Genomic DNA, 144,179 nt, shown 5'->3' on the forward strand with positions numbered 1-144,179 from the left:
AACGAGACCTGGGTGTCATTATACACCAGTCATTGAAAGTGGGCATACAGGTACAGCAGGCGGTGAAAAAGGCGAACGGTATGCTGGCATTTATAGCGAGAGGATTCGAGTACAGGAGCAGGGAGGTACTACTGCAGTTGTACAAGGCCTTGGTGAGACCACACCTGGAGTATTGTGTGCAGTTTTGGTCCCCTAATCTGAGGAAAGACATCTTTGCCATAGAGGGAGTACAAAGAAGGTTCACCAGATTGATTCCTGGGATGGCAGGTCTTTCATATGAAGAAAGACTGGATGAACTGGGCTTGTACTCGTTGGAATTTAGAAGATTGAGGGGGGATCTGATTGAAACGTATAAGATCCTAAAGGGATTGGACAGGCTAGATGCGGGAAGATTGTTCCCGATGTTGGGGAGGTCTAGAACGAGGGGTCACAGTTTGAGGATAGAGGGGAAGCCTTTTAGGACCGAGGTTAGGAAAAACTTCTTCACACAGAGAGTGGTGAATCTGTGGAATTCTCTGCCACAGCAAACTGTTGAGGCCAGTTCATTAGCTATGTTTAAAAGGAAGTTAGATATGGCCCTTGTGGCTACAGGGGTCAGGGGGTATGGAGGGAAGGCTGGGTTCTGAGTTGGATGATCAGCCATGATCATAATAAATGGTGGTGCAGGCTCGAAGGGCCGAATGGCCTACTCCTGCACCTATTTTCTATGTTTCTATGTTTCTATGTTTCTATGACATCGGGAATCAATAGATTCTTGTGGTTAAGTTGGCTTTGGAGGAATGGTGTCACTAGCAGAAAGCGGCCAAGAACCTTGCTATCATTTGGATTGGCCACAAGAACCTGGTCTTTATTCTGGAGGCCAAGAAGCTGAACTCCAGGCAGGCCACGGGTCTTCGTTTGTTTGCTTTTTTTTTAACTGGTTTAATTTCATCCTGACCTATCGACCAGGCTCTTGGAATCAGAAGCCTGATGCCTTGTCCTGTCAGTTTGATGAAACAGAATGAGGGAGCAGCCTACACCATTTTGCCCCAAGCATCAATTCATTGAGGATTCTATGCTCTTGTTCACAAGGCCCAAGGATGTGTCCTCCTGGTCGGCTGTTTGTTCCAAGTTCTCTCCAGTCCCAGGTACTGCAATGGGGACATTAATCAAGAATGACCACACACCCAGGGATTGCCAAGACCTTGGAGTTAGTCAAGGAGAGGTACTGGTGGCCCAGAGTAACAAGAGAAGTTTGGCAGTACGTGCAGGCACGTGAGGTGTGTGAGGTGAACCCTGTACCTGACCTCAAGTGCTCTTCCACCCCCTACCCATTCCAAAAAGACCTTGGGAACACACCTCCATGGACTTTGTCATACTTCTCCTGCCATCCGAGGGGAAATCAGTCATGATGATTGTTGTCAATCGATTATCGAAAGCCTGCAAGTTCATTGCCTTGGAGAAGCTATCTTCTCTGACGGAGACAGCTGAGATTGTCCCAGACCTGCTGTTTGGGGTCCACAGTTTCCCATTTGGCATTGTCTCAGATTGTGGTCCACAATTTTCATCCCATTTCTAGAAGGTTTTCTGTAAACTGATAGGGGTAGCAACAAGCCTTCCCTCTGGGTTTCACCCGCAGTCCAACACCCACATGGAGCAGACCAGATGGAACGTACCCTGAGATGCTTGGCCTCGGACACACCTGATGAGTGGTGTGACCATTTGATGTGGGCAGAGATCTCCCATAACACCTTGCAGCACTCAGCAAATGGGATGTCACTGATCAGTTGCAAGTTTGGTTATCCTTCGCTTCTTTCCGGAAAAAGAAGCTAAGATTGGGATACCTGTGGCAGAAGATCTTGGCCAACGCTGCATGGAGAAATGGTTGAAGGCAAGATAGATTTTGCTGGCTTCTACCTGGAGAGTGGAGACCAAGGCAAACTGAAGGAGAAGTCAGGGACCTGTGTTACAGCCTGGGAAACAGGTCTGGATGTCCACTTGTGATTTGCCTCTGTGAGTGGAATCTAGAAAGTTGGTGCTCAAGTTTATTGGTCCATTTAAGATCCTGAGGAAAGTAAACCTGGTGGCTTACACCTGACAGATCCCCAAAATCCTAAAGATCAATCCCACCTTTGACATCTCTAAATTAAAACCTGTCAGTACCAGTCCCTTAGCCCCATCGCCATCAGCCCTGCCACCACCCAGGTTTATCAAGATGGAATAGGTCTTCGCGGTGAAGACTTTTGGATTTTCATACTGTGTGAGGTGTTCAGCAATACCTAGTACACTGGGAGGGACTCCGACTGAAGGGAAGGTGCTGGAAAGGGACATCCTGGATCTGACTCTCATTCAGTATTACCATCACTTCCTCTCCGAGCAACCAGGGCCATCAGGAGCCAGCCGAAGGAGACTGTGTCCTTTTACAAGACGCTTCCAACCATGCCAGCTTCTGAGATTTAAATACTAAATCAGAATATGGATAGCTGTTGCAGCCTCTTTAAGGTCTTAGAACCTTCCTGTTAATTGATGATCGTGTTTTGGGCACCCAGAATTGAGTATTTAAGGAACACCTAAACATGGGTTCAGTGCTCATTCATAAGCCTACCTGTGATTTTATTGAGCGTTTGTTTTGTGCTCAGTTTCTTGATCCTGTTTGAGACAATGTCTTGATCGCAGCCTCCGATACTTCAGCATTTGGTTCTAACCCGTCATTGTCAAGGACTGTCATCACAGCGTTCCCATGTAGCTCATCTGGCCTCTTTATTTAAAATGTATTTTAGTCAACCTGGCCTTTTCTGTTCCCTCTCCTGTTTCTACCTCCACTACCTTCTACATTTGCTTCAACTTTCTCACCTGCTACACTACTGTGTTATGTCCCACTCCCCTGCCAGACTAGTTTAAACTTGCAGAGTAGATCTCACAAAGCTGTCTGCTGGTATTTAGGAGCTGTACAGTTCAGGTACAACGTGTCCCACTGGTATAGGTCACCTCTCTGCCCTAGAGAAGGTCTCAATGGTCCAAGACTCTGAATCCCTCCCTCCTGCATCATTATCCTGAGTTGTGTGTTCACCTGCTCATCCTCCCATTCATAGTCTGTGGTATGGTGTCTCATCCAGAGATTACAGCCCATGAGATTGTGATTGTTATACTTCTAACTCCTCATGCTGGCTGTGCGGGATCACATCCCTTTTCCTACTCGCGTTGTTGGTAGGAAACCTCCCTTCAGTTTGAATGTTCTGGATCTGCTTAGAAACACCATTAGCCCTAGCACCTAAGAGGTAACACAGCATCCTGGAGTCTCATTTTCTTTTGACTGAGGGTTATTACACATACTGCCACCACACCCTGGCCTTGTTCTGGGACTGATGGGGGCATATTGGGGGTCGAGAAGAGTGAAAGAAAGAAGAATAGATTGTGGGTGAGCAAGCAAGAGAGGGGCAGAGTGAGAGCAAGAGGTAGTGGAAGAGGGGAAGAGAGATTGTTGGGTGAGAATGAGGGAAAAAAATACATACTGTTTACCAGTAGTCTGACTCAGGGATCTGTTCTGGGACCCCTACTACTCTTTGTGATTTGTATAAATGACCTGGATGAGGAAGTGGAGGGATGAGTTAGTAAATTTACTGATGACACAAAGGTTGGGGGTGTTGTGGATAGTGTGGAAGGCTGTCAGAGGTTACAATGGGACACTGATAGGATGCAAAACTGGGCTGAGAAGTGGCAGATGGAGTTCAACCCAAATAAGTGTGAGGTGGTTCATTTTGGTGGGTCAAATATGATGCCAGAATATAGTATTAATGGTAAGACTCTTGGCAGTGTGGAGGATCAGAGGGATCTTGGGGTCAGAGTCCATCGGACACTCAAAGCTGCTACACAGGTTGCCTCTGTAGTTAAGAAGGCATACAGTGCATTGGCCTTCATCAATCGTGGGATTGAGTTTAAGAATCGAGAGGTAATGTTGCAGCTATATAGGACCCTGGTCAGACCCCACTTGTAGTACTGTGTTCATTCCTGGTTGCCTCACTACAGGAAGGATGCATAGAAAGGGTGCAGAGGAGATTTAGAAGGATGTTGCTTGGATTGGGAAGCATGCCTTATGTGAATAGGTTGAGTGAACTTGGCCTTTTCTCCTTGGAGTGACGGAGGATGAGAGGTGACCTGACAGAATGTATAAGATGATGAGAGGCATTGATCATTTGGATAGTTGGAGGCTTTTTCCCAGGGCTGAAAAGCCTAGCACGAGAGGGTACATTTTTAGGGTGCTGGGAAGTAGTTACAGAGGAGAGGTCGGGGTAAGTTTATTTTCACACGGAAAGTGGTGAGTGCATTGAATGGGCTGCTGGCGGCGACGGTGGTGGAGGCGGATACGATAGGGTCTTTTAAGAGACTCCTGGATAGGTACATGGAGCTCAGAAAAATAGAGGCTGTGGAGAACTCTAGGTAATTTCTAAGGTAAGTGCATGTCCGGCACAGCTTTATGGGCCGAAGGGCCTATATTGTGCTGTAGGTTTTCTATGTTTCTACCAGAAGGCATGTATTGAAGGTGAGAGAGGGGTAGATTCAAGGGGAGATGCGAGGAGGAAGTTTTTTACTCAGATTCGTGGATATCTGGTATGACGGTAGAGGAAAATACATTGGAGGCTTTTAAGAGACATTTACAGGGATGTAAGGAAGACGGAAGAATATAGACATTGCATAGATTGGAGGGATGAGTTTTTTGGGGAATTTTTATTTTCTTTTTAAGCTGGTTCAGCACTACATTGTGGGCATAAGAGCCTGTTCTTGTGCTGCGCTGTTCTGTGTTTCCCCAAATCCAAGCCATTGTGGACTATTCCATTCAGTTCCAGTGTTCCTTCGTGACACTCACCTTGCTCCTTCACTCAGCTGCCCATGGGTGTTATAATTAACAGTCATCACCTTCACCGAATCTTTAAGTGCCAGTGCCCCACTCCGCAGATACTCCAGTGTCCGGCGTACCGGGAATCGTCCTTTCATCAGCATGGCTGCCTCCATCATCCATCAGGCATCCTCGCTTCCACGCATGCGCTGATAGGCATCTTGCCTCGCATATGCTCGTAGCTGTCTTGTTTGCACCTGCCTACAATGCTAAAGCCGGCTTTGCTGTTTCTGCATTCTCAGATTTCGCAATTCCTCTCAACACACACAAGATGCTGGACGAACTCAGCAAGGCATTTGATGAGGTACCCCATGCAAGGCTTATTCAGAAAGTAAGGAGGCATAGAATCCAAGGGGACCTTGCTTTCTGGGACCAAAACTGGTTTGTACATAGAAGGCAAAGAGTGGTTGTAGATGGGTCATATGCTACATGGAGATCGGTGACCAGTGGTGTGCCTCAGGGATCTGTTCTGGGACCCCGAATCTTCGTGATTTTCATAAATGACCTGGATGAGGAAGTGGAGGGATGGGTTAGTAAATTTGCTCATGACACAAAGGTTCGGGGTGTTGTGGATACTGTGGAGGGCTGTCAGAGGTTACAGGGGACATTGATAGGATGCAAAATTAGGCTGAGAAGTGGCAGATGGAATTCAACCCAGATAAGTGTGAGGTGGGTCATTTTGGTAGGTCAAATATGATGGAAGAATATAGCATTAATGGTAAGACTCCTGGCAGTGTGGAGGATCAGAGGGATCTTGGTGTCTGAGTCCATAGGACACTCAAAGCTGCTATACAGGTTGATGAAGGCATTGGCCTTCATCAACTGTGGGATTGAGTTTAGGAGCCGAGAGGTAATGTTGCAGCTGTATGGGACCCTGGTCAGACCCCACTGGTGTCTGTTCTGGTTACTTCACTACAGGAAGGATGTGGAAACTATAGAAAGGGTGTAGATGAGATTTTTACAAGGATGTTTCCTGGATTAGGGAGCATGCCTCATGAGAATAGGTTGAGTGAACTCAGCCTTTTCTCCTTGGAGCAACGGGGAATGAGAGGTGACCTGATAGAGGTGTATAAGATGATGAGAGGAATTGATCGTGGGGATAGTCAGAGGCTTTTTCCTGAGGCTGAAATGGCTAATATGAGAAGGCAGTTTTAAGGTGCTTGAAAGTAGTTACAGAGGAGATGTCGGGGTAAGTTTTTTTACGCAGAGAGTGGTGAGTGTGTGGAATTGGCTTTCGGCGATAGTGGTGAAGGCGGCTATGATAGGGTCTTTTAAGAGACTCCTGAATAGGTACATGGAGCTTAAAAAAAAATCGAGGGCTATAGGTAGCCCTAGGTAATTTTTAAAGTAAGTACGTGTTTGGCACAGCATTATGGGTCAAAGGGCCTGTATTGTGCTGTAGGTTTTCTATGTTTCTAAGTCGGGCAGCATCTATGGAAATGAGTAAACAGCAGAAATTTCGGGCCGAGGCTCTTCACCAAGACTGGAAAGGCAGAGAAGTCAGTCAAAGAAGATGAGGGAAGTGGAGGAAGAAGTACAGGATAGTAGGGGATATGTGAAACGGGGAGGTGGGGAGGGGTGAAGTAAAGAGTTGGAAAGTCCATTGGTGAAAGAGAAAAGGGCTGGCGGAGGGAAAATCTGATAGGAGAGGACAGAAGACCATGGAAGAAATGGAGGGGTGGAGCATCAGAAGGAGGTGATGGGTAGGTGAAGAGATAAGGTTGGAGAGGGACAAGAGATTGGGGAATGGTGAAGGGGGGGCATTACTGGAAGTTCAAGAAATCAATGTTCATATCATCAGATTAGAGGCTATCAGGATGGAATATAAGGTGATGTTTCTCCAACCTGAGGATGGCTTCATCGTGACAGTAGAGAATGCCATGGACAGAATGTCAGAATGGAAATGGGAAGTAGAATTGAAATGGGTGGCAACTGGGAGATGTGGCTTTCTGAGGCAGATGAAGTGAAGCTGCTCGCCGATGTGGCCTCACCGATATACAGGAGGCCACACCTGGAGCACAGGATATAGTAGATGATCCCAACAGACTCGCAGGTGAAGTGTCACCTGATTTGAAAGGACTGATTGGATCTCCATTCCTCTCATTGTCCTGCACCCACAATCTTGATTATATAATTGTGATTGACTTGTTAAGTACTTTAGTTACTGGTAATTCATTTCATGTTCTAGTTTGGAGTATAAATTCGGCAAAGTATAATGCAATTGAATCATGCTCTGATGCAGGGTTTCTTTCAATATTTTTATTAATATTATATAAATTGCATGAATACAAATACAAAATTCATAAGGATATAAGTAATATGAATTACATTACATTTAAATCACAGTATCCCATATTCCAAATCAATCATGTAGAAAAAAAATTGAATTATGAAATGAAATGAAATAAGATAATTTTATTTTAAAAAATCTACCCCCACTACCTAAAAGAGCTGGTTGGTTAAAAAAAAAGAGAAGAAAAAAACATACCTTACCATATAATATTATTATAATAATGGCTCAGATCCATACTTTAATAACAGTTCAAAGATTATGAAAGTAACTCAGAAAGGGTCCCCATAACATTAGAAAATCATATTTAGAATCAGAAATCGAACAACAAATCTTCTCTAGATCTAGGCATAACATATCAGACAGCCATTGAGCACGAGTGGGCGAGTCGGCCTCCTTCCACTTGAGCAAGATCACTCTCCTGGCCAGAAGAGACATAAAGGCCAATACCCGCAAGTTGGATGGCTTCAGTATTGTAGCACTATCCTCAACAACACCAAACATGGCAGTCAAGCGATTGGGCTTAAAACTAACATTGAAAAGTACAGAAAAAGTTTGAAATACATCTTTCCAAAATTTCTCAAGGCTCAGACATGTCCAAAACATATGAATTAGTGTAGCCACTCCATTAGTACATCTATCACAGTAAGGGGAAAATACCTGTGTAGAAACGAGAGAGCTTGTCTTTATACATATGGACTCTATGTACCACTTTAAATTGTAATAAAGAATGATGAGCACATAATGATGAAGAATTAGTCAATTTTAAAATAATCTTCCAGCTCTCCTCAGATATGAAAATCTGTAAGTCCTTTTCCCAGTCTCCTTTAATTTTATCTAGAGAAGCCTCTTTCAGTCCAAATAGCAGACCGTAAATGTAAGATATTGAACCGTTGTCAAAGGGTTTCAGATTAAAAATTGTATCTTTTATATTCTTATCTGGACTTGCAGGAAATGTATGTAATTGAGAACTTTAAAAATCTCTAATCTGTAAGTAATGAAAAAAGTGGGCATTGGAAAGGTTAAATTTTGATGAAAGTTGCACAAGAGAAGAGAGATTCCCTCCATCAAACAAATCCTGAAATCGTTTAATACCCAATCTATCCCATTCTTTAAAAGATAAGTCAATTATAGATGGTTTAAAAAAAATTAGAAAAGGTGGGACTTGAGAGGGAGAATCTCAATGAACCAAAATGTTTTCTAAACTGTAACCAAATCCTCAAAGTATGTTTGACCACCACATTGTCAGTTAGTTTATTTAAAGATAAGGAAGCGAGGATCCAAGTAAGGAAATAATGGAAAATTTCATAACAGAGTTGACTTCCAAAGAGTCAAAAAAAGATTTAGGAATGAAAACAGGCACAGCTGAAAAAGGTATAGAAATTTAGGTAAGATATTCATTTTAATAGAATTAATTTGGCCAATGAATGATAAAGAGAGAGGCAACCAATTAGAAAGTGTTTTTTAACATAATTCATTAAAGTTAAAAAATTTTCCTTAACTAAATCTTTATAATACTTAGTAATTGCTACTCCTAAATACGTAAATTGTTTTCTTAAAATTTTAAAAGGAAGATTAATATCAGTTGGTATTAAATTATTTAAAGGAAACAGCTAACTCTTATGTAAGTTTAATTTATATCCTGAGAACTGACTAAAATTAGTCAGTAAACAGGATACAAATGGTAAAGAGGTTGTAACATTAGATATAAAAAGCAATTAGTCATCAGCATAAAGCGACACTTTATGACTAGTACCTCCCCTTAAAATACCAGTAATCTCTTTAGGCTCTTGAAAAGCAATTGCTAAGAGTTCTAATACCAAATATAAAGCAGAGGGCTCAAAGGACAACCTTGTCTAGTCCCATGTTGGAGTTTAAAGGGTTCAGAATTCTGAAGATTAGTAAAAACCTGAGTGAAGGGAAATAAATAAAGTAATTTAATCCAATGAATAAAATTCGGTCCAAAATTAATTTTTTCAAAGGATGTAAAAAGATAATTCCATTCGACTCTGTCAAAGGCCTTCCCTGCATCCAAAGACGTCACACGTTCCGATATTTCCTTAGATGGAGAATGCATAACATTAACAGATGCCGTATATTAAAATGGGAATATTGATTTTTAAATAAATCCTGTCTGATCATCCGAAGCTATAGAAGACATAATATTTTCCAGTCTGCAAGCCAACACTTTAGATATAATTTTGTATCAAAATTGAGTAAAGAGATAGGTCTGTACAAAGAACATTCAGTAGGATTCTTTTTAAGAATAGATGAATTGGAAGCTTCGTAAAAAGACTGCGGTGACCTTCCTACTTTGAAGGACTCTGTAAGGTTACAACATAAATGTGGTATAAGCAAGGAGGAGAAAGCCTTATAAAACTCTCCAGAGAATCCATCGGTCCTGGGGATTTCCCAGAATGCAATTCTTGAATAGCCTGAGCAATTTCATCCTGGGAAATAGGTTGATCCAATTGCCTACGATCATCTGCCGAAAGATTAGGAATATTTAATTGATCTAAAAATTTATTCATTACAATATTATCATTAACAGAGTCAGAACTATACAATTTGGAATAAAATTCCCTAAAGGTGTCATTAATTTCAAAGTGGTCAGTTGTCATGTCCCCATTAATTTTACGTATTTCTTTAATTTGCCGCTTGGCTATAAATGGCTTCAATTGATCAGCCAGTAGCTTACCAGTTTTATCTCCGTGAACATAAAATTGGCTTCTATCTTTTAAAATATGGCTTTCAATTGGATATGTTAAAAGAAAATCATATTTAGTTTTGGTATCAATACATCTCTTATATGTGTTAGGATAGGGTACCGAAGCATATTCATAGTCCAGTTGTTTTAACTGATTGGCTAGTTCATTTCTCTCTTTGTTAACTTTTTTAACGATGTTTGCAGTATAAGAAATAATTTGACCCTGGATATATGGTTTAAAAATATCCCATATAATAAGACTAGATGCCTCTTCCAACGTATTTCCTTCAAAAAAAGTTACTTGATTCTCCATAAATTTTAAAAAGTCCTCATCAGATAACAGAGTTATATTAAATTGCCAAAATCTACTCATAGGGATAGGACCAGGAAGATTTAAAGATAAAAGTACAGGAGAGTGGTCAGAAATAGCGATCTCTTTATATTCAATCAGTCGAACCAATGGAATCATTTGACTGCCGATAAAAAAAAATCAATCCAATGACGGACATGAGAGAAAAAAGAATACTCCCTGTCCATCAGATGAAGAAAACGCTAAGCATCAACTATACCACATTTAGTTAGAAAGGATTGGATAAACAAAGCTGATTTATTAAGTGTGGCTGGTTTAACAGATGAGCGATCTAATACTGGATCTAACCAGCAGTTAAAATCTCCTCCCATCACAAGGGAGTAAGTACACAAATCTGGCAAAAACGAAAATAGACGTTCAAAAAAGTCCTGTATTATCTACGTTGGGGGCATATACATTAGCAAAAAAAAAAATCAATTTACTGTCTAAACTCCCTGATCCAATAACAAATCAACCATTAGATCTGAAACAAATTTATGCTGAACAAAAGAAATTATATTATCTACAAAAATTGTAACTCCATGAGATTTTGCACTAAACGAAGAATGGAATTGCGTATCCTTCCACCGAGTAAAAAAACATAAGCTATCACAGCTGAGTATGTGCTTTTCTTGTAAGAAAATAATGGGTGCTTTTAATTTTTTAATAAAAGCAAACACTTTGTTCTGTTTAATAGAGTGATTCAGCCCTTTCACATTCAAACTAAATAAAAGTTAATATTTCGAACCATTTTAAATACCAAACATCATGTAATTAAAATATCTGGCCATAAGTTGTTAAAACTAGAAAGCAAACTGGAGAGTAAGGTAGTGAAACAGACAATCATATATTCAACCCAACACAGCTCCCAGAGAGAAATAGGTCCTATCCCCTCCCCACCCAAAGCCAGAAGGCTGACCAATAGACAGTCAGTGAGCTAACACCTAAAACATTCCCTCCCCAATAATTCCTGTTGACAGAAACTCCGGTCCTTCAAGGTCAATTGTATCCCTTCCAAGCCACAACATAAAAAGAAAAATAATTCAGTATTCCAAAATATAAAAGGATCAATTTAAACAAATTCAAAGATATATTAAAATAAATCCTCAAAAAGGGATATAATAAAAAAGTATCAAAAAAATAACAAAGAACAATATATGAACAGCCAAAACATAAGCTTATTGAAACAACTTTTCAAATTTATATTAACAGAAGAAAAAATTGATCAAATAAGAAATACAACAGTTTTAGACTTCAGCCTTCAGAAACTCTTTTGTGTCTTCAACCGACTTTATTCTTCTTTGCAATCCGTTCTTCAAAACAATACTCAGACGGGTGGGAAAACAAAGCGATGGTTTAAATCCTTTATTGTAAAGTTCCAACATAACATCTTTATATTTCCTGCGATCAGATATAACTTCAGGCAAATAGTCCTCCACGAATTTGACCTTGTAACCATGGAAATCGATCATTCCTTGTTGATGGGTATGATGAATTAAAAGGCCATTAATAAGAAATTTAAGAAAACTTAGAACGACCGACCTAGGTCTCGCTGCCGATGACAATGGCTTCAAAGTCGGTGAGCAATATGCATGATCAAGCTTAGGCTCAGAAATGAATAAAACAGAAGGTTTGCAAGGAACTTAGTAGGGTCAGTGCGTTCAATTGATTCTTCAAGACCCAGAACTCGCAAATTATTTCTCCTGTTTCCACTTTCTAGATTGATAATCCTTTTTATCAGTTTTTCATTGGATAAAGATAACTCTTCGCAGAGTTTAATTGTATCTTCAACATCCTCTTCATGTGTCAACAGCTTTGCAGTATTTTCCTGAATTCAGTTCTCATGCTCAGTTAAAGTTTGTTGGATTGTATCCAATTTGCCATTGAGTCGTCGAAACTCCTCAAAAAATTCCGATTTTTGCCGTTTAAGGAAGTCACTGATTGAATCCAAAGTGACTGGGATTGATTTTCTGTTTCCATTTCTTTTCCAGGAGCTTTTGTTTTTTTCCCAGCCATTATGAAGGTATTATAATAAGGTTTCAAAAAAAAAACTGGTAGGAGACAATAAAGTAAATAGGGTAGGAGCAATCTAAAACGCTGTTACTCCAACAGTTGCCAACAGGGCTGTCCCTGATGAAGGGTCTCGGCATGAAGTGTTAATTATTTACTTCCTCCAGCATTTTGTATATGTTGGCATTGAATGTCCATCTTCCCCTAATATATCTCCATTGCCGCCCTTTCCAACTGTGATACCCCCTTCACCACCACCACCCCACCATGTAGTGGTCACAGTGGGTCACTTTAGTCCCATTTGATTTTTGGATTCAAACACTGGTTGAAAAAAAAAAGAAAAATGCAGCTGTTGGAAAACTTAAAAACAGAACATAATCAACATACTGAACATATGAAGCCACATTTCTGGGGTGAGAAACAGAGTTAAATGGTTTCAGTTAGGTTTTTTTTACCATGGCTTTATTTTCCTTCCTACAGATGTAGCCTGAGGTGCTGAATATTTGCAGCATTTTCTGTTTTGGTTGAAGAAGCAATGGGTCTTTACCATGATTTTGAGTCTCTTTGCTAAGAACACTGGCTGCTGTGTATTTGATTCCAAGTGGCAAGTCTCCACCTTCTAATCCAGCATTAATATGTGCACATGCAACTCTTCCTAAATGGCAGCACTGTGAAGTCTTTTAACAGCCTGGGTGGTAAACATCAGCCAGTGGGCTGTGCAGGTGTTGTCTGTCTTTTACCAGACTGTGAGCGGCTTAGTGCTATTACATGGGTCTTGTCTCCAAGGCCTCTTGCCACCCTGTATTGAGAGGGCTCATGAATGTTGGGTGATCCTGATTAGCTAACCTCCCACTTGTCCAGAATTGCTCATAGGACCCAGACCTTACAGCCCTCACCACAGACAGTCATGCATACCTGAAAAGTCTCCCATAAATTCCTATCATTGTGATGGATATTCGCTTGCTAGGCTGGGGGTGCTTTGTTTTTGCCAAGCTTTGCTTTTCTAAATACAGCAGCTGCCACTTGTAAAGATCCAACAATTATAAGTTAAGGTTCCAACTATTATTAAGTGTTTAGTTTCTGGTTGCAAATGGGACCTAGTCTTCAGCTGGTAATATCAATGATTCATATGATAACGTGGATAAAGTGATAAAGTTTGAAAGAGTAAACTGTTTGATAATATTTGCAAGAATGTTGCTGGGACTTGAGCACCTGAGTTACTGTACAGGGAAAACCTGAACAGGTTAGGTCTTTATTCCCTGGAGCGTCAGAGAAGGAGGGGAGATTTGTTAGAAGTATACAAAATCATGAAGGGTATACCTAGGATAAATGCAAACAGAATTTTTCCGCTGATGTTGGGTGAGACTAGAATTAAGGTCATGGGGTAAGGGTGAAAAATGAAATGGTCATGGGAAACCTGATGGGAACTCCTTCACTCGAGGGGTGGTGTGTGTGTACGTACACTGAGCTTCCAGTGGAATTGCTGGACACTGGATTGCAAAATTTAAGAGAAGTTTGGATAAGAACATGGATGAGAATTCAGATGTACCTGTATTACATGGTGTCAAGGGAAGCTTGTGAGAGCTGCTGGCCAAAATAGATTGGAAGAGGACACTTCTGGGATGACAGTACAGCAGCAATGGCTGGAGTTTCTAGGAATAACTCAGAAGGCACAAGATCAATTCATGCCAAAGTAGAGGATGTATTCTAAAGAGAGAATGAGGCAACCATGACTGACAGGGAAGCAAAAGAGACGGAATGCAGTAAAAAGCAAAACTTAGTGCAAAGCTAGAGACTTGGAAAATTTAAAAAAACACACAGCAGCAAAAAAGCGTTAAGGAGAGAAAAGAAATATGAGGGTAAGCTAGCCAATAATAGAAAAGAGGACACCAATTTAGTTTAAAAAAAAGAGTACAAGAGCAGCCAGACTGGACAGTGACCACTGCTGGAAAATGACACTGGAGAGGTTGTAATGGGGGACAATGAAATGTCAGATGAACTGAATTAGTGTCTTGCTTCCTTGTGGAAGTAAGCCAGAAATTCGAGAGCATCAGGGGGCAGAAGTGAGTCACTATTACTAAGTGGAAGATGCTGGGAAGCCAAAATGTTTCAAGGCAGACAAGCCACCCAGAAGAGCTGGACTACACCCCAGGGTTGAGAAGGAGATAGCTGCAGGGATCATGCAGGCATTAGTAGTGATCTTTAAAGAATTACTAAGTTCTGGATTTGTTGTAGAGGAGTAGAAAATTGCAAATGCCACTCAATTCTTTAAAAAGGAAGAGAGGCAAAAACAGGAAATTTATTAGTTAGCCGGCCTGACTTCAGTCTGTATCTGAAGCAAGGTGTGCAAATTCCTGAGAGGGCTGAAGATCCACCAGACAAAGGTGGCATGCTTGAGGAGGGAACAAGTGAAGCAGCACACAGGAGCAGTCGCTAGAACTACAGGTTCTGCAGTGCTGACTACTGAACCTGGTCAGACAGAGGAGGAGTCAGGCACCGAGTCACCCCACAGTGCCCGGAACCTCCAAGCAACACAAAGCAGGAAGTCGGAACAGCGTCAGGTGAAGTGGCCTGCCGCTAACAAGATGGAGTTGCTCCAGTTGGATGAGGATGTAGACAAGATTCAGGAGGCAATATCAAAGGACAATGCTGACCAGAAGCTTCAAACTATGTGCATCCTCATAACGAGCATAGGCTCAGAACGGTTTGGCGTCAAGGAAAAGCATGGAACAAGTAATTCAGCAAGACCAAACTGGCAGGAACAAGAGCAATGGCTGGAGAGCTCGCTGAGAGCCAGTTGAAGTTGGGTGTTGGGGCTTTGCTGGCCATTCATTACAGCGGACTCTTAGACTCCTTGGAGTTAAAGGACTGCAGTGCAGAAGAGCCACCAAGAGCATTCTGGAGGCTGCTGAAAAGGTCTCGCGGTGGCTGTGGATCTGGAGGGGGGATCCGTGGAGTAGTGCACCACTTGGACACAAGTCAGGGGCTGATCACCCCTAGCTGGGTGGCCCAGGCGAGGGTGTCTGATGATTAAAGACCCGAAAAGCCTTACGACCCTGGGTTCATCACTGAAGACGTGTCTAAATAGCACCAGAAGGTGTATTCTACAACTGTTGTCAAGATGTTAAGGATGAGATTTCAAGGTGCTTGGAGGCACATGATAAAATAGGCCAAAGTCAACATGGTTTCCTTAAGGAGAAAACTTCCCTAACACATCTGCTGGAATTATTTGAGAACATACCAGGCAGGATAGAGACAGCAAAATCAGTGGCTTAACAAGATAAGACCCCATGGTATTACAGGAAAGATACCAGCATGGGCAGAAGATTGACTGACTGGCAGGAAGCCAAAACTGGGAATAAAGAGGGCCTTTACTTGTTGGCTGCCTGTGACTCATGGTGTTCTGCAGGAGCCTGTGATGGGACCGTGATATTTTATTTAATTTAGAGATACAGTGTGGAACAGGCCCCTCCAACCCAAAAAGATGCACTACCCAACATCCCAGGCCTCAGGATTTTGTATACGTACTGCTTTCAACCACCACCACCGCCCCACCCCACCCCACCAAGTCTCCTACACGGAAGGAATAAAGTCCTAACCAATTTAACCTTCTCCTATAGCTTTGGTCCTCGGCGACTGCCAACATCCTTGTAAATTTTGCAGATTGCTCCGAATTAGACCCAACCATCATCTTATACAACTTCAGCATAGCATGCCAATTCCTCTGCACAATGCTTTGATTTATGAAGGTCAATGTGCCAAAAGCTCTCTTTCTAACCCTATCTACATATGACTCCACTTTCAAGTAATTATGGATCTGTATTCCCAGGTTCCTCTGTTCTACAGCACTCCTCAGTGCCCAAACATTCATTGTCTTAGTCCACTTTGATTTGTCCTCCCGAAGTCCAACAGCTCATTCTTGACTACACTGAATTCCATCTGCCATTTTTCTTCCCATTTTTACATCTGGATCAGATTCCGCTGCAAGCTTTGATCACCTTGCTCACTGTCCACTACACCCCCAATCTTGGTGTCACCTGCAAATTTGGCAAATATGATATACATGACAAACCACAGCGTACCCAGCACCAATCCCTGTGGCACACCACAAGTCACACACCTTCAGTCAGAGAGGCAACCATCTGCTCTCTGCCTTCTGCCGCAAAGTCAATGTGGAATCAAATTTAGGACCTCTTCCTGATTGCCATGCGACTGAACTTTCCAGACCAGCCTCCCATGTGGGACCTTGCCTGGCTAAAGTCCATGTAGACAACATCCACTGCCTTTCTGACATGACTTTCCTGGTTAGGCACGACCTACCGCGCCCAAAGCCATGTTGACTATCACTAACTAGTCCCTGTCTGTACAAGTACTTCTGAGGGGTGATTGATAAGTTTGTGTCCTAAGGTAGGAGTCAATTTTAGAAAACCTAGCACATTTATTTTTCAACATAGTGCATGTAACAAGAGCTGTGTAATTCATTTGCTTCTACCTTAGGCCATGAACTTATCAATCATCCCTGCTGTGGGCACTTTCTGGAAGTCCAAGATCTGTATGCTCCACGACCACTGGACTAATTATGTAAGTATAGGAGGGTACAAAGCTGAAAAATAAATGTGCTAGGTTTTCTAAAATTGACTCCTTCTACCTTAGGCCACAAACTTATCAATCACCCCTCCCAAGTTCGATCCCTATCCCTTACCCACCACTGATGTCAGGCTCACAGGTTTCTAATTTCCCACCTTATTCTAAGAGTGACCCGGCTGGTGGCATAATGGCATCAGTGCCAGACTTCGGGACAAAAGGTCCAGAGCTCGAATCCAGCCGGCTCCCCTGCACGCTTTCTATCCATGCTGGGTTACGAGCTGGTGATCTCTTTGGAAACTCACCTGGCAGAAGGCAATGGTAATCCACTGCTGTAACTTGCCTTGTACGCAGTTGCCCATTACGTCAGAGAGACATGGAGGGAAATCGTTAGCAACCTGGAGAAACTCCAGATGCAACGTACCTTTTAATTCTAAGAATCTTTCTTATATAATAGAAGGATAATGGCTATCCTCCAATCAACTGGCACCCTAGCCGAGGCACAGGACATTTTAAATACCTACATGGGAAACCTTGCAATTTTGGCACAGCCAAACCACAAGATAGAGTAAAGTGGGATGAAGGGGAAAGACAGGGACAGATAGATATGTCAAGTGTGACGGGGCGGTGGCAAGGTAAATGCGCAGCAGCCAGCTGGAGTTATAAACAACAGCAAGAAGGATATAGAACGTGGAAGAGTAGAGCACAGGAACAGGCCCTATGGCCCACAATGTTGTACTGAACCAGCTAAAAAGCAAATCAAACATTAATCCTTCCCACCTATACAATGTCCATATCCCTTCATCTTCTTCATATTCATGTGCCTATCTAAACCTCTCTTAAAAGCTTTTAACTTATTTTCCTCTACCACCATACCAGGCACTGCATTCCAGGTATCCACCACTATGAGTAAAAAAAATTACCCCTCCCATCTCCTCTGAACATACTTCCTCTCACCTTCAAAGCATGCTCTGTCTATGCCACACATAATCATACAAACCTCTATCAGATCTCCCCTAAGCTTCCAGTGCTCCAGAGAAAACACCCGTTTATTCAGCCTCCCAAGACAGCACATGCCCTTTCAACCAGGCAGCATCCTGTGCCCTCTCCAAAGCCTCAACATCCTTCCGATAGTGGGACGACCAGAACTATATGCAATACTCCAGATATGACCTAACCAGAGTTTCATAAAGTTGCAACATAACCTCTTGACTTTTGAACTCAATGCCTCAACTAATAAAAGCAAGCCTTCCATCAGCCTTCTTAACCACCCCATCAACCTGTGTAACTACTTTCACGGAGCTGTGAATGTGGATCCCAGGATCTCTTTGCTCAACAACGCTGTTAACGACATTGGCCTTAACAGTGTTCTGTCCCTTTGCATTTGCCCCATCAAGGTGCAACACCTCACATTTATCTGGGTTAAACACCACAGGCCATCTCTTTGCCCATATTTGCAACTGATCTATGTTGTGCTGTATTCTTTACTAGTCTTCTACACTCTCTGTAACTCCACTAATCTTGGTATTGTCCACAAACCTTAATAACCCATCCATCTACATTTTCATTTATATGTATCACAAACAGCAGAGTTCCCAGCACAGATTCCTGTGGAGCACCACTGATTACAGATCCCCAGCTCAAATAAGTCCTTTCAAGCACTACCTTCTGTCTTCTAAGCACAAGTCAGTTCTGAATCCAAACAGCCAAATCACCATGGACCCTATGTATCTTAATCTTCTGGATTAGCCTCCCATGAGGGACTTTGTCAAATGCCTTCATAAACTCCATGCAGACAATCTTCATCAATCTTCCTCATTGTCTTATCAAAAACTCAAATTGGTAAGACATGACCTGCCCTGCACAAAGCTGTGCTGGCTCTCCCTAAGAATTTTCTCTGGCAATTTCCCAACATCTAACATGAGACTCACCAGTCAGAAGCTCCCACAATATTCCCTTGTTCCTTCTTTCGCCACTTGCTAGTCCTCTGGGACTTCAACCGTGCCAAGAGAGGACACAAAGATACTGGTCAAAGGCCCAGCAATCTCGTCTTTTGCCTCCTTCAATAATATTGGGTAAATCCAATCAGGTCCTGAGGACTTATCCACGTTAATATACATTAGGAGGCCTAACACTTCCTCCTCCTTGACCGCTAAATACCCTAAAATATTTATACACCAGACATTGATCTCCTGGTCCTGTGTATCCTTTTCCTTAGCAAATACTGAAGCAAACTACTCATTCAGTACCACTCTCACATTCTACACATCCAAGCAAATGTTTCCCCCTTTATCCTTGAGTGGTCCCACCATCTCCGGAGTTATACTCTTGCTCTTGACGTATGTATAGAATGCCTTGGGAGTCACCTTAATCCTACTTGTCATGGCCCCTCCTGGTTTTCCTAATTAGTTCTTTTGTGTCTTGTTTATAATCCTCAGATGCTTTGTTTGATCCTAACTTCCGAAGCTTTACATAGTTTTCCTTTTTCTTCTTGACTAAATTCATCGCCTCTGCAGATATCCAAGATTCTCTTATCTTTCCATCTCTGTCCTTTTTTCTAACAAGAAATGATTTTTCCTGTATTCTGTGCAATTGATCTTTAAATAACCTTCTCATGTCCCATGTGAATTTGCCAAAAAAAAGGTGTTCCCAATTAACTCTTTCTAGTTCCTGCCTAATGCCCTTGTAATTTGCCCTACTCCAATATTCCCTTTCTTATTCTCCCACTTCACCTGTCTCTTAGTGTCTGCTCACACTCCCAGACAAGCAAACAAGCAGGCAGTAAGATACAATTGCACAAACTCCCACATACGAAGCAACTTCCTTGTGTCTCTGGCCTGCTGTCTTATTTGTCCAACCACTGCATTGACCTTTATCTGTCTTTCCCTTCCAACCAGGACACTCCAAAAGTGGCAGCTGCTTCTTGCGGCCAAACAGGCCCTTTACCGTTCAAGAGCTTGGCAAGGTGCACTCAGACCAGTTTGTTCATTGGCAGGCCAACAGCAGATACACTGCAAATTTATAGGATAGTTAGCTCAGCTGTTCACAGCGTGGTACTAATAACGCAAAGGTCATGGGTTCGATCCCCACACTGTCCAGACATTTGCTTTAGCCATCCTCTCAACAGCGGTTCTCATGCAAGTACAACTCCATGCTTAACCGCTGCAAGGAGGTTCTGACCAGTGGGCAATGCCTTTAAAGTGTGTCCGTCCAGTCTCTTTCTTTCCACGCAACCAAGGCTGTTGGGGTGCAGAGCTGAGCACAGCAAGGGTAAGGGCTTGAGACCGCGGGTGCGGTGGCGGTGAAATCAGGGCTTGGCACAGTTGCTGTTATGTGGCGGGAGTATCGGGGTTAAGTCTGGATAGGGCTGGCTGGCAGCGTGTTGAGTCACAGAGTGCTACAGCACAAAAACAGTCCCTTTGGCCCATCGAATCCATGCTGATTCATTATTCTGTGTGGTCTGTAGAACCATAAGACAAAGGAACTGAATGAGGCCATTCAGACCAACAAAGCAGCTTCTAACTTCCACCATGGCTGATTAACACCACGCTCCCTCTACCCTTTGATGCCGTGACTAATCAAGAACCTATCAACCCTAGCTTTAATATTCCCAATGACTTGGCCTCCACAGCCGCCTGTAGCAATAAATTCCACAGATTCACCGCCATCTGGCTGAAGAATTTTCTAAAGGGACATCCTTCTGAAGCTGCACCCTCTGGTCCCAGATGGCCCTACAATGGGAAACATCCTCACCACATCCATTCTGTCTAGGCCTTTTAATATTTGATATGTTTCAATGATTTCTTACCCCCCCCCCCCCCGACCACCACCACCCTTTCTTCTAAACTCCATTGAGTACAGGCCAAGAGTCATTTGATGGTAGTCCTAGGCTAATCATTTAATTCCTGGACTCATTCCCGAGAGTCTCCTCTAGAACCTCTCTAATACCAGAATCCCTTTCCTAATGCAAACTCAATAAGAATCAGGTTAAATATCACTGGCATATGTCGTGAAATTTATCATGTCTGTGGCAGCAGTACAATGTAATACAAAATAATAGAGAAAGAACTGTAAATTGCTGTAGTAGAGACATAGAAACATAGAAAACTGACAGCAGAATAGAGACCCTTTGGCCCATAAATCTGTGCTGAGCATGACCCTACCTTACAACTACCTAGGCCCTCTATGTTTCTAAGCTCCATGTAGCCATCCAGGAGTCTCTTAAGAGACCCTATCGTTTCCGCCTCCACCACTGCCGCCAGCAGCCCATTCGACGCACTCACCACTCTGCGTAAAAATTTACCCCTGACATCTCCTCTGTACCTACTTCAAAGCACCCTAAAACTATGCCCTCTCGTGCTAGCCATCTCAGCCCTGGGGGAAAGCCTGTGACTATCCACATGATCAATATCTCTCAATATCTTGTACACCTCTATCAGGTCACCTCTCTTCCTCCATCGCTCCAAGGAGAAAAGGCCGAGTTCACTCAACCTATTCTCATAAGGCATGCTCCCCAATCCAGGCAACGTTCTTGTAAAGCTCCTCTGCACCCTTTCTATGGTTTCAATGTCCAGTGAGGTGATCAGAATTGAGCACAGTACTCCAAGTGGGGTCTGACCAGGGTCCAATATAGCTGCAACATTACCTCTCGGCTCCAAAACTTAATCCCACGATTGATGAAGGCCTTCTTAACCAGAGTCAACCTGCGTAGCAGCTTTGAGTATCCTATGGACTCGGACCCCAAGATCCCTCTGATCCTCCACACTGCCAAGATTAATACTATATTCTGCCATCATATTTGACCCACCAAAATGAACCACCTCACACTTAGCTGGGTTGAACGCCATCTGCCACTTCTCAGCCCAGTTTTGCATCCTATCAATGTCCCATTGTAACCTTTGACAGTATATATATTAATTAGTTAAATTAAATAAGTAATGCAAAAACAGAAATAAAAAAAGTAGTGAGGTAATGTTCATGGGGTTCAATGTCTATTCAGAAATCGGATGGGAGAGGGGAAGGAACTGTTCCTGAATCATCGAGTGTATGCTGTCAGGCTTCTGTACCTCCTTTCTGATGGTAACAATGAGAAGAGGTCATGTCCTGGGTGATGGGGTCCTTAATGATGGATGCTGCATTTTTGAGGCAATGCCTCCTTGAAGATGTCGTGGATAGTCCCCATGATGGAGCTGACTAATTTTACAACTCTCTGAAGCTTACTTCAGTCCTGTGCGGTAGCCCTCTCATAGCAGATGGTAATGCAGCCAGTTAGAATGCACTCCATGGTACATCTGTAGAAATTTGCAAGTGTTTTAGGTGACGTACCAAATCTCTGCAAAATCATAATGAAATATAGCCGCTGTCTTGCCTTCTCTACAGCTGCATCAATATGTTGGGACCAGGTTAGATCCTCAGAGATATTGACACCCAGGAACTTGAAATTGCTCACTCTCCCCACTTCAGATTCCTCTATAAGGACTGGTTTGTGTTCCCTCGTCTTACCCTTCCTGAAGTCCACAATCAGCTCTTTGGTCTTCCTAACATTAAGTGCAAGGTTGTCAACTAGCTGGTATATCTTGTACCTGTACACCCTCCCGTCACCCCCTGAGATTCTGCTAACAGTGGCTGTATCATCAGCAAATTTATAGGTGGCATTTGAGCTCTGCCTAGCCGCACAATCATGGCTGTAGAGGGTGCAGAGCAGTGGGCTGAGAACACATCCCTAGGGTGCACCAGTGTTGAATGTCAGTGAGGTGGAGATGTTATTTCCAATCTGCACAGATAGTGGTTTTCTGGTTAAGAAGTTGAGGATCCAGTTGCAGAGGGAGGTACAGAGGCCCAGGTTCTGGAGCTTATTGATCAGGACTGTGGGAATGTTGGTGTTAAACACTGAGCTATAGTCAAAGAATGGCACCCTGACACGGGTATTTGTATTGTCCATTGAACATCCAACTAATGGTTCTCCATTCCGCTTTCAGACTTTAGCGGACAGTGGCGTGTTCTAACAACTCAGCAGTGGTGAAAATTACCCATAACGTTGAAAAGAGCAGGGAATGAAGAGGTTAATTACCAATGTTGTTCATCCTTGTCCCAGAGATCTGAGGGACAAAGAACATGTCAAAAATAACTGCAGTCAGCTCGTCATCTTCTTCAGTCTGCAGAAAGTCATGCAGGATGTTCAAAGGAAACCTCTTCACCCACAGAGTGGTGACTGTTTGGAACCCATCAGCATAGGGAGAGTGAGAGGTGAACAGCAGGATGGATTTAAAGGAATTGTTGTGGAACAAAAACACAGGCTGATTTGTCTCCCTATTGTACACTAGAATCTACAGTTGTAGATTCACTATGTACCTGTGAGAGAGTTTAAAATAAAACTGATTTATATGTTGCAGATCCAGAATTTAAAATCCAGTTCCATTAAAGGTGAATAGCAGCAGGTGAAAATCCTCCTTTTCCCAGTGATGCGATGTGGCCATTAGGTGGGATGACTGAGGAAATCCCTTCCCACAATTTGAACAGGTGAATGACATCTCCCCAGTGGGAACTCACTGATATCCAAGTAATTGAAATGACTAAAGCAGCGTAAATCCCTTCCCACAATCTGAACAGGCGAACAGACTCCCCCCAGTGAGAATTAACTTGTGTGACGGTAGGTGAGATGACCCAGCGAATCTCTTCCCACAATCTGAGCAGATGAATAGCATCTCCCCAGTGTGAACTGACTGGTGTGTTTGTAGGTGGGATGACAGAGGGAATCACTTCCCAGGCACTGAACAGGTGAACGGCCCCTCCCCAGTGTGAACAACCTGATGTACCTTCAGTTGAGATGACTGAGTGAATCTCTTCCCACACGAGCAACAGGTGAACTGCCTCTTTCCTGTGTGCATTCGCTGGGGTGCCAGTAGTTCAGATAAACAAGTAAATCCATTCCCACAGTCTGTGCAGGTGAATGGCCTCTCCCCAGTGTCAACTAACTGGTGTGCAAGCAGGTCATATGACCAAGTGAATCCCTTCCCACAGGCTGAGAAGGTGGGATGAGTGAGTGAATCCTTTCTCACAGTTTCTCTATCAATTCATCAAGTCAGATGTCAGACGTAGTGAATCCCTCGCGCCATCAATACAGTTGAAAACCTAATCTCAAGTGAACAAATGCCGGTGTGCACACCGGTTCCAGTGAATTTCACTGAGTTACAACGGAAAACTTCATTTCAGACATGAGGCACACTTCCAGCTGAGATTAAAATACTTCATCATCTCCAAGGATCAACAACAGATCAAAGGAAATATCTGGTCACTACTTAAATCTCAGTACACAAATTCTTTGCCATTTCTAAACTGTAAAAAGATTTACAAAAGGCATCAGTGGGTGAAGGATACAATTTCAGATTAGATAACTTTAGTATCTATGCTGTTCTGAGAACACTGTTACAGTGAGGTTCAACCAAACTTAGAGGATCAACTCTTTATCTAACTGGGCACAGAGCAGGCATCAAGACAGACCATCCAATGCTCTGACTGTTTTTCTGTCTGTATCAGAATGGGCCATTTCTCCCTGAATTCAACCTGTGACTTGACTCAGCTTCTCTCTCTCCATTAGTATTGTTTCAAGTTCTGGTCATGTCCCCTCCCTTCAGGTGATTGACAGTGGTGAACTCGTCATCTTCTACAGTCTGCAGAAAGTTATACAGGAAATTCAAATGACACCTCTTTGCATGCAGAGTGGTGACTGGAACCCAATGCCACGGGGCGAGCAAGGGGTGAAGAGCAGGGATGGATTTAAAAGGACTTTTGTGGAACAGAAACACTAGCAGGTCCAGCTGGTCTCCATACTGAACACTGGCTGTGTTGCAAGTTCACTGGGAACCTGAGACAGATTTAAAATAAACTAATTTATTAGTCAAGATCCAGAACTTAAAACCTAGTCCCATTGAAGGTGAATATTATCAGAAGAAACTCCTCCCATGCCCAGTGACCAGTTGGTAGGATGTGGCCAGTAGGTGGGGTAACTGAGGAAATCCCTTCCCACAATCTGAGCAGGTGAACAGCCTCTTCCGTGTGAACTGACTGGTGTGTTTGTAGCTGGGATGACAGAGTGAATCACTTCCCTGACACTGAACAGGTGAACAGACTTTCCCCAGTGTGAACCTGCCAATGTTGCTTCAGATGAGATGATCGAGTGAATACCATCCCACAGTCTGAGCAGGTGAATGGCCTCTCCCCAGTGTGAACTCGCTGATGAACCTTCAGTTGAGATGATCAAGTGAATCCCTTTCCGCGGTCTGAGTGAGTGAATCCTTTCCCACAGATCTCCATCAATTCAGAAAGTCACAAGTCAGACTAAGTGAATGTCTCATGCAATCAAAACAGTTGAGGAATTTATCTCACGTGAACAAATGCTGGTGTCCTCAGCACCCTGGTTTCCAACTGATTTCACTGAGTTACAACAGAAACTTCATTTCAGACACAAGGCATGTTTCCAGCTGGGATGAGATCATTCTTCATCTCCAAGGATCAACAGCTGATCTATTGATGGAAATATCTGGTTACTGCTTAAATATCTGGACAGAGACAACAAAACTGACGTGTTGTTGTGTTTGAGATTCCTGTACACAAACTCTGAGCTAGTTCTAACCTGTAAAAAGATTTACAAAGCACAAAGGGTGAAAGTCAGCATTTTAGATGAGATCATTTCCGTTTCCATGCTGAGCTCTGACATCACAGTGTTACGGTGAAGTACAACCCAAGTTGGAGGAACACCTCCTCATATTTGAACTGGGCACGGATCAGGCATCTGGACTGACCACCAAATTCTCTGACCGTTTTTCTCTTTGTATCAGAATGGGCCATCTCTGCCTGTCTGCAGTCTGTGACTTGGCTCAGTTTGTCTCTCTCTGTTAGTATTATTTTAAGTTCTGGTCATGTCCCACAGCACTACAAAGAGCATATAGCTGCTCCTAGAGACTTACTAATTACTCTGACCCCTCTGCATCAGGTGAATGACGGTGGTAAATTCATCAAGGGCATTGCCAATCAATATGAAGGGGAGGGCAGTGTGGCACCTTTGTGATTGGAAAGCTGCCAGTCACTTGTTACCCAGGTAAAGGGAGTTTGATATCAAACCAACGCACACCAAATGCTGGAAGAACTCAGCAGGCCAAGCAGCATCTGTGGAAAAGAGTAAACAGTTAACATTTCAGGCAGAGATCCTTCTTCAGAACTGAGAGGAAGTGCGGGAGATGCCGAAATTAAATGGTGGAGGGAGGGGAAAGTGGCAGGCAGGAAGGTGGTAGGTGAAACCAAGTGGGTGGGAAAGGAGAGCTGAGAATCTGGTAGGAGAGGAGAGTGGTCAATAGGAGAAAGGGAAAGAGGAGAGCACCCAATCAGAGGTAATAGGCAGGTGAGAAGAAGTAAAAGATCAGAGTGGGAATAGAGAAAGGCGGGAGGGGGGGTGGGGGTGAGAGGGAAATTCTGTTCACCAGAATAAATAAATATTCATACCACCACATTGGAGGATATCCAGACGAAATATAAGATGATGCTCCTCCAGCCTAAGGGTGGCCTCATTTTGGCACAGGAGGCCATGGATTGACACATCAGAATGGGAATTCAAATGTTTGGCGACCAGGATGTCCTGCTTGTGGCAGATGATACAGTGGTGCTCAACAAGTGGTCCCCCAGTTTACGACGGGTCTCATCAATGTAGAGGAGCCTGCGGCGAGATTTTGTTGCTTTTGCCTTCTCATCAATAGGCGATGCCAGCAGCACACTTACTTGAGCACCCGTGACACACGTATAGCAGGAAACATCGCCCTGCAAAGGTGTCTGTGATGAACACTAGACGACCCCAGGCAGTGGCGTGGATGCTGTGATTTGGGGAAGTTATCTACATCTGTCATAGTCATAAACCCTCCGCTCACTGGTTCTCACGCAGACCATTTAGATTATGAAGACACATAGTCCCCTTTTATTGTCATTTAGTAATGCATGCATTAAGAAATGATACATTATTTCCTCTGGTGTGATATCACAAAAACACAGGACAAATCAAGGCTGAAAAAACTGACAAAACCACACAATTATACATATAGTTACAACATTGCACAATACCATAACTTGATGAAGAAGTCCGTGAGCACAGTAAAGTTCAAAGTTTCTCAAATGTCCCACATCTCACGTACACGGGAGAGGGAAGAAAAACTCTCCCTGCCATGCCGACCACAATCCGACTCTGAGTCATCCGAAAACTTCGAGCTCTGATCACCTCTCTGAAACTGAGTACTGAGCGCCATCTCTGTCCGAGCGATTCGACCTCTTTCTCGGTCGCCAAAAGCAGGCAAGGCCGGGGATTTTGAGGCCTACGCTCCGAAAGATTCCCGACCACACAATAACGACAGCAGGTGATTGGCGTTTCAGAAATTTCTCCAGATGTTCCTCTGTGCTTTCACGTCTATCTCCATCAAATCAGAAATTGTCCACGGCTCCTATTTAACAGATACATCATCATTTTTCACTGGAGAGCTGTGCACGCGCAGTGCGCTGCCATCTTCTCCTCCCGCCATTTACATTCACGGGTGAGACGTGATCAGACATTTCAACCCAGGGAAACAGATATTCTCTGTCTACCCAATCTGTGCCTCTCATACTCTTGTAAACCTCTATCAGATCTCCCTTAGCCTTCACCATTCCAGAGAAAACAACCCAAGTTTATCCAGCCTCTCAAGACAGCACATGCCCTCTAAACTGGCAGCATCCTGGTAAACCTCTTCTGCACCCTCTCCAAAGCCTCAACATCCTTCCTATAATGGGGCGACCAGAACTGTATGCAATACAGTACTCCAGATGTGGCCTAACCAGTTTTATAAAGTTGCAACATAACCTTTTGACTTTTGAACTCAAATGCCTTGACTAATAAAAGCAAGCATTCCATAAGCCTTCTTAACCACTTTATCAACCTGTGCAGCCACTTTCAAGGAGCTATGAACTTGGATCCCAACATCTCTCTGCTCAACAACACTGTTGAGGATCTTCTCCTTAACAGCGTACTGTCTCCATGCATTGCCCTACCAAGGTGCAACACCTCACCATTATCTGGGTTAAAATCCATCTGTCATTTCTCTGCCCATATCTGCAAATGATCTACATTTTTCTGTATTCTTTGCAAGTCTTCTACACTATGCACAACCCCACCAATCTTGGTAGCATCCACAAATTTACTAATCCACCCATCTACATTTTCATCCAGGTCATTTATATATATCAAACAACAAAGGCTCCAGCACAGATCCCTGTGGAACTCCAGTAATCATAGACCTCCAGGTTGAATAATTTCCTTCAATCACTACCCCCTGTCTTCTACATGCAAGCCAATGCACCACAGATCTCATGCATCTTAATATTCTGGATTAGCCTTCCATGAGGGGCTCTGTCAAGCACTTTACTAAAATCCATCCACTGCCCTGCCCTCATCAGTCTTTCTCATCACCTTGTCAAAAAACTCAATCAATTTGTCAAGGCACGACCAGAGGCGCACAAACCCATGCCGGGGCTCTCCTTAATCAAGCCATGGATTTCCAAATGCTCACATATCCTATCCCCAAGAATTTTCTCCAGCAATTTCCCTACAACTGACATGAGAAAGGCTTATAGCTCCCAGGATTTTCGCTTGTTACCTTCTTAAATAGAGATACAACATTAACCACTCACCAGTCCTCCAGAACATCACCTGCAGTTAGAGAGGACATGAAGACACTGATTAAGGGTCCAGCAAACTTGTCTCTTGCCAACTTCAATAATCTGGTTCAAATCCCATCAGTCCCTGGGGATTTACCCACCTTACTACACATTAGGAGGCCCAACACTTCCTCCTCATCCTTGACTTCCAAATGTCCTAATGTATTTATACACTAAGACTGATCTCCTGGTCCTCCATATCCTTTTCCTTGGTAAATATTAAGCAAAGTACTCATCAAGTACCTCAGTCATATTCTTCACATCCAGACAAATGTTCTCCCCTTTATCCTTGAGTGGTCCTACCCTTTCCCTAGTTAACTTCTTGCTCTTGATGTATGCATAGAATGCCTTGGGATTCACCTTAATCCTACTTGCCAAGGACTTTTCATGGACCCCCCGGCTTTCCTAATTCCCTTCTTTAGCTTTTTTTTTCCTGTGTTTAATGTGCTGGAGCTTTTGGAAAGCATCAAGTTGGATAAGTCACTGGGACCGGATGGGATGTACCCCAGGCTACTGTGGGAAGCGAGGGAGGAGATTGCTGAGCCTCTGGCGATGATCTTTGCATCATCAAAGAGGACGGGAAAGGTTCCGGCAGATTGGAGAGTTGTGGATGTTGTTCCCTTATTCAAGAAAGTGAGTAGACATATCCCAGGAAATTATAGGCCAGAGAGTCTTACTTCAGTGGTTGGTAAGTTGATGGAGAAGATTCTGAGAGGCAGGATTTAGGAACATTTGGAGAGGCATAATATGATTAGGAATAGTCAGCATGGCTTTATTAAAGGCAGGTTGTGCCTTCCGAGCCTGATTGAATTTTTTGAGGAGGTGACTGAACACATTGATGAAGGCACAGCAGTAGATGTAGTAAATATAGATTTCAGCAAGACATTTGATAAGGTACCCCATGCAAGACTTATTGAGAAAGTAAGGGGGCATGGGATCCAAGGGGACATTGTTTTGTGGATTCAGAACTGGCTTGCCCACAGAAGGCAAAGAGTGGTCATATTCTGCTTGGAGGCCGGTGACCAGTGGTGTGCCTCAGGGATCTGTTCCTGGACCCCTACTCTTTGTGATTTTTATAAATGACCTGGATGAGGAAGTGGAGGGTTGGGTTAGTAAATTTGCAGATGACACAAAGGTTGGGTGTGTTGTGGATAGTGTGGAGGGCCGTCAGAAGTTATAACAGGACATTGATAGGATGCAAAACTGGGCTGAGAACTGGTAGATGGAGTTCAACCCAGATAAATGTGAAGTGGTTCATTTTGGTGGGTCAAATATGATGCCAGAATATGGCAATAACGGTAAAACTCTTGGCAGTGTGGAGGATCAGAGGGATCTTGGGGTCTGAGTCCATAGGACATTCAAAGCTGCTATGCAGGTTGATTCTGTGGTTAAGAAGGCATATGGTGCATTTGCCTTTATCAATCGTGGGGTTGAAATTAAGAGCCGAGAGGTAATGTTGCAGCTATATAGGACCCTGGTCAGCCCCCACGTGGAGTACTGTGCTCAATTCTGGTCGCCTCACCACAGGAAGGCCATGGAAACCATATAAAGGGTGCAGAGAAGATTTACAAGGCTGTTGCCTGATTTGGGGAGCATGCCTTATGAGAATAGGTTGAGGCTTTTCCCCAGGGCTGAATTGGCTAGCACGAGAGGGCATAGTTTTAAGGTGCCTGGAAGTAGGTACAGAGATTTCAGGGGTAAATTTTTTTTTTATGCAGAGTGGAGGAGGTGTTCTAAGAGACTCCTGGGTGGCTACATGGAGCTTAGAAAAATAGAGGGCTTTGGGTAAAGTCTTGGTAGTTCTAAGGTAGAGACATATTCAGCACAGCTTTGTGGGTCGAAGAGCCTGTATTGTGCTGTATGTTTTGTGTGTTTCTGGGTTCCTTATACACCTTATGTGCTTTGCTTGCTCCTAACTTTCATGGGGCTAACCAGTGTCTGGGAAATCGATTCGCTCCCATTCCCCACGCCCGCACTTCCAAACACGTCCTGCGGACTGGTAGGGAAGGCTGTAGAACGAGACACCCGTCATGGTCCAGTGTTGCGCATGCGCCGCGGAAACGGCCCTGCACCCTCGCTCTTCAGCAGAAAGTTCTCCGGAGCCCGGGTACGGATCGAGCGGCCGTGATTATTCCGGTTAAGCGGGATAACGTTGTGCCTACAGCGCACAATGCAGAATCCGGTACTGATGAAATCCCACCCGCAGCCCCACCCCTACCGGCTGCCGGTCTTCCAGAGTTTTCTGTCCACTGAACGCATGCGCCGTTTGGAATTTGCTGCCACTCTTGCGCCTACGCATTTGTTCGGTGCGTCAGGGGCGGCAAATTTTTTGGTAATTGAAATTTGTATTATTATTTATTCTTATTCTACAAAGCAGCACAGCATATCATAGAGCAGATACAGTACAGAATATTTACACAGCCATCCCATGACAGGAAAACAAATAAAACTTTGAAACAGAAAGAAGTTTGTTTAAATTAACAGACGACCAAAATTGATCCCACGCGTCTTGCACTTTTCCCTCACTGTTAATTCTTCCCACCATGTGTTCATATGATGAAATCTTAATCAGTTCCTCAGTCCATTCCTTCAAAGTAGGACATCAGGGTTTTTTTTTACAGTTTTGCAATTTAACTCTTGCAACTGTGATGAAGCCCATCTTTAAAATAGTAAATTTGTCATTGTTTACATTCGGCATCATTGTCCTGTCACCTAAGAGACAAAGCCGTGGCACATGGTTTCTGCACCCCATCTTTGTGCATTTATACCTTTCAACTCTGACTGATCCAAACCAGTTAAACGAGGTGACCCAGACACGTTATTACAGATTGCTTCTTTATTAGGACTGGCAGTTTACGTAATAAATAGCTACTTGTCTGAGATGATCTCAGGTTCAGCAGGTCATCACTTGAAACTCCTTATGTCCACATTCAATTGCTCTGATTAGATTATCGCTGAGCAATTATCAGTACAGAGTTCACAAAATAGGGGCAAACAAAAACATTTGGATTGTCTGCTACTTCTGTCCTGATTCATCTGAATCCACTGATTTGTAAACTGTTGTTCTTTTTGTCTACTTCCACTATCCTTGATTCATTCAAATCCAATAATTTGTAGACTGTAGTCCCTTCTGGTCAACAAGGATATTCTTCCCCAGGCAAGAGATCTGAGAGAGAAACATAACTGCAGTCAGTTTGTCTTTTTCTTCAGTCTGTAGAAACTCATGCAGGAAATTCAGGGGAAACCTCTTCACCCACAATGGAGACTGTCTGGAACCCATCACCAAAGGGAACATGAGAGGTGAACAGCAGGATGGAATTAAAAGGATTCTCATGAAACAGAAATACTGGAAAGGTCGAGCTCAGTGGTCCCCAACCTCCGGGCTGTGAAGCATGAAGGGGTTCAGCAGTAGCCAGAACGCACCCAGCACATCTTTAAGAAAAAAGTCGAAATAAACAAGCTAATTGATTATGTGCCGCCCAGCACGTAAATGGCGGCCCAGATCAGAGACGACGCAATCGGCAACGTCTCTGATCTGGGCTGCCATTTACGTGCCAGGTGGCACCTAATCAATTAGCTTATTTCAGCTTTTTTCTTAAAGATGTGCTGGGTGCATTCCATCCACCGCTGCACTCTTCGCGGCCCAGAGAATGGGGACCACTGAATTATAAGTCACTTATAAGTCAATAGCATCATAACATCTCAAGTAATGTTTGGATATTAAACACACAGCGCATATTTTCCTCATATGAACATATAAAGTCATTGCAACACACCAATATTGCTGAATCAGTGGGAGCCCTGTGCTTGTTTTCCTGCAACAACACGGTCCTATCGAGGGCTGATGGGAGACAGCGATACTCGAAGGGGGTTCCTTATGTCCAGTCTATTCCGCAATTTAGTTTTCATTGTATTAATTGCAGAAAACTCCCCTTTGCAGAAAAATATTGGAAATGGAGGCAACGTTTTCAGTGCTTTCGTGGTTATCTCAGGATATTCAGCCTTGACTTTGATCCAGAATGCTGGCAGAGATGTTATGTCAAATATACTTTTCAGCCCACCATCATTTGCAAGCTCGAGGAGTTGATCTTTTTCCCGTGCTGACATGGATGATTTACCAGGGACATTCGCAAATGGGTCACAGACCCATTCCTTTGCACGTCTTGGGTCATCTGATTCTTGGGTCACTGATGACCTCGTGTGCATTAAAATTCAACAGTGTGCATGACAGGGAATGAGGAAAGGTGCAGCTGACTCATATTGTTTCATAATCGCCAAATCATATCGTTTCCTCACAGCCCGGTGGTTGGGGACCACTCTTAGCACGAAGAGAGACCAATCAGGATGCTCGCTCTCCCACTCAAAAAAAATCTATTTCTGGGATATTGTATATAATTTCCAGGCGTCAGAGAGCCACTATCGATATGCAAGAGACTCCCAGAACTTCCGGGAGAGGTGGGATATCTGATATAAACCACAAGAGCTTCTGCATTTGGTTGCAGTTAACAAGCAACACACACAAAGTGTCGACGAACTCTGCAGAAGAATAAACAGAGTAGGCATTGTGAAGAGTCTGCTAATTCCTCTCCACAGATGCTGCCTGACCACTTTCTCCAGCATTTTGCTAAAATAAACAACTTGGTTTTCAATCAGTTTTCAAATGTTTCTGATCTTTCATTTGTAGGCACATCCTCCTGATTTGATTTGCTCCCCCCTCCCCCCCCCCCAATACACTCTAGCCTCCACCACGTTTCAGAGCTCCCAAAGCTTGGCCTGTCCTGGCTTCTTTTTGGATTCTCAACTTCCTGCAGAAACATTTACCTACCGTTCTGCTCAGCCTTTAGAGAGTGGTGTATTGCAACAACCCAGCTGCATGAGGCACAGCCCTTCAAAATCTGTGAAAACAACCCAAAACTTTCAAAAGAGCAGGAAAGAAAGTTTAACCAGTCATGACATTCTCTGTTTGCCCAGAGCCCTGAGGAATGAGGAATATATGAGACAAATTCGCAGTGAACCCATCTTCTTTTGCGGTCTGCAGAAAGTCTTAGACAAATTAGCACGAAAAGAAAAACAAAAACTTGCAAATCCAAAGCAGTCACTCAACCCCCCCTCTTGTCACCCACATGGAGAAACAATGGCAAGAACGTCAAACCCCAAACCCCAGCCCACCAATTGGCAATAAGAAAAAAAATGGGTGAGGTCCAAATGGTTTCTCCAGCACTGCCCACACTTACAGCCTGGCAAAGTTCAGAGAGACAGAGAGACAGAGAGACAGAGAGACAGAGAGACAGAGAGACAGAGAGACAGAGAGACAGAGAGACAGAGAGACAGAGAGTATCGCAGCATGTTACTTGGGACCAGAAAATGGTGCCACGAGCACAGGAGCTAAGCAATGGGAAGGTGTCTACATAACTCGAGCTGGCCCTAATAGCGTGGTGGAAGGGACTCCTGAAACAATGTTCCATCAACAAATAATCTTCCATCTTACAAATCACCTCTTGGAAGATGCGACTGTACAGTACATATTCTCCATGTGCTTGTGAGCCAAGGCTGTCTCATTAGCCAGCGTCTTCATAACAGGGGTCTTAAGTATCAGTTCCCAGGACAAGCAGGCCACGCCATACTTGGGAAAGGCTATTATGCTAAGCCTTTCTGCCTTCATGATAGCTCTCCTACAATGCTGACAACTGTAAGCAGGGTGCTGAGCTGCAGTAGGTACGACACCGCATATCCTGGAAAACAGCAGCCATACCATCCCATGAGCAGCCCAGCACAGGCCCAGCAGCCACATAGTAAATAAGTGCCAGTCAGCAGCCAGGTAGCACCCACCTTCACAGCAACATTCAGTCTAGACACCGTTGTCCCAAGATACAGGTCCTGCTCACTCGCCACGTCCCACTGACTGGTTGGACCTGTGCCTGTCATATCATCTGCACCAGTATTCTGTACCCTTCCTTGTCGGAAACAGTTGGGACCCTTGTGTTCAACAAATTGTCTGCAGGGAAATACCAGCCCTTAAAGCACTCAGTTTACAAGGGTCACTAAGGATAAGACTCTTTAAAGTAGCTACCTTACTCTGGGGTGAGGTTGGTTGGAATAGATTACACTCTCCTGGTTCCCCCCACCCCAAACAGAATGCTAAAACCCAAGCAACCAGACAAATTCCCCCAGCAGTCTGTTTCTTTGTCATCAAAGTGAATTGGTGTCAATGGCAGTCCTTCTGCAGTGGGGGGGTGGAGGTGGTGGAGGGTTCAGCAATCTGACACGTTTGTTCTGTTTGCATATTCTTAGGCCATCCACAAGAACGTGTTAACGTACCTCTCACCTCAGGTCAACTTCAATGTAGGGAGACACAAACTCACTATCGTGGTTAGTCATTGGGTATTCAGCCATGGCATTCCTGCCTCCCCTGGTAAATCTACCCACCATGCACATCGACTGAACCTCTTCCTAGAGATGCTGCCTGGCCTGCTGCATTCACCAGCAACTTTGATGTATTGCCATCACGCATTCCCTAGTCCACATGCCACAATCACCTACCTTAGTGGACCCTAGCTCCCATAAAATGTGAACGCTTGGCCGACTGACTCTCCCATGTGACCCCATGCACGAATGGCAAATGCTATAAACATTTAATTGTGTTTTCCTGGTCAGCATGGTCACGCAGCACTGCCACCAGGACAGGGAATACAGCTTTTTATTTTGTCACGGCAGAGGTCCAATGGAACAGATCTGACCAGCTCCCATAGCCCTGCGAATATATCCCAAGGGACCTGCTGGCCAACCCCTGGCAGGTTGGGCAGTTAACAGTCGCTGCTTTGGCCTCATCATAACACCACCCTTTCAGCTTCCATCCACTCCTGGATGCTTACTGTTGTAGTGCTCCCAGATCACCAGGCAACCACAATCCTCCTCCTCGGAACACACCGTGACCATACAGGCTGGTGATGCTCTATCTACTGCAGTATTATATAAAGCCGCTGCGGTTTCCGAGATGTGTTGGCTTCAATATGGTGCATCTTAATCTGCTGATGGTGTATGGAATCACCCAACCCTCACCTTCTCATCCAGCTTCTGGAGCCAGCTGTGTACCCTTTTCCACATACTCCAACCCTTCCAGCATGAATGGGGTCCTCTACAGTTCTACCAACTGCTGATCCCATTAAGAGAAACACTATTCCTTTCACATCAGGATGCACTGTTGCAACCAAATGCCCTACCGTGGTAGGGGTTAGTTTAGAACCCTCTGGCGGGTTATTACTATTTTTACCATTGTACAAGCCTATAACTAAAGTTCATTCTTGTTGGGACATAGTCCCATTCTCTACTGTACACCACTCAACCCAGGACTGTAAATTCCACTCAAGGAGAGAAGCATACCATATCTTAACCACCACTACCACCTGAACCCCTATTGAGGCATTGCTTCTAAGGGAATCGTGTGGCATCCTCTGGGTGGTATTAACTGTGTTTGGGGATGACAGTCCTTCCAGGATTCCCAACTCTGTTAGACAGGCTCACTCCAATACCCACCTCATCCCATATCCTCAACAACCACGTGGCCAGAGGTTCACACAACTTCTGCCAGTCCCTATCCCCCAATCCTAACAGTTCCTTTGTAGAAAACTCTCCAGGCTCTGCCATCTTAGGAGCTGTACTCATCTCTCTCACTTGTCCTTGTTCCTCTTCCTGGAGGGAAGGAGACAGAAAGGCCCCATGCCAGGTACAGGATACTGGATTGACCTGTGTTGATTCGTGGTAATGGGGAGGGGGTGCCTAATTGAAACACTGCTCTTCTTCCATTTCTACATCCTCACTAACAGGACAGATATCTCCATTCCACAGCCACGTGTTGGAGTCAGTTCTGTGCATTGTCAACGCTTGGACCTTAGCAGGATCTGGTTGGCAGCTGCTTCTAATGTCTGCACCTTCATTAGTTGGGAAGCTATCTCTGTGCCCTTAGTTTCTAGATCCCTGGCCTGGGTCTGTGCAGTGCTGTTGCAGCACTTCCACTTCATTCTTTAATCTTGTTATCTCCTGCTCTCTCTGTACAATCATCCCATGTTGGTGCCGTAAGAAGGCCACCAGCAGCCAAAAAGCATCCCTTTGCACCCCCCCCCCACCCAACCATCTGGGAAGGCAAACATGGTCAGCAATGTGATGCCCTGTCTTCTCCCCGTGAGAGTCCAAGCTGTATGACCAATCCACTGGCTTGTCATGATCTGCTAGGAGATAGGAGAGACTACCGAACCCCACACTATCATCACTCTATCCCAGGACTCAGGACACCCTGCAGGTGGAACTCTTATGCTTACACTTAACCCTGAACATTGTGAACTCCTGTTATACTTACTGAACCCTGCTCACAGCACCAAATGTTGCACAGAAGCAAGTTTGTGGGTAAGAGAGAGCAGACGCTGATCATTCACGACAGCAACTGTTTATTCACAAGCAAGCTATGAAAGATGACTCACCTTAAAGTTGGCCACAGACTGGACCCTCAGAGCCTTGGACACAGAACCGAGTCAGGACCCCTCCTAGGGTACAGGACATAGGGCTGGGACTCAAGGCCAATTTATATACACTTGTGCGTCAAATCGACACGTAGGTACGGCGTAGCTGAGTACCCTACACCGTAACCTGACGCACACCTCCCCGAAAATGGAACTGCGCCAGACATCCCAGCTCTCCCGGAAGATCCAGGAGTCTCCCGCATATCGATAGTGGCTCCCTGACGCTCGGAAATTATATACAATATCTCGGAAATAGATTTTTTTTTGAGAGGGAGAGGGAGAGTGAGAGCGAGCGCCAGCATCCTGATTGGTCTCTCTTCGTACTAAGAGTGGTCCCCAACCACCGGGCCGTGAAGAAACAATATGATTTGGCGATATGAAACGATACGAGTCATTTGCACCTTTCCTCATTCCCTGTCACGCACTGTTGAACTCGAACGCACGCAAGGTCATTACCCGCGCGTCATCCATGTCAGCGCGGGAAAAAGATCAACTCCTCAAGCTTGTAAATGACGGCGAGCTGAAAAGTATGTTTGACATAACTTCTCTGCGGGCATTCTGGATCAAAGTCAAGGCTAAATATCCTGAGATAGCCACGAAAGCACTAAAAACGTTGCTTCCATTTCAACATCATATCAGAGTTTTCCGCAATGAATGCAACGAAAACTAAATTGCGGAACAGACTGGAACCCCCTTCGAGTATCGCTGTCTCCCATCACCCCTTGCTGGGACCGTCTTGTTACAGGAAAACAAGCCCAGGGCTCCCATTGATTCAGCGATATTGGTGCGTTGCAATGATTTTGTGTGTTCATACGGGGAAAATATGCGCTGTGTGTTTAATATCCAAACGTTACTTAAAATGTTATGATGCTATTGACTTATCACCTATATTCCGGTCGTGATTAACACACCCCGCCCCGGTCGGCCGGTCCACAAGAATATTGTCAATATTAAATTCCACATCCCATTCCCATTCTGACATGTCTACCCACGGCCTCCTCTAAGATGAAGCCACACTCAGGTTGGAGGAACAACACCTTGTATTCCGTCTGGGTAGCCTCCAACCTGATGGAATGAACATTGACTTCTCTAACTTCCGCTAATGCCCCACCTCCCCCTCGTACCCCATCTGTTACTCATTTTTATACACACATTCTTTCTCTCACTCTCCTTTTTCTCCCTGTCCCTCTGAATATACCTCTTGCCCATCCTCTGGGCCCCCCCCCGTCTTTCTTCCCGGACCTCCTGTCCCATGATCCTCTCATATCCCCTTTTGCCCATCACCTGTCCAGCTCTTGACTCTATCCCTCCCCCTCCTGTCTTCTATCATTTTGGATCTCCCCCTCCAACTTTCAAATCCCTTACTCTCTTCCTTCAGTTAGTCCTGACGAAGGGTCTCGGCCTGAAACGTCGACTGTACCTCTTCCTACAGATGCTGCTTGGCCTGCTGCGTTCACCAGCAAGTTCGATGTGTGTTGCGTTGTCAATATTAAACCGGTCTGCGGTGCAAAAAAATGTTGGGGACCCCTGCTAAGTAGACCTAACAGTTTTCGCTGTGGGCGGGCTTTACAGTAGACCTCAAAAATAATGTGTTGCTCGCTGGCTTTTCTATTGCCCATGGTGGGTTAAAATGTAAAAGACATGTTGAAGTGAGTTTAACAGGTGTCATTACAGCATAGCTAACGTTATTTAAACTAGCTGGCTAGCTGCTAAGGAGCTACGCTATTGCTGTCCTACCTGATGAGACCAAACTCCCCGTACACTTGCTTAAAGTTGTAATAGAATAAATATGACAGTGTAAGTACATATTTTAATGTCACATTTGCTGCATATACCCAACATGGTTTACAGATTAGACAAAAATCACTAAGCAAAGTATTACATACACCCTTGGAGGTCGACGGGGGGGGGGGGAGGGAGAAGAAATATGCTGTTGCGCGGGAGGGGGGGGTGCTACCCCCCTGAAATAAGATTTTGCAGGGTGGGATGTCTGAACTACGCGTTGCGGCAATGCAGACCGCAACAACTGTGATTGGACCTCTTGGTAGAATCACATTTCCTCCTACGCCGCAATAGCTTTCCATTGGGCGACTGAAGGGCGGGGAAGGAACTCTGGCAGACCTCTAAAATTATGGAGGACCCTGTGCTTGACACCAGTTTGTAGCTAGCTGCTACAGCCTGTTGACTTCCACCTGAAGCTAAAACTCGAATGGTGACTGCTAGTCTCACTGACACGAAATAAATGGTTGGAGTTTCAACACAAAGAAACAACAGTGGCACAGAAACCCCACCACCAACTGGCGTTTGGCAGTGAATTACACACCAACGCACAAGCATAAATGCTCACAACGGCATAGACTACTACGCAGAAGCATAAATCAGCCTTTAGACACAAGACGCAGAACAGAGAGATAAGATTCCCCAATTCAGAGTAACATAAACGGCTAGACCTACTCAATGGAGGCGAGGACACGAAGAGACAAAAACCACGCAACGATAGACAGTTATTTAACTTAACACGAAGTGGCTCCAAGAAGCCACGAGCTCACGCCTCAGCGCCGGAACCAAAACAACAGCTAGTGCCTCACTCCGGTGGGTTAACTTGATAAACCCGGTCCAGCGAGGCAATATAGGCGACTGGAACTCGCGACCGGCGCTGTAACTTGGCTTGTTCTAACAAGAATGACTTGCTTCGGTAACAATCTGCCCCCAAGCAGCTGGGAGCCCGACACTATATAGTGCTGGTTCAGCTGAGAATCAAGCACCTTTAATTACAGAACCCCAGAAACACGGGGAAACAATGAATAAAGGAGAACAAGGAGTCAACGGTCCCGATCGTGACACAAAGGAAATTTAAAGGGAATCGCTGATCAGGACCGTAGCACCTAGCCACGGCTGGAGAAGGTGGATCTTGACGGAGTGTGGGCTGCTGCTGGAAGCTGGCTGTGTTTTGCTTGATGCGTGAGTGTGTTTTGGAACCTGTTGAGGGAAAGAGAGTGGGGAAGGAACAGAAATTGCTAGGAGGGGGTCGTGTGGGTCCGGTAATGGCGGACAAGATAAGAGGCGGGGTTGAGGGAAAGAAAGTGGAGAAGGAGAGGGATAGAGACTTGGGACCAGAGGTAGGCAGCTGGGGAGAGGTGGATTATTGTGAAGGGAGAAATAAAGGGAATGAGGAGGTAGTGAGGGGTCGGATGAATAAAAACCAAGACAAAGGGAATAAAAGAATAAGAAATGATAGTGGAGAAAGCTCTGAAAGTGAGGAAGATGAACAAGCTCAGAGAGGAGGTGTTGTCATAATTAGGTTTAATGAGAAGGCTCAGGGACATATGAAGAAAATTAACCCGTTTGTGCTAACAACAACTCTGACAAATAAGATAGGGGAAATAGTATTTGCAAAAGTCCTTAATGATGGCAACTTATTGGTAAGATGTGCGAATGAGGAACAACTTGAGAAAGCACTCAAGCTAAAAGAGATAGGAAAATGCAAGGTGGAATACACTGGGAGGGTGGGAGCACATAACAGTGGTTGTAAAGGAGTGATCACGGGGATACCAATGAGTATAAATATGGAGGAGATAAAGAGGAATATCAAAGGAGGGAAAGTAATGAATGTTCAAAGACTGAAAACAACAAAGGAGGGAGTGAAAAAGGAAAGTGAATCAGTATTGATTGAATTTGAAGAAGAAAGAGTGCCAAGGAAGGTGTTCCTGGGTTTCATGAGTTACCCAGTAAGGGTGTATGTGCCAAAGCCATTGAGGTGCTATAATTGTCAAAGGTTTGGACACGTGGCTAAAAACTGTAAAAGGCAGAGGAGATGTGCTAGATGTGGGGGTGATCATGAATATGGAAAGTGCGGAACAGGAGTTCAACCAAAATGCTGCAATTGTGGAGGAGCTCATAATGTTGCATATAGTGGGTGTGAGGTTGTGAGACGGGAGACTAAAATTCAAGAAATAAGAGTGAAAAGAAAGATCACTTATGCAGAAGCTGTAAGAATGTCAAGAGAACAGAATAATGCTCCTAATGAACAGGGAGCAATAGGGATACGAGAGATGCAACAAAGAACAAATGACAGGATTTATGTAGACAAAAAGGCTCTAGTAACATTCATTGCAGGAGTGATTAATAGTACTGCTGAGGTAAAGTCAAAAAGTGACAAAATTCAGCTGATGGTAAAAGCAGCAGTAAACCATTTAGGGTTAGTGGGACTGACATGGGAGGAAGTGAGGGAGAACCTCAGTAATCAGTCAAGCCAGGAAGTGTCATGTGTTGGTTAATACTAATTATGGTGATTCTTTTACAATGGAATGCAAGGAGCTTACTGGCCAATAGCCAGGAATTCAAGCACTTTATTAAAGAAATGGTTGTAAAACCGGATGTAGTGTGTATTCAGGAAACTTGGTTGAAACCAACTTTAGACTTTGTGGTATATGGGTATACAATGATAAGGAAAGATAGAAATCTAGGGGGAGGAGGGGGTTGTGCTATGTTAATCAAGCAAGGTATACCATATAGGGTACTGGAGAAAGGAGATGATCAGGAATACATAGTGGTGGAAGTGTGGGAGAGAAGGGAGGGAGTGGTTATAATTAACTACTACAATCCATGTAAAAGGTTGGATTTGGACAGCCTATTAAAGATACAAGGACAAAACAGACAAAGTAGTGTGGTGTGCAGATTTCAATGCTCATAGCACAATATGGGGGGATCAGATTACAGATCCAAATGGAAAGGTAATTGAAGATTTGATGGAAGAAAGGGATTTGGTGTGTATGAATGATGGTAGCGGCACAAGGATAGATATAACAACAGGAACTGAGTCAGTGTTAGATATTACGTTAGTGTCTAATACCTTGGCTGGCATCAGTAACTGGGGAGTTTGGACTGCTTCAACAGTAGGCAGTGATCACTACCCAGTTTTGTGTTCAGTGGGTGAAAGAGTTGAAGTTAGACCAGGTGGCGGAACCCCAAAGTGGGTGTTTGAAAAAGCTGATTGGGGTAAGTTCCAGAAGTTGAGTGAAGAAGGGTTGACAAAGATTGATATTTCTGGAAATGTAGATGAATTAAACAGTCAGGTGACTTCAGCAATTATCATGGCAGCAGAAGGGTCTATACCTAGGAGTAAAAATAGGATGAATAGAAAACTGGTACCATGGTGGACAGAGGAATGTTGTCAGGCTGTAAAAAACAGAAATAGAGCATTCAGGCTAGTTAAAAGAACCCATAATATGCAGCATTTGGTTCAATATAAGAAAGCACAGGCAGTGGTGAGAAGAACTATACGTCAAGCTAAAAGGGCAAGTTGGAGGAGTTTTTGTGACAAGGTAGGAAGAACAACACCTGTGGGAGAGATATGGGGAATGATTAAGAGGATGGGAGGAGATAGAAGGGAATGGGAATATCCAGTAATGATATCTGAGGAGGAAACTGCAGTCTCCAGTAGGGATAAGGCTGAGGTCATGGCCAAGTCATTTGTACTGATACACAGTTCAGAAAACTTGTCTGAAGAAGGGAGAAGAAGGAGGGAAAGAATAATGAGCCAACACCCAGGTGTGTTAAGCAGGAGGGAAGGAACAGATGATATAATTGATGATCCATTTACATTAGCAGAAATGGTGAGAGCAATAAAGAGATCGAGACCAACCTCCCCAGGGAAAGATCTGATATGCTCTGTGATGCTAAAAAATCTAGGAGAAGGAGCGCTCTTGAAGTTGCTGCATTTTTATAACAGAGTGTGGGAGGAGGGAAGATTACCAAGTGCATGGAAAGAAGCAGTAGTAATTCCAATAAGGAAGCCTGGCAAAGATCTGTCAAAACCCACTAGCTACAGACCAATTGCATTAACATCAAGTATATGTAAGATAATGGAAAGGGTGATAACAGAAAGGTTATCATATGAGCTTGAGAAAAGGGGAATGCTGGCAAGTTATCAGAGTGGTTTTAGAAAGGGAAGGAATTCCATGGACTCAGTGATTATGTTAGAGACTGAAATAAGGAAGGCCCAGGCAAATAGAGAGTCAGTAGTGGCAGTGTTCTTTGACATTGAAAAAGCCTATGATATGATGTGGAAGGAAGGATTATTAATTAAACTGCACAAGATGGGGGTTGGTGGGAGAGTTTTTAATTGGATTAAAGATTTTTTGTTTGGTAGAAAAAATCAAGTTCGGATTGGATCAGAATTATCAAAACAGTACATAGTGGAAAATGGCACACCTCAAGGTAGTGTGATTAGCCCATTACTTTTCATGATTATGATCAATGATGTCTTCACAAAGGTACCAGTGGATATAGGTAGGTCACTGTTTGCGGATGATGGGGCCTTGTGGAAAAGAGGCAGGAACATGGACTATATAATCAGGAAACTACAAGAAGCAATTGATGAAGTGATGGAGTGGGGTTATGATTGGGGATGTAGATTTTCAGTAGATAAAACTCAAACTGTATTTTTTTTACCAGGAAAAGGGTTGAGGTAGGGAAGAAGTTAAGGATGTATGGGGTTGAATTAGAAAGGGTTGCGTCATTTAAATTTCTGGGAGTTATATTTGATTCACGATTAACATGGGCAGACCATATCAGGAAAGTTGAGGAGAAATGTAAAAAAGTAATAAATGTGATGAGATGTTTGACTGGTAGGGAATGGGGAGCAAGTTGTTCAGCTTTGAAGAGAATGTATGTGGCTTTAGTAAGATCTGTATTGGATTATGGAAATATAGTATATGGATCAGCAGCTAGGTCTCTTATAAGTAAACTGGATGTGATTCAGGCTCAGGCCTTGAGAGTGTGCAGTGGGGCTTTTAAAATGTCACCAGTGTCAGCCCTACAGGTAGAAATGGGAATAATGCCTTTGGAACTAAGAAGGATGCAACTGATGGCAAACTACTGGGCTAACTTGCAGGGGCACAATGATTCTCACCCTACTAAAGGAGTGTTGCAGGAGTGCTGGGAAAATGGGAGGTTTCAGAGGGATACCTTTAGTCGGGTAGGGAATGATATCGCGAAAGAATGTGGAGTGTTTGATCTGAGGATAAGTCCTTCAGTAGTTTATCTGGTTGTAGCTCCATGGAAGCTTGTATGGCCTGACATAGACTGGCATTTGTTAGAGGTAAAAAGGAAAGAAAGATATAAAACAGATTTGGTAAATGCATTTAACTGTCATGTGATGGAAAAGTATAGTGATTATACTCACATTTATACAGATGGTGCGAAGGAACCTGAAACAGGAGTGACAGGGTTTGGGGTGGTAATACCAGCGAAAGAAATTGGAATCAGCAGAAGAACATCTAATAAGTTAGGGGTGTTTACAGTGGAGATGCTGGCAGTGTTGGTTGCATTGCAATGGGTGCAGAAAGCCAGACCATCCAAAGCATTGATATGTTCAGATTCATCCTCAGTTCTAGCAAGTTTAAGGTCTTTTCACACAAACAGTCGGCAAGATGTACTTTATGAAGTCCTTCAGTTAGTTACAAGAATTGCAAATCAGGGAGGTCAGGTAAAATTTCTATGGGTTCCAGCACATGTAGGGGTGAAGGGGAATGAGAGGGTGGATGAGTTGGCAAAGAGGGCGTTAAAGAAAGAAAATGTGGAAATGCACATTAGTATCAGTAAAGCAGAGGTTAAGTGTGTAATCTGGGAAAAAGTCAACCGAATGTGGCAAGAAAGATGGGACAGGGAGGGGAAAGGGAGGCATTTATATCAAATACAAAAGAGTATTGCAGTTACTAGGGTAGGTAATGGAAACAGAAGAGAGGAAATTGTGTGGACTAGGTTAAGGCTGGGGCACTGTGCATTAAACAAAACATTGAAAATGATAAGGAAACACCAGACAGGATTGTGTGAGGAATGTCAGGAAGAGGAGTCAGTAGAACATGTAGTTCTGAGTTGCAGGAAGTATGGGATACAGAGAGAGATGATGAGAAATAAATTAAGGGAGTTGGGGATGCAGGAATTTACATTAAAAAGGTTGCTGGGCATGGGTGAGAGAGCACAAGTCCGGGTATTTTTAGCGTTTTTAAGGGGTACAGGGGTTTTTTATAGAATATGACGAATAAACAGGAATAGGATACTAGGATGGTCAAAGATGGGAGGGTGAAGTGTACATTCTGGAGCAGAGGGTAGCGGTAATGCACCATTAAGCTGGATGCCAACCGCCGTAAAACAAGATACAGACAGACAGACAGACCGTAACACCTACCTGGGTCAACTTCTTACTGGTTCTAGTCCAGGGCTACAACCAATGTTGTTCCATGCTTTCTCCCTCCTCCCACCCCTGCCTTCTGTATATGTGTCTTCCAACTCTGACTGGTCCAAACCAGTTAAACTAGGCGACGTAGACACTCAGTCTAATGAGATTACAGATTGCTTTTTTGGTAGGTCTGGCACTTTACATAATAAATAGCAGCTCATCTGAGAATGGTCTCAGGTTTCGCACGTCATTATCTGAAGCTCCTTGTGTCCACATCCAATTGCTGTGATTAGATTACCCCACAGCAAGAATCAGTTCGGAGTTCACAAAATGGGGGAAACAAAGACAATTAGTTCATCTGCGTCCCCTGTCCTTGATTCATCTGAATCCACGGATTTGTAAACTGCTGTTCCTTCTGGCCAAGATCTCCCTACTCTTGATCGAAAGATATTTATCTTAGGATCCTTTCCTCCTCTCATTCAGTTGGCTTCCAAGGAACCCCAGTTGGTGTGCAACATTTACATTCTATAAATTATACTAACACTTATTTCCTAAATTTACACACTTCAGTCTCTACTGTTTCATGAAAATATTATCCTAGGTTTTGCATTATTTCAGCCTTCACCTTCTCAGTTGATATCAGTGTACATACAATTTGTATTACAGCAGCATGCAATACTATTCTCACCCATGGATGTATTTCAACATTTGTTCCCCAATTCCAAAACTTACTCCAAAAGGCTAGCTCCCACAATATTTCATTTGCCTTACCAGCATGTGTTTTAATTATTTTAGTGTGTTTAGTCCATTGATGGATCATCTCCCTTGCCCCCTCAACAACACTTGTCTAGTTTGCAGTCAAGTGAGGAACTAGTGGCAACTCAGTAACAATCTAGTCCCACAGATATTGATCCACATCAGAGCATAGGATCTTGACGTTCTCCTTCATTACTGTCTCCTGCTGGCTGAGGCAAAGTTTATCCTCCAATGGCCAGATCTAATGTCGCATTCCCAATGGCAACATAGTGACTTTCCAAAGGGCATATAGCTTTGTATAACTTGTGTCCACTGTTGCTGTATAATGTCTGTTCCACCAATGCATATTGTAAGAAAGACAGATTATTCACAGGCAAAGTAGACAATGAACAATTTTCTTGAGTACTGAAACCACAATTTGTAAGTTTCTGCTTTGTCATTTCTTCCCGACAGGACCAGTGGTCTCTTGATAAATCTATCCCTTTCCCAGTACCATTCATAACAATAGCATGTGTTGGTGGGGAACAGAAGGATATCCATGCAGACCCATTCTTCTAGCTGCTCATCCGATACCCAGTTTGGTACTTCATGTGCATCAAGTTGTAATAAATTAGTGCCAATCATGGTAGCAACCAACTAATATATGTAGCACAGATCTCGGCTTCATGCATTTTCTTAGATATTAGGTCTATGCGGTCAATAATCATCTTAGTTGTACCTAGAAGGGGCTTCAGAAATTTAACCACATCCAGAGTTAGCTGGGATGCATTTCAACCTATCTGAATAGTTTGTACCTAATCTTTATAATTTTCTCCAGTAATATCTCATATTGTCTATTGGAGAGACTGTATCTGGCTTTCTAATTCTGCTATATCTCGGGTGATGACTCTTGCTACCCCTTCTACTTTTAACAGACTTAAATTCACTACTGCTTAGTTATCCTCCAAAGAGGTGAGTAAATAATTGCTTCATTGTAGGTGAGCACCATTATTTCAGTGAGATTAAAAATTAGCTGCACACGCTGGTACCCTGGTACTGAAGTAACAAATTCCACATATCTTCTGACACTAATCCTATTCCCTTTGTATTACACTGGTTATCACTACATTTAGGGTCTGGAGTAGTTTCCATCACTTCAGGGTGTGGGGTAGAGATTTTTCTAAGTTTTAAAAACCTGGAAAGGCCCTGGGCCCTGACAGAAACTCTTCCCCGTCTCCTTTAGGGCTTTCTCCATTCTACTCTCCCAGTGTATTATATTCTCCTGTGGACAGTTTATAATGATAGATGCAACCTTTGAGAAACACTTGGAGTGGCTAGCCCAGTCAACATACCTCTTGTATAGATCACTACGCCACTCAAAATTCACTTGAGTGTGATCCCATGGAACTGTAATCTTACCATGGCCATCATTACCTGAAGGCTGCTCAGTAATCGGACCTAAAGACTGACTTATGATTATCCCCTCTAGGAAACTGAATAATGCCACCCCTTGAATTTTATTGCATAGGAATTGTAGCTTTGTACCTCAAGCCATCTAACCCAGTACAATGCAAATCTGAGTCCTCCATTTCTCCTTTGTTGGTCCACATTACCCGTATCCATTGAGAAGATTTGTTTTTGTTCACTGAGTGTTCTCCAAACAATGACCTCACCGTTGATATGTTTGTGGAATAGCTCTGGAGCAAGACTGGCCATGGCCCCAGTCATGGTTAATTCCATTGCAACAAAATACATTATTCTCTTCATGTTGAATTAAACCTGTAACACACAATGGCAATTTCTCTTCTTATTTCAAGTTAAAATTTTAAGTTATTTTATGTCTACATTTTCGATTTGTTTTTCTAGACCATCCAATCTGGACTCCCAAATGTGTTTAGACACAAGGCATCCATTTTTCTTCACACAACTTAATTTCGGGATAGGTGAGACAAGCACTAGCATATTTTCCTCTTCCTTTTTTTTTGACAAAACTCCCCCAGTTCTCAGGATGAAGGAACTGAAAATCACCCCTTGCTGGGACCTGTTCCCATCATTTTGGAAGTCTCCCAAATCAGGGCTACATCAATTGTTCTGTGCCAATGGTCATAACATTCCTGTTTCTTGCCCACCCATTTCAGCTGGTTGACATAGTACCACCCACTTTTACATGGCGAAGTCAGTACTTTGTACACTGAAGGACTTACTTTGTCCAAAATTTCAAAGACCCCTGTAAACCTTGGACTTAAAAATGAGGTGGGTTAGTGTATTTGAATCATCACTCTTTGTTCTGGGCTTAATACTATAAGACTGACTTTTGAGTCACAGTAAGCTTTACTACTTTTTTTCCTATTTGGTGGGCTGCCACATAAATGGCCTCTTTCACTGTCTCTACCAATTGTTGTACCCACTTTTCCAACACAATCCCATCAATTTCACATTCTGACAAATCTAATCCTAACAACTCCTCCAAACCTTTCATATCCCTTCCAGTCATGAGCTTATAAGGGGTGTAAACTGTTGAAGATGCCTCTGTACTCCTCATTATTATCATCAGGGCATAAGGCAAAACTACCTACCATGTTGCTTCACCATTTTTTGCAATTATATTTTTTAGTGTTCGATTCATCCTTTCCACAATTCCACTAGACTGTGGTCTGCAGGGTACATGAAATCTCTGCTTGATCCCTTAAACTGCCATGACATCTTGCATTATCTGGGCTGCGAAATATATGCCTTGATCCCCAGCGAGTGAATATCCTTTCCAATAAGACTTTTACAGAGCCTTTGCTGTGTTTCTCTTAGCTGGGAAAGCATCCCGCACTTCACAAAGGTCTCTATTATGACCAGAATATAATTGTACCCTCCTGGGGTGGACAGTAAGGAACCAACATAATCTATCTAGAAATTAGTCCAAGGCCCTTCCACTGGTCTGGTGTGTTGGAGGGCTCCTTTCTTTACATTTCTGTCAGGATTATCTGTTGCACAGAAAAGCATTTCTTGACATACTGCTCCACGTCATCCTTCATCTTAGGCTACCAGCACACTTCCGATATCTTTTCCAGAGTGCTTTCGCACCCCTGATGTCCCATAGATGATATAGGATTACTTCATCTTTAACAAACAGTCCCTTGTTGTCTTTCTATATTTTAGACCCTGCTCCTTCTATTAATTGGTTGAACTCTTTATCTTTCTTCTGGTCCTTGGTTAAATCCATAATCTGTTGTTCCTTCTGCCTCCCAATCTCATGAATGTAAAGTGCTCCCATTGGTAGGATGTTGGTGGGAGTTCCTTGGCAAAATTAAAACATTCGTAATTATCAAAACCATTACCTAGTAGCTTCATCTGTGAAATCTTACCAATCAATATCTCCAAATTCACCTTCCTCCCCTTTCAGATCCGAAAGCACATATTATTCTTCGCTGTGCAGCAAGTTGGTCCTGCAGCTTTTGTATCTGCTTTAAACACTTCACATGATTGCCAGCGTTACTCTTTCTTTCCTGTGCTGATTCCTGAATCACATTCATTGACATCTTTAAATCACTGCACTGTTTCCTTAATTGTTCCACATCACTTTTTGCTAGTTCGGGGTTTCCTCTTGTTTACATTTTTCACACTTTCTCAAGTAATTTCTCACACTTCAACTGAATCTGGTTCATATGCATCGTCCACACTCCTTTGACCCTGTAAATAGTAACCCTTTCTCTCAAACTCTTTCTCACCTCCTTTTGTGTTCTCTGTTTAACCTAGCTCAGTCAGCTTCTGCTTAATGCCGATTTTCTAATATTTCCTGTAGTAATCTATCTCACTTGTCTTCTGCTTTATGCCGACATTCGTTTTCCGTTTTTAATCTGTGCTGTTCTGCCTTAGCGTTCTGTGGAAATTGTATCAAATCCTCAATTCAACAGCCAATTGTGACTGGTTTTAGTAATTATTTAAACTTCCTGCCCCACAGCTTCCCTTGGGCGATTTTCCAAAGGGTATCCCCAGCAGTTTTCCCTCTGCAGCCAGGGTGACTAACCATCCCCTCATATTCTGACCAGTTCCTCAACGCAAATTTCTTAGAGGAACCCCTTCCAATCAAATCAATCCAAGTCCTTCGAACTTGCAGATTTTCCTGAATTCTTCATACGGGTTAGTAACTGCTATCTACCTATCTCCATGGCCCAACTTAAATGAAAAGAAAGATTTATCTTCGAGCTGCCAACAGGGATGTCAGTTTTGTTACACAGATCTTGTAATAATGATAATTATTACATGATCAGAGAGGCAGAGAATCTGTAATTACCAACAAGTAACCTTTATTGTCTCAGCTAAAGAACACGTGGGTTCACAAACTAGCTAACTGTGGATATCCACTAGAATTCCCTGACCCTCCATGAAGAGTCAATCAAGAGAAAAGGTATTACCCAGTAAAGAGTCTACGTTGGGCAGGTGTTCCTTGCGGTCCCCATCTCCACGTGTTTGTGGGGTCCTCCTCATCTGTGATGGTTGGTCTCTGGTTGCTGGTATTACGTAACAGCAGCAATGGATCAGAAATTGAGTCCGGTTTTAATATTAAACCACTATATTTATTAACATCTACTCAAAAATATAGAAAATTAAACAAACTACTATCTTAAACAGAAGTTAACAGTGTTATGCATCTGTAGCTCCCAAACAGTCAAGCTTATTAACAGTTAACAAATCTTACTCAAGCACAGTCTGAGAATGGCAATTTAGAAAGTTCCAGTAATCCACAAGGTAGGTGAGAGGAGAAACTTGTAAATTCACAATGCAACGAAGAGGCGATCACAAACTCTTCAACAGGGTCCACACTGGGTAAACGAAGTAACAGTCGCCCAAGATCTTATCAGTCGAGTCATTCCGAAATCCATGTAGAGATATCACAAGGTGACAGTCACAGACTATCTCTTAGCATGAGTGGTTACAACATAAAATACCCGAAACCATGTAAGGGTTAACAAAAGTGGTTGCCACAAAATATTCCAATGAATCCACATATGGATCATACGAAGTGACAGTCACGTCTCCAAAATGCACAGTGTGCTGTTGATTAACCCAATCTTTTGGGCATAGGTAAGTATCAGACTTTACCCTTTTCAGTAGCGAGCCATTCCCAGATAGCTCGCATTCCGCAGTCTTAACTCTCTTGCTCTTTCCTTCGAAATGAAAGACTCTAGCAGTCTGTCCGCGTGTCTTTTTATACCGACATCATACGTCATAAAGTGACGCTTACAGAAAACAAAACAGTGGACTCCCAATAAACAAAACTATGGCCATGTCACACCTCCCCCCAAGAGGAGAAAATTTTGGTTTGTAAGAACAAAATTTTAAGTACAAACTATAATATGTGAAACATTACATATACGGTTATCATTAGCAAACTACAATCTAATATAAAATATTTCAGGAGCATATATAAATATCAAATTCCACTCCATTATTAAAATTACATTGCAAGTTTAACATCTAGAAAGACAATCAGCAATTATATTATCCTTGCCTCTGATGTGAGTTATCATCAGATCATAATCCTGCAAAATCAAACACCAATTCAGCAACCTTCTATTTTTATTTTTCAGCTTACTTAAGAACACCAATGGATTATGATCTGTATAAATCACAAGTGGTTTCTGAGCTGTGCAAACATATAGATCAAAATGCTGCAAAGCCAAAATAAGTGATAATAATTCCTTCTCTATGGTGGAATAATTTCTTTTGATGTTCATTGAATTTCTTTGAAAAGTAAGCTACAGGATGGTCAATATTATCATAATCATCCATTTGTAGTAACACTGCTCCTGCAGCTTTGTCACTGGTATCTACAGCTATGGAAAATGGCATTGCAAAGTCAGGTGACCTGAGCATAGGTTGGTGACATAAGATGGCTTTCAATTTATCAAACGCCACCTGACAAGGCTCTGTCCAAACAAAATTTTCATCCTTCTTCAGGAGGTTAGTCAATGGGAGGGAAATATCAGCAAAGTTCTTGCAGAACTTGCGATAATATCTGACCGTTCCCAGAAATCTTCTAAGAGCCCTTTTACTGGTTGGTATGGGAACCTCAGAAATTGCCTGAACAGGAGCCAACCTGCCTTGACCTACAACATAACCAAGACAGGTCACAGGAGCATAGCCAAATTCACTCTTAGCTGAGTTAACTTGTAAGGTTGGCTTTCGAGAGCCTTTCAAACAGCTTTTCCACTGCAGAGATATGGGCTTCCCAAGTCTCATTCCCTGTGACCAAATCTACAATACAGATGTCTGTGTTTTCCAACCCTTGAATTACATAATTAATAATTCTCTGGAATATTCCAGGAGCATTTTTCATTCCCCAAATGGCAGAACATTGTATTCTTACAACCCAGGTGTTACCAATGCAGAAATTTTTCTGCCTCTATCCGTTAATGGAACACACTAATATCCTTTTAACAGATTGATCTTTGTAAGAAACTTGGCTTTTCCAACCTTATCTACACAATCATCCACTCCAGGGATTGGATAAGCATCTGTTTTCGTTATAGCATTCACCTTTGTGTAATCAGTGCAAAACCTGATACTACCATCTGGTTTAGGTACTATGACACAAGGTGAACTCCAATCCGAAGTAGAATGTCTTACAATATCAATTATAACAGATACTCAATTTCTTGTTCAGCAAGTCTACATTTTTCAATATTCATGCGATACGGATGCTGTTCTATAGGTTTGGCATCTCCAACATCTACATGATGTGAGGTTACTGTTGTTCTTTTTGGAACATCAGGGAACAAATCCCTAAATTTCATGATCAACTGCCTCATTTGCTCCTGCTGCTAGGGTTGTGAATGAGCCAATTTATCATCAATATTTTCCAAAATAGTCGAATTTGTCAATCTGGCTGAAATAATGTTTGGTTTAAAATAGGCCTTGGATGGATCATCTAGTAAATTCCCAGAGAGGTCAGATTCATTATTATTGACAACAACAGTCACACCTGCTGTCTGTTTTTCATGATACAGCTTAAGCATGTTACATGACAAAGCTGCGTTGGCTTTCGTCTATCTGGTGTTTTGACTACATAGTCTACATCATTAATTTTAGACACAATTTCATAGGGACCATGAAACTTAGCTTGTTTGCACAGGGAACAAAACAAGCACTTATCTCCCGGCTTGAATAACCTGATAGCTCGCATTCCATAGTCTTAACTCTCTTGCTCTTGCCTTCAAAATGAAAGACTCCAGCAATCTGTCCGCATGTCTGTTTATACCGACATCATACGTCATAAAGTGACGCTCACAGAAAACGAAACTGTGGACTCACAGAAAACGAAACTATGGACACGTCATACTGGAGTTATGACCATTATACATTTTAACCTCCAGAATCTTACAGTTTCCCTCATCAGTTGAACTAATGGATTTCCATCTGATGGGCTCAAGGTCACCTGACCGACTTTGGTCACCTTCTTACTGGCTCTAGTCCAGGGCTACAACCAATGTTGTTCCATGGTTTCTGTACCCCATCTTTGTGCATTTGTGCCTTTCAACTCTGACTGATCCAAACTACTTTAACCCGGTGACCCAGACACATTATTACAGATTGCTTCTTTGGTAGGACTGGCACTTTACGTAATGAATAGCTACTTGTATGAGAATGATCTCAGGTTCAGCAGGTCATCATTTAAAACTCCTAAGGTCCACATTCAATTGCTCTGATTAGATTATCCCCGAGCAAGTGTCAGTTCAGAGTTCACAAAATGGGGGGAAACAAAGACATTTGGATTGTCTGTTACTTCTGTCCTGATTCATCTGAATCCACTGATTTGTAGACTGTTGTTCTTTTTGTCTACTTTCACTGTCCCTGATTCATTCAAATCCAATAATTTGTAGACTGTAGTCCCTTCTGGCCAACAAGGATATTCTTCCCCAGGCAGGATGGATTTAAAAGGATTATCATGGAGCAGAAACACTGGAAGAGTCAAGCACAGTGGTCCCCAACGTCCAGGCCACAGGTCGATACCGGGCTGCGAAGCATGCAGGGGTGCAGCGGTAGCCGGAACACACCCAGCACATCTTCAAGAAAAAAGCCGAAATAAACAAGCTAATTAATTAGGTGCCACCCGGCACGTAAATGTCCGCCCAGATCAGAGGCTATTGCCAATTTCACTTGCTCTACGCAATCGTACCTAATTAATTAGCTTGTTTACTTTGGCTTTTTTCTTAAAGATATGTTGGGTGCGTTCCGGCTACCGCTGCCCCCCTGCATGCTTCATGACCCGGTATCGGTCCGTGGCCCAGAGGTTGGGGACCCTGGTCTAGCTGGACTGAGTTGACTCCCTACTGCACATGGGGTGAGTTGTAGATTCAGCAACTACCTGAGGCAAAGTTTAAAGTAGAACTGATTTATTAATCACAGATCCAGAATATTAATTTGCAGTCCCATTGAAGGTGAACATCAGCAGAAGAAACTCTGCTTATGTGTAGTGGCCAGGGTGTCGAACTGTGTGTGATAGGCAGCAGTGATAATTACTGAGTTCAACACCAACAGTGTCTTTTGAATTTGCCTCTGGATTCAGCAACTTTGATGGTTAAATATCCAGCATGAGGCATATTTAAACTCTGTACTCACTGTGAACTCGGTAGTGTCTCTTAAGTTCGGATAACCGACTAAATCGCTTCCTACATTCAGAGCAGGAGAATGGCCTCTCGCCAGTGTGAACTCGCAGGTGTACTTGCAGGTGGGATGTTTGAGCGAATCGCTTACCACATTCTGAGCAGATGAATGGTTTTTCTCCAGTGTGAGCTCGCTGGTGTATCTGTAGGTTGGATAACTGAGTGAATCGTTTCCCACAGTCTGAGCAGGTGAACGGCTTCTCCCCAGTGTGAACTCGCTGATGTACTTTCAGTTGAGATGATGAGATGCATCCTTTTCCACAATCTGAGCAGGTGAACAACCACTCTCCCGTGTGAACTGACTGGTGTGTCAGTAGGTCTGATGACTGATAAAATCCCTTTCCACAGTCTGAGCAGGTGAATGGTTTGTTCACACTGTGAATTGACTGGTGTCTCTGAAGGTGGGATGACCGAGCAAACCCTTTCCCACACACGGAACACGTGAATGGCCTCTCTCCAGAGTGAACTCGCTGGTGTCTGGACAGGTGAGATGACCAAATGAATCGCTTCCCACAGTCTGAGCAGGAGAACGGCCTCTCGCCAGTGTGAACTCGCAAGTGTACCTGCAGGTGGGATCTTTGAATGAATCCCTTACCACAGTCTGAGCAGGTGAATGGCTTCTCTGTAGTGTGAACTTGCTGATGTATTTTCAGTGCAGATAAGCGGCTGAATCCTTTCCCACAATTTGAGCAGGTGAACAACCACTCCCCAGTGTGAACTGACTGGTGTCTGAGAAGATCAGATGACTGAGTGAACCCCTTCCCACAGTCTGAGCAGGTGAATGGTTTCTCCCCAGTGTGAACTAACTGATGTGTCTGCAGGTGAGACGCGCGAGTGAATCGCTTCCCACAGTCTGAGCAGGTGAATGGTTTCTCCCCAGTGTGAACTCGCTGATGTCTATATAAGTTGGATGAGAAAGTGAATCCCTTTCCACAGTCTGAGCAGGTAAACGGCCTCTCCCCACTGTGAACTCGCTCATGTACCTTCAGCTGATATGATGATTTGAATCCTTTCCCACAGTCTGAGCAGGTGAATGGTTTCTTATTAGTGTGAACTCGTTGATGTAGCTTCAGTTGAGATGACCGTGGAAATCCCTTCCCACAGTTTGAGCAAGTAAACGGCATCTTCCCAGTGTGAACTGATTAGTGTGTCAATAGGTCAGATGACTGAATGGATTCCTTCCCACATTCCGAGGTGAACAGCCTCTTCCCAAGGTGAACTGAACAGTGAGCCAGTTGGTCAGATAACTGAGTGAATCCCTTCTACATGACAGAACGAGAATGGTATCTCCCTACTGTCAATTCTCTAGCAATTCATTAAGTCAGATGCGTGACATAGTGACTCCCTTGTGCAATCAATGCAGTTGAAGACCTAGTGTTCTCAGCACGTCAGTTCTAGTGGATTTCAATGAGTCACGTCAGTCACAAAGCAAATTCCCAGCTGGAATGAGAGAATTCTTCATCTCCAAGGATCAACAATAAATATATTGGTGTTACAGAGGAAATCTCTGGTCACTCCTAAAAATGTGCACAGAGACAGCAAACCTGAGGTGCTCGAGTTTGCGATTCCCGTTCACAAATTGTTCACCATTTCTAACCCTGTAAGATTTATAAAAGACATCAATGTGTGAGGGACAGCATTTTAGATGTGATAATCTGAGTCTTTATGGTGAGCTCTGACATCACACTGTAACAGCGAAATTCAACCCACGTTGAAGGAACACCTCCTCCTCTTCTAACTGGGCACAGATCAGTCATCTGGACTGACCATCAAATTCTGATTGTTTTTCTGTCAGTATCAGAATGGGCCATTTCTGCCCATCTTCAACCTGTATTCGGAGTTTTAGAGGTCAAGGAAGAGGAAGATTTGGGCCTTCTGAGGGGTATTAAGGTGGATTAATCCCCAGGGCCTGATGGGATTTACCCCAGTTTACTAATGGTGGCCCTTGACCAGTATTTTTGTGTTCTCTCTAACAACAGGTGAGGTCCTGGAGACTGGAGAGTGGATAATGTTGTACCTGTACTTAAGAAGGGAACAAGGGAAAATCCTGGGAACTATAGACCAGTGAATGTCACGTCAGTTGTAGGGAAATTGTTGCAGAAAATTCTCAAGGATAAGATATATAAGCATTTGGAAACACATGGCCTAATTAGGGAGAACCAGAATGGCTTTGAGCACGGCAAGTCAAGGCTTACCAGTTTGATTGCGTTTTTTGACAAGGTGACGAGAGAAATTAATGATGGTAGAAGGGCAGTGGATTAATGAGGGTAATAGGGCAGTGGATGTTGTCTACATGGATTTTAGTAAGGCGTTTGACAAAGTCCCTCATGGGAGGCTAATCCAGAAGATTAAAGTGCATGGGATCTGCAGCAAGTTGGCTGTTTAGATTCAGAACGGGTTTGCACATAGAAGACAAGAGGGTAATGGTGGAAGTGACTTATTCGAGCTGGAGGTCTGTAATTAGTGGTGTTGCACAGGGATCTGGGCTGGGATTTCTGCTGTTCATAATGTTTATGAATGACCTGGATGAAAATATAGATGAGTGGGATAGTAAATTTGGAAAACAACACAGTAGAATGTAGATCAGTTGCAGATATGGGCTGAGAAATGGCAGTTGGAGTTTCACCCAGATAAATGTGAGGCGTTTCACCTCAATAGGCAAATATAAGGATACAGTGCACTGTTAAGGACAAGACCCTTAATAGTGTTGCTGAGCAGAGAGATCTTGGGTTCGAAGTTCATAGCTCCTTGAAAGTGGCTTCACAGGTTGACAAGGTGGTTAAGAAGGCTCATGGAATGCTTGTTTTTATTAGCTGAGGCACTGAGTTCTAAAGTCAGAACGTTATGTTGCAACTTTATAAAAGTTTGGTTTGGCCACATCTGGAGTACAGTTCTGGTCACCCAACTTTTGTTAGGATGTTGAGGCTTTGGAGAGGACGCTGCCTGGCTTAGAACACACGTGCTATCACAAGAGGCTGGATAAACTTGGGCTGGTTTCTCTGGAGCGTTGGAGGCTGTGGGGAGATTTGATACATGTTTATAAGATTATGAGAGGCACAGATAGACTGGACAGAGGGTATGTGTATGGGGTTGAATTGTCAAATACCAGACGGCACGCATTGATGGTGAGAGGGGGTATGTTAAGGGGGAGGGTGGGAGGGATAAGTTTCTTTACTCAGAAATATGGATGCCTGGAATGCACTGCCTAGAATGGTGGTAGAAACAAATACATTAGAGGCTTTTAAGAGAAGTTTGGATGCGCACATAGATGCAAGGAGGATGGTGGGATATAGACATGGTGTATGTAGGAGGGATTTGTGTGACTCTGATCTGCTTTCTAGCTGGTTCGGCACAATAATGTGGGCAGAATGGCCGGTTCCTGTGCAATGCACTTCTTTGTTCTAAAGCTGATGGAAGGATTTTGTTCTCTTTCTCCATACAGCACTAACTGGAATTTTCAGTGACTGGAAGATAAGATTCCTCATTGTTGATTAAATCAGAACGATATTTTTGTTGCGAGTCCCTAATCGTTGGAATTCGGTCGCTGGAGCTCGGCAGAGTTTGGGAGACCCATCCACTCATATTCCCTCCACTTACTCTTCGAAACACACCCTACGGACTGTTGCGGAAAGCGGTAAAATGTCACCCATGACAGCCACTTTACCCAGAAATCCCCACAAATAAGATACCCATCTATCCGTCCCGCTGCTAGTAATGCGCACGCGCAGCAGTAATGGCGCCGACCCCATTGCAGATCAGCAGAAATCTCAGTGGAGCCCGACTAGGGAGGTGGGGCTGACAGAGAGGGAAAGGACCGAATCTGTCCCGAATTTGCGGGGCCATCATATTTCCGGAACTCACAGGAGTTTTCCCTCAGACTCAGTACCGACACCAGTACCGATAGAGCCCCAACCCCCAGCCCTCCTCCTACCTGCCGTCGTTCCGCCGAGCCGTTTGTCCGCTGAGCGCATGCGCAAGTTCGGGAACTTTCTTCGCTCTTTACGCCTGCGCCGTTTTTTCCTCTTGGTCGGAGCCCTCTCGTTTAGCACAGTCGCGGCGTAAGCAGCTTTCCGTTATCACTCAAGCTCTCCAGTCTTGCTAGTCCTCTCTCGTCTTTTCTGTAGCAGGGAGAATAGAACTGTGTGCAGTATTCCAAGTGTGGATTCACCAGGGGTATTTACGAGAATGGTTCTGTAATATTGATGTGACTCGGACACCTTGTAGATTGAACAACCAACGTTTATTCACCAGACTTCCATTTTTTTAAACCCTTATTCCACGTCCTGACTTCATACGCACTCTGATGCTACGAATACTCACACAATACATTACCTCCCCCTTCTCAAGATTTTTTTTACAACACTGTGAATTACCAAAACAATGCCTCTAGGTATGCCCTTCTTACAGTGCAACAACTATGACAAACTAAAAAATTTTTTACCTTGTACTGTATTCTGCATTGTATTTTACAATACCAAAAGCAGTGTATTTTCTTTTACTAACATAGACTAATAAACCTTTTATTTCACACCTTGGAACTTATGACATGTGTGACTTTGGCTCAAACTGTATGTCTAGTCTCTGTATCTAGCTGGAAGTTTGACTTGTCTCCCAGACCGTGTGTGATACAACTGTGACTGTGCTTGTCCTTCATCCATGTCAGTCTCTCGAGTGACCTCTGTGTCTTTGTGGTCTGCATCATTCTTGGTGTCGTTTGTTTCCATGTCTGTATCTGTGGAAATGTCCTGTGCACCTGTACGTGGAAACTTGCTCTCGCCCGTCTTCAGTAGATGCTTCCTGTTCCTCCTGTAGACTCTTCCATCCGGCGTGCGAACTATGAAGGATCTTGGTTGCTGATGTCTATTCACAACCACAGCTGGTTGCCAAGTGTCTCCTCTCTGTATTCTGACATTTTCACCTGTATGTAGATCTGGCAACTGTATTGTATTTCTGTCATAGTAGCTCTTTTGCTTTATTTGCTTGTACTTTTGCTTGTCATGTACTTGAGCATTACCTTCAGGAGTCAGTAGGGTTGTGGATGTTGGCAGTTTGGACTTCAGACGATGTCCCATCAACAGCTGCGCAGGAGAGAACCCCACACCCTCAATCGGTGTGTTGCGGTATTCAAGCAGAGCAATGTAAGGGTCACCGTTGCTGCTTTGTGCCTTCTTGAGCATGTTCTTGACAGTTTGTACAGTTCTCTCTGCTTGTCCATTAGACTGAGCGTGCCCTGGACTAGAAGTAACATGCTGAAATTCCCAGCTTTCTGAGAACACGCTGAACTCACCACTGGCATATTGTGGACCATTGTCACTAACGGCAATATCTGGAATTCCATGTCTTGCGAATGTCGACTTCATTGCGGTAATGACACCTCGACTGGACGTGTCACTTAACTTGGTGATCTCCGGATATTTTGAATAGTAGTCCACACAAAGCAGATATTCTGTACCATTGTAGTGAAAGAGATCTGTGCCAATCTTCTCCCATGGTCTTCCTGGTAGTGGGTGGGGAAGCAGAGGTTGTCTTGGATTGCTGTTTTTGTTTTCATTACAAACAGCACACTGAGACACAATGTCTTCTATCTGAGTTGACATGCCTGGCCAATAGAGAATGTCTCTTGCTCTTTCTTTACATTTCACTATCCCCAGGTGTGACTCATGAATTCTGTTGAGCATTTCCTGTCTCATTTGGTTTGGTACGATGAGTTTTGCCGTTTTGAACATTAGTCCTGATGCATAGCTGATTTCCTCTTTAAATGTCCAGTATTTCTGCATTTCCTTTGGAACATCTTTCTGTTGGCCATCCATTCATTGTAATGTGTCTTAGCATTTGCATTTCAGGATCATCTGCAGTCGCTTTCCTGAACATGTTCAACTTCTCCTCAGAGATGGGTAGCTGAGGTGTAACCCAGTTGACCTCCAGCTCTCTTCCTAGCAACTCTTCCTTTTGCTCTTTGAGGTAAGCACAGCTCAAAGCATTAGCGATGTACAGTTCTTTTCCTGGCTTATGGGCAACTGTGAGAGTGTACCTCTGTAGCCTGAGAAGCATCCTTTGCAGCCTCATAGGAGCTTGGTGGAGCAGTTTTTGAAGATGCTCTCAAGTGGTTTGTGATCACTCTCAACCTGGATTTCTTTGCCATATACATATTGGTGGAACTTCTCACACCCATAAACTATGGCGAGTAATTCCTTCTCGATTTGAGCATATCGGCGTTGACAGTCCGTAAGTGCTCGTGATCCATACGCCACAGGCCTCCCATCCTGCAGTATAACAGCTCCTATTCCTTCTGAACTGGCATCCACAGACATCGTCACTGGTTTATTGACATCATAGAACTTGAGTACTGGTGCATTGGTAACCAACTGCTTCAATGTGTCAAAACTTTTCTTTTGTTTGTCTTCCCAATGCCATTCAGTGTTGCTCTCTAGTAGCTTTTGGAGTGGAATGCTGACCTCTGATAAATTGGGAATGAATTTGACAAGATACTGTATCATGCCCATGAACCTCAATAGTTCTTGCTTGTCTTTGGGTGGTGGTAGCTGTACCACAGCTCTGACCTTTTCATCATCTGGTTTTAGCCCATCAGCACTGAGCACATGACCTATGTATTTGATCTCTGTAGTTCTGATCTTACATTTACTTTTGTTCAGTTTTAGGTTGTACTTACATGCTCTCTCCAGGAGCTTCCTCAGTCTCTGATCATGTTCCTCAATTGTATCACCCCATATCAGCAAATCATCAATGATGCTGACCACCCCGTCCAGGCCTTCAATCATTTGTGCCATGGATCTCTGGAATACCTCTGATGTAGAAGAAATCCCAAAGGGTAGACGCAGGAAACGATATCTCCCTATGGGCGTGTTAAAAGTGCATAATTTGGAACTTTCTTCATCCAGCTTGATCTGCCAGAAGCCTTGATTTGCGTCTAATACTGAAAAGTATTTTGCATTAGGCATGCGGGAGACAACCTCTTCAACCGTGAGCAGCGGATAGTGCTCTCTTTTGATGGCTTGGTTGAGATCTCGTGGATCCATGCAAATTCTCGTCTTTTTTTTCTGTGACTACTGTCACCATACTATTCACCCAGTCGGCCGGTTCTATTTATCTTGTTATGACTCCCATCTGTTCCATTCTGTGTAGCTCCTCCACTACCTGATCCCTGAGAACTACTGGAATCTTTCTCGGGGCATGCACGACTGGTGCAATAGGTGGATCAATCTTGATATGGTGTTTCCCTGGTAAACATCCTAATCCAGAAAACAAGTCAACAAAGTCTTTGAGAATGTCATTTTCTTTTTCAACACCATAGATTCGCTTCACCAGGCCTAGCTTTGTGCATGTTGCTTTGCCCAGTATTGCTGGAACATGTTGCTGTACTATTTCAAACTCGATCTTGTATTTTTGACCTTTGTATACACAGGTGAGTGCTTTTTTGCCCAGTGGCGCTGTCTTGGGGCCGAAATATGCAACAAGCTTGCAGGTGGATTTTTCCAGTCTTCCTCTGATGTCCAGTGAGTTGAATGTTTCTGCCGACATTATATTGCACTTTGCCCCGGTGTCAAGCTTAAATGTCACTTTCGTCCTGTTTATTATCAGATCTTGGGTCCAATCATCTTCATCCTCCATCTCTGCATTGTCAATATTCTTGATGCATACCTCCTGTTCCACTTCAACTGTGCCAATGAACATGTCACTGTTGCCCTCACGCTGTTTCACAGCATGCATTTTCCTTGTGTGCTCCTTCGATTTGCACATCTTTGCAAAGTGATTTCTTTTCTGGCATAACTTGCATGTCTGACCAAAGACTGGACATTTTCTGTATCCATGTTTATAAACACATCTGTTGCAATTAACTTCCTTTTGATCATCCTGTGGAGCTGGCTTTGTCCTACTCTTGTTAGTTTTCACAGTTTTTATTTTGTGCACTTCAATCTCTTCATTGAGCACTTTGACCTGACGACGTGATCTCGCTGGCACGGCAAATATCAATCGCCTTTTCTAATGTAAGATCTGCCTCTCTCAATAGCCTGCCTCTCACTTGATCATCTCATATGCCGCATACAATCCTGTCACGTATTAAAGAATCATGCAGTTGTCCGAACTCACAGTCTTTTGCCTTGCTCTTTAAATCTGTTACGTAGGCGTCTATGGTCTCCGTTGGTCCTTGAGCCCTCGTGAAAAACCGGTGTCGGATGAACGGTAAGTTTTTTCTTGGTTTGCAGTAATCTTTAAACTTTTTTTTCAACACTTCAATTTTTTCTTGCTCCTCATCTTGGAAGACAAACGTGTTGCAAACCTTTATTGCCTCTTCTCCCGCTACGTGCAGAAACGTAGCACATTGCACTTTCTCTGTCTTTTCAGCTAGGCTGCTAGTGGCGCAAAACAGCTCAAACTTCTGGATTCATATTTTCCAGTTTTCAGCAGGATTACCTTGTAGGCTTAAACTTGACGGTGGCTGTAACTGTGATATCTTCTCTTCTCTTCCTTTTTATTTTTCGCGTTTTCTTCTGACACCAAGTAATATTGATGTGACTCGGACACTGCTGTAGATTGAACAACCAAAGTTTATTCACCAGACTTCCATTTTTTTTTTTAACCCTTATTCCACGTCCTGACGTCATACGCACTCTGATGCTGTCTGTCTGTCTGTATCTTGTTTTACGGCAGTTGGCATCCAGCTTAATGGTGCATTACCGCCACCCTCTGCTCCAGAATGTGCACTAGACATACATTCTAAATCCCTTCACCCAATCTCTCTCACACACACACACACACACACACACACACACACACACACACACAAATCTACACTTCACCCTCCCATCTTTGACCATCCTAGTATCCTATTCCTGTTTATTTGTCATATTCTATAAAAAAACCCCTGTACCCCTTAAAAACGCTAAAAATACCCGGACTTGTGCTCTCTCACCCATGCCCAGCAACCCTTTTAATGTGAATTCCTGCATCCCCAACTCCCTTAATTTATTTCTCATCATCTCTCTCTGTATCCCATACTTCCTGCAACACAAAACTACATGTTCTACTGACTCCTCTTCCTGACATTCCTCACACAATCCTGTCTGGTGTTTCCCTATCATTTTCAATGTTTTGTTTAATGCAGAGTGCCCCAGCCTTAACCTAGTCCACACAGTTTCCTCTCTTCTGTTTCCATTACCTACCCTAGTAACTGCAACACTCTTTTGTATTTGATATAAATGCCTCCCTTTCCCCTCCCTGTCCCATCTTTCTTGCCACATTCGGTTGACTTTTTCCCAGATTACACACTTAACCTCTGCTTTACTGATACTAATGTGCATTTCCACATTTTCTTTCTTTAACGCCCTCTTTGCCAACTCATCCACCCTCTCATTCCCCTTCACCCCTACATGTGCTGGAACCCATAGAAATTTTACCTGACCTCCCTGATTTGCAATTCTTGTAACTAACTGAAGGACTTCATAAAGTACATCTTGCCGACTGTTTGTGTGAAAAGACCTTAAACTTGCTAGAACTGAGGATGAATCTGAACATATCAATGCTTTGGATGGTCTGGCTTTCTGCACCCATTGCAACGCAACCAACACTGCCAGCATCTCCACTGTAAACACCCCTAACTTATTAGATGTTCTTCTGCTGATTCCAATTTCTTTTGCTGGTATTACCACCCCAAACCCTGTCACTCCTGTTTCAGGTTCCTTCGCACCATCCGTATAAATGTGAGTATAATCACTATACTTTTTCATCACATGACAGTTAAATGCATTTACCAAATCTGTTTTATATCTTTCTTTCCTTTTTACCTCTAACAAATGCCAGTCTATGTCAGGCCATACAAGCTTCCATGGAGCTACAACCAGATAAACTACTGAAGGACTTATCCTCAGATCAAATAGAAACATAGAAAATAGGTGCAGGAGTAGGCCATTCGGCCCTTCGAGCCTGCACCGCCATTTATTATGATCATGGCTGATCATCCAACTCAGAACCCCACCCCAGCCTTCCCTCCATACCCCCTGACCCCCGTATCCACAAGGGCCATATCTAACTCCCTCTTAAATATAGCCAATGAACTGGCCTCAACTGTTTCCTGTGGCAGAGAATTCCACAGATTCACCACTCTCTGTGTGAATTTTCCACATTCTTTTGCGATATCATTCCCTACCCGACTAAAGGTATCCCTCTGAAACCTCCCGTTTTCCCAGCACTCCTGCAACACTCCTTTAGTAGGGTGAGAATCATTGTGCCCCTGCAAGTTAGCCCAGTAGTTTGCCATCAGTTGCATCCTTCTTAGTTCCAAAGGCATTATTCCCATTTCTACCTGTAGGGCTGACACTGGTGACGTTTTAAAAGCCCCACTGCACACTCTCAAGGCCTGAGCCTGAATCACATCCAGTTTCCTTATAAGAGACCTAGCTGCTGATCCATATATTATATTTCCATAATCCAATACAGATCTTACTAAAGCCACATACATTCTCTTCAAAGCTGAACAACTTGCTCCCCATTCCCTACCAGTCAAACATCTCATCACATTTATTACTTTTTTACATTTCTCCTCAACTTTCCTGATATGGTCTGCCCATGTTAATCGTGAATCAAATATAACTCCCAGAAATTTAAATGATGCAACCCTTTCTAATTCAACCCCATACATCCTTAACTTCTTCTCTACCTCAACCCTTTTCCTGGTAAAAAAAATACAGTTTGAGTTTTGTCTACTGAAAATCTACATCCCCAATCATAACCCCACTCCACCACTTCATCAATTGCTTCTTGTAGTTTCCTGATTATATGATCCATGTTCCTGCCTCTTTTCCACAAGGCCCCATCATCTGCAAACAGTGACCTACCTATATCCACTGGTACCTTTGTGAAGACATCATTGATCATAATCATGAAAAGTAATGGGCTAATCACAATACCTTGAAGGGTCTCGGCCTGAAACGTCGACTGCGCCTCTTCCTATAGATGCTGCTTGGCCTGCTGCGTTCACCAGCAACTTTGATGTGTGTTGCTTGAATTTCCAGCATCTGCAGAATTCCTGTTGTCTACCTTGAGGTGTGCCATTTTCCACTATGTACTGTTTTGATAATTCTGATCCAATCCAAACTTGAATTTTTCTACCAAACAAAAAATCTTTAATCCAATTAAAAACTCTCCCACCAACCCCCATCTTGTGCAGTTTAATTAAGAATCCTTCCTTCCACATCATATCATAGGCTTTTTCAATGTCAAAGAACACTGCCACTACTGACTCTCTATTTGCCTGGGCCTTCCTTATTTCAGTCTCTAACATAATCACTGAGTCCATGGAATTCCTTTCCTTTCCATTATCTTACATATACTTGATGTTAATGCAATTGGTCTGTAGCTGGTGGGTTTTGACAGATCCTTGCCAGGCTTCCTTATTGGAATTACTACTGCTTCTTTCCATGCACTTGGTAATCTTCCCTCCCCCCACACTCTGTTATAAAAATGCAGCAACTTCAAGAGCGCTCCTTCTCCTAGATTTTTTTAGCATCACAGGGCATATCAGATCTTTCCCTGGGGAGGCTGGTCTCGATCTCTTTATTGCTCTCACCATTTCTGCTAATGTAAATGGATCATCAATTATATCATTTGTTCCTTCCCTCCTGCTTAACACACCTGGGTGTTGGCTCATTATTCTTTCCTTTCTTCTTCTCCCTTCTTCAGACAAATTTTCTGAACTGTGTATCAGTACAAATGACTTGGCCATGACCTCAGCCTTATCCCTACTGGAGACTGCAGTTTCCTTGCAGTTTCCTCCTCAGATATCATTACTGGATACTCCCATTCCCTTCTATCTCCTCCCATCCTCTTAATCATTCCCCATATCTCTCCCACAGGTGTTGTTCTTCCTACCTTGTCGCAAAAACTCCTCCAACTTGCCCTTTTAGCTTGACGTATAGTTCTTCTCACCACTGCCTGTGCTTTCTTATATTGAACCAAATGCTGCATATTGTGGGTTCTTTTAACTAGCCTGAATGCTCTATTTCTGTTTTTTACAGCCTGACAACATACTCACACAATACGTTACAGGTTCGAGGATTGAAAGGTTAACCATATGAAAAATATTTGGTGGCTGTGCACCTGTACTCACTGGAATTCAGTAGAATGACAGGGAATCTCCTTGAAAGCTATTGAATGATGAAAAGCTCAGAAAAAATTTGTGTGGAGAGTATGTTTCCTTTAGTGGGGGAGTCTTAAGACTAGATGAAACAGCTCCAGAAGAAAGGGACATCCCTTTAGAAAGGGGAGGAGGAGGAATTTCTTTATTCACAGAGTAATGAGTCTGTGGGATTGGTTGCCAGGTCATTGCGTATATTTAAAATGGAAGTTAATAGATTCTTTATAAGTGAGGCTATGTAAGGTTTTGGGGAGAATGGAGTTGAGAGAGCAATGAATCAGCTATAACGAAATGGCAATGCAGACTCAATGAGCTGAGTGGCCTAATTCTGCTCCATGTTCTATGCTCTTACAGCCTTAATTCACACCATTATCCACCCTCTATTCGTCGAGAGAGAGAGAGAGAGAGAGAGAGAGAGAGAGAGAGAGAGAGAGAGAGAAAAAAAGAAAAACTCCCTTAACTCCTGGTGAAGTCATCGGGACACTGTCATGACAAGCTTTTTGCACTCATAACTACCTCAACCACACCTCTTCCCACCCCGCCACATGCAAAAATGCCGTTGCCTATTCCCAGTTCCTCCGTGTCCGCTGCATCTGCTCCGAGGATGAGGTTTTCCGTTCCAGGACATCTCAAATGACCTCTTTCTTTAAGGATCGTGGTTTCCCTTCTGCTGTCATCAATGATGCCCTCACCCACATCTCCTCCATTTCCCGCACTTCGGCTCTCACCCCATCCTCCCGCCACCACAACAGGGACAGAGTTCTCCTTGTCCTCACCTACCACCCCACCAGCCTCCGGATCCAGCACATTACCTTCCGCAACTTCCGCCACCTTCAACAGGACCCCACCACTAAGCACATCTTTCCTTCTCCACCCCTCTCCACTTTCGGCAGGGATTGGTCCATCCGTGACTCCCTGGTCCACATGTCTCTCCCCACGGATCTCCCACCTGGCACTTATCCCTGTAAGTGCAAGTGCTACACCTGTCCCTACACCTCCTCTCTTGCCACCACTCAGGACCCCAAACAGTCCTTCCAAGTGAGGCAACACTTCACTTGTGAGTCTGTTGGGGTCATCTATTGCATCCTGTGCGGCCTCCTCTACATCAGTGAAACCCGACGCAGATTGGGGGACCGCTTCGTCGAGCACCTCCGCTCCGTCCGCCAAAGCAGACAGGATCTCCCAGTAGCCACCCACTTCAATTCTGCTTCCCACTCCCATTCAGATATGTCCATACATAGCCTCTTCTACTGCCATGATGAGGCTAAACTCAGGTTCGAGGAGCAGCACCTCATATACCGTCTAGGTAGTCTCCAGCCCCTTGGTATGAACATAGAATTCTCTAACTTCCGGTAATTCCCTCCCGCTCCCTTACCCTACCCCTATGTCACCCTGCTCCCTCCCCCAGCTGCCTATCAGCTCCCTCATGGTTCCGCCTCCTTCTACTACCCATTGTGTTTTCCCCTATTCCTTCTTCACCTTTCCTGCCTATCACCTCCCTGCCTCCCCTCCCCCACCCCTTTATCTTTCCCCTTACTGGTTTTTCACCTGGAACCTACCAGCCTTCTCCTTCCCACCCTCCCCCCACTTTCTTTATAGGGCCTCTGCCCCTTCCCTGTTCAGTCTTGACAAAGGGTTCCGGCCCGAAACGTCAACCGATCTTTTCCACGGATGCAGCCTGACCTGCTGAGTTCCTCCAGCGTGTTGTGAGTGAGGCTTTTTGCATATTTTGCACCTGATTGCATATCTTACAGTGTGTCTTGAGCGTTTTTTAAAACAAGGTCAAGTTGCTTGCTCAACGCTCAACCCAGAACGGATGGAAAGCGTGCAGGGGGGCTGGCTGGATTTGAACTCGGGACCTATCGCCCTGAAGTCCAGCACTGATGCCACTACGCCACTAGCTGGCTCATCTGGCCATAAGATTATATAAATATCTTTTTTAGGACACATACGAACACTTTCCTTGCTTCTCCATAGCATCCAAGGATAAACTTGATCAGACATTGGTGATTTATTGTCCTTAATGTGTCTTAAAGTTTCCAGTACTCCCTGTTTTGTAATGTCAATACGCGCAAAGACATGATGATTCATTCCCTTAAATCATTAGCTTTCATCATAGTCACCAGAGTAAATACAAACAAGTAGTATTCATTTAAAATCTCTTCCATCCCCTGAGCCTCCACATGTGGATGACCACACTAATTTTAAGGGACATGTCTCTCACTTATTAAAGATTAGCTCTCATTATTTGTCCGGTATACATCAAAACACTAAACCATACAGTTAAATGTGTTACTTGCATCAGAGATATGCTGGGGTAGCCCACAAATGTCGCCCCACTTCCGGCACTAACATAGCATGCTCACAACTTCGAACCCTAACTCATGCATCTTTGGAAGTGGGAAGAAAGTTCAAAATGCCTTTATTAAAGTTTAGAGTATTTATTATCGGGATACATACACATCACCACATACAATCTTGAGATTCTTTTTTCCTGCAGGGATACTTAGGAAATCTATAGAACAGTCACTAATAACAAGCTAAAGGGTCCTTAAAGTGAGACCATTGGTTGTGGGAACACCTGAAATCGAATGAGCGTAGTTATCCCCTTTTGATCAAGAGCCTAATGGTTGAAGGGCGGTAACTGTTCTTGAACCTGATTGTATGAGTCCTGGGGCACTTGTACCTCCCGCCTGATGGCAGCAGCGAGAAAGCTGCATGGCCTGGGTGGTGAGGGTCTTTTGATGATGAACACTGCTTTTCTATGTCAACATTTCATGTAGATGTGCTCAATAGTTGGGAGGATTTTGCCCGTGATATACTGGCTGAATCCGCTGCCTTTTGTAGGATGTTATGCTCAAAGGCATTGGTGTTCCCATACCAGGCTGTAATCAGCCAGTCAGTACACTTTCCACCACACATTTATAGAAGTTTGCCAAGGTTTTTGATGACATGCTAGATCTCTGCAGACTCATCAGGAAGTAGAGGCGCTGTTGTGCTTTCTCTGCAAATATATTTACATGATGGGTCCAGGACAGGTCCTCTGAGATAGTGACACCCAGGAATTTAAAGTTAGTGACCCTCTCTAACTCAGACCTTCTAATGAGTATTAACTCATTGACCTCCAGTTTCTCTCTCCTGAAGTCTACAACCAGTTCCTAGGTCTTATTGACATTGAGTGCGAGGCGGTTGTTATTAAACTTTCAATTTCGCAAGGTTTCAATCTCAATGAATGTATGCTGATTTATCACCCCCAACAGTGGTGTCATCAGCAAACTTATAGATAGTGTTGGAGCTGTACTTGGCCAGACAGTCATAGGTGTAAAGCAAGAAGACCAGGGACTGAGCACTCATCCCTCTGTTGCTCCTATGCTGATGGATATCGTGGAGATGTTTTTAAAAATCTGAACTGACTGTGTTCTGCAAGTGAGGACATCCAGGATCCAGTTGCACAAGAGGGTATTGAGGCCCAGATTTTGGAGTTTACTGATTAGTTTTGAGGGGATGATGGCATTAAATGCTCAACTGTATTTGATAAAGAGCATCTTGAAGTATGATCTGTCAAAGCGCTGGAGCAGGGATCCAATTGCAGACCCAGTACAGTGCACACAGTGATATTAATTGAGTAACAAATCCCGAGGTGCAAACAACGTTGGCGTCAAAGTTCAGGCAGAGATCAAAACATCCAGAGAAATCCAAAAACCAGAATCAGGAAAACAGGCAGAGTCGATATTCAGGCAGACAGAGTTCAGATACAAATGCAGGAAAGGCTCAGGAAAGTTAATTGGCACAATCTAGCAACAAACAGGTGATTGCAGTTAATCCACATGGTAATGAGGAGAACATACAAAACTCCTCACAGACAATGTTGGGAATGGAAGCCCGATCGATCATCACACATGTAAAGTGATTGCATTAACTGCTACACTACCCTGCACTCTTTTGCTCTTACTTTACTTGCTGACTCTCTTCGGCTTCACCTTTCCCTTCATCTATTAGAACTATCCAATGTCATTTTGTCCTCCTGATTTCCCCAACGTGTACTCCTCTATCTGTTATACTCTTCATGGGATTCATAATCCCTGCTGTCTATACCTATCATGCCCTTTCCTGATCAGATTCTCAACAACCGAGGTTCCCTAATCCTACCATCCTGCCCCTCACTTCAGCAGTGCCATCTCATTTGTCGGATGTCCCTTTTCCTGCAAGCAGATATCAATCAAAAAGCCATCGACATTTGCTGTCTATCGAACAGTACAGCAAAGGAACACGGGTCCTTCAGCCCACGATGTCTGTGACAAACATGATGCCAAATTGAACTAACATTCTTCTGTCTGTACATGATCCATACCCCTCCACATGCACATAGACTCTATGTATTTAACATTCTCTTAAACACCACTTTCATTTCTGTTTCCACCACTATGGAAAGCTTGTTACAGGTACCTGCCATCTTCCTTGTTAAAAAAAAACTTCCATTACCCATCTCCCTGAAACTTATTCCCTTCACTTTAAGCACATGTCCTCTCAGATTATGGACTTTAATTTGTGGATCATTTCTAAATTTCTCCATAATTATATTAAAACTAATAGTCTTATGATCACTGAACCCGATGTGATCCCTCACTGTCACTTGCCTACTTTCATTTCCCAATAGGAGATCCACTCTAGACCCCTCAACTGCAAACTGTTTCTGAAAACTTTCTGGCAACATTTAGCAATTTCTGTCCTGTCCAAATACTATGGCAGTCCCAGTCAATATGAGGAACACTGAAATCACCTACTATTGCAACCCTGTTGTTCCATCAGTTCTCTCATCCCCAACATATTTGTTCCTTTAATTCCTGCTGATTACTGGGAGATTACAACACAATCCCATCAAAATGATCACGCTCACATCCTTTATATTACTAATTTCTACCCATAGTCTCACCAGACCATCCTTCAGGAATATTCTATTTAAATACTGACTTCACCCTGATCCAAAACACAACTGCCCCTCTTCTCTCACCTCTACCTCCATAATGATGAACTCCAACAGGACGGTCTGCACCTGGACTGGACGGGAACCAATGTCCTAGGGGCAGCATTTGCTACTGCTGTTCAGGAGGATTTAAGCTAATGTGGCAGGGGGATGGGAACAAATGCAGAGAGACAGTGGGGTGTAAAATGAGGATAGAAGCAAAAAGTAGTAAGGTGAAAAGTAAAAGTGGCAGGCAGGCAAATCCAGGGCAAAAATCAAAAAGGGCCACTTTTCAACATAATTGTGTAAGGGCTAAGAGTGCTGTAAAAACAAGCCTGAAGGCTTTGTGCGTCAATGCAAGGAGCATTTGTAACAAGGTGGATGAATTGAATGTGCAGATAGTTATTAATGAATATGATATAGTTGGGATCACAGAGACATGGCTCCAGGGTGACCAAGGATGGGAGCTCAACATCCAGGGATATTCAATATTCAGGAGGGATAGACAGGAAAGAAAAGGAGTTGGGGTAGCATTGCTGGTTAGAGAGGAGATTAATGCAACAGAAAGGAAGGATATTAGCTTGGAGGATGTGGAATCGATATGGGTAGAGCTGCATAACACTAAAGGGGCAGAAAACACTGGTGGGAGTTGTGTACAGGCCACCTAACAGTAGTAGTGAGGTTGGGGATGGTATTAAACAGGAAATTAGAAATGTGTGCAATAAAGGAATAGCAGTTATAATGGGTGACTTAAATCTACATGTAGATTGGGTGAACCAAATTGGTAAGGGTGCTGAGGAAGAGGATTTCTTGAAATGCATGCGGGATGGTTTTCTGAACCAACATGTCAAGGAACCAACTAGAGAGCAGTCCATTCTAGATTGGGTAGTGAGCAATGAGGAAGGGGTAATTAGCAATCTTGTCGTGCAAGGCCCCTTGGGTGAGAGTGACCATAATATGTTGGAATTCTTCATTAAGATGGAGAGTGACATAGCTAATTCAAAACTTAAAGAAGGGTAACTTTGAAGGTATGAGACGTGAATTAGCTAAGATAGACTGGCAAATGATACTTAAACGGTTGACGGTGGATATGCAATGGCAAGCATTTAAAGATCGCATGGATGAACTACAACAATTGTTCATCCCAGTTTGGCAAAAGAATAAATCAAGGAAGGTAGTGCACCTACTGGCTGACAAGGGAAGTTAGGGATAGTATCAAATCCAAATGCAGGAAGATTGTTCCCGATGTTGGGGAAGTCCAGAACGAGGGGTCACAGTTTAAGGATAAAGGGGAGGTCTTTCAGGACCGAGATGAGGAAAAACGTCTTCACACAGAGAGTGGTGAATCTGTGGAATTCTCTGCCACAGAATACTGTTGAGGCCAGTTCATTGGCTATATTTATGGCCCTTGTGACTAAAGGGATCGGGGGTACGGGGTGAAAGCAGGTACCGGCTTCTGAGCTGGATGATCAGCTATGATCATTCTGAATGGCGGTGCAGGCTCGAAGGGCTGAATTGCCTACTCCTGCACCTATTTTCTATTTTTTTTATCATATCTGTTTTATCTGTACCCTGGAACAGTGAGTTTCTAGTTCTGTCCCTGCCTTACCATATTTCTATCATGGCTCCAATATCGCAATTGCTGTGAGATGCTCCCAACAGTGTCAGCTTCCAAGAATTAAATACTCTGACTGTCCAGAGTATAGATAGCTGGTGCTGCCTTTTTAAGGGCTGAGGACTTTCCTGTTAATTGATAATCATGTTTTGGGCGCTCAGAATTGAGTACTTAAGGAACACCTGAACATAAGTTTAGTGCAGGTATTGGCTGGTGGGGCTCTTTTGAGAAATTCCGTGGATTTTGTGGCTCGGAGGAGTGGTGATTGGTGGCGCTGAATGTGAATGGTGCAGGGATGTTGGGAAATAGAGCAGGTTCAGGTGGGGGAGGGGAGTATGGAAAACAATCCGTAAATGGAGGGTTCGGGTGAGTGCAGATTGGTGGGAGGTGGTTGGAATAAAGTTAAATCTAGATCTGTAAAACGGGAAAAGAAACATACTGTTGGAATGATTTCAAGTGATGGAGAGGAGGGGCAGGATATTGGAGGGGGAGAGAAGAAAAGAATACTTCAAGGTACTGTTTAAGCTTGATGCAGAACTGCCTTCTATCAATCCCGTTAAGTAATCAACAGAGTTAGAATTGGCCATAGGGAACATAGATTGTGCTCGTACTTTAACAGGAGGTAATGTGTTAACGTCGAGGGAAAGAAAGGAGAAGGAAGGAAAAGAATAACGTGGCTGGATCACATTAAGGATTGGACCAAGCTGCACAAGACTAGGGGTGTTGTGGACAAGTGTCAGGACAGAGCAGCGTGGAGGGAAATCGTCCGCCAACTTGAAATTCCAGATGTGACCTACCAACGATGAGGAAACGTGTTAATCGTTAGTAAGGTTAAGAAACAGTGTGAGAATACAATACATTTGAAGACTTTACTTGGCAAAAGGGTAGTATCTTTGTTGCCCAATGAAAACAGAGGTATCGAGGATGTCATAATGGGTGTTCCGGTGGAGATTTCGATACAAGAGGTTAAATCTCATTGATTAGGAGGCAAGGTTAAGGAGGCAAAGAGATTACATGCAGTCAGAAATGGGGAAAGGATGGATGGTTTATCTGTATTGATATATTTTTGAGGTGAAGCTCCTTGATAAAGTTTGGGGTATGTACTTGTAATGTACGAGCTTATATTCCACCTCCACTTAGATATTACAAATATCAGAGGTTTGGGCATGTTGCAGTGGTATGTCATGGGAAACTAAGATGTAGTACATGTGGTGGGGAACATGAGTATGAAGATTGTGAAGGCATAAAGTTTAATTGTTGTTACTGTGGAAGAGAACATGGTGCAGCTTATAGTGGGTATGAAGGGCTTAAGAAGGCAGCTGAAGTTCAGTAGGTTTAGGTACAGTTTAGATACAGTTAGGTGCAGAGGCCTTGCAAAGAGTTAAACCAAACGTTGATAAAGTATTATCAGTCAGAGAACAGAATGTGAAGTCAGAGGTTATATGACTGCATCATAGTTCTCATACTAAAGATATTTTACAAGTTGATAAAATGAAGTTTGTGATGTTCAGAATGAATGTGGTGAATTGTACTGCTCAAATACCAAGTCGTACTGAGAAAATTAAAATTATGGTGAAAGCTGCTGAAGAGTATCTGGGTGTGACAGGTGTTATGTGGGAAGCTTTAAAGGAAGCTCTAATGGGTAGGGTATCTGTATTTCAATCTCCTTGTGAAGATGCATAATGGACATACGAATATTGCAAAGGAATGCGAGAAGCTTCATTTCTAATGGTCAAGACTTTAAGAAGAAGTTTGTTTCTGAGTTATCAAATACATCAGATGTTATATGTATTCAAGAAACCTGGTTGTTACCACATTTCTTTAAATATTTTTATTAGTTTCTACATAGAAGAATACAGAGTTCAAGAAAGTATATATAAAAGGTCAAAAACGATAAGGAAAAAACTACCAATTACATTGTATCTATCCATAATAACAATCTCATTACCGTGTAGGTTAGTCAATAGTTATATTGAAATATACTCATTTATTACAAAAACAGGGTCTAATCCCTACCAAGACCGAAGCTGTTTATTAAGAAGAAAAAAAAGGCAAAATACCTTCTCGTATAATAAAAATTAATAATAACCAACATCTAGATTTAAACAACAAATTGAGGGTTTTGAAAGTGGTGAAAATAATTCAGGAAAGGTCCCCATAATGTTTGAAAGTCTTGACGAGATTCAGAAATTGAACAACGAATCTTCTCTAAGTCTAAGCATGACATAACGTCGCATAACCATTGAGCAAGAGTAGGAGGAAAAATATCTTTCCATGTAAACAAAAGCTATAAGAGAGCTAAAGGCCAAAATATGTCAATCAGATTTCTTCAGTTTGATATCTTGTCCTGCAACAATACCGAATAGGGCCGTCAGAGGATTAGGCTTAAAATTGACTTTGAAAAGTAAAGAAAAAGTTTGAAAAACTTCCTTCCAATATTTTTCAAGACATGGACAAGTCCAAAACATATGAATTAACGAAGCTTCTCCATTATTACATCTGTCACAATAGGGAGATATATCCGAATAAAAACGAGATAGCTTATCTTTAGTTATATGGGCTCTATGTACCACCTTAAATTGTATGAGGGAATGGCAAGCACATAGTGATGAAGTATTAACCAGTTTAAAAATTTCATTCCAAAAGTTTCCTCAGATATTGATGTCTGTAAATCTTGTTCCCAGAGATTCTTAATTTTGTCTAAAGGAACATTCCTCGTCTCCAGTAACATGCCATAAATATTAGGTATTGAACCTTTATGAAAAGGTGTCAAATAAAAAATTACGTCTAGTAAGTTCTTATCTGAGCTTATAGGAAATGTGCATAATTGAGATTTTAGAAAGTCTCTGATTTGTAGACATCTAAAAAAGTGAGTTTTGAGTAAGCTATATTTAGCTGACAATTGCTCAAATGAAAAAAGATTTCATCCAACAACCAGATCCCAAACATATTTAATACCCAACCTGTCCTATTCTTTAAAAACTAAATCAGTCATGGAGGATTTAAAAAAATTAGAATAGGTTTTTTGTTTCTGATTTATCCAATCCATCTGATGTTGTATGTATTCAAGAAACCTGTTTATTGCCACATTTAAGTTTTTCTTTGCAGGATTATGTTGTAATTAGGTGTGATAGAATAGAGGGTGGTGTTGCAAGTTTTATAAGGAAAGGAATAGGATATAGAGAGGTGGATGTGAATGACATGTATGAGGCACTGGTAGTAGCAATATTTGATTCAATGAGTAGGGGTATTGAAGTGGTAAATTTTTACAACCCTTGTGGAAAGCTTTCAATTGATTTGTTAGAAAGTTTATGTAGTTCAAGCACACTAAGGTTTGTATGGTGTGGGGATTTTAACACACATAGTTTACGGAATAATTGTAGAAGATTTTCTGGGTATCTCCCATCTTGTGTGTCTTAACAATGGGAGGGACATGTATTAATAATAGTTATGGAACTGCTATGGATTTAACTTTAGTTTAGAACATTCTGGCTGGAGTAAATGAGAGGGATGTCACGGGAGATGAAACATTGAGGAGTGATAATTTTCCTGTATTTATAAGCTTGGGTTTGGATTTGTATAGGGGACAGGAGTCCACTTTCAGGAGGTGGAATTGTGATAAAGCAAATTGGGAGAAGTTTAAGATTTTATGTGATGAACATCTGTCAGGGCATTTAGGAAAGTTAATAAGGTTATTTGGAGAGTGATACTACTTAAGTATAAAAGGGCACAGGCCGTGGTGAGAAAAGTGGTGAAGGTTGTGAATAAGGTTTACTGGAGGTCATATTGTGATAGTATTGGAAGGGATATTAAAGTTGTAGCTGTTTGAGGAAATCATTGAGAAAATGGGCAGTGGAGTGTGGATTTATAGAGCAAATAACATTCAAGTATTAATTAAAGAAGGTAATATGATTGTTACTGACATAGAGAAGGTTGAGTTACTGGCTTGGTCATTTGCTGCAATTCATAATCAAGACCATTTAAGTGAAGAGGCTAAACAATGTAGGGATAAAGCTCTAAGTGAATACCCTGATGTATTGGAAGCTGGCAGTAGCAATGCTAGTGATGTAGTTTTCTTTGTGTGAATGTAATAAAACAATTAATGATACAGCCAGACAGCTCCAGGAAAGAATGATATAAGTATATGCTATTGTGTGTTTAAACATGTGGCTGACAGCTCTATTGGGATAACAAAATTTTTGAATCGTATTTGGAGTTTAGGCCATCTTCCCTCCTCATGGAAAATGGCAGTAGTTGTGCCTGTTCTAAAACCAGGGAAACCCCTGCTGGATCCTTCTAGTTATAGACCAATATCATTAACATGCCATTTGTGTAGACTTGTGGAACGTATGGTAATAGAGCAGTTGAATTATATTTTGGAAAAGAGGTGATACAGTGTTTTATCAAAGCAGATTTCGGAAGGGTAGTATGGCATTGGATTCAGTTTTGTGTTCGGAAGATGATATTTGGAAAGCACACGCAAATAAAGAAGTTGTAGCAGCAGTATTATTTAATATTGAAAAGCATATGATACCTTTATGGATTGATGGTCTTTTGATTAAATTATGGAAATGAGGAGCGAGAGGAAGGTTGTACAATTGAGGTTTTTAAAATTTGGACAGTCAATGCAGGTAATGGTAGGAAAGGTGTATTCAGGCTTCTGTGAATAGAGAATAGGACCTCACATGGCAGTATTTGTAGCCCTCTGAAATGGGTACTGGGGTGGGTAATCACTTTTTGTAGGTGATGGAGATTTATGGATCAGAGGTAAATTTTTTAATTTGACTGCAATTAAGGTCAAACAGTAGGCAACTATATGTGTGTTTAAGCTTTCAGTAGCTGAAATACAAGTTGCATGTTTTACAAAGAGAATCAATAGACCTGCACTTGATTTGAAATTGTATGGACAAACTCTTGAAGTGCCAGTGGTAAGATTTATCAGCTTGTGGCTGGATAAACTGGCATGAAAGTGCCAGATCAGTAAAATAATTGATAAATCCAAAAGGACATTAGATATCCTTGGGTGTCTATGTGGGTCTTCTTGGGGTGCTATATGAAAATCTCTGATCATTTATTTGTTTACTTAGATCTCTGCTTGATTAAGGCTGTGTGGCTTATGGATCAGCTTCATCTTCAAATTTAAAATGCTTGGATGTGATACAAGCACAGGCTTTAAGACTGTTATGGTGCAGTAAGGTCATCTCCTGTTTTAGCTTTCCAGGTTGAAATGGGACAGTTACCCGTACAGTTGTGGAGGTTGAATTTGTTGCTAACATACTGGATTAATTTGAGGGGGCAGAGAAATGATCACCGTTAAGTGTTTTGAAAACTGTTAGCAACATCACATGAAACATAGAAACATAGAAAATAGGTGCAGGAGTAGGAGTTTTTAGTGCTGGGTGGCCGGGTTCTTATCATGCTAGGAAAGTGCGTTTGCTGGATTATGCAATATGTCCCACTAGCTTTCTCGGTAACCCCACCTTGGTTTCTTTCCAAAGACTTTAGTTGATTTTTAGGTTGCATGATTTAATGAAGTCTAAGATCCTTGTATGTCTGACAGCCTAGGTTCATCAATATGTGAAAGAAAATTATATACTAATCATCTCTTTTCTTTTTTCAAATCTTTTTATTATTATTATCCAAAATTTACAAGAGTACATCAAAGTAAACAACACTTACAATGTGTCAAGAAAAAAAAACATTAATATGAAGATTGAAAAAATTTTTGGTGATGAAAAAAAGACTTTCCAAAGGGCATGCTTCCATCACTTCATATAACTTGTGTCCACTGTTGCTATATAATGTCTATGCCACCAAGGCATATTATAAGAAAGACTGATTATTCACAGGTGAAGTAGACAATGAACAATTTTCTTGAGTACTGAAACCACAATTTGTAAGTTTCTGCTTTGTCATTTCTTCCGGACAGGACCAGTGGTCTCTTGATAAATCTATCCCTTTCCCAGTACCATTCCTAACAATAGCATGTGTTGGTGGGTTACTTAAGGATATCCATGTATTCTCATATTTACTAATATTGTGAACCCTTTTCAATGGTAGGTTGAGTTATTTCCATGTTGAGGAACGTGGAATACTGCACTGACATAAAACCTTCCTTTACCATCATCGCAGGTACCCAGTACTCTGCTGGGTATTGTAAAGCTTGTAGTATGACACAATGGTGCCCTTCTTCCCACCCATTCTCTAACTGCTCATCCGATACCCAATTTGGTACTTCATGTGCATCAAGTTGTAATAAATTAGTCCCTATCATGTTAGCAACCAGCTAGTATATGTAGCACAGATCTCAGTTTTAACCATTTCCTTAGACATTAGGTCTATGCGGTCAATAATCAAATTTGTTGTAACTTGAAGGGGCTTCAGAAATTTAACCACATCCAGAGTTTCCTGGGATGCATCTCGACCAATCTGATTAGTTTGTACCTAATATTTATAATTTTCTCCAGTAATATCTTGTATTTTCTGCTGGAGAGACTGTATCTGGCTTTTTAATCTGCTAAATCTAGGGTGATGACTCTTGCCACCCCTTCTATTTTTGATGGACTTAAATTCACTCCTGCTTAGTTATCTTCCAAAAAGGTGAGTAAAAATTGCTTCGTTGTAGGTGAGCACTATTATTTCAGTGAGATTAAAAATTAGCTGCACACACTGGTATCCTGGTACTGAAGTGACAAATTCCACATATCTTCTAACACTAATCCTATCCCCTTTGTATTACACTGGTTATCACTACATTTAGGCTCTGGTGTAGCTTCCATCACGAGAGTGTGGGGTAGAGATTTTTCTAAGTTTTAAAAACCTGGAAAGGGCCTGGGCCCTGACAGAAACTCTTCCGCATCTCCTTTAGATCCTTCTCTATTCTACTCTCCCAGTGTATTATACCTCCTGTGGATGGTTTATAATGATAGAAGCAACCTTTGAGAAACGCATGGAGTGGCCAGCCCAGTCGACATACCTCTGGTATAGATCACTGCTCCACTCAATATTCACTTGAGTGTGATCCCACAGAACTGTAATCTTACCATGGCCATCATTACCTGAAGGCTAAATAATTGGACCTAAAGACCGACTTATGATTATCCCCTCTAGGATACTGAATAATGCCACCTCTAGAATTTTATTGCATGAGAATTGAAGCTTTGTACCTTCTGGAATACCTAAGGTTTTGTCAAGCCATCTACCCCAGTACAATACAAATTTGAGTACTCCATTTCTCCTTTGTTGGTCCACATTACCCGTATCCATTGAGTAGATTTGTTTTTGTTCACTGAGTGTTCTCCAAGCAATGACCTCACCATTGATATGTTTGTGGAATAGCTCTGGAGCAAGACTGGCCATGGCTCCAGTCATGGTTAATTTCTTTTTTTTATTTGGATAAGATATTCGCAAGTATTATACAAACTTTTTTTTACATGTATATCCTTTTCCATTTTTTATATATGTATAGATATATAATTATTTATACATTCACAAGTACACATTGAGATGATATAAAAAGTAATTAGGCACTTAAATAGATAATTATGTGCAGTTGTAATTCCACTCTATTAGACTAAGTCATGATAATGGTTGTTAAAAAAAAAGTAACAATAGTGGATTAATAATAATTTCCATGTATCTCTTCTGGACCGTTTCTTTCTGGTCCAAAATATTGTATGTAACCCTATGTAACTTCCATCGTAGGTGTTTATATCTTAACTCGTTCATGTTTGCTCCTACCCACAAACATACTTATCCAATCCCTATGTACTTATTTACATCATTTTATCATATTTTTTTTTCCTTTCCCAAATCTTTTCCTTTTCTTGTGTTAATTCCCCATTTTCCAAAAAAAACAGTAAACATTCGAACCAAGGGTGCTTACATTAACACTATTGCTATGTTGATGAGGAAAGCAGTATAAACCATTAGGAGAGTCATCTAAAGTCTGCTTCCTTTGGGGTTATGAATTCAATCCATTTATTCCAAATTTGATAATTTTTTTCTTTTTGAATTCTCAGAGAGCAAGTCATCTGTTCCATTTTAAATATTTCCAAAATAAATTCATGCCAATCTTCTAATGTAGGTGATATTGGATTAGCCACTTTCTGGTGATTGATTTCTTACTTGACGCTAAAAGGGCCTGCAGCAGCTTTATATCTTTCTTCTGTTCCAAAAACAATACATGCCCCAAATAGAGAGTCTCAAAGTTCAGAGGTATCTTGGTCTTAAATACCCTAACTAATGTTCTGTGAATACCTTTCCAATATAAAGTTAGTTTAGGGCAATCCCAAAAAATATGGAAATGATTTGCCTCCTTGGAGCCACACCTTCTCCAACACATTTGTGTCTTTATATTTTTCCTGGTATGGGGTCTGGAAATACCTTACAATATTTTTCCAAGAATGTTCTCTCCAAATCAAAGAGTTAGTCAAAGACCACTGAAAGCTGCATATTCTCCCCCAAGCATCCTCTGGAAGTACCAACCCCACTTTTCTTTAATATAAAATGTGTTTTCATTTTTAGCATGAAAGAGGGCATTATATAATTGAGAAATTGATTTACTTGGTATTGAACTGTAAGTTGAATTCAGAATCTTGAAAAATTCTAATTCTATTGTCTGTATATCTACAATTCTGGTTAACATAGTGTCGTACTTGAAGGTACCTAAAAAAAATCATTGTGTTCTAGGCCATGTTTGTCCTGCAGGGATTGAAAACCTTGTAATACTCTTTTATGTGTGAATGAAAGATAGGTTGTAAGACCTTCCTTTATCCATAGTTCAAACCTTTTATCTCCTCTGCTGGGAAGGAATTCAGTATCATATGCACACCATCTGAAAAGTTTCATTTTCATTTAAAAAATCCTTTTATTGATACATAATCTTCTACAGCTTTAAAATGGTACAAGATTACAGCAAATTGATATATATACAATTAATAAAGCTGAAAAAAAACTTACCAAAAAAGAATAATATGGTAATGAAAAAATAAATATTTTTTATAAAGAAGTTAAAAGAGAACCCAACTACTAAAAGAAAAAAAAAACCCAGTAACTGCAAGAGAAAGTAAAAGAAAAAAGGGAGAAAAAAAACCCATTAGGAACCAACTCCCGGAGCAATACATCTTACAATCATCTATATATATATATGTATAAAGGAAAAAAAAATCATCAACCGCCAATTCACATTTATATAAAATAAGATTGGAAGGAAACCATATAAATTAATTCAAATTAAATGATAATATTTGGCAAAAGAGCCCCATCTTTTCTCAAAATTGAATTGAGGATCAAAAGTTCTACTTCTAATTTTTTCCAAGCTAAGACATAACATTCCTCAAGAAAACCATTGAATTAATGTAGGGACAGAGGTATCTTTCCATTTCAACAAAACAGCCCTTTTTTGCCAACAATGTGACAAATGCAATTACATGTTGGTCTGAAGATGAAATGCCCTGAATATGTTGCGGAACTATTCCAAATAAGACAGTCAATGTATTAGGTTGTAAATTAATTTTCAGTGTTTTAGAAATTGTAGAAAATAAAGATTTCCAAAAAGATTTTAATGAAGAACATGACCAGAACATATGTTACAAAGTGGCTACTTCAGTTTTACACCTATCACAATAGTTGTCTATGTTAGTAAATATTTTGGATAGTCTCTCCTTTGTTAAATAATAACGGTGAACAATTGTAAATTGAATTAAACAGTGATTGGCACATATGAAAGAAGAATTAATCATTTTCAAAACTCACAACCAATCTTCATTAACAAAGGTCATATTAAATTCTCTCTCCCAATCTTGTTTAATCTTTAGTGAGAGGTTATCTTTTTGTAGTAAAAATAAGTTATAAATTCTACCAATGGAACCTCTCACTAAAGGATTCATATTTAAAATAGTATCCAACAAATCAGATTCTTGCATATGTGCAAACTTAGGTAAGTATTTTTGTAAAAAATGTCTAACTTGAAACTATTGCAGGAAGTGTGTCTGAGAGAGAGAATATTTGCTAATTAACTCTTCAAAAGTCATCAATCGACCACCACATAATAAATCTGCAAAAGAACAGATCTCGTTATTTCTCCATATGAGAAAAATGAGATCGGTTATTGATCGTTTAAATAGAAAATTTTGATATAAAGAACTAGACAATTTAAATTGTTTAAAGTTAAAAGAGTTGCGAAACTGAAACCAAATCCGTAAGGACTGTTTAATAACAGGGTAAAGATTTAAATCTGGAATTTTAGCAAGTTGTAAAGGTAATGGAGCTCCTAATAATGAGGTTAAATGAAATTGTTTGATAGCTTTTAATTCCAAATCAATCTAAGCTGGTTTTTGGCTCTTATCGAACCAATATACCCAAAAACGTAATTGTCAAATATTAACAGCCCAATAATACAATCTTAAATTAGGTAGTGCAAGTCCACCATCTTTTTTAGATTTTTGTAAATGATACCTATTAATTCTTGGTTTTTTATTATTCCAAATAAAGGATGAAATAATAGAATCAATTTGATCAAAACATTTTTTAGTTAAAAAGATAGGTATATTTTGAAAAATATATAAAAATCTAGGTAAAATCATCATTTTCACAACATGAATATGACCTATTAAAGGAAGTGTGTGGGTTCCACCTAGAAAATAATTGTTTCATACAGTCCATTAAAGGAACTATGTTAGCTTTATAAAGATCTTTATATTTTATAGTAATGATGATACCTAAATATTTAAAAGAATTCACAATTCTAAATGGAATATCGTTATATATAAAAACAGGAGCATTTAATGGAAACAATTCACTTTTATTTAAGTTAAGTTTATATCCTGAAAATTTTCCAAAATCATTTAATGTTTCCAAAAGATTAGGAATAGATTCTTCAGGGTTCGAAATATAAACCAAAAGATCATCTGCATAAAGAGAAATCTTATGTGTGGTCCCATTTATAGAGATACCATGAATATTTTTAGCTTCACCGAGTATTATAGCCAAAGGCTCCAGTACAAGATTAAATAATAAAGGACTTAATGGACATCCCTGTCTAGTGCCTCGTGAGAGTGAAAAAAAAAGGAGACCTGAAATTATTAGTAATAACAGTAGCAATAGGATTCTTATAGATCATTTGAATCCACTTATTAAAATTATTACCAAAGCCAAATTTTTCTAATACATTAAACAGATATGTCCATTCAACTCTTATCAAATGCTTTTTCTGCGTTGAGAAATAACACATTGAGGTATCTTGGATAGTGATGAGTATATAATGTTCATCAATCTCTGAACATTGGAGAAAGAGTAACAGCCTTTAATAAAGCCTGTTTGATCCACAGAGATGATTTTAGTTAAAAGTTTCCTAACGGTTAGTCATTACCTTAGAAAGAATTTTTGCGTCCACATTTAATAGCGAAATAGGTCTATATGATGAACATTCAGTAGGATCTTTATCTTTCTTATCTTTACAAATCTTTAAAATTTGTCTTTTAGCTCTAGCTGCCTTTAATTGGGAAGCTAAGAGCCTATTATTTTTATCCCCAAAAATATAAAACTGACTTTTCAATTTAAGCAAATATCCTTCAATAATAAATTATATTGTGATTGTAATTCTACTATTCTTTTAAACAAATCAACATTTGGCGAGATTGCATTGATGTTATCTAAATCTTTAATTTGTTTAGAAATTTTATCTAATTCCATTCTTGTCTGTTTCTTCAGTTTAGCTAAATGCAAAATAATCTGACCACGTAAATAAGCTTTTAATGTATCCCAAATTACTAACTTTGAGATGCTTTCTGTATTATTAAAGAGAAAAAACTCTTATCTGAGTTTCAATAAACTCAACAAATTCTGAGCTTTGTAACAAATGTTTTGGAAAACGCCAAGGTGGTCTTGTAGAAGCAACATCTTTCAAATCAAATATTAAGTTTAAGGGAGCGTGATCAGAAATAACAATTGCATCATATTCACATTTCTGAACATTAAATATAAGTCGAGGGTTGACTATTGTTACGTACCCCGTAACTGGGTTGCCAAACCAGCAGAAATGGATCACTCAGTTGGAGTATGGAGTACTAGAACTAAGGAAGTTTTATTAAAGAAACAAGCAAAACAGTAATCGAAAGGATAATAAATGCAACAGTTCAACAATGATAACCACACATGTGCACAGAATTAAGATAACAGCATCAATCAAGCTCTATCGTTGTCTAGGGGTAAATGACCAAATTTCAAAATGACTCAAAGTCCAGTTAGTAGTTCAGTTCGCAGTAATCGTTGCCATGGCGATGGACAAGGTGGGGGAAGAGAGAGATAGAACAGGAACAACTATTCATACACGGCTTCACTCACAGACCGGCGAGACAAGCAACTTTTTGGGCGGGTCCTGGGTGATGTCACCTGAGGTCACCGACTGTGACCCCTCCTCCAGATGCGGTCGATCCTCTGCAGTGAACCCGGCACCCAGGCAAGGGCGGACACACACCGGGTTCCCGCTGATCGTACCTTTCCACCCTGGTCGTTGTCTGATACTTCTCACCCACTCGTGAGAGGCGCACCGCTTCCAGGGTCTCGTTACCTCGGGTGGCGTGTGTCTCCTGCCTTAGCGAACCGGTCCCTTTTTATCCCCCTGCTGGGGTATCGCCTGTCCATCTTCAAACAGTTCAAGGTTCAAAGAGGGGAGCCGCTCCAGACAGCTCTCTCTCTCCCCCGTTCCTTCATTACACATCTCCAGACGCTGCTCCATTGTTCCTTATCTCTCCTTCCCCTGAGGGCAGGTGCCAGACCAACTGCTGATGCCACTGATGCTAGCCCAGGCCAGCAAACATCTTAATTTTATGTGTATTCTCGTAACACTTCCCCCCCTTTAAGGATTTTTACCGGGAGGTAAAAATTACAAACATGACTACATTATTTGATACATACACAATATACATCTTTATCAGCTATTTGGCTAACACAGCGAGTTTGAAGCTGTCAACACCTTGACAGACAGTCATCACATTTTCTGTTCCTTTTACACGTGTTATTAATAATCCCTTAGACCAGGCTCCAACTCAGCAAACTTCATTGTGGCCAAAAACACTGATGAATTGCGACCAATGTAACCTCTCATTTGGTTTTGTCCCGGACCACAACAACAAGGGTCGTCCCATTCCGACTCAATTTTCTCTCGCAAGGGCTTAGTAGGAGGGGGACGGGTATTGACCGCAGAGTTATTGCAAAACTTCCTGCAGTACCCCATCATCTCCAAGAGCCTTCTGAGGGCCCTCTTGTCTGTCGGGGTTGGGAGGTCAGCGATAGCCTGCACTGTAGCTTGCATCACTGCCAGCTGCCCCTGTGTCACCACAATTCCCAGGTAAGTGACCCTCGTGTGGCCGAATTCATTTTTTTCAAGGTTCACTATCAAACTGGCTTCAGACAGCCGTATTAAATTGCCAATACACACCTCTGTGTTCATCAACCCTTTAGTCACTGAATTACTCAAAAAATATGGGTGTTGTTTACTTGGCTGCCCTATTGTAACCACATTCACCCAACGTCCCAGTTCTTTGCATTTCCTCGGGACAATCAAACACATGGGTGCGAGTCGTTTAATTACTCCTTCTAAAGATTCGCTTTGTTCGGGGATTAAGGGAGAGACCTTATCAGTAGACCTGGCCAAAACAATAGCCTTCTCCCATCTGATCGATCTCATACTAATCTTTTCAAAATGTGTTTTTCCTCTTATCAGGGGGCCCCTAGCTTCATTGATTTCCACGCTAACACCGACTAGGTTTGTTAGCATATCAAAAGCCGGTGACCGTCTCAGTTTGCGTCGGTCATGATCAATAACATTCTTCCCCCTGGGCAGCCGGTAAATCTCTTTCATGATTCCACCAACTGTTTCCTCCAGCACCGCAAAATGTCCACTGGGGGGTACCTCGTGGGCCATGTTAAAAACCTCATCCCCATAACTCTTTTGCACCACCCCCCACTCCTCATCTGCGGATACTGTCCTTGATTTCCCTTTCTTCCTTAGCACTTCCTCCGCTACACAATAGCCTACTAGTTCCCTTGTCAAGGCTGTGTCAGAGAGAGCTGTCTCTGCAAAAACCATCAGCCCCTCGTCTCGCTCCTGCGTCTGCACAAATTCTTTCCCGGCTACTGCTACGTCCGTCCCAGCTCCCTCACTACCACTTGTCTCACTACCCTCTTTCTTTCCATTTTCTACCCCCTTCTCGTACAAGGTTGGCAGAAACGTTTCAGCCAAATTTACCACCACAGCTAAATTCACTACCGCAGCCCCATGATAAACCTGTGAGTCCATGGGCGGGGCCTCACTGTTGGCAGGCTGACCTGTCAATCTCACGACTGGGAACACGATTCCTCCGGCGATGTCATTACCGAGCAAGACTTCCACGTCTTTCATCGGTAATTCGGACCTCACCCCGATCGTGACTAGTCCAGAGACCAGGTTGCTCTGTAAGTATATCTGGTGCAAAGGGACTGACTCTGTCCCTGCCCCAACACCTTTGACCTCTACCTCCCCAGTCTGGGTCTCTGAGCTAAACTCTAATACACTCTTCAGTATTAGTGACTGACACGCTCCCGTGTCTCTCCAGATCCGCACTGACCCCTCCTTCACTGACACCAGTCCGGCCGAGATAAACCTCTCGCGCCCTTCCTGGACTTTTTCAGACCTGTCCTTCCCTAGCGGTTCGCTTAACAGCTCGATACAGCCATTCAAAATTTCCGCTTTTCCTTTCCCCGTCTCCTTCCTTGGGGCAAAGCACCTGGACGCAAAGTATCCGACTTTCCCACAATTATAACAGACGACCCCAGGAGACTTCCGACCAGACTGCTCCCGGTCTACCTTATCCTTTTCACTAGTCCCCGGCTTACTTTCCGACTTTTCCGGCGGACTCTCCCCGCCGTCCTGACTACCCTTCTGGTAGCCTTTACTCGGGGCAAACTTCATTTTATGCGTCAACGCATACTCATCCGCTAACTTAGCAGTTGCGGCTAACGTGGCTGCCTCTTTCTCATCGAGGTAGGGTCTCATACCCTCAGGGACACAACCTTTAAACTGCTCAATCAGGATCAGTTGTAGCAGGCTGTCATAAAACCCCCTCTACCCCCTTCGAGGCGAACCAACGCTCACAATATGTTTGCATCTCACGAGCAAACTCCAAATAGGTGCGGTCCCACTGTTTCCTCGCATTCCGGAACCTCTGCCGGTATGCCTCCGGGACCAACTCATAAATCCTGAGGATGGCCTCTTTCACCACCTCATACCTCTGGGCATCTTCCGCGGACAAAGCTGAGTAAGCTTCTTGGGCCTTCCCTTTCAGTACACTCTGAAGTAAAACAACCCACTTATCCCTCGGCCAGTCCTGACTTATAGCCACTTTTTCGAAGTGGAGGAAGTACCGATCCACGTCGGTATCGTCAAACCAGCCTAACCTCCTGGGTCGCCCGGAACCCTCCACCTTGGTTCAGCACGAGCCCCTGCTCGGTCCTTATCTTTAACTTCTCCAGCTCAAATTCCCTTTCCCTCTGTTTCCCTCTCTCTTCTCGCTCCCATTGCCTCTCTTTCTCCTCTATCTCTAACTGTCGTACCCGGAACTCGTGCTCGAGTCTCAGTTTTTCAAGCTGTACCTGTACTGCGTCTCCAGCAGGTTTTTCAACAGACACCACCCCCAGCTCACCTTGGGGAAACACACCTTTAGATACATTGTGCTCTACAATAGCTCTGTGTATCTCCTCTCTCCTCATTGTCGACTTCACCTTAGCAAGATTCAACCGTTTGGCCACAGCTATCAATTCCGATTTCCTGGCATCCTCTAATGCCTCCAAGGTCGGCGCCTTTATAAATTCCTCAACCTCCATTTCTGCTGTTTGTCTTTTCTTTCTTTCGGGAATTTTAACCCAATCAATTACTCCGTCCCAAATTTAGCGTTCAAAATCGCGGACGAGAACCCCACTTATGTTACGTACCCCGTAACTGGGTTGCCAAACCAGCAGAAATGGATCACTCAGTTGGAGTCTGGAGTACTAGAACTAAGGAAGTTTTATTAAAGAAACAAGCAAAACAGTAATCGAAAGGATAATAAATGCAACAGTTCAACAATGATAACCACACATGTGCACAGAATTAAGATAACAGCATCAATCAAGCTCTATCGTTGTCTAGGGGTAAATGACCAAATTTCAAAATGACTCAAAGTTCAGTCCAGTTAGTAGTTCAGTTCGCAGTAATCGTTGCCATGGCGATGGACAAGGTGGGGGAAGAGAGAGATAGAACAGGAACAACTATTCATACACGGCTTCACTCACAGACCGGCGAGACAAGCAACTTTTGGGCGGGTCCTGGGTGATGTCACCTGAGGTCACCGACTGTGACCCCTCCTCCAGATGCGGTCGATCCTCTGCAGTGAACCCGGCACCCAGGCAAGGGCGGACACACACCAGGTTCCCGCTGATCGTACCTTTCCACCCTGGTCGTTGTCTGGTACTTCTCACCCACTCGTGAGAGGCGCACCGCTTCCAGGGTCTCGTTACCTCGGGTGGCGTGTGTCTCCTGCCTTAGCGAACCGGTCCCTTTTTATCCCCCTGCTGGGGTATCGCCTGTCCATCACTTCAAACAGTTCAAGGTTCAAAGAAGGGAGCCGCTCCAGACAGCTCTCTCTCTCCCCCGTTCCTTCATTACACATCTCCAGACGCTGCTCCATTGTTCCTTATCTCTCCTTCCCCTGAGGGCAGGTGCCAGACCAACTGCTGATGCCACTGATGCTAGCCCAGGCCAGCAAACATCTTAATTTTATGTGTATTCTCGTAACACTATAAAATAGTTAATTCTCGAATATTTATTATGAATATGTGAAAAAAAGGAATATTCTATGTCACTAGGATGCATATGTCGCCAAATTTCAATTAACCCATAATCAATTAAAAAGGAATTAATAAGTGATGCAGAGCGATTAGGAAGTTGATATTTGGATGATGACTTATCTATTAAAGGATTTAAACAAGTATTAAAATCACCACCCATTAATAACATATATTCATCTAGATCAGGTAATAGAGCTGATCTTTAAAGACTGAGGGATCATCAGCACTTGGTCCATATATATTAACCAGAACCATTTTCCTGTTGTAAATTGTTCCTTTAACAATCAAAAATCTACCATTGATATCAGATATAATATCCTCCTGATTGAAAGGAATACTGGAATCAATAAAAATGGAAACACCTCTAATTTTACTTTGAGAATTTGCATAAAACTGAGGATCCTTCCAAAATTTAAAAAATCACAACCTGATATGCGTCTCTTGTGCAAAAATTACATCAGGTTGGAATCGGTTAATATTTTTAAATGTTTTCTTATGCTTAATAGGATGATTCCAACCACGGACATTCCAACTTAAAACATTTAACTGTTTAAATATCATCATGAGACTCTATATCTAAAGAAAGTAGTTAGACGCATGACAGGATAAGGTAATCGAGAATGGCGAAGATAAACAACAATAATAATAATTTGTGTACGCTCCAGAATTCCATAATGGGGATAGAAAATAAGAAAAGAAAAAGGGAGAAACCCACCCAACCTACAAAGCCTGGAAATAAGTCGATATCAATCGACGCAAGCCCCAAAGAATGCATAAGAAGCAATTATAAACTCCACCTGCCTGAATAAAAGGTAAAAAATGGAAAGAGTAATCTCTGTCTCCCTCTTCCGGACATACAACTCATTACAGTCGACATACAGTTTATAACAATCGCGTTGAAAAGAACAGTTATTAGAAACGACCTTCAGTTTTGAAAGTAACCTTCATAATATTAGGTAAGGAAAAAAAAACACATACAAAAAAAAATTCTTGAAATATTGGCTCAGGAGAAAAACAATCGCCATCTTTAAATTATTAAATCTATCTTTAATATGTAAAGAAACCCGAATATTTACTCAAAAGTTCTTAGCAAAAGCATACAAAGCGAAAAAGCAATTAGATCATTTAAATGCTGCAAACAGAAAGAAATTCTAGATGGCTCAAAGTTATCTACAATCTTTCGACAGTTCCCGTGTTATATCTTCTGAAGTTAAAACCATCTAAACCAGTCTATTTCAGAGACGAAAGTACATTTTAAGGCAAGGACTTTCTATACCCATCAAATCTTCTCACCTCATCACTCCTTACATCATGAGACAATCAAACAATTGTAAATCATTTAAACTTCAGGCTTCAGACTGTTCAGGGAGAGAATTAATAAAACACATTGCTTCAGCTGGGCCCTCAAAAATATGAACCCCAGAATTTTTGACGAAAAGCCTTAATTTAGCTGGGTATTGAAGAGAAGGATGCAACTGTCTTTGATAAGCCGTACGCATTATGGCAGCGAATCCAAAACGTTTCTGAACAATTTCACGTGGATAATCTTCGAAGAAACGAATTGAGCTTTGAAATTTGAACAACCTTTGTTTTCTTGCAAGTTTAGTAATACGGTCTTTGTCTCTAAAACGAAGAAAACGCACAATGACATGCCTGTTTTTACTTTGATCTGAGGATTTTAGAGCACCAACCCTATGAGCCATTTCAATCTCCGGAGGTTGCACACAAGCCTCCGGAAATAAAGATTGAAACATCTTAGCAAAATAGTCCACTGTGACGGCAGATTTCGATTTCTCTTTTAATCCAAAAATTCGAATATTGTTCCAATGAGAGCGAGCCTCCAAATCCACGATCCGTTGCTGAGCCTTTTCCAAACGAGAAGTATCAGCCACATTTTGACTTTAAGATCAAAGAGTCAATTTTTTCCTCCAAAGGAAGAAATCTTTCTTTTAGTTCAGTTAATCCAGCAATGATATAGCTGATTTGAGACTAATCTATTTACCCAGGGTGGCTCCTCTGAAGTCTCGACAGCTTTTTTTAGGCTTACCGTTGCCTGCTTCAGGATTTCTTTTGGTGCTTCTTGTGTTAGACGTAATTATAACTGATGCTCTACAAAATCCGACTGAATAAAGTTAAAATGTCAAAATTTGAGTCGGAAAAGGGAGAAATTAAATGCGGACAGAAAAAAACTGTGTCTTACATGTCCACAGGCAGAAGGCAGAGTCTTCTGAAAAGTTTTAACATGTTATGGATTCCACCTTCTGCCATACTTTTAATGTGAGATTTATCCAGCTGTTTTTAAACTTTTCCAATTGGGCCATCAAAACTTTGAGTCATGGTTAATTTCATCAAATTCATTGCAACAAAATACATTATTCTCTCCATGTTGAATTAAACCTGTAACACACCATGGTAATTTCTGTTCTTATTTCAAGTTTAAATCTTAAGTTAAGTCTATATTTTCGATTTGTTTTCCTAGACCATCCAATTTGGACTCCCAATTGTCTTTGGACTCAAGGGGTCCATTTTTCTTCACCCAACTTAATTTCAGGATAGGAGAGACAAGCACTAGCACATTTTCCTTTTCCTTTTTTTTTGACAAAACTCCCCCAGTTCTGAGGATGAGGGAACTGAAAATCACCTCTTGCTGGAACCTGTCCCCATCTTCTTGGAAAAGTTGTTCCATCCTCAAGTCTCCCAAATCAGGGCTACATCAACTGTTATGTGCCAATGGTCATAACATTCCTGTTCCATTTCAACTGGTTGACATGGTACCACCCAATTTTATATAGGGAAGTCAGTATTTTGTACACTGAAGGACTTGCTTTGTCTATAATTTCATAGACCCCTGCAAATCTTGGATTTAAAAATGAGGCGGGTTGATGTATTTGAATCATCACTCTTTGTTCTGGGCTTAACACTATGAGACTGACTTTTGAGTCACAGTAGGCTTTACTTTGTTGCTTTCTTTTTTTCCTATTTGGTGGGCTGCTACATAGTTGGCCTCTTTCACTGTCTCTACCAATTGTTGTACCCACTTCTCCGACACAATCCCATCAATTTCACATTCTGACAAATCTAATCCTAACAACTCCTGCAATCCTTTCATATCCCTTCCAGTCATGAGCTTATAATGGGTGTAACCTATTGAAGATGCCTCTGTATTCCTTACTATCATCGGGGCAGAAGGTAAAACTACCTGCCATGTTGCTGCACCATTTTTGCAGTCATATTTTTTAGTGCTCTAAGTTTTCGGATGACTCAGAGTGGGACCGTGGTCGGGTATGGCAGGGAGAGTTTTTCTTCCTTCTCCCGTCTGCGTGAGATGTGGGACATTTGAGAGACTTTGAACTTTTACTGTACTCATGGACTTCTTCATCAAGTTATGGTATTGTTGCACTGTTGTAACTATATGCTATAATTATGTGGTTTTGTTAGTTTTTTTCAGTCTTGGTCTGTCCTGTGTTTTGTGATATCACACCGGAGGAAATATTGTATCATTTCTTAATGCATGCATTACTAAATGACAATAAAAGAGGTCTGCGTGTCTTCATAATCTAATTCTTTCCATAGTTCCACAAGACTGTGGTCTACAGGGTATATGAAATCTCTGCTTGATCCCTTAAACTGCCACGACATCATGCAGTAATCTGGGCTGTGAAATGTATGTCTTGATCACCAGCAAGTGAATATCCTTCCAATAAGATTTTTACAGAGGCCTTTGCTGTGCTTGTCTTAGCTGGGAAAGCTTCCAGCCACTCTGTAAAGGTCTCTATTATTACCAGAATATATTTGTACCCTCCTGGAGTGGGCAGTAATGGACCAACATAATCTATCTGCAAATTAGTCCAAGGCCCTTCTACTGGTCTGGTGTGTTGGAGGGCTCCTTTCTTCACATTTCTGTCAGGATTGTATTGTGCACAGATCAAGCACTTCTTGACACAGTGCTCTATGTCATCCTTCATCTTAGGCTACCAGCACACTTCCTTGATCTTTTCCAGAGTGCTTTTGCACCCCTGGTGTCCCCATAGATGATATAGGACTACTTCATCTTTAACAAACACTCCCTTGTTGTCTTTGTATATTTTAGACCCTGCTCCTTCTATACATTTTTTGAATTCTTTATCTTTCTTCTGTTCCTTGGTTAAATCCATAACCTGTTATTCCTTCTGTCTCCCAATCTCACCAATGTAAAGTGCTCCCATTGGTAGGGTGTCGGTGGGAATTCCTCAGCAAAATTAAAAAATTTGTAATTATCAAAACCGTTATCCAGTAGCTTCAACTGTGAAATCATACCAATCAATATCTCCAAATTCACCTTCCTCCCCTCTTTCAGATCCGGAAGCACATATTATTCCTCAATGTGCAGCAAGTTGGTCCTGCAGCTTTTGTATCTGCTTTAAACACTTTGCATGATCGCCAGTGTTACTCTTCCTTCCCTGTGCTGATTTCCTCAATCACATTCATTGTCATCTTTAAATCACTGCACTGTTTCCTTAATCCTTCCACTTCACCTTTCACTAGTTCAGTTTCCTCTTGTCTACATTTTTCTTTAAGTAATTTCTTACACTTCAACTGAAACTAGTTCATATGCATCAAGTCCACACTCCTTTGACCCTGTAAATCAGTAACCCTTTCTCTCAAGCTTTCTACCTCCTTTTGTGTTCTCTGTTTAACCTATCTCAGTCAGTTTCTGCTTTATGCCGATTTTCTAATATGTCCTGTTGTAACCTATCTCACTTGGATTCTGCTTTATGCAGACATTCGTTTTCTGTTTCTAATCTGTGCCGTTCTGCCTTAGCATTCTGTGGTAATTGTATCAATTCCTCAATTCAACAGCCAACTGTGACTGGTTTTAGTAATTGTTTAAACTTCCTGCCCCACAGCTTACCTTGGGCGATTTTCCAAAGGGTATCCCCAGCAGTTTTCCCTTCACAGCCAGGGTGACTGGCAAATACCTCATATTGTGGCCACTTACTCAACACAAATTTCTAGAGGAATCCCTTCCAATTAAAACAATCCAAAAAGTCCTTTGAACTTGCAGATTTTCCTGAGTTCTTCATCCGGGTGAGTAACTGCTAACTACCTATCACCATGGCCCGACTTGAACGAAAAAAAACATTTATCCTCGAGCCGTCAACAGGGATGTCAATCTTGTTATACGGATCTTGTAAAAATGATCAGAGAGGCAGAAAGAATCTGTATTTACCAACAAGTAACCTTTATTGTCTCAACTAAACAACATGTGGGTTCACAAACTGTGGATATCCACTAGAATTCCCTGACCCTCCATGAACAGTCAATGAAGAGAAAAGGTATTACCCAGTAAAGGAGTCTACGTTGGACAGGTGTTCCTTGCGTTCCCCATCTCCACGTGTCTGTGGGGTCCTCCTCATCCATGATGGTTGGTCTCTGGTTGCTGGAGAGTTATCACCATCATTCATTTGGAGCTCCAGACTCTTATAGCTTCCCTCATCAGTTGAACTAATGGATTTCCATCCCACTGGCTCAAAGTCACCTGACCTACTTTGGTCACGTTCTTACTGGCTCTAGTCCAAGGCTACGACCAATGTTGTTCCATGGTTCCTACCCCTATCTTTGTGTATTTGTGCCTTTCAACTCTGACTGGTCCAAACCAGTTAAATGAGGTGACCCAGACACGTTATTACAGGTTGCTTCTTTGGTAGGTCTGGCATTTTACGTAATGAATAGCTACTTGTCTGAGAATGATCTCAGGTTCAGCAGGTCATCACTTGAAACTCCTTATGTCCATATTCAATTGCTCTGATTAGATTATCCCCGAGCAAGTATCAGTTCAGAGTTCACAAAATGAGGGAAAACAAAGACATTTGGATTGTCTGCTACGTCTGTCCTGATTCACCTGAATCCACTGATTTGTAAACTGTTGTTCTTTTTGTCTACTTCCACTGTCCTTGATTCATTCAAATCCAATAATTTGTAAACTGTAGTCCCTTCTGGCCAACAAGGGTAACTACCAATGTTATTCTTCCTCAGGCAAGAGATCTGAGAGAGAAACATAACTTCAGTCAGCTTGTCCTCTTCTTCAGTTTGTAGAAAGTAATCCAGGAAATTCAAGGGAAACCTCTTCACCCACAGTGGAGACTGTCTGGAACCCATCACCAAAGGGAACGTGAGAGGTGAACAGCAGGATGGAATTAAAAGGATTATTATGGAACAGAAACACTGGAAGGGTCGAGCTGGACTGAGTTGACTCCTTGGCGAGTTGTAAATTCAGCAACTACCCGAAGCAAAGTTTAAAATAGAACTGATTTATTAATCACAGATCAAGAATTCTAATTGAAATCTAATTATGTTAAATCTCAAATCAATCAGATTTATAACCAAAATGATCGATTGATATTGGATCATGTGGGGATTAATCAAACCTTTTGTGATTTTTATTCTTCTTTATATCAATCAGAGTCTCCTCGAGATTCTAAATATATGAATGATTTTTTAGATAAGTTAGACTTCCCTCAGATTTCACAGGATATGTCTTCTTTATTAGATACTTCCATTACAATGGATGAGATTAAGAATGTTATTTTTTCTATGAATCTGGGGAAAGCTCCTGGCCCTGATGGGTTTACCGTTGAATTTTATAAATGTTTTGCTTCTTTATTGATTCCTTGGCTCTATAAGGTTTTTGAGGCTTCTTTGAAACTTGGTAAACTTCCGGAATCTTTTAATAGAGCATCAATTTCTTTAATACTAAAGAAGGATAAAGACCCTGCTCAATGTGCATCTTATAGACCAATATCTTTATTAAATGTTGATTCTAAAGTTTTTTCTAAGTTATTAGCAAATAGACTAGAAAAAGTACTTCCTTCTATTATTTCGGAAGACCAAACGGGTTTTATTAAAGGTCGTTACTCTTTTTATAATATTCGTACATTGTTAAATATCGTTTATACTCCCTCACAAAATGTTCCTGAGTGTGTTATTTCTTTAGATGCCGAGAAAGCTTTTGATAGAGTAGAATGGCCTTATTTATTTAAGGTGCTTGAAATGCTTGAAATGTTTAATTTTAGCTTGAAATTTATATCCTGGATTAAACTGTTATATCACTCCCCTGTAGCCTCGGTTCGTACTAACTCCTTAAACTCACCTTTTTTTCCTCTCTTTCGTGGTACTCGACAAGGCTGTCCTCTTAGTCCCCTATTATTTGATATTGCATTAGAACCTCTTGCAATTGCTATTCGAGAATCTTCAAATATTACTGGGATAACTCGGGGATTAAAGTCCCATAAATTATCACTCTATGCTGATGATTTACTTTTATATATTTCTAATCCTGAGAGATCCATTCCTGCTGTTTTAGAGTTATTAGCACAATTTGGTCTTTTCTCAGGTTATAAATTAAATCTTAGTAAGAGTGAACTTTTTCCGATTAATAAACATCTTCCCTTATATTATAAATTTCCATTTAAATTGATTAATAATTACTTTTCATATCTTGGGATTAAAATTACTTGTAAACATAAAGATTTATTTAAGACTAACTTTTTACCATTAATAGACCATATTACTCAACTTTCATCTAAATGGTTTCCCTTATATTTAACTTTGATTGGTCGTATTAATGCAGTTAAGATGTTTTTTTTGCCAAAATTTTTATATGTGTTTCAGGCATTACCAATTTTCGTTCCTAAATCTTTTTTTGATAAAGTTGACTCTAAAATTTCTTCATTTATTTGGCAGAATAAGAATCCGAGACTGGGTAAAATACATTTACAGAAAGCTAAGAGAGATGGAGGTTTAGCATTACCTAACTTTAGATTTTATTATTGGGCTATTAATATTCGACATATGAAATTTTGGTTACTTGACCGGGACATACTATCTATTCCTAAATGGGTAGCATTGGAATTACAATCTGTTCAGGGTTATACACTTGGTTCTATTTTAGGTTCCTCTCTTCCTTTTGATTCGAAACGCCTTAAGCAGGTCTCTAACCCGATAGTTAAATATGCTTTGCGCATTTGGTTTCAATTCAGAAAATTTTTTGATCTTAATCAATTCGGGTTAGCGATTCCTATTTTAGGTAACATATTTTTTCCTCCCTCTTTTACGGATCGCGCTTTTCAAACTTGGAAGACTAAGGGTATTTTACGGTTTTTGGATTTATTTTTAGATGGTTCCCTTATGTCTTTTGAACAATTATCTAATAAATATAACTTATCAAGAATACATTTTTTTAGATATTTACAAGTTAGAAATTTCCTAAGTACTATACTTTCTTCCTTTCCAATGCTTCCTCCTATATATATTTTAGATTCGATAATTAACCTTAATCCATGTCAGAAAGGTGCATCGGCTATGACTTATAATATTATTATGAAACTTAGGAAAGCTCCATTTGATAAGATTAGGGTAGATTGGGAACAGGAATTGGGGCTTACCATTTCTGTGGATGATTGGGGGCAGATTTTACAATTAGTTAATACTTCCTCTATTTGTGCTAAACATTCCCTAATTCAATTTAAAGTGGTTCATAGAGCACATATGTCCAAAGATAAGTTAGCGCGTTTTTACTCGCATATTAATCCTTTCTGTGATAGATGTTCGGGGCAGATAGCCTCTTTAACTCATATGTTTTGGTCTTGCCCTACTTTGGAAACTTTTTGGAGAGATATTTTCAATATTATTTCTAAGGTATTAAATATAGATATCTCTCCTCACCCTATTACTGCTATCTTTGGACTACCTAAAATTTCTAGTAATCTTTCCCCTTCAGCCCGTAGAATGATTGCATTTCTTACTTTAATGGCGAAAAGATGTATTTTACAACATTGGAAAGAGCTTAATGCTCCAACTACCTTTTTTTGGTTTTCTCAGACGATTTTATGTTTGAATCTGGAGAAAATTAGAAGTAATCTTTATGATTCTTCATTTAAATTTGAACAGATTTGGGGACCTTTTATTCGATATTTTCATTTAATGTAATATTTACCCTTCTTGTTTTTTTTTCACTGTTTTAATGGAGGTCGGGATTGAGGACGTGATTTTAAGTTTAACTCTGTTTGGTTTCAAGTTAGCCCATTGCTTTGCTTTGCTTTTAGTTAGTTGCACGGTGGGTTTTTTTTTGGGGGGTTTTTTTTCTTTTTTTTTCCATTGATATATATAAAATCTAGTATACTATTATGTTATCTTGCTTTCTTATGCTTAAATTACATTGTTTGTAGTATTTTCTTTTTGGTATTGTTATCTTTTGGAATTTTATTATACTTTAACATTGTATTAATGTTTATATGGCTTACCTTTTTTGTATACTTACTCAATAAAAAGATTTAAAAAGAAAGAAAAGAAGAATATTAATTTCCAGTCTCATTAAAGGTGAACATCAGCGGAAGAAATTCCTCTCATGTCCAGTGGCCACGGTGTAGAACTGGGTGTGGTAAGCAGCAGCAATAATTACAGAGTTTAACACCAGCAGTGTCCTTTGGATTTGCCTCTGGATTCAGCAACTTTGATGGTTAAATATCCAGAATGAGGCCTATTTAAACTTTGTACTCACTGTGAACTCGGTAGTGTGTCGTAAGTTTGGATAACCGACTGAATCGCTTCCCGCATTCAGAGCAGGAGAACGGCCTCTCGCCAGTGTGAACTCGCAAGTGTGTCTGCAGGCTGGATGATTGAGTGAATTGCTTACCACAGTCTGAGCAGCTGAATGGTTTCTCCCCAGTGTGAGCTCGCTGGTGTGTCTGTAGGCTGGATAACTGAGTGAATCGCTTCCCACAGTCTGAGCAGCTGAATGGCTTCTCCCCAGTGTGAACTCGCTGATGTACTTTCAGTTGAGATGACGAGATGCATCCTTTCCCACAATCTGAGCAGGTGAACAACCACTCTCCCGTGTGAACTGACTGGTGTGTCAGTAGGTCTGATGACTGAGAAAATCCCTTTCCACAGTCTGAGCAGGTGAATGGTTTCTTCACAGTGTGAATTGACTGGTGTCTCTGTAGGTGGGATGACCGAGCAAACCCTTTCCCACACACGGAACACGTGAATGGCCTCTCTCCAGAGTGAACTCGCTGGTGTCTGTACAGGTGAGATGACCAAGTGAATCGCTTCCCACAGTCTGAGCAGATGAATGGCCTCTCCCCAGTGTGAACTCGCTGATGTATTTTCAGTTGCGATAACCGACTGAATCCTTTCCCACAATTTGAGCAGGTGAAAAACCACTCCCCAGTGTGAACTGACTGGTGTCTGAGAAGGTCAGATGATTGAGTGAATCCCTTCCCACAGTCTGAGCAGGTGAATGGTTTCTCCCCAGTGTGAACTGACTGATGTGTCTGCAGGTGAGATGGGCGAGTGAATTGCTTCCCACAGTCTGAGCAGGTGAATGGTTTCTCCCCAGTGTGAACTCGCTGATGTCTATGTAAGTTGGATGAGAAAGTGAATCCCTTTCCACAGTCTGAGCAGGTAAATGGCCTCTCCCCAGTGTGAACTCGCTCATGTACCTTCAGCTGAGATGATGATTTGAATCCTTTCGCACAGTCTGAGCAGGTGAATGGTTTCTTACTAGTGTGAACTCGTTGATGTAGCTTCAGTTGAGATGACCGTGGAAATCCCTTCCCACAGTCTGAGCAAGTAAACGGCATTTTCCCAGTGTGAACTGATTAGTGTGTCAATAGGTCAGATTACCGAATGGATTCCTTCCCACATTCCGAGGTGAACAGCCTCTCCCCAAGGTGAACTGAACAGTGAGCCAGTTGGTCAGATAACTGGGTGAATCCCTTCCACATGACAGAACGAGAATGATATCTCCCTACTGTCAATTCTCTAGCAATTCATTAAGTCAGATGCCTGACGTAGTGACTCCCTTGTGCAATCAATGCAGTTGAAGACCTAGTGTTCTCAGCACGTCAGTTCTAGTGGATTTCACTGAGTCACGTCAGTCACAAAGCAAATTCCCAGCTGGAATGAGATAATTCTTCATCTCCAAGGATCAAAAATAAATATATTGGTGTTACAGAGGAAATATCTGGTCATTCCTTAAAATCTGCATAGATACAGCAAACCTGAGGTGCTCGAGTCTGCGATTCCCGTTCACAAATTCTTTGCCATTTCTAACCCTGTAAGATTTATAAAAGACATCAATGTGTGAGGGACAGCATTTTAGATGTGATAATTTGAGTCTTTATGGGAGCTCTGACATCACACTGTTAACAGTGAAATTCAACCCAGGTTGAAGGAACACCTCCTCCTCTTCTAACTGGGCACAGATCAGTCATCTGGACTGACCATCAAATGCACTGATTGTTTTTCTGTCCGTATCAGAATGGGCCATTTCTGCCCATCTTCAACCTGTGACTTGGCTCAGTCTGTCTCCATTAGTATTATTTCAAGTTCTGGTCATGTCCCACAACACTACAAAGAACACATGATCTTACATGGCTGACCTGGACACTTTCTAATCATTCTGACCCCCGCCCCCTCAAGTGATTGACAGTAGTGAACTCATCGACAGCAATGCCAATGAATATTAGAGTGGTAGCACTTTTGTGATATGAAAGCTACAGGTCATTTGTTACCCACAACAAAAGTGTTTGATATCATTATGTTCCCAGAGAGAATGGGGTAAAACATGTTCATAAGTAGAAAGGTCCAGAATAAGAGAAGTAGAGCAAAGAATAATTCCTCAAGAACTAAATCTAAATCCACGAGAGGAGGGGCATAACAGGACCTGGTGCTGGGTAATGAGCCTGGCCTTTCAGTGGATGAACAGTTAGGGAACAGAGACCACAACTTTTATTTCAGGATAGCTATAGATAAGGATAGGTATGGTCCTTGTCGGAGTTTTAAACTGCAGTAGGACAAATTACGAGGGCATTAGGCAGGAATTAAGAAGCATTAAAAAGGCAAGTCCACATCAGATGTGTGGAGGGTGTTTAAAGATCAATTGCACAGAATACAGGAAAAGTGGACGGAAATAGGATTAACTTTGAGGGCACAAAAGCCCCAAAAGAGGGAAAGCAGCCAGTGAGTGAGTGGGCCAGTGAAGGAGTGGAGCTTTGAGGCTTTGACGAGAAGAGGCGGAGGACGAGCTTGCTCCCAGTTAAGCTTTACAATGCTTCCTGAGATGGTTATGTGCCTCTCATGTGAGATGAGGCAGTCTTGGGGGAACTCCCCTCTCCCGCAGTCACATCTGCCAGAAGTGCACACGGCTGGGCGATATGGAAGAACGTGTGAGGAATCTGGAGCAGCAGCTGGATGACCTTCGACTCATAAGGGAGAATGAGGCAGTCATAGATGAGAGCTACAGGGAGGTAGTCACACCTAGGCTGCCGGAATCAGGTCGTTGGGTGACAGTCAGAGGGGGGGAAAGCAAAGGTGAGTAGACAGGTAGTGCAGAGCACCCCTGTAGCCATTCCCCTGAATAATAAGTTTACCGTCCTGGATACTGTTGGCGGGGACGACCGACCAGGTGTGGGCCACGGTGGCAGGGCCTCCGGCACTGAGTCTGAACCTGTCGTGCCGAAGGGTGGGACGGAGAAGAGAGGAGCTGTCGTCATTGGAGACTCTATAGTCAGGGGAGCAGACAGGAGATGTTGTGGACGTGAGAAGGACACCCGCATGGTTTGTTGCCTCCTGGGTGCCAGGGTCCGGGATGTCTCTGACCGGGTGCACGACATCCTGGTACGAGAGGGAAAGCAACCAGAAGTCGTGATGCATGTTGGTACCAACAACATAGGCAGGAAGAGGGATGAGGTCCTGAAGTGTGAGTTTCAGGAACTAGGCAGAAGGCTGAAGAACAGGACCTCAAGGGTGGCGTTCTCAGGATTGCTGCCAATACTACGTGATAATGATGGTAAGAATTGGAAGAGATGGCAGTTGAATATGTGGCTGAGGAGTTGGTGCAGGGGGCAGGGTTTTAGATTTTTGGATCTTTGGGATCTCTTCTGGGGAAGGTGGGACCTGTACAGATTGGATGGGTTGCACCTGAACTCGAGGGGGAGCAATATCCTTGCAGGTAGGTTTGCTAGCATAGTTTGGGAGGGTTTAAACTAATTTGCAAGGGGGAAGCGATAGAACAGTGGAAGAAGTGCATGGAATAAAGCCAGATCTAATATATAAAGAGGCTTTGAGGAAAGAGAAGCAGAATAAAGGGTGTAAAGGTAGTAAGGCAGAAGGGCTAAAGTGCGTGTACTTCAATGCAAGAAGCACCAGGAACAAAGGTGATGAACTGAGAGCTTGGATACATACATAGAATTATGATGTAGTGGCCATTACAGAGACTTGGCTGGCACCAGGGCAGGAATGCATTCTCAATATTCCTGGATTTCAGTGCTTTTAGTGGGATAGAGAGGCGGGGGAGGGGAGGAGGGGTGGCATTACTGGTCAGGGATACTATTACAGCTACAGAAAGGGTGGGTAATGTAGCAAGATCCGCTTTTGAGTCAGTATGGGTGGAAGTCAGGAACAGGAAGGGAGCAGTTACTCTATTGGGAGTATTCTATAGGCCCCCCGGTAGCAGCAGAGATACAGAAGAGCAGATTGGGAGGCAGATTTTGGAAAGATGCAAAAATAACAGGGTTGTTATCATGGGTGACTTTAACTTCCCTAATATTGATTGGCACCTGATTAGCTCCAATGGTTTAGACGGGGCAGAGTTTGTTAAGTGTGTCCAGGACTGATTCCTGTCACAGTATGTTGACAGGCCGACTAGGGGGAATGCCATACTAGATCGAGTATTAGGTAACGAACCGGGTCAGGTCACAGATCTCTCAGTGGGTGAGCATCTGGGGGACAGTGACCACCACTCCCTGGCCTTTGGCATTATCATGGAAAACGATAGAATCAGTGAGGACAGGCAAATTTTTAATTGGGGAGGGGCAAATTATGAGTTCATAAGGCTAGAACTTGCGGGTGTGAATTGGGATGATGTTTTTGCAGGGAAATGTACTATGGACATGTGGTCGATGTTTAGATATCTCTTGCGGGATGTAAGGGATAAATTTGTCCCGGTGAGGAAGATAAAGAATGGTAGGGTGAAGGAACCATGGGTGACAAGTGAGGTGGAAAATCTAGTCAGGTGGAAGAAGGCAGCATACATGAGGTTTAGGAAGCAAGAATCAGATGGGTCTATTGAGGAATATAGGGTAGCAAGAAAGGAGCTTAAGAAGGGGCTGAGGAGAGCAAGAAGGGGGCATGAGAAGGCCTTGGCGAGTAGGGTAAAGGAAAACCCCAAGGTATTCTTCAGTTATGTGAAGAATAAAAGGATGACAGGACTGAAGGTAGGACTGATTAGAGATAAAGGTGGGAAAAGGTACTTGGAGGCTGTGGAAGTGAACGAGGTCCTCAATGAATACTTCTCTTCGGTATTCACCAATGAGAGGGAACTTGATGATGGTGAGGACAATATGAATGGGGTTGATGTTCTGGAGCATGTTGATATTAAGGGAGAGGAGGTGTTGGAGTTGTTAAAATACATTAGGACAGATAAGTCCCCGGGGCCCGACGGAATATTCCCCAGGCTGCTCCATGAGGCGAGGGAAGAGATTGCTGAGCCTCTGACTAGGATCTTTAGGACCTTTGTCCTCGTTGTCCGCCGGAATAGTACCGGAGGATTGGAGGGAGGCCAATGTTGTCCCCTTGTTCAAAAAAGGTAGTAGGGATAGTCCGGGTAATTATAGACCAGTGAGCCTTACGTCTGTGGTGGGAAGGCTGTTGGAAAAGATTCTTAGAGATAGGATCTATGGGCATTTAGAGAATCATCATCTGATCAGGGACAGTCAGCATGGCTTTGTGAAGAGCAGATTGTGTCTAACAAGCCTGATAGAGTTCTTTGAGGAGGTGACCAGGCATATATATGAGGGTAGTGCAGTGGGTATGATCTACATGGATTTTAGTAAGGCATTTGACAAGGTTCTACACAGTTTCTATTCAGAAAGTCAGAAGACACGGGATCCAGGGAAGTTCGGCCAGGTGGATTCAGAATTGGCTTGTCTGCAGAAAGCAGAGGGTTGTGGTGGAGGGAGTACATTCGGACTGGAGGGTTGTGACTAGTGGTGTCCCACAAGGATCGGTTCTGGGACCTCTACTTTTCGTAATTTTTATTAACGACCTGGATGTGGGGTAGAAGGGTGGGTTGGCAAGTTTGCAGACGACACAAAGGTTGGTGGTGTTGTGGATAGAGTAGAGGATTGTCGAAGATTGCAGAGCGACATTGATAGGATGCAGATGTATGCCGAGAAGTGGCAGATGGTGTTCAACCCGGAGAAGTATGAGGTGGTACACTTTGGAAGGACAAACTCCAAGGCAGAGTACAAAGTAAATGAGAAGATACTTGGTAGTGTGGAGGAGTAGGGGGATCTGGGGGTACATGTCCACAGATCCCTGAAAGTTGCCTCACAGGTAGATAGGGTAGTTAAGAGATCTTATGGGGTGTTAGCTTTCATAAGTCAAGGGATAGAGTTTAAGAGTTGCGAGGTAATGATGCAGTCTATAAACTCTGGTTAGGCCACACTTGGAGTACTGTGTCCAGTTCTGGTTGCCTCACTGTAGGAAGGATGTGGAAGCATTAGAAAGAGTACAGAGGAGATTTACCAGAATGCTGCCTGCTTTAGAGAGTATGCATTATTATCAGAAATTAAGGGATCTAGGGCTTTACTCTTTGGAGAGAAGGAGGATGATAGAGGTGTACAAGATAATAAGAGGAATAGATAGAGAGGATAGCCAGCGCCTCTTTCCCAGGGCACCACTGATCAATACAAGAGGACATGGCTTTAAGGTAAGGGGTGGGAAGTTCAAGGGGGGATATTAGAGGAAGGTCTTTTACTCAGAGAGTGGTTGGTGCGCGGAATGCGCTGCCTGAGTCAGTGGTGGAGGCAGACACAATAGCGAAATTTAAGAGACTACTAAATAGATATATGGAGGAATTTAAGGTGAGGGGTTATATGGGAAGCAGGGTTTTAGAGTCGGCACAACATTGTGAGCTGAAGAGCAGGTACTGTGCTGTACTATTCTATGTTAAAACTACTGTGTCGCCCCAATGGCTTTTGGGAGCACCTGGTGAAACAATCTATTGAAATAAAACTAGAGAAAATGAATTTTAACAAAGATGAAGGTCTCACTCTTAAGTAATAACTGGAATTCAATTGTAAATAAGGTGGGACAGCAGAAAGCTGATTGACTAAGGACTAACCAATCCGGAGGGACGGACAACGATGGTATATATACAGCTGGACTAAACATGCCTCAGCATCAACCCTGATGAAGATGGCAGAGTTTGTCATCAAAACGTCAGTTAAGATCGATACCTGGAAGCCCAGGAAGAATATATTCATCATATACGCCAGGAAAGTACTAGATCCTTTTTCATTCTCTGCAAGCGTCAAGAGTAAAAGGATACCCTGTGAGAGGGTGTGACCGCTCAAGGATAGAGGAGGGAACATTTGCTTGGCTGCAGAAAATGTGAGTGAGGTACTTAATGACTACTTCCAGTATTTACTAAGGAAAAGGATAGAAAGGACCAGAAGATCAATGTCAAGTGTCCTGACGAAGGGTCTCGGCCTGAAACGTCGACTGCGCCTCTTCCTATAGATGCTGCTTGGCCTGCTGCATTCACCAGCAACTCTGATGTATGTTGCTCAAGTGTATAGATATGTTCGGAATTTTAAGAGGTCAAGGAAGAGGAAGTTTTGGGCCTCCTGAGGGATATTAAGGTGGATTAATCCCAGGGCCTGATGGGATTTACCCCAGATTACTAAAGGTGGCCCTTGACCGGTATTTTTGTGTCTTCTCTAGCAACAGGCGAGGTCCTGGAGACTGGAGAGTGGCTAACGTGTACCTCTACTTAAGAAGGGAACAAGGGAAAATCCTGGGAACTATAGACCAGTGAGTCTCATGTCAGTTGTAGGGAAATTGCTACAGAAAATTCTTAAGGATAAGATATATAAGCGTTTGGAAACCCATGGCCTAATTAGGGAGAACCAGAATGGCTTTGAGCAGGGCAAGCCATGGCTTACCAGCTTGATTGAGTTTTTTGACAAGGTGACGAGAGAGATTAATGAGGGTAGAAGGGCAGTGGATGTTGTCTACATGGATTTTAGTAAGGCTTTTCACAAAGTCCCTCATGGGAGGCTAATCCAGAAGATTAAAGTGTATGGGATATGCAGCAAGTTGGCTGTTTAGATTCAGAACAGGTTTGCACATAGAAGAAGGTAGTGGTTGAAGTGATGTATTCGAGCTGGAGGTCTGTAATTAGTGGTGTTCCACAGGGATCTGTGCTGCGATCTCTGCTATTTGTAATGTATATGAATGACCTAGATGAAAATATAGATGGGTCGGTTAGTAAATTTGCAGATGACACAAGATTAATGGAGTTGTGGATAGTGTAGAAGACTGGCGAAGAACACAGTACAATGTAGATCAGTTGCAGATATGGGCTGAAAAATGGCAAATGGAGCTTCACCCAGATAAATGTGAGGCATTTCACCTCGATCGGCGAATATAAGGATACAGTACATGATTAAGGGCAGGACCCTTAATAGTGTTGCTGAGCAGAGAGATCTTGGGATCCAAGTTCATAGCTCCTTGAAAGTGGCTTCACAGGTTGACAAGGTGGTTAAGAAAGATTATGGAATGCTTGTTTTTATTAGTTGAGGCACTGAGTTCCAAAGTCAGGACATTATGTTGCAACTTTATAAAACTTTGGTTTGGCCACATCTGGAGTACAGTTCTGGTCATCCAACTTTAGGAAGGATATTGAGACTTTGGAGAGGGTGCAGAAGTAGTTCACCAGGACGCTGCCTGGTTTAGAACACACGTGCTATCACAAGAGGCTGGATAAACTTCGGTTGGTTTCTCTGGCGCGTTGGAGGCTGAGGGGAGATTTGATACATGTTTATAAGATTATGAGAGGCATAGATAGACTGGACAGAGGGTATGTGTTTCCCAGGGTTCAAATGTCAAATACCAGAGGGCACACATTGATGGTGAGAGGGGGTAGGTTAAGGGGGAGGGGGTGGGAGGGGTAAGTTTTTTATTCAAGAATCATGGATGCCTGGAATGCACTGCCTAGTATGGGGGTAGAGACAAATGCATTAGAGACTTTTAAGAGAAGTTTGGATGCACACATAGATGCAAGGAGGGTGGAGGGATATGGACATGGTGTATGTAGGAGGGATTCAGGTAACTTTGATTTGCTTTCTAGCTGGTTCAGCACGATAATGTGGGCAGAATGGCCTGTTCCCGTGCAGGACACTTCTACGTTCTAAAGCTGATGGAAGGATTTTGTTCTATTTCTCCATACAGCACTAAATGGCATTTTCAGTGACTGGAAGACGAGATTCTTCATTGGAGATTAAATCAGAACAATATTTTTGTTGCGAGTCCCTAATCCTTGGAATTCGGTCGCTGGAGCTCGGCAGTGTTTGGGAGACCCATCCACTCATATTCCCTCCGCCGACGCTTCGAAACACACCCTACGGACTGGTCGGAAAGCGGTAAAATGTCACCCATGACAGCCTCTTTACCCAGAAATCCCCACGAATAAGATACCCATCTATCCGTCACGCTTCCAGTAATGCGCATGCCTAACAATAATGGCGCCGACCCGACCCCCCCCCCCATTGCAGATCAGCAGAAATCTCAGTGGAGCCCGAATAAGGAGGTGGGGCTGATAGAGAGGGAAAGGACCGAGACTGCCCCGAATTTGCGAGGCCACCATATTTCCGGAACTCACAGGAGTTTTCCTTTAGCCGCGGTGCCGACACCGTACTGATCGATCCCCAACCCACAGCCCTGCTTCTACCTGCCGTCGATCCGCCAGAGCTGTTTGTCCGCTGAGCGCATGCGCAATTTCGGGAACTTTCTTCACCCTTTACGACTGCGCATTTGATCGCTGGGTCATTGACGGCGACTTGTGTTGAGCGCTACGCTGTTTGGAGCTACAAACACGAAATGTTGGAGAAACTCAGGCCTCGGCCCGAAATATCAACAGGCATCCCCTACCTTGAGAGAAAAAAAACTGACTATCTGCTTTATTTACACACTTAATAATAATATATACTTCTGCATCATCACCCTGAGCGTCTTACGTTCTCAGGAAAACAATCTGTGACAGAGACGGAGAACACTTGTACACACACACACACACACACACACACACACACACACACTCTTACTTTATGGTACTTCCCCGCCATATACGGGGGAATATTCTTTTTCTTTAGTGATGGGATGTGCAAATGTGTATATATTGTTTGTGTACTGTATGTAGCGTTGATACTTTTGTTTATTTTGTAATATGATTGTAACTACATTGTGGCGTGCATCTAGTCTAAATCGTGTGTATTCTTCATTTAACTTTGTGCTTAATTGACAGGGTTCTTCGCTCTCAGAGATGGAGCTGCGCTGAGTTCAAACTGGACAAATAATATGGAGCTACTTATTGTGTTGTGGTAGATATCTTTTTGTAAATATTGGCAGTTTTCTTTTCGCTAATTTTTGTGAGGTTGATTTTTGACACACGAAAGTTTTTTCGCTTTGGTCAGAACCCACTCCTTTAACACAGTCGCAGTGTATCCAGCTTTCCTTTATAACTCAAGCTCTCCAGTCCTGGTATGAATCTTCTCTGCACCCTTTCCAACATAATGACATCCTTTCTGTAGCTGGGAGACTAGAACTGTGTGCAGTATTCCAAGTGTGGAATCACCCTTGGGTATTTACGAGAATGGTTCTGGGATTGAAAGGTTTATCATATGAAAAATGTTTGATGGCTGTGCGCCTGTACTCACTGGAATTCAGAAGAATGACGGGGAATCTCCTTGAAATCTATTGAGTGGTGAAAAGCCCAGAAAAATTTGATGTGGAGAGTATGTTTCCTTCAATGGGGGAGTCTCAGACCAGAGGGCACAGCTCCAGAATAAAGGGACATCCCTTTCGAAAGGGGAGGAGAAGGAGGAATTTCTTTATTCAGAGAGTAATGAATCTGTGGAATTGGTTCCCACAGGCGGCTGTCGAGACTAGGTCATTGGGTATATCTAAAGTGGAAGTTGGTAGATTCTTTATAAGTGAGGCCATGAAAGGTTATGGGGAGAAGGCATGGGAATGGAGTTGAGAAAGCAATAAATCAGCCATAATGAAATGGCAGAGCAGACTGAATGAGCTGAGTGGCCTAATTCTGCTCCATGTCTTATGGTCTTACAGCCTCAAGCCACACCATTATCCACCCTCCATTTATCTGGCCATAAGATTATATAAATTTCTCTTTTAGGACACATACAAACACTTTCCTTGCTTCTCCACAGTATCCAAGGATAAACTTGATCAGACATTGGTGATTTATTTTCCTAAATGTGGCTTAAAATTTCCAGTAGTCCCTGTTTTGTAATGTCAATATGCACAAAGACATGATGATTCATTTTCTAAAATCATTAGCTTTCATCATATTCACTGGAGTAAATACAAACAAGAAGTATTCATTTAAAATCTCTTCCATCCCCTGAGCCTCCCCATGTGGATGACCACACTGATTTTTAATGGACATGTCTCTCACTTATTAAAGATTAGCTCTCATTATTTGTCCGGTATACATCAAAACATTAAACCATACGGTTAAATGTGTTACTTGCATCAGAGATATGCTGGGGTCGTCCACAAATTTTGCACCACTTCCAGTACTAACATAGCATGCTCACAACCTCAAACGCTAACTCATGCATCTTCGCAAGTGGGAAGAAAGTTCAAAGTGCCTTTATTAAAGTTTAAAGTAACCTTTATTATCACAATACATACACATCAATGCAAATAATCTTGAGATTCTTTTTTCGTCCAGGGATACTTAGGAAATCTATAGGACAGTTACTGTCAACAAGATCAATGAACAACAAACTGTGCAAATATAAATAAATAGCAATAAATAATGAGCACAAAATAACAAGATAAAGAGTCCTTAAAGGGAGACCATTGGTTGTGGTGACACCTGAAATTGAATGAGTGTAGATATCCCCTTTTGTTCAAGAGCCTAATGGTTGAAGGGCAGTAACTGTTCTTGAACCTGATTGTATGAGTCCTGGGGCACTTGTACCTCCCGCCTGATGGCAGCAGCGAGAAAGCTGCATGGCCTGGGTGGTGAGGGTCTTTTGATGATGAACACTGCTTTTCTATGTCAACATTTCGTGTAGATGTGCTCAATAGTTGGGAGGATTTTGCCCGTGATATACTGGCTGAATTCGCTGCCTTTTGTAGGATGTTATGCTCAAAGGCATTGGTGTTCCCATACCAGGCTGTAATCAGCCAGTCAGTACACTTTCCACCACACATCTATAGAAGTTTGCCAAGGTTTTTGATGACATGCTAGATCTCTGCAGACTCATCAGGAAGTAGAGGCGCTGTTGTGCTTTCTCTGCAAATACATTTATCGGATGGGTCCAGTACAGGTCCTCTGAGATAGTGACACTGGGAATCTAGTTACTGACCCTCTCTAACTCTGATTTTCCAATGAGTATTAGCTTATGGACCTCCAGTTTCTCTCTCCTGAAGTCGACAATCAGTTCCTAGGTCTTATTGACATTGAGTGCGAGGTTGTCGTTATTACACGTTCAATCTCCAAGTTTTCAATCTCAATGTATGTCTGCTGATTTATCACCCCCAACGGTGGTGTCATCAGCAAACTTATATATGGTGTTGGAGCTGTACTTGGCCAGACAGTCATAGGTGTAAAGCAAGAAGAGCAGGGACTGAGCACTCATCCCTCTGGTGCTCCCATGCTGATGGAGATCGTGGAGATGTTTTTACAAATCTGAACTGACTGTGTTCTGCAAGTGAGGACATGCAGGATCCAGTTGCACAAGGGGGTACTGAGGCTCAGGTCTTGGAGTTTATTGATTAGTTTTGAGGGGATGATGGTATTAAATGCTCGACTATTCAATAAATAGCATCTTGATGCCTGTATCTTTGCTGTCCAAATGTTCCATGGTTGTGTGAAGAGCCAATAAGATGGCATCTGCTGTAGACCTGTTGCTCTAGAAGGCAAAATGGAGCAGATCCAAGTGGGCATTCAGACAGGATCTGATATGCTTCAACACCAGCCTCTCAAAGCACCATCACTGTGGATTTATTATCAAAGTATGTATAAATTATACAACACACATACAAGTTGCTGGTGAACGCATCATGCCTTGAGATTTAATAAATTATACAACCTTGAGATTTGTCTACTTACAGGCAGCCACAAAAACAAGAAACCCTAAAGAACCCAATTTAAAAAAAAGACCAACACCCAATGTGCAGAGAGAAGTGGGGGGTGGGGGAAGAAACAAAAATGATTCATGCAAACCATAAAGCAAGTATCAGTATTCAGAATAAATTGAGTCCATAAACCCAAAGTCCGGAGTAGGCCCATAGTCTCAGTCCATCATACAGGTGGGTAAATCGCCGCGAAGCTCACGGACATGCAGCCAGAGCAGAGCTTCCAGTCCATGCTTGACCTTTCCAAATTGGCAAGGCACTTAGATGGATCAATCCTTGCTTCCAGTTTACATTCATGAGCTCCAAAACTCCACTTCAAGTTTCTCCACTCCAACTTCATCTCTAAAGTTCCAACTTAACCACTTCTTTCCAACTTCTCCTGGAACATGCCTCAGTCTCTCCTCAGCTCCATCTCATACCCACACGCCTCGACCCTTGGACCCTAAAGATCAATCCCACCTTTCACATCTCTAAATTAAATCCTGTCAGTACCCGTCCCTTAGCCCCATCGCCATCAGCCCTGCTACCACCCAGGTTTATCAAGATGGAATAGGTCTTCGCGGTGAAGACTTTTGGATTTTCATACTGTGTGAGGTGTTCAGCAATACCTAGTACACTGGGAGGGACTCCGACTGAAGGGAAGGTGCTGGAAAGGGACATCTTGGATCTGACTCTCATTCAGTATGACCATCACTTCCTCTCCGAGCAACCAGGGCCGTCAGGAGTCGGCCGAAGCGGGGGTGCGTCCTGTTACAAGACTCTCCCAACCATGCCAGCTTCCGAGATTTAAATAGTCTTTGGAGTATGGATAGCTGTTTCAGCCTCTTTAAGGGCTTAGAACGTTCCCATTAATTGACAATCGTGTTTTGGGCACCCAGAATTGAGTATTTAAGGAACACCTAAACATGGGTTCAGTGCTCAATCGTAAGCCTACTTGTGATTTCGTCGAGTATTTGTTTTGTGCTCAGTTTCTTGATCCTGTTTGGGACAATGTCTCGATCACAGCCTCAGATACTCCAGCATTTGGTTCTAACCCATCATTGTCAAGGACTCTCATCACAGCGTTCCCATGTAGCTCATCTGGCCTCTTTATTTAAAGTGTATTTCAGTCAATCTGGCCTTCTCTGTTCCCTCTCCTGTTTCTACCTCCACTACCTTCTACATTTGCTTCAGCTTTCTCACCTGCTACACTACTGTGCTATGTCCCACTCCCCTGCCAGACTAGTTTAAACTTGCAGAGTAGATCTCACAAAGCTGTCTGCCGGTATTTAGGAGCTGTACAGTTCAGGTACAATGTGTCCCACTGGTATAGGTCACCTCTCTGCCCTAGAGAAGGTCTCAATGGTCCAAGACTCTGAATCCCTCCCTCCTGCATCATTATCCTGAGTTGTGTGTTCACCTGCTCATCCTCCCATTCATAGTCTGTGGTATGGTGTCTCATCCAGAGATTACAGCCCATGAGATTGTGATTGTTATACTTCTAACTCCTCATGCTTGCTGTGCAGGACCACATCCCTTTTCCTACTCGCGATGTTGGTAGGAAACCTCTCTTCAGCTTGAATGTTCTGGATCCACTTAGAAACACCCTTGACCCTGGCACATAGGAGGCAACACACCATCCTGGAGTCTCATTTTTTTTTGCCTGAGGGTTAATTTCACATTCTGCCAGCACACACTGGCCTTGTTCTGGGACTGATGGGGGCATGTTGGAGGTGGGGGTTGAGAAGAGTGAGAAAGAAGGATAGATTGTGGGGTGAGAATGAGGTAGAGCTGTTTTTTTAAGAAAAAAAGGCTGTGGGAAAGATATAGTGTCAGTACAGACTGAGAGCACTCACAGTTCAACCCCACATTCCCGGTCCCAGCCTTTTCCCTTTAGGAAAATACTGGCGAATGTAACCTGAAACCCCATCCCACTTTCTCTGACAAACTCAGAGCCTTCAGACTGCCAAAATGCCCTCATATGACTTTCATATGGGGATGTCATATCTGAAGAGGGAGTAAAGCCTGACCCAAGAAAGACATCAGGCATTGAAAACATAGAAAGGGCACAAAACAAAAAGGAGGTGAGATGTTTCTTGTTTGGGGGGTGGGGGAAGGAGAGGTCTGTGAAGAGAAGGGCTCCTCCCTGCTCTGTGCAAGTTATTTGTGGAGTCTGTGTGGGTAGGGTCAGATTCTGGGTGGGGAACATAAAGACCTGTAGGTGCAGCACAAAAAGGTGCACACGGTTGATGAGGAAATAAAGTCTTTGTGAAAGCCTGCTGGTGAAACAGAATAGATTGTTCAGTGACTGTGAATGAGACAGTAATTCCAGTCAAGCTTGACACCAGTGCTCAAATGAATCTGTTGTCCGAGGATAATAACAATACTATCACAGTGAACAACAAGATTTACCCAGTGAAGTTACAAGTGACAAGCTGTACTGGAGAGAACATTCTGGTAAAACAGGGCTGTAGAGTAGCCCTCAAGCAAGTACAGCACCTAAGGGCATAGCTACTGATTGTAGAAAAGAGAATACAGCCGATATCAGGTCCGAGTGCATGTGAAACACACAGCCTGGTGGGAAGTTTTTGTAATGGCTTCAGAGACTAAAGAGGACCATACTTCCCTCATGGAAGAATACACAGGTGTCTTTGAGGGGCTCGGGTGCTTACCTAGTGTACACAAAATTCATATGGACGAGACAGTGACTCCTGTTCTCCACACTTGCAAGACAGTTCCATGTACACTTGGAGACAAACTTAAACAGAACTAGCATGCGTGGAACAGCTACATGTTATACAGAAAATTGAAGAACCAACAGATTGGATGAGCTCATTGGTCACTGTGGAGGAAAATATTGTGAGTTAAAAATTTTGATAGGCAAAGGATTATTGTTGGCTTTTGAATATGGAACCCAGTTTGCAAGAGGTATGGCCTTGGTGTTTGGCCTATAGTTACTATAGTTTGACTATAGTTACCTGCATTTTGTCTCCCACTCTTCAACAATGGAGTCACGTTTGAGGTTTTCCATCTACTGGGACCTTACCGGAAAATAGTGAGTTTTGCCAAGCTTCTTCACTTTCTCTCCAGCCACTTCCTTTAAAAACTTCAAGTTCAGGTCCATATACAGCTCCACAGGTTGATAGGAATGTAAAGAAAGTGTATTGTGTGCTTGCCTTTATTACTTGAAAAACTGAGTTCAAGAGCGAAGAAGTTATGTTGCAGCTTTATAAATTTCTAGTGAGTCTGCACCTGAATTATTAATATAAATCTGGTCACACTATCGCAGCAAGCGTATGGAATCTTTGGAGAGGATGCAGAAAGGTTTACCAGAATGTTCTCTGGATCGGAGGACATGTGCTTTAAGGAGAGATCAGAGAAACCTGGGTATTTTCTCTGGAGAGGTGGAGACTGAGAGGTGTCCGGATAAGATGAGAGACATGGGCAGAGTAGACAGCCAATATCTTTTCTCAGGTCAGAATATTTAATATGACAGGGTACACATTTAAGCTGAGAGTGGGTAAGTTCAAATGAGATGTGCAGGACAATTTTTTTTACACAGGGAGTGGTAGGTGCCTCGAATGTGCTGCCAGGATCGGTGCTGGAGGTAAATATGATACAGGCATTGAAGATGAGCAGAGAAAGGAGGGCTAAGGACATTTGTGTTGGCAGAAGAGATTGGTTTAGTTCAGCATTTAATTGCAATTTGTGGGTGGAGGACCTGTTCCTGTGGTATTCCATGTTCAATGGACACAAATGATGTAGAGACAGATTGAAGGATCGAGACTTCATATTTATTGTGAAATAGGTTCATTCCAGAGTCTTGTAACAGCAGGTTAGAAGCTGTCCTTGAGCCTGGTGGTGTGTGTTTTGAATCCATTTATCTTCTGCCCAACTGAAGAGGGGAGAAGAGCGAATAACAGAATGGAAAGGAAGTCCTTGTCTGATATAACTTCACAAATTACCACACCTCCCACTCATCTGTATTGAACCTCATTTACCTCAGCCTACTTACCTCACTGATCAAGATTGTCTTGTCATAGTTGAGACTTTATTTTCTTGTATTAGTTTTAAAATTTGATGGAAGAGGCTAGGATGATCTCAAGGTTAGGATTCTAATTACAGCAGGGATAAACTGGGAGGGAATTAGACAGGATCTAGCAGAGGTTGACTATGTGAGCCTGTTTGAAAGGAAAGGAATAATTGGCAAATGGGAGGAGTTTATGAGTGGGACAGCAATTGTCCAGGGCAGCATATTCCTGTTAGGGTGAAGAGTAACCTGGCAAATTTCTAGAGCCTTGACTAATGAGAGATATTGAGGTTCTGGTCAAGAAAAAAATAATGTGTATTAAATTTAGGAAAGTTCAATCAAACGAATTGCTTGCTGAACATAAAATGATAAAGGATACTCCCCTAGTTCCTCTCTTAAGAGAGCATATGTGATGGAACTGACAGGCATTAAGGAAAACCCAAAGAGGTTCTATAGCCTTAACACGAGTAAAAGAGTGGCAGAGTCAGAGTGGGTCTTCTTAGAGATCAGTAGGATTACTGATGCCTTAAGCTTCAGAAGATGGGTGAGATGTTGAACCAATATATTTCTTTGGTGTTTACTGAGGAGAAATAATGTAAGGAAAACAATTGGAGATGTTTTGGAGGCACTTCACACAATCATGGAGGAGGTATATGCAATCTTCAGCACATTAAGTGGATGAATCCCCAGAGCCTAACTGAGGTATTTCCCCGGTCTTTGTGGGAGTCTAGAGAGGAAATAATTGAGGATCTTGCAGAAGTATCTGCTTCATATTTAGTCACTGGTGAAATTCCTGAAGACTGGAATGTGGATATTGTTATTTTGTTGTTTAAAAAGTGTAGCAAGGACAAGCCGGGAAAGTACAGCCTGACATCAGTATTGGGGAAGTTACCTAAGGGAATTTTGAGGAATAGGACTGAGCACTGTTTGGGTAGATAGTCTGATTAGGAGGAGTCAGTATGGTTTAGTACATGGGAAATTGTGGCTGAATCAAAACAGAGTGAGAGTAGGTCAGTGGATGTTGTCTATTTGTAGGTTGGTCTGGAAGGTTAGGTCCCATGGAATCCATGAAGAACCAGCTAAGTGGATTCCAAATTTGCTCAGAGGTAGAAAACAGAGTTTGGTGGTTGATGATTGATTCTGGGAGGGGAAGCTGTTAACTCGTGGTGTGCCACAGGGGTCAGTGTTGGGACGTGTGATAGTCATTATTTATATAAGTAACTTGTATGCAACTACAAAAGCCTGGATTAGTAAATTTGCAGATGACATAAAACTAGGCGATGTTGTTGACAGTGAAGAGGGTTCTCATAGATGATAGGGGGAGGATCATAATTAGTTAGGGAAGTTGCTCAGGATTGAAATATGGATTTTAATATTCGTACAGTAAGTGAGAGATGATGAATTTTGGAAAGTCAAACTAGGACAGGATTCTATTATGAATGGTAGGGCACTGGGCTGTGTAATGAAACAGAGGGACTTAAGAGTACAAGAGAATGCCCAGAATGTATTCCAGGGTAGGGCCTCTATTATGAATGATAGGGCATAGGGGTGTGTAATGGAACTGAGGTACAAGAACATAATTCATTGAAAATTGCATCATGAATAAACAGAATGGTGAAAAACGTATTAGCATAGTGGCTTTCAACAGTCAGGGCACTGAGTATCAGAGTTGGGACATTATATAGCAGTTGTACAAGTCATTGATGAGGCTACTCTTGGAACATAGTGCTCAGTTTTGGTCAGCCTGTTTTTGGAAAGATGTGGTTGATCTGGTGCAGAAATGATTTACAAAGATGTTGACAGGAATAGAGGACCTGAGTAATAGGGAGACGTTGGTCAAATGCAATCTTTTTGCTTGGAACATACTGCAGGAGAATGAGGGGTGACCACAGAGAGATATTTAAAATTTTAATAGTTCACAGATGGATTGGAGATTCTGTGGCCCAAAAAAGAGAGGCAAGGATCGTGTGTTGGCTCCCCGGTGCTAGGGTTCAGGTTGTCTCAGCGCTGCTGCAGAAGATTCCCAAGGGGGAGGGAGAGCAGCCAGGGTTCGAGAAGCACATTGGCCCGAATGAAATAAGTAAATAGGGGGAATTGGTCCCGTGCAATGAGTGTGTGAGTTAGGGAAGAATCTGAAGAGCAGGACCAGCAAGGTAGCAACCTTTGGATTACCCTCAGTAACACGTGCTAGTTATTCATGAATAGAATGATAGCACAGATGAATGAGTGGCCGAGGGAGTGATGCAGGAGGCAGAGTTTCAATTTTCTGGATCATTAGGATCTCTTCTGGGGAAGGTATTGTAATGAGCTCTTCTGGCTTGTGCGGAGAGTCAGAGAGTGTTGGGTTCCGAAGGTTTCTTTGAGCACCTGTCACACATCTTGCAGTGTCACTCCACTGAATGCGGACGGAGCAGAGGTGCTCGACAAATCAAATGCAAGTCGCACTTTATTTCCAATAAGGACAAATCAGCAAATGGCCTTTCAAGGGAAGTGGGGTTTTGCGATCAATATTCATGATCGGCCTCCTTACAAGCCAAACACACAACAAATATAAACAATTCAAAGATACCGGCACTTATACCTGTAAGCATAAGTGCTACACTTGTCCCTACACCTCCTCTCTTGCCACCATTCAGGGCCCCCAAACAGTCCTTCCAGGTGAGGCAACACTTCACTTGTGAGTCTTTTGGGGTCATCTATTGCATCTGGTGCTCCCGGTGCGGCCTCCTCTACATCGGTGAAGAATTTCCCCCGAAACCTTTCCCCTTTCACCCTAAAGCCATGTCCTCTTGTATTTATCTCTACTAATCTAAGTGGAAAGAGCCAACTCGCATTTACTATCTATACCCCTCATAATTTTGTAAACCTTTGTCAAATCCCCCCTCATTCTTCTACTCTCCAAGGAGTAAAGTCCTAACCTGATTAATCTTTCCCTGTAACTCAACTCCTGATAGAGGTGGTGGGAGTGTGGAACGAGCTGCCATTAGACATGGTTAATGTGGGCTCACTCTTAAGTTTTAATAATAAACTGGATAGATACATGGATGGGAGAGGTCTGGAGGGTTATGGACTGGGTACAGGTCAATGGGACTAGCAGAATAAAGTTTTGGCACAGACTAGAAGGGCCGAATGGCCTGTTTTCTGTGCTGTAGTGTTCTACGGTTCTATGGCTCTATCCATGCTAGTATCTTTCTTGTAATAACCATGGACTCTCAAGTTGCTATCAGCCTAATGTATGGCACCTTGTCAAAGACCTCCTGAAAATCCCAGTGCACAACATCCCTCGATCCTCCTTTGTTTATCATTACTAATAGATTTGTCAGGCAAGATGTTCCCTTGAGGAAACCAAAATGTTGACTACAGTCTATTTTATCATGTGCCTCTAAGTATCCCGAAACCACATCCTTAACAAACGACCCCAAGATCATCCCAACCACTGAGGTCACGCTAACAGGCCTAAATTTCTTCTGCCTCTTTCCTTTCTTAAAGAGCGGCATGACATTGGCAATTTTCCGTTCCTCCAGAACCATGCCAGAATCAATTGATTTTTGAAAGATCATTCCTAATTCCTCCACAATCTCTTCAGGCCTTTACAGAACCACAGGGTGTATACCATCTTTTCCAGGTACCTCAGACCTCTCAGTTTTCCAAGAACCATCCCTATACAGACCCCCATGGAACATCACTAGTCACCAAATTCAATCCAAACAGAATCCCTTTATGCCCACACATTGCCTCCTGCCAATCAGGCAATGCTCTACCCATGCTAGTATCTTTCCTTTTATAACCTTGGCTTATTGCACGGGAAATTCTTCACTCAGAATGGTGGGAGTGTGGAACCTGACGCAGATTGGGGGACCGCTTCGTTGAGCACCTCCGCTCCGTCCGCCACGACAGACAGGATCTCCTGGTTGCCACCCACTTCAACTCTGCTTCACATTCCCATTCGGATATGTCCATACATGGGCTCCTCTACTGCCATGATGAGGCTAAACTCAGGTTGGAGGAGCAACACCTCATATACCATCTAGGTAGTCTCCAGCCCCTTGGTATGAATATAGAATTCTCCAACTTCCGGTAATTCCCTCCCCCATCCCTATTTCACTCTGCCCCCTCCCCCAGCTGCCTATCACCTCCCTCATGGTTCCATCTCCTTCTACTATCTGTTGTGTTTTCCCCTATTCCTTCTTCACCTTTCCTGCCTATCACCTCCCTGCTTCCCCTCCCCCACCTCTTTATCTTTCCCCTTACTGGTTTTTCACCTGGAACTTACCAGCCTTCTCCTTCCCACCTTCTTTATAGGGCCTCTGCCCCTTCCCTCTTGTCGTAACAAAGGGTTCCGGCCCGAAACATTGACTGATTGTTTCCACGGATGCTGCCCGACCTGCTGAGTTCCTCCAGCGTGTTAGACCATAAGACAAAGGAGCAGAAGTAGGCCATTCGGCCCATCGAGTCTGCTCTGCCATTTTATCATGAGCTGATCCATTCTCCTATTTAGTCCCACTCCCCCGCCTCCTCACCATAACCTTTGATGCCCTGGCTACTCAGATACCTATCAATCTCTGCCTTAAATACACCCAATGACTTGGCCTCCACTGCTGCCCGTGGCAACAAATTCCATAGATTCACCACCCTCTGACTAAAAAAATTTCTTCACATTTCTGTTCTGAATGGGCGCCCTTCAATCCTTAAGTCATCCCTCTCGTACTAGACTCCCCCATCATGGGAAACAACTTTGCCACATCCACTCTGTCCATGCCTTTTAACATTCGAAATGTTTCTATGAGGTCTCCCCTCATTCTTCTAAACTCCAAGGAATACAGTCCAAGAGCGGACAAATGTTCCTCATATGTTAACCCTCTCATTCCCGGAATCATTCTAGTGAATCTTCCCTGTACCGTCTCCAACGTCAGCACATCCTTTCTTAAATATGGAGACCAAAACTGCCCACAGTACTCCAAGTGAGGTCTCACCAGCACCTTATAGAGCCTCAACATCACATCCCTGCTCCTATACTCTATTCCTCTAGAAATGAATGCCAACATTGCATTCGCCTTCTTCACTACTGACTCAACCTGGAGGTTAACTTTAAGGGTATCCTGTACGAGGACTCCCAAGTCCCGTTGCATCTCAGAACTTTGAATTCTTTCCCCATTTAAATAATAGTCTGCCCATTTATTTTTTCTGCCAAAGTGCATAACCATACACTTTCCAACATTGTACTTCATTTGCCACTTCTCTGCCCATTCTTCCAATCTATCCAAGTCTCTCTGCAGACTCTCTGTTTCCTCAGCACTACCAGCCCCTCCACCTATCTTCGTATCGTCAGCAAACTTAGCCACAAAGCCATCTATTCCATAATCCAAATCGTTGATGTACAATGTAAAAAGAAGTGGCCCCAACACTGACCCCTGTGGAACACCACTGGTAACCAGCAGCCAACCAGAATAGGATTCCTTTATTCCCACTCTCTGTTTCCTGCCAATCAGCCAACGCTCTATCCACTTATGTAACTTTCCCGTAATTTCATGGGCTCTTATCTTGTTAAGTAGCCTCATGTGTGGCACCTTGTCAAAGGCCTTCTGAAAATCCAAATATACAACATCCACTGCATCTCCCTTGTCTAGCCTACTTGTAATTTCCTCAAAAAATTGTAATAGGTTTGTCAGGCAGAATTTTCCTTTAAGGAATCCATGCTGAGTTCTGCCTATCTTGTCATATGCCTCCAGGTACTCTGTAACCTTATCCTTGACAATCGACTCCAACAACTTCCCAACCACCGATGTCAAGCTAACAGGTCTATAATTTCCTTTTTGCTTCCTTGCCCCCTTCTTAAATAGCGGAGTGACATTTGCAATCTTCCAGTCTTCCGGAACCATGCCAGAATCTATCGACTTTTGAAAGATCATCGCTAATGCCTCCGCAATCTCCACAGCTACTTCCTTCAGAATATGAGCGTGCATTCCATCTGGTCCGGGAGATTTATCTACCTTTAGCCTATTCAGCTTCCTAAGTACTTTCTCTGTTGTAATTGTGACTGCGCACACTTCTCTTCCCTGCCACCCTTGAGTGTCCGGTATACTGCTGATGTCTTCCTCAGTGAAGACTGATGCAAAATACTCATTCAGTTCCTCTGCCATCTCCTTATCTCCCATTACAATTTCTCTAGCATCATTTTCTATTGGTCCTATATCTACTCTCACCTGTCTTTTACTCTTTATATACTTGAAAAAGCTTTTAGTATCCTCTTCGATATTATTTGCTAGCTTCCATTCATAGTTAATTTTTTCTCTCTTAATGACCTTCTTGGTTTCCTTCTGTAAGGTTTTAAAAACTTCCCAATCCTCTGTCTTCCCAGTAATTTTTGCTTCCTTGTATGCCCTCTCCTTTGCTTTAACTTCTCTTGTCAACCACGGTTGCATCCTTTTTCCACTCGAAAATTTCTTCTTTTTTGGAATATACCTGACTTGCACATTCCTCATTTCTCACATAAACTCCAGCCACTGCTGCTCTGCTGTCTTTCCCGCCAGTGTCCCTTGCCAGTCAACTTTGCCAGTTCCTCTCTCATGCCACTGTAATTTCCTTTACTCCACTGAAATACCGACACATCAGATTTCAGCTTCTATTTCTCTAATTTCACAGTGAACTCAATCATGTTATGATCACTGCCTCCTAAGGGTTCCTTCACCTCAATCTCTCTAATCACCTCCGGTTCATTACACAATACCCAATCCAGTACAGCTGATCCCCTAGTGGGCTCAACAACAAGCTGTTCTAAAAAGCCACCTCGCAGACATTCTACAAATTCTCTCTCTTGAGATCCAGTGCTGACCTGATTTTCCCAATCTACTCGCATGTTAAAATCCCCCATAATTATCATAACACTGCCCTTCTGACAAGCCTTTTCTATTTCCAGTTGTAATTTGTAGTCCACATCCCTGCAGCTGTTTGGAGGCCTATAAATAACTGCCATCAGGGTCCTTTTACCCCTGCTATTTCTTAGCTCAACCCATAGAGATTCTGCACCTTCCGATCCTATATCACCTCTTTCTAATGATTTAATATCATTTCTTACCAATAAAGCCACGCCTCCCCCTCTGCCTACCTTCCTATCCTTCTGATACACCATGTATCCTTGGACGTTCAGCTCCCAGAGACATGCCTCCTTTAGCCAGGTCTCAGTGATGGCCACAATATCATACCTGCCAATCTGTAGCTGTACAAGATCATCCACCTTATTCCTTATGCTGCGTGCATTTAGGTACAACACCTTAAGACCAGTATTTGATACTTTTTGCTTTGATTTCACTGCAACTCATCCCAATGGCTATAAATTTACCCCATCACCTGCCTGTCTTTCCTGACATCTTTACTGCTCACTATCTTAGATTTATTTCTGTTTTCCCTTTCCTCCGCTCTATCATTCTGGTTCCCATCCCCCTGCCAAATTAGTTTAAACCCTCCCTAAGAGCTCTATTAAACTTTCCTGCCAGGATATTGGTCCCCTTCGGGTTCAGGTGTAACCTGTCCTTTTTGAACAGGTCGTACTTCCCCCAGAAGAGATCCCAATTATCCAAGAATCTGAGAATCTGAAGCCCTGCCCCCTACACCAGTCTCTCAGCCACGCATTCATCTGCCTGATCCGACTATTCTTGCCCTCGCTAGCACGTGGCACATCCCGAGATTACTACCTTGGAGGTCCTGCTTCTCAGCTTCCTTCCTAACTCCTGGAAATCTCTCTTCAGGACCTCCTCCTTTGTCCTATCTATGTCATTGGTGCCAACATGTACCAAGTCAACTGGCTGCTCACCCTCCCCCTTTAGAATATTCAGGACCCGATCCGAGACATCCCGTACCCTGACACCTGGGAGGCAACACACCATGCGAGTATCCTTGTCAGGCTCACAGAATCTCCTGTCTGTTCCTCTGACTATGGAATCCCCTACGACTACCGCATTTCCCTCCTCCCTCCTTCTCTCCTGCACAACAGCGCCAGGCTCAGTGCCAGAGACCCGGTCACCGTGGGAGTCCCCTGTCAGGTCATCCCCCTCAACAGCATCCAGAACAAGATATTTGTTGCTGAGGGGGACAGCCACAGGTGTGCTCTCCACTACCCGGGCATTTCCCTTCCCTCTCTTGACAGTGACCCAGTTTTCTGACCCCTGTAGCCTAGGGATGACTACTTCCCTGTAGCTCCTGTCTATCACCTCTTCACTTTCCCTGATAAGCAGTAGGTCATCAAGCTGCAGCTCCAGATCCCTAACACGGTCTCTGAGGAGCTGCAACTCGGTGCACCTGGCGCAGATGTGGCCATCAGGGAGGCTGGAAGTCTCCCAGGATTCCCACATTTGACACCCTGAACAAAGCACTAACCCTGCAGGCATGCTACCTAATTCTACAGGAATGAAACAGGAAAAATAAGTCTACTCACCCACTTACCTTGCCAAACAGACGAACAGACAAACCGTTATCGTTAGCTCGTACCGTTAGCTGTGAAAGCCCTGCTGTTCCTGTCTGTCCGGGCCGATTCGCGAAAGTGGGGGGGGGGGGAAGAGTTGGTGCTTCGCTTTCGCCTCTTCCCGTTTACCGCTGAAGCCCGTTAAAGCCGAAGCCCGTTAAAGCCAGAGCCCTACACTCTGCTCCCACTCACTCCGCTGCCCGCTGTATAGGGTGGTCTTCTTTTTAAACTCTCCGCGAGTTGTGAGTCATTCCTCAGGTCTACCCATCAAACCTCATTAGACGAGCTCACCAGTCTGGCCTGATTGAGCATTACCATGATGTAATACCATCCCTCCCCCATTGATCCTTCCTGATCTGATACATTTGAAACATTGGAACTCCAGAACATTGAGCTGTCAATCCTGCCCCTCCTGCAACCAAGTCTCACTAATGGCTACGATGTCATAATTCCATGTGTTGATCCATGCCCTAAGCTCATTTGCCTTTCCTACAATACTACTTGCATTGAAATATACACAGCTCAGGACATTATTTACACCACGTTGAACCTTTTGCTTTCTGACTCTACCTGAAGACTTAACATCTGTCTCCACAATCTCTCCACTAACTGTTCTGGGACTCTGGTTCCCAACCCCTGCAATTGTAGTTTAACTCCACCTGCCCACCACCCCCCCCCCCCACCACACACTGTGCAGCACAATCCTGCTAGCATAGTAGTCCCACTCCAGTTCAGGTGCAAACTGTCTCTTTTGTATGGGTCAATTCTTCCATGGAAGAGAGCCCACTGATTGAAAAATTTGAAGCCTTCCCTCCTGCACCAATTCCTTCACCACATGTTAAACTGTATGATCTTCCCACTTGTGGCCCTACCAGAACAGAGCATGGGCAGCAATCCTGAGATCACAACCCTGGAGGTCCTGTCCTTTAACTTAGCACCTAATGCCCTTAACTTACTTTACAGGACCTTGTCACCCCTCCTACCCATGTCATTGGTCACAACGTGGACCATGACCTCAGGTCCACTCCACCCACTTAAAAATACCATGGACTCAATCTGAGATGTCCCTGACCCTGGCACCTGGGAGACAACATGCCATCCGGGAATCTAATTCTTGTCCACATAACCCCCTTTCTGTTCCACTAACCAACGAAAACCAGATCAAAACAGCTCAGCTATTCTCCCCTGCTTCCCTTCTGAGTCATGGATCCACAGAACTCACTGCTGTGGCTTCCTTCTGCTAGGCCATGCCCACAAATATATACAAAGTGATATATCGGCTGTTGAGGAAACAGCCACAGAGGTACTTTGCACTGGCTAGCTATCCGCTCTCCCACTCCTGTGGTCACACAGTTACCTGTGTCTTGCATCTTGGGTGTGACTACTTCCCTTAGTCTGATCTATCAACTCCTCAGCCTCCCGAACGATCTGGGGTTCAAGCTGTTCCAGCAGCAATTCCTTAAGAATTTAACACGGCAAACTCTCACAAACAATATACTCAATGTCAACAGACATGGTGTGTGTGTCAACAGTCAAAGTCAACTTAATTTTTCTGACAATCAGCTTCTCAATATTGCTACTCTGCCATTCATTACCCTGGCCCCCCCTTCTCTGTATTCCTGCTCATCATCTGCTCTTACCCCTTCCACTGAACAGAGCCCCAAACTCTGCCCAGTCTCACCCCTCTCTGAATTCTGACCCTGCTCCATTGCACATCCAAAGAATGGTTCTCCAGTCTGCTTTTAAATTTTTGAAGATAGTGGTATATTCTGACACACAGCCCTTAAGAAGCAGTGATAATGTCCCATAATGTTAAATAAGCAGGAATGTCATTCTCCCTCAGCCCGGAGAGTTGAGGGATAAAGAACGTGTCAGACATAACTGCACTCAGCTCATCTTCTTCTTCAGTCTGCAGAAAGTCATGCAGGAATTTCAGGGGAAACCTCTTTACCCACAGACTGGTGACGGTTTGGAACCCATCGCCAGAGGGAGAGAGAGATGTGAAGAGCAGGGATGGATTTAAAAGGACTTTTGTAGAACAGGAACACTGGCAGGGACCAAGAGGGCTGAATTGACTCCCTACGGTACACAGGGTGTGTTGTAGACTCACTAGGAACCTGAGACAGATTTTAAAAGAGAACTGATTTATTTGTCACAGATCCAGAACATTAAATTTCAATCCCAGTAAAGGTAAACATCAGAAGAAACTCCTCCCATACCCAGTGGCCAGGGTGCAGAACTGAGTGTGATGAGCAGCAGCAATAATTACAGAGTTCGACACCAACAGTTTCTTTTAAACCTCTGGATTCAGCAACTGTAATGAATTATATCCAGCACACAGGTGATACGTTTTCCCCAGTGTGAATTTGGTAATGCGCCACAAGGTTGGTTAACTGAGTAAATCTCTCCTGTGTGAACTCACTGATGTAGCTTCAGTTCAAATGACTGACTGTAAATCCCTTCCCACATCCAAGCAGGTGAGTGTTTTCTCCCCAGTGTGAACTCGCTGATGTACCCTCAGTTGAGATCAAGAAGTGACTCGCTTCCCACAATCTTCGCAAGTGAATAGCATTTCCCCAGTGTGAACTGACTCATGTGTCCAGCAAATCATATGACTGAGTGAATCTCTGTCCTCAATCTGAGCAGGTGAGTGGCCTCTACCCAGTGTGAACTTACTGATGTACCATCAGATAAGATGATGAAGTGAATCCCTTCCCACAGTCTGAAAAGGTGAATGACATCACCCCAGTTTGAACTGACTTGGTGTGTCTGTCGGCTGGACTATCAAGTAAACCCCTTCCCACAGACAGGTGCACAGCCTTTCATCAGGTCAACTGACTGGTGTACCTGTAGGTCGGATGACTGAGGGAATTCCTTCCCACAGACTGAGTTGGTGAACATCTTTAAAGTGTGAACTCGCTGGTGTCTCTGTAGGTCAGATGATCGAGAGAATCCCTTCCCACAGTCTGAGCAGGTGAACGGCCTCTCCCCAGTGTGAACTGACTGGTGTGTCAATAGGTGAGATGTTTGAGTGAATCCCTTCCCACATTCAGAGCAGCGGTATGGCCTCTCTCCTGTGTGAACTCGCTGGTGTCTCTGTAGGTTGGATGAATAAGTGAATCCCTTCCCACAATTTGAGCAGGTGAATGGCTTCTCCCCAGTGTGAACTAACTGATGTGCCAGTAGGTCAGATGACCGAGAGAATTCTTTCCCACAGTCTGAGCAGGCGAATGGCCTCTCCCCAGTGTGAACTCGCTGATGTACCTTCAGATGTGATGACTGAGTGAACCCTTTCCCACAGTCTGAGCAAACGAATGGCCTCGCCCCCGTGTGAATTGAACGGTGTGTCTGTAAGTCAGATGATCGAGCAAATCCTTTCCCACAGTCTGAGCAGGTGAATGGCCTCTCCCCAGTGTGAACTCGCTGATGTACCTTCAGTTGAAATGACCGAGGAAATCCCTTCCCACAGTCTGAGCAGGTAAATGGCCTCTCCCCAGTGTGAACTCGCTGGTGTGCCAATAGGTCGGATGACTGAGTGAATCCCTTCCCACAGTCTGAGCAGGTGAACGGCCTCTCCCCGGTGTGCACTAACTGATGTATCTTCAGTTGGAAAGACCGTGGAAATGCCTTCCCACAGTCTGAACAGGTGAATGGTTTCTCTCCAGTGTGAACTCGCTGGTGTGCCAGTAGGTCAGATGATCGAGTGAATCCTTTCCCACAGTCTGAGCAGTTGAATGGCCTCTCCCCAGTGTGAACTGACTGGTGTACCAGTAGGTCAGATGACTGAGTGAATCCCTTCCCACAGTCTGAGCAGGTGAATGGTCTCTTCCCAGTGTGAACTGACTGATGTGCCAGTAGATGAGATGATCGAGTGAATCCCTTCCCACATTCAGAGCAGACATACGGCCTCTCTCCTGTGTGAACTTGCTGATGCCTCTGTAGGTGGGATGAGTGACTGAATCCCTTCCCACATTCAGAGCAGACATACGGCCTTTCCCCTGTGTGAACTCGCCAGTGTCTCTGTAGGTGGGATGAGTGAGTGAAACCCTTCCCACATTCAGTACAAGTGAATGGCCTTTCCCCAGTATGAACTCGCTGGTGTATCTTCACTTGAGATAACCAAGTGAATCCCTTTCCACAGTCTGAGCAGGTGAATGGCCTCTCCCCAGTGTGAATTAATTGGTGTGCCAGCAGGTCAGATGACCGAGTGAATCCCTTCCCACAGTCTGAGCAGGTGAACGGCCTCTCCCCCGTGTGAACTCGCTGATGTATCTTCAGTTGAAATGGCCAACGAAATCCTTTCTCACATTCTGAGCAGGTGAATGGCATCTCCCAGTGTGAACTGACTGCTGTGTCTGTACGTCAGATGACTGAGTGAATCCCTTGCCACAATCTGAGCAGGTGGGATGAGTGTGTGAATCTCTTCCTGCAGTTTCTCTATCAGTTCTCTGACAATTCAGCAATTCAGGATGTAGTGAATCCCTCATACAATCAATGCAGTTGAAGACCAGATCTCAAGTGAACAAATGCTGGTGTGTCCGCAGCACGTCTATTTCAGTGGATTTCACTGAGTTACAACGAAAGGTTCATTTCAGTCACAAAGCACATTTCCAGCAGGGATGAGATAATTCTTCACCTCCAAGGATCAACAAGAGATAATTGGTGTTACAAAGGAAATATCTGGCCGCTCCTGAAATATCTGCAGAGACAGCAAAGCTGATGTGTAGTTGAGTTTGAGATTTCCATTCACAACTTCCCTGCCATTTCTAAACTGTGAAAAGATTCACAAAACACATCAATGGGTCAAGGACAGCATTTCAGATGCGACAATTTTAGTCTCTATGCTGAGCTCTGACTTCACGGTTCAACCCAAGTTGGGGGAACCACTCCTCATCTTCTAAATGGGCATCTGGACTGACCATCAAGTTCTCTGACTGTTTCTTTGTGTGTACTAGGATGGGCCATTTCTGACCATCTTTGGCTCAGCCTGTCTCTCTCCATCAGGACATGGAACAGCACAGCACCAGAACAAGCCCCTTGGCTCACATTGTTGTGCCAAACCAGCTAAAAAGCAAATCAAAAACACCCAAATACTAATCCCTCCTACCTACACCATGTCCATATCCCTCCATCTTCCTTACATCCATGTAAGCATCTCTTAATAACCTCCAGTGTATTTGTCTCTACCACCATACCAAGCAGCGTATTCCTGGCATCCACCACTCTCTGAGTAAAAAAATTTACTACTCACAGATCCCCTTTGAACCTATCCCCTCTCACCTTCAGTGCATGCCCTCTGGTATTTCTGGACATTTCAACTCTGGGAAAAAGATACTCCCTGTCTACTCTATCTATGCCTCTTATAATCTTATCAGATCACCCCTCAGCCTCTGTCACTCCAAAACAAATCCAAGTTTGTCCAGCCTCTCATGATAGCACATGCCCTCTAAACCAGGGAGTATCCTGTTAAACCTCTTCTGCTCCCTCTCCAAATCCATCCTATAATGGGGGTGACCAGACTGTTTGGAATACATCAGGTGAGGCCTAACCAGAGTTGCAACATAACTTCTTGACTTGAAAGCAAAGCCTCGACTAATAAAAGCAAGTGGCCACTTTCTATTGCTATTTTTCAATTGTGAACAAGGAAGAAATTTTTACCATACTAGGGTTGTGGGTGGGTGGGGGGGGGGGGGTGAGTATTTTGTCAGTTTTTTTATTCCTTATGTGTATCTATTTATAAAATACAATTGTGTACTTTCTCCCTGCATTTGCTGTACCAAGGTGCAACACCTCACACTTATCTGTGGGAAATTCCAACAGGCACTTCTAAGCCCATATCTGAAACTGATCTGTATCGTACTGTCTTCTTTGCCAGTCTTCCACACTATCCACAACTCCATCAGTATTGTTATCATCCATAAACTTATTAACCCACACACCTACATTATCATCAAGGTCATATCTATACATCACAAACAGCAGAAGTCCACCAGTAATTACAAACCTCCAGCTCGAATAAGTCCCTTCAACCTCTACCCGTCTTCTATGCCAAGCCAGTTCTGAATCCAAACAGCCAATTTGCTGTGGACCCCATACATCTTACTCTTCTGGATTAGCCTCCCACAAAGGAGATTGTCAAACGCCTTACTAAAATCCAGGTAGACAACATCCATTGCCCTACTGTCTCGTTACCTTGTCAAAAAACCTCAATGAAGTTGGTAAGGAACGTATGCCACGCACAAACCCATGCCGGCTCTCCACAATTAGGCCATGGGTTTCCAAATGCTCATATATCCTATCCCTACGAATTTCCTCCAGCATCTTCCTTAGAACTGACCTGAGACTCACTGATCTATAGTTCCCAGAATTTTCCCTTGTTCCTTTCTGAAACAGAGGTAAAACATTAGCCACTCGACAGTCCTCCGGGATCTTCCCTGTGCCTAGACAGGGCACAAAGATACTCCTCAAGACCCCAGCAATGTTGTCTCTGCCTCCTTCAATAACTTGAGGTGAATTCCACCAGGCCCTGGGATTTATCCACTTTAATACTCATTAGGAGGCTCAACACTTCCTCCTCCTTGATCTCTATATGCCCTAACATATTAATGCACTCAGCATTGATCCCCTGGTCCTTCATATCCTTTTCCCTGGTAAATACTGAAGCAAAGTAATCAATAAGTACCTCACTCACATTCTCCGTATCCAAGCAAATCTTCCTCCCTTTATCCTTGAGTGGTCCCGACCTCGCCCTAGTTATCCGTTTATGCTTGTTGTATGTATAGAATGCCTTGGGATTCACTTTAATCCCACTTGCCAAGGACTTTTCATGCCCCTCCCTGGCTTTCCTAATTCTGGCTTCTTCATACTCCTCACGTGCTTTGTTTTATCTGAACTTGAGATGATTTACATATTTATCCTTTTTCTTCTTGACAAAATTCCTCACCTCTCTGGATATCCAAGCTTCTTTTCCTTGCCATCACTGTCCTTCCATCGAACAGGAACATACCTTTCCGGTAATCTGTGCAATTGATCTTTAAACACCCTCCACATGTCTCATGTGGACTAGCTAGAAAATAGGTGTTCCCAATTAACTCTGCTTAGTTCTAGCCTAATGCCCTCATAATTTGCCCTATTCCAATTTAAAACTCTTCACAAGAACCATACCTATCCTTATCTGGAGCTATCCGGAAAGTTAAAGAGTTGTGGTCTCTGTTTCCTAACTGCTCACCTGGTCAATCACTAAGCACTAGGTCCAGTACAGCCCCTCCTCTCTTTGGACCGTTCCTCCCCCCCAGCTGTATCCCAAGAGGTATACTTGTTGCTGAGGGGAATAGCCAAAGGAGAACTCTGCACTGACTTCCTAATCACCTTTCCTCTCCTGCTGTCACCATCGAATGTCCAAAGCCTGAACACTGGGTGTGACCATCTCTTCAAAAGTCTCATCTATATTATCTTCAGCCTCCCGAATGATCCTGAGTACATCCAAATCCAGCTCCAACAATTTGATCCAGTCAGTGAGGTGCTGAAGTTGGGTGCCCTTCCCTTGGATTTAGTCATTGTATTGTTCCAAGTTCTGGTCATGTTCCACAATGATACAAAGAGCACATGATATTACATCGGTGACCCTTGACACTTTTGAAATACTCTGACTCCTCCCCCTCAGTTGATTGGCAGAGCTGAGCTCACTGATGGCAATGGCAAATAATATGAAGGGGAGGGCGGTAGTCTTTTTCATTGGAGTGTAGCACTTCTGTGATATGAAAGCCACAGATTACTTATTACCCAGGACAAAGGTGTTCAATATCATTATGTACCCAGAGAGAATGGTCCAGGGATAGAAAGGCCCAGAACACAAGGAGGTAGAACAAAAGTGATTTTCTCAAGAATTAAAGCTGATGGGAGGTTTTATTGTTCTTTTTTTCTATGCAGCACTATTTATATTTTCATTGACTGTAGACTCTTTATCTGAGATTAACTCGGGAAGTATATTTTATGTTCACAGTTTCTAATCCTTGTTATCCTTGTAATCCTCCTAACCCGGACCTGGTTTGTTTTTTTTAGTTTACTTTCTTTTTAGTTTAGGGGGTTTCTTTTTCTCTCTTTATTAATATCTTTTTCATGGTCAATTACTATGAGATTGGGAGGCTAAACTATATTTGCTGCTTGGAATTTGTGCTTGTACATGTTAACTGTTATTATTGTAATCCCAATCTCTATATATTATTACTATTATTGTTATGTTTAATTTCAAACCTAATAAAAAGATTGATAAAGAAAGAAAAGTTGCTAATTCTTGGATTTCAGTAGCTGGAGCTCGGCAGTATCTGGGAGATCCATTTGCTGCACTTCCAAAAATGCCTACGGATGACAAGGGTGATGGCGGAATGTCACCTATGGCTGCCTCATTACCCAGAAAACCACACGAACGAGAGATCAGCCTATCCATCACTAACCCGGTGATGAGCATGCGCCACAGAATTGGCGCCAGCACCTTCGCTCATCAGCCGAAAGCTCTGCAGGATTCCGGTGCGGGCCATGGTGTTGAGAGCGAGGGAAAGGACCCGGATTTCCCCGAGTTTGTTGGGCCACAGTGTGACCAGAAATCACAGCAATTGTCCCGCAGTAGCGGTGTGGACACGGGCGCTGATTAAAATCCCAGCCGGACTAAGCTCCTACCTGTCACCGATCCATCAGAGTCTTTTGTCAACTGTGCGCATGCGCAATATTCGGACACCGGCGACCCCCCCCCCTCCCGCGCCTGCGCAGTTGATCGCTGGGTTCCTGACGGCGAATTCTGAAGTGGGGAGTTTCTGTGGAAACGAGGTGCCGAAGTTCAAATCTTATCCTCAAAGTACAAACATACAAGTCTGGGATTCTTTTATTTCTGCGGGAGAACATATAGAATAGTAACTAGTAACACACACACGGTGCTGCAGTCCTGCCGAAGGGTCTGGGCCCGAAACGTCGACTGTACTCTTTTCCGTAGATGCTGCCTGGCCTGCTGAGTTCCTCCAGCATTTTGTGTGTGTTGCTTGGATTTCCAGCATCTGCAGATTTTCTCTGCTTTGAGAATAGTAACTAGAACAAGATTCCATGAAAGATGAAGGTAACTGTTAGAAACATTGACATGTACAGCACATTACAGACCCTTCGGCTTACAATGTTGTGCAGACCATGCAACCGACCGTAGAAACTGTTTCTAAGCTCCATGTACCTCTATTAAAAGATTGTATTGTATCCCCATCTACTGCTGTCGCTGGCAGTGCATACCAAGCACCTACCACTCTGTAAGAAAAACTGTTCAAAAGCAAATAGAAATAAATAACGAGAGTGTGAAATAACAAAATAAAGAGTCCTTAAAGTGAGATCATTGGTATTGGGAATATCTCAATAGATGGCCAGGTGAGTGTAGTTGTCCCCATTTGTTCAAGAGCCTGATGGTTGAGGGGTAGTAACTGCTCTTGAACCTGCTGGTACAAGTCCTGAGGGTCTTGTATCTTCTAACTGATGGCAGCAGCAAGAAAAAGCGTGGGTATATTTGATGATGGATAATGTATATGGGATGAATCCACTACCTTTTGGAGGATATTGTGTTCGAAGCATTGGTGTTTCCATACCCTGGCCATGATGCAGCCAGTCAATACACTCTCCACTACACATTTATCAAAGTTTGTAAAGTTTTTGATGTCATGCCAAATCTCGGCAAACTCCTAAGGAATTAGAGGTACAGTCCTGCTTTCTTTGCAATTACATTTACATGCTGGGTCCAGGACAAGTCCTCTGAAATAATAGCACCAGGAATTTAAAGTTGCTGACCCTCTCTACCTCTGATTCTCCAATTAACCTCTGGTTTCCCTCTCCTGAAGTCTACAGTTAGTTCCTTGGTCTTGGTGACATTCAGTGAGAGGTTGTTGTTATAGATAAGTAGATGGATAGATACTTTATTGATCCAAAGGAAATCACAGTGTCACAGAATCATTACAGGTGCACAGATAGGCAAATATACAAATATTAATTGAAAAGTGAAAAAGAACTTACTTCAAACAGTCTAACAGGAGGGGATCATCACTTCCCCGGCTATAGGTTGACTCATTATAGAGCCTAATGGCCGAGGGTAAGAATGACCTCATATACTGCTCTTCGGAGCAACTCAGTTGTCTTAGTTTATAACTAAAAGTGCTGCTCTGTTCAGTCAAGGTGACATGCAGAGGGTGAGAAACATTGTCCAGAATTGCCAGGATGTTGCGTAGGGTCATTTGTTCTACCACAGCCTCCAGTGTATCCAGTTTGACTCCTATACAAGAGCCAGTCTTTCTAATCAGTTTATTGAGCTTGTTGGCATCATCCGTGTCGATGCCATTGTCCCAGCACACCACTGCATAGCAGATTGTACTGGCAACAACAGACTGGTAGAACATGTGAAGGAGATGCCTGCAAACTCCAAAGGATCTCAGTCTCCCCAACAAGTAGATGCAATCCTGGCCCTTCTTGTAGCCAGCCTGTGTGTTGGTGCTCCATTCAAGTCTGTCATCCACCTCACCTCATTCACGTCCTCACCATCAAAAGTAACAGGGAATTGTGCAGATTTAGTATTCCTAAAGTCCATCACCATCTCCTTTGTCTTACTGTTGTTGAACTGCAGATGATTCAGCTTGCACCAATTGACAAAGTCCTCCTACCAAGGGCCCTGTATTCATCCTCCTATCCTCCCTTTTAACACCCAACTATTGCAGAGTCCTCATAGAATTTCTGCAGAAGATGTGACTCAGTGTTGTCCGAGGAATACAGGGAAAACAGGAAGGGAGCCCCTGTGGGGCCCAGTGTTCTTTATAGCCATGTCTGACACACTGTTCTGAAACCACATGAACTGTGATCTGCCAGTCAGCTAGTCCAGAATTATCCAGGATACAGTGGAAGTGCCAAACTGCATTGAATGGAGCTTTTCCCTCAGTAATGAGGGCTGTATGGTATTGAAGACACTGGAGAAATCTAAAAACAAGATCCTCACAGTGCTGCCCTGCTTGTCCAAATGGGAGTGGGCTCTGTTCAGCAGGTAGATGACAGCATCGTAGACTCTATTGTGCTCCTGGTAGGCAAACTGCAGGGGATCGAGGGCTTATCTGACCAGGGATCGGAGGTGAGCCAGGACCAGCTTCTCTGGGGTACTCATGATTTGTGAGGTCAGGGCCACTTGACGGTAGTCATTTAGGGCCTTCATGGGTACTCGGACCACACGTGATGTTTTCTGCACAGTCGGGACCCTTTCCAGGCTGAGACTCAGATTGAAACTGTGCTGGAGAACTCCACACGGTTGCTCAGCACACACTCCCTCAACACCTTGGGGTTCACACCATCCGGTCCCAAAGCTTTGCCGTGCCTGAGTTTCCCCAGAGCCCATCTCACCTGCTCAGTAGTGGGGAGTTGGTGGAAGGTAGGGGCTGAGGGAGGTGAAGGTCGGGATGATAGCAATTAGTATGTGGATGGTGGGTGAAGGGCAAGGAGGGGATAGACAGTGGTAGCCCGTGTTGTTCATCCACACATTGAACTGAAGTGGGGAGGAAGGAAGGTGTTGGTGCTGAGGGAACATTGGGTGCCTCGGCTCCTGGACTGGTGTGCTGGGGGTGGGTGGGTGTAAACAGGAGGGCAATTGTCAAATCTATTAAAGAATTGGTTTAACTCATTCACCCATTCACGGCTGCATTCCGAGCCTCTGCAGCTACGCTGATTATAACCATATAACAATTACAGCACTGAAACAGGCCATCTCGACCCTTCTAGTCTGTGCCGATTAAAACTTCATGTCTCTCCACACCTTCCATGTGCTACTCTCCCCAAGCTTGTTCTCCAACTCTCTCCTTTATTCCTCTTTAGCCACCTTGCTCTTCTCCTTTAGCTCCCTCTGCACATGTTTCAATTCCTCCCTGTCCCCGATCTAAAAGCTGTCATTTTGTGGTTGAGAAGAGCCTTTAGACCACTGGTGACTCATGGTTTGTTATTTGTAGTTGACACCACTCAGACAAATATTCAGTCTCCATCCTGTATGCTGATTCATCACCACCTTTGATATAGTCAACAGCAGTGGTGTCATCAGCAAACTTGAGTGTGGTGGTGGAGCTGTGCTTAGCCACACAGTCATAGGAGTAAAGTGAGTAGGGCAGGGGGCTAAGCACACAGCCCTCTGGTGCACCTGTGCTGATGGAGATCTTGGAGATGTTTTTGCTAATCCAAACACTGGGGTCTGCAAGTGAGAAAATCCAGGATCCAATTGCACAAGGAGGTGTTGCAGCCCAGGTCTTGGAGCTTACTGATTAGTGTTGAGGGGATGATGGTATTAAGTGTGTCTGCAAGCACCAGTTCCACACCACATGCCTCAAAAACAGTCAGACATTTTATGTCGAACACTCATCAGCTACTTTAAGAACAGCAACGCCCCCCCCCCAACAAAAATATATTCAACATCCACAGGCATTCCATGTGTCAAATGTCAAAGTCCAACCCACTTACAAATGCAGATGTAAAACACAAGTGATTCTGCAGATCTTGTGAGAAAGACATTTGTAACAGTGAAATACAACAACCAATGAGCCACATTGAGTTTGTATGTGGTAAAAACTGGAGGACCGGCATTGTGGGTATGTGAGTGGCGGAGACAACTTCAACTTGATCAGAGATCCATCCGCCATTTGCTTGCCACACTCCTGCAATGCAGCCAAGTGAAAGTGAATAAAGAAAGGTACTGGATGATGCCACAACTGCCAAACACCATGAAACTATTGCCCAACGGAGGACAAACAGGCAATTCACAAGTGTAATTCTCAGAATGATACTAGCAGAGGTGAGATAATTTGGCCCTGAATTTCACATGCAGTCCTAAGGGGGATTGATAGGGTATCTGTTGAGCATTTTGATGGATCTCTCTTCATTAGTGACAGAGCCACAAATGGGTTGATTACTGCAGAATAAGGGACCACTCACTCCAAATGGGGACCTGTGACAATTTCTAGAATTGTATGCCTGAGTAGGTATCTCTGGCCCAGTAGGTGAGGAGGTCAGGTGACTGGGTATGCTTCAGGCGGAGATGGATAAATATTTAATAAGCAAAGAAAGAAGGAGCAGGGAAACGGACACAGGAGCTGGGATCAAGGTAGATCAGCCATGATTGTGTTGAATAACCATGACCTAAGAGCAGAATTAGGCCATTTAGCCCATTGAGTCTACTCAGACATTCGGTCATGGCTGATTTATTATCCTTCTCAATCTCATTCTCCCACTTTCGCCCCATAAACTTTGACACCCTTACCAATCAAGAACCGATCTAACCTCACCTTTAGTCATACCCAATGGCTTAGCCTAAACAGCCATCTGTGGCAATGAATATTACAGATATACAACTCTCTGGCTAAAGAAATTTGTCCTCATATCTGTTGTAAAGGAATGTCCCTCTATTCTGAAGCTGTGCCCTCTGGTCCTAAACTCTCCCAACATAGGAAACATCCTCTCCACATCCTCTCTATCTAGGCCTTTCAATATTCGAGGTCCTCCTGTATTATCCTAATCTCCAGAGAGTATTGGCCAAGAACTATACACAATTCAATTCATTCATTACTCTTTCAGTCCTGGAATCAATGTTGTGGACCTCCTTTGAAACCTCTCCAACTTTAGCACATCATTTCTTTGAAAGTGGATTCAAACCTGCTCACAATACTCCCTGTGAGGCCTTACTATGATTTATAAAGCCTCATCATTGCATCCTTGCTTTTATATTCCAGTTCTCTCGAAATGAATGCTAACATTGTATTTGCTTTGTCGCTACTGACTCAACCTGTAAATTAACCTGTAGGAAATGCTGCACGAAGACCCCCAAATCCCATTATACCACAGGTTTTTGAATTGTCGCTCCATGCTTTTATTTTTCTTTATCAAAATGCATGACCATAAACTTCCTGACACTGTATTCCATCTGCCTCATATTTGCCCATTATCCCATTCCAGGGTTTCTCAAGCAGGGTTCCGTGAGAGGTCGTTAGGGGTTCCGCGAGAGATCATGATTTAAAAAAAAACATTGTATTTTGAACTTCTCATGATGCGCAATGCTAGTGTTCCCGGTGATGGGCAGGGTCTGAGCAGCTCCATTAGAGGGTTCTCAGCCCAGTGTGGTAGTGTGCACTGGAACCGTGTTTATTTGGTTGAGTCCATTCTCAGTTTTTGACACAAGATAGGGGAAGCCGTGGATAGCTGATGAGTGCTGTATTACATGGAGGGGAGGACAGCAGGCTGATAGCGAATGCTGTAATGCACGGAGGGGACAATGGTAGGATGATGAGGAGCATGAAGTGTGTTTTCCGTGCATTGAATGGACACACAACTTGGGCTGTGAATCAGCATCTCCTTCTCAAATTACCTCTCCTGACTTCCCCTTGCATGCCACTGTTACGTACCCCTAACTGGGTTGCCAAGCCAGCAGAAATGGACCACTCGTTGGAGCCTGGATTACTAGGATCTAATAAAGTTTTATTAAAGAAATAAGTAACACAGCACTCTAATCGTAAGGATATAAGTGCAACAGGTTAGCAATGATAATACGCACATGTACACAGGACTAGGGTAATAGGAATCAAACCAAGCTCTATCGCAGTCTGGGGTAAAAATGATCAGTCCTAGGTAACGCAGAGTTCAGTTCAGCTTAGTACAGTTCGCAGTAATCGCTGTTGTGCAGTTGGGGGGGGGGTGCAATTTGATTCAGGCAGACCTTTGATGTCTTTGCAGTTGGTTTTCGGGTGGATCCTTTTATGTCTTCTATCCCGCTGTGGTCACCGACTGTGACGCCTACGTTCCAGATACAACCGTTCTTCCACGGTGAACCCGTCACCCAGGCAAGGGCAGACACACACTCCAGGTTCCCACCGATCGTACCTTCACACCCTGTGAGTCTATGGTCGGTTCCCACGAACCGGACCTCCAAACTTCCACCAACTTGTGGGGCACACCGCTCTTCCAGGGTCTCGTTATCTCATGATCTCGTGGTGTGTCCGTGCCTAGTGAACCTGCTCTTTTTATCCCCCTGCTGGGGTATCACTTGTCCATCAAACTTCAAACAGTTCAGGTTCAAAGCAACCGGTCTGTCAATAGCTGAATTGTGTTTCTTTTCCGTTAATCTCTCTCTCCTATCTCATTAACATTTTGAACATTTCTCCATTGTCTCTCTTATCTCTCTCATTAGCATCAATTGTCTGATAACTTGGTTTGGCATCACACCCCTACCCGTCAAAGGATTTTTACCGGGGTAAAAATCATGGGCATGAATGCACCTTATTAGATACATACTAATATACAGGGTCATGGGCTATTCGGCTAATACAGAGAACTTTAAGTTTCGACACCTTGATAGACAGTCAGCAATCACATTGTCCGTTCCTTTTATATGTTTTATTTTAATAGCAAATTCCTGTAAGACCAGGCTCCAACTTAGCAACCTTTTGTTTTTATCGCCTCTTCCTATAGATGCTGCTTGGCCTGCTGCGTTCACCAGCAACTTTGAAGTATGTGGCCAAAAACACTAATGGGTTGTGACAAATATGAACCTCAAAATGTTGTAATGCTAGTATGATGGCCAGTAATTCCTTCTCCACAGTGGAATAATTTCTCTGATGGATATTAATTTTTTTTTAGAAAAATAAGCCACTGGGTGGTCAATCCCCTCCTGGACTGTCTGCAACAACACCGCCCCAGCTGCTTCGTCGCTAGCATCTGTTGCTAGGGAGAAGGGTTTTGAAAAGTCAGGGCATTCAGCACAGGATGGTGACACAGAATCGCCTTCAGACTCTCGAAGGCCTGTTGACAAAGGTCGTTCTACACAAACTTTGCATTCTTTGGCAAGAGCTTAGTAAGAGGGAGGGTAATAGTAACAAAGTTTTTGCAAAACTTCCGATAGTACCCCACCATCCCCAAGAACCTTCTCAGGGCTCTCTTGTCTTTCGGGGTGGGGACTTCAGAGATAGCCTGCATTGGTGCCAGCTGCCCCTGTCCTACCACAAATCCCAGATAAGTGACCTTTGCGTGGCCGAATTCACTTTTTGCGAGGTTCACTGTCAGGTTGGTTTCCGACAGCCGCTTAAACAGCTCCTCTACTGCCACAATGTGCTCCTCCCACGTGTCACTCCAGACCACTAAATCGTCAATGTACGCTTCTGCATTCTTTAATCCTTTTATCACTGAATTAATCATCCTCTGGAAGGTCCCTGGGGCGATTTTCATGCCAAAAGGTAAAACATTATACTCGTATAACCCGGATGGAGTGACAAATGCTAGGATTTCTCTAGCCCAGTGGGTTAAAGGAACGCACCAGTACCCTTTTAGCAAATTGATCTTTGTGATGTACTTAGCTCTCCCCACTTTATCGATGCAATCGTCTACCCTTGGGATGGGGTATGCATCAGTTTTTGTGATGGCGTTCACTTTTCTGTAATCTGTACAGAATCGTATGCTCCCATCGACTTTCAGGACAACCACACAGGGGGACGCCCATTCCGATTTGGATGGCTTAATAATATCTGTGGCTAGCATTTGTTCAATTTCTTTCTCCACTAGCTTGTCCTTCTCCAAGTTCATCCTATAGGGGTGTTGTTTAATAGGCTGGTCTGAGGTGACAACAACGTCATGCACCATCCGTTTACATTGCCTTGGGACATCCGGCCATAATTCTGCCTGCCGGTTAATTAGCTTTATCAGCGGCTCGCTCTGTTCGGGGGTTAAGTGAGAGACCTTATCAGCAAAATTGGCCAAAACAATAGAGTTCTCCAATCTGGTTGGCACCATATTTATCTTTTCAAGATGGGGTTTCCCTGTATCATCTGACACCCCAGTCTCATTAATTTTTGTGATAACACCAACTAGATCTGCTTTCTGATTGTGGTAAGCTTTTAACATGTTAGTGTGTACCAATTGTGTGGGTTTACGTCTGTCCGGCGTTTCGATAACATAATTCAAAGGGTCTATCTTTTTAATCACCTTGTACGGACCGTGGAATCTCGCCTGGAGGGGGTTGGTTACCACTGGGAACAGAACTAAGACCCGATTGCCCACTTGAAACACTTGTTCGTGGGCACGCCTATCATACCATTGTTTCATTTTAGTTTGGGAGTGTCGTAGATTTTCTTTGGCAAGGTCACAGATCCTTTTAAGCCTCTCACGAAATTTTAAAACATAATCAATCACATTAACTTGGACTGCCGGACTGGACCATTGCTCTTTCAGTAAGGTCAGGGGGCCTCTGGGCCGATGACCGAAGACGAGCTCGAATGGGCTGAACCCCAATGACTCCTGAACCGTGTCCCTTAGGGCAAATAGCAAAAGAGGCAAAGCATCATCCCAGCCCCTAGCGTTCTCTTGACAGTAAATTTTAACCATGGTCTTTAATGTTGCGTGGAATCGTTCCAAAGCCCCTTGGGACTCTGGGTGGTATGCGGAGCCCAAAATCTGCTTTGCTCCCATCTCATCCAACATCCGTTGGAATGTGTGAGATGTGAAGACACTCCCCTGATCTGACGGGATTTCCCTGAGCAGCCCCACTGTAGTGAAAAATTTCACAAGCGCCTTTACCACTGCGGGAGCCTTGACGCTTGCCAGGGGCACCACCTCCGGAAACCTGGTGGTGGCGCACATCATAGTCATCACATACTCTCACCCACTTGCAGATCTGGGCAGGGGACCGACAAAATCCACAATTATTCAGGAAAAGCGTTCCCTGAAAGTGGGTATCGGTCGAAAGGGCGCTTTAGGCAGGACCTGATTTGGCTTTCCTACCACCTGACATAAATGACATTTGCCTACAATATTCAACAATATCCTTCCTCATGTTCGGCCAGTAAAACTCTTCCATTATTCTATCGACTGTCTTCCTCACCCCAAAATGTCCACCGAGGGGTATCTTGTGGGCCAGGTTAAAAATCTCACCCCTATAAATTTTCGGCGCTACCACCTGGTGCACCACCCCCCATTCCTCATCTGTGGGCAAGGTACTTGGTTTCCATTTCCTCATTAGTACTCCCTCCTTCACATAATAGCCCACTGGCTCCCTTTTTAGTTCTGCTTCGGAGAGAGCTGTCTCCATCAAAACTTCCTGTGCCTGTATAAATTCCTTCCTTGCTAGTGATAAGTCTACCTCAACTCCCTCACTTCCTTCCGTTTCAGTATGCTCCTTCTCACTTTCTAACCCCTCCTGGTACAAGGCTGGTAAGAACGTCTCAGCTAAATCTACATTCGCTTCAGCAGCCTTTCTGGACATGCGCCGAGTCACTGCGCAAACGGGATAAACCTGTGAGTCCATGGGTGGGTCTTCAATCCTGGCAGGTTTGCTTGTCAGTTTTACTGCTGGGTATACCTCTCCACCGGCGAGGTCATTACCGAGTAAGACCTCCATGTCTTCCATTGGTAGTTCAGGCCTCACCCCTATCGTGATCGGTCCGGAGAACAAGTCGCTTTTCAGGTGTATCTGTGCAAAGGTACTGCTTCAATCCCTTTCCCAATGCCTTTTATCACACTGACCTCCCCAGTCTCGGTCTCTGAACTAAAGTCTAACACCCTCCTTAAGATCAATGACTGACAAGACCCAGTGTCTCTCCAGATCCGTACTGGAACTGGGTTTGACCCCTCTTTCACCGACACCAATCCGGCCGAAATAAACTTCTCGCGCCCTTCCTGAACTCTATCAGACCTCTTCTCCCCTAGCAGTTTGTTTGCCGGCTCAATACAGCCAGTCGGACGTAGTTTTTCCTTTCCCTGTCTCCTTCTTTGGGGCAAAACACCTGGATGCAAAATGACCGGCTATCCCACAATTATAGCATACGACCCCAGGAGACTTCCTACCAAACTGCTTCCTGTCTTCCTTATCCTTCTCACTAGTCCCCGGCTTACTTTCTGGCTTTTCCGGCGGACTCTCTCCGCCTTCTCGACTACCCTTGTGGTAGCTTTTACTCGGGATAAACTTCACTTTGTGTGTTAACGCGTACTCATCTGCTAACTTAGCAGTTGCGGCTAAGGTTTCTGCCTCTTTCTCATCTAGACAGGGCCTCATACCTTTAGGGACACAACTTTTAAACAGCTCAGTCAGTATTAGCTGTAGCAGTCTGTGATAATCCACATTGACCCCTTTCGAGGTGCACCAACGCTTACAATACATCTGCATCTCACGGGCAAACTCTAAATACGTGTGGCCCCATTGCTTCCTCACATTCCGGAACCTCTGCCGGTATGCCTCCGGGACCAACTCAT

At 43.1% G+C, this 144,179-nt stretch overlaps 2 protein-coding genes across 2 annotated transcripts; both read right to left on the bottom strand.

The window, feature by feature from the left end:
• Window positions 1–24,910: 24,910 nt before the first annotated feature.
• Window positions 24,911–109,034, bottom strand: LOC134357476 (zinc finger protein 850-like). The gene is made up of 6 exons (XM_063069098.1): window positions 108,935–109,034; window positions 99,764–101,321; window positions 58,562–58,696; window positions 54,626–55,768; window positions 30,520–30,539; window positions 24,911–25,054 (listed from the first exon to the last, which is right to left on the bottom strand). Exons 2-6 carry the CDS (start codon window positions 100,845–100,847, stop codon window positions 24,911–24,913), a joined length of 2,526 nt encoding a protein of 841 aa, XP_062925168.1. The 5' UTR covers window positions 100,848–101,321; window positions 108,935–109,034.
• Window positions 109,035–127,069: 18,035 nt separating this feature from the next.
• LOC134342552 (gastrula zinc finger protein XlCGF57.1-like) lies at window positions 127,070–133,630 on the bottom strand. Its single transcript, XM_063040838.1, has 2 exons — window positions 133,587–133,630; window positions 127,070–129,676 (listed from the first exon to the last, which is right to left on the bottom strand). The coding sequence occupies exon 2, from the start codon at window positions 129,237–129,239 to the stop codon at window positions 127,695–127,697; it is 1,545 nt and encodes a 514-aa protein (XP_062896908.1). The 5' UTR covers window positions 129,240–129,676; window positions 133,587–133,630; the 3' UTR covers window positions 127,070–127,694.
• Between the last annotated feature and the right edge of the window lie 10,549 nt (window positions 133,631–144,179).

The sequence above is a fragment of the Mobula hypostoma genome, chromosome 2 (assembly GCF_963921235.1).
Source record: "Mobula hypostoma chromosome 2, sMobHyp1.1, whole genome shotgun sequence".
NCBI classification, from domain to species: Eukaryota; Metazoa; Chordata; class Chondrichthyes; order Myliobatiformes; family Myliobatidae; genus Mobula; species Mobula hypostoma.

Bases quoted from the DNA above. Each gene is read 5' to 3' on its own strand.
- LOC134357476 (XM_063069098.1), bottom strand. From the start codon at position 100,847: ATGCCGTTTACTTGCTCAGACTGTGGGAAGGGATTTCCACGGTCATCT. The intron at 55,769-58,561 runs GTAGGAGGAGGG...CACACTAATCAG, and splicing joins GCTCGGCGGAACGACGGCAG to TTCACACTGGGAAGATGCCG. The intron at 30,540-54,625 runs GTCGGTTATCCG...CTTCCCTACCAG, and splicing joins TGAATGTAGGAAGCGATTTA to TCCGCAGGACGTGTTTGGAA.
- LOC134342552 (XM_063040838.1), bottom strand. From the start codon at position 129,239: ATGCCATTCACCTGCTCAGAATGTGAGAAAGGATTTCGTTGGCCATTT.